Here is a 144179-nt window from a genome sequence, read left to right on the forward strand (position 1 = left end):
GCAATGGCAACCACCCAACGTCTACTTTAGGTTCTGTTTTAACAGCTGCGCCTCGAGGCCTGGCATCTGCCTGCTGATCAGGCTTCCCCACCCTCACTGGACCCCAGAGAGCTCAGCTACTGCAACCGTTAGACACCGCGGCGAGAGGGGCTCTGAGCTTCTGCTCCCGAATCATCCGGACCTGAGGTGGATGCCCAGCCTGGCACACAAGCTGGGTGAGACCACGGCAGTGACCCTGTAGAGGGGGGAGATGGTGCCAACCTCCCAGGGCTTCACTGAGGGTTGAATGCAGTAATGTATGTAGTGCCTGGCCCTCTGCAGATGCCCCAGACAGGGTGGCTATTAGGGTCTTGAGTGCAATTCTCTCACTGGGTGGAACCCTGGAGGACGGCGCAATCCCTAGACTTTCTGCTGACTGCCAAGGCTTCCTGAGGGGCATTTTATCCAACCTGGTCACCCTGGCCAGCATGGCTAAGGGCAAACACTTCCTCCGCTGGCCTGGCTCATTCCCTTGGCTTCTGTTCTCTCTGCCTGTACGTGGCATCCTGCCTCGAGTGGGTTCTCAAGCCTGCATTCGAGGGTATTTGAGCACATATCTCTCAAGACAAGGCCAAGACATGGCTGTTTTGGGGGTGTTTTAAAATCCACTCCCCCATTGATGAGCAGGTGCAAACAGCCCCCAGGTGACTGCCAGCCTTCTTTTTCTGCTCTTACCTTCTCTCTCTCCCTTGTTTCCTTCTCTTCCCATCCTCAGCTACCCATACAGGGCAGAGGGTATCTGAGGAGAGGAGAGGCCCTGGTCCTCGGCCCTTCAGACCTTATTCCCTCCCCCACAAGCCTCGAGTTCCAGAACTGGCTTCACTCAGGTTTGAGACATGATACAGAGACCTCACTCTTCCTCTCTTCTTTTTCAGGAAACATCTGGAAGCTCCGCTGGGGAGATCTGTCCCATGGCCTCTAGTGAACTTCAGACTCCTGCACATTCTGCCAGAGTTCTTTGTTTGTTGAATATTATGAGAAATCATATATATATATATATATATATATGGGAGACATATATATATATCTGTCTCCCAAACACATAGCTTGAACCCAAAGCACAATGTTGTTAGTTAAATCTCTTAGTTAAGAGAACTCAACACCTGAAATCAGAATTCACCACACACAGTAACTGGGAAGGGGATGATTGGAGACACAAACCACTCATCACTTTATAAAAGAATTTGCTACTGATTATTTTAAATACCAATCTTCCCGAGTCCTCCTAAAACACAGTTTAAGTAGAAAATGTTCTTTGCACTTTTGTTTTTCTGGAGCAATGTTGTCGTGCATAAAGACCTAATTTGAGCAGGTCTTGGCAACTGTCAAACATACAGCTCTTCAGGTTCAGGCCAGGCTGTTGCATTATCACGTTGCCGCCCTCACACTGCCCCTGACCCTGGGCAGCAGCAGAGGGCTGTCCTGGAGCATCTGGTGAGCTGAGGGCACAGGCATACCCAGCCTGATGGATGTGGCCCGTGGAGCCGGGAATGATAACAGCCACTTCTGTGCCAGGCACTGTGCCCTTCACTCTTCACCATGTACCCATAACTGGAGTGTCAGTTTATTCGCATTTTTCAGGAAAGAAAACCGAGGCTCAGGATGGTTAAGCCTAAGGTTTCAGGCCACTGTAACAGTTCTCATCTGAAAAAGAGAAGGCAGAAATGTGCCCACCCACCCTACAGATTCTTAGAGGTCTGGCTCACGAGTCTCTGAGGAAGCTCCCTCATCCTAGCCCCTCCACTCCGGACCACCTAGAAACCATAGGCTCCTGCAAGGACTCTGGTTGGAACTAGTGCCTGCAGGGGGACTAGTCAGGGGGCAGCAAGACCCCTGGCTCGGTGGGCGTGCTCATCACCCTGGATGGCTGTATACCAAGGGTAGGCATTTCTGCACACAGAGGGAAGGATACAGGTGGGGACGAGGGTTGTTTTTTGTTTGTTTGTTTTTGTTTTTTGCAGTATGCGGGCCTCTCACTGTTGTGGCCTCTCCCGTTGCAGAGCACAGGCTCCGGACGCGCAGGCTCAGCGGCCATGGCTCACGGGCCCAGCCGCTCCGCGGCATGTGGGATCCTCCCGGACCGGGGCACGAACCCGCGTCCCCTGCATCGGCAGGCGGACTCTCAACCACTGCGCCACCAGGGAAGCCCCGAGGGTTGTTTTGATAAATGAAAAGTCTGCAGCCTTCTCACAGCCTCACCACAGAAAAAGGGAAGCCAGACAGAAACTGAACAACTGGGCCACAGCAAGCCCTGCCCAGCAGGGAGCTGGTGAGACAAGGAGGACCTGCCCTGGGCACACAAGGCTGGGGCAGGATGAGGCTGTGCAGCATTACCCGTTCACCTGGGGACCACATTAATGTAAGACGTTAACAATGGGGGAAACTGGGAGTGGGGTATGTGAGAACTCTGTGCTAGCGTTACAACTTTTCTACAAACTGAAAACTCTTCAGAAGGAAAAGATTTATTAAAAAAAAAAAAAAAAAGTCAGCCTGATCTCTAAGCTCTGCGAACTGAGAATTTTGTTCTCCTTTACCAAGTGTGGATTTCTAACACATCTTTTCAAGTAGCTTGGCAGCATCTTGGAGCTTTCAGTTACTAACTGTGTGCCAATGACAAGTGGTTCCTTAAAGGAGGCCCATCAGGGGTCCTGCCAGGCGCCTTCTCCAGCGGCCTGTGAAACTGTGACACTAACGGTGACAATAACGTAGCTACTCTTCTGGGGCATTGACTGCGTACCAGCCGAGGCACAAGGCACCACAACCTGAAGACCAGATACTCTAATAATCTCTGTTTATAGATGAGGAAACCAAGGGTCCAGGGGTTAAGTAATTTGCCAAGTTCAGACCACTAGAAAATGCCAGAACTGACCTTGGCTTTGCTTCTGCCCGACTCCAAAGTTCGTATCCTAACCACTGCTAAAGAAATAAAGCGGCACTTATTTTAATATATTTTCTAATTAAGAAGCCTCTCCCTACCCCAGCCCAGAGTATACTGTATTCCAAACCCACACACTCTGAGTTCAAGGAATCTAAACCCATGGGCCAGGGTATGGCTGCATTCCCCAAAACACTGTGTGTAGACTACGCGTGAGGGCCTTCCTGGAGCAGCCTCCAGGCTTTCCCAGGCTCTATCAAATATTGGTGAAGTCCTGTGTCTCCAGGAGCCCCTAAGGGCCCTCACGCCGCCATCAGCCCTGTGAGGGGAAAAGGACCAGCGTGACACTGTCATGCTTGTGGGGGACACTGTCCCCCTTCCTACCCAAATTACAGGGCACATGGCAGGGTGGAGACAGGACCAAATCCAGACCAGGGCTGCAGTCATCAGACTGCTGCACTGCGTGACATTCTCCAGAAGCCACCTGGGCAGGGACGCCAGGGCGACTTCTGTGCAGGGCCAGGTCACCTGCCGTGGGCATGCGGGGAAGAAAGTGGCCTGTAAGATTTAGATATAGGCATTTAATACAAATATACCAGCACATGCTTGGACATGATTTTTAATGGTCTTGTATCTTCTGACCACCGAGATGAAATGGCATCACGAAAAATCAACACCCATGGGAGGGAGGAGTTGAGGCAGATACGAGGCTCCTGGGTGTGCAGGCCGGCAAATGATAGCACCATCCACGGAGATAAGGAGGAGGGAGGGGCAGCTCTGGGGAGGAGCTCATGCCGACCCAGACGTGGAGCCTCTGAAGTGCCTGTGGCCCTTCCACTGGGGATTCTGACACAAGGCAGATAGATGATCCGGGAAGGAGATGCATAGAGATATGGGGTCAGCAACAGGTAAATTGTAGTGGCAGCCACAGATGTGGGCGTAGATGAGGTGGCCGGGAGGGTGGGGCAGAGTGCAGGGCAGAGCGAGGTGAGTGGAGGGTCACAGGTGGGCAGACACCAGCCACGCAGCACGTGTGGTGACAGAACTCTCTATCTTCATGACCTTGCAAGCCCCTGTTCTGACGAATCTGAAACCAGCCGAATTCTGCGTACAGTCACTAAGTTAGGCATGGTGCCTGGAATTGAAAGTAGTTCCCCAATACATTGTTTTATGTAATTATTCGCTGCTGCCGTCATTAAAATCTACTGATCAAAGCGTTAAAACTGAGTTTATTGAGCCTGATTGAAAGAAAGAAAATTAGAATATAGAAGAGACTTAGAGATGCCCTCCTTCCCCGCAGTACAAGCACCACACGCAGCGCAGTGATGGGCCTCGGGAGGAAGTGAGGGGGGCGGTAGGAATGCTGGCAGCAAGGCAGGAGAAAAGGCCCAGAAGCAGCAGCGAGCAGTGTGGGGTGACACTGCAGCAGCTCAGCCTGGCCCAAGTGGGTCCATGTCCGGAAGTGACCTTCTTTCCTTCCTGTACCACACAAAAGAGGTGGCAGAGAGGCGGCAGTGTTGAAATTTGCACGCTGCACAGGAAGCACCAGAAAGGGAAGTCTGCAAGGGGAGCATCGGCCTTTTTGTTCCTCTGGCCACTCTTTTTTTTTTTTTTTTTTTTTGCGGTACGCGGGCCTCTCACTACCGCAGCCTCTCCCGCCGCGGAGCACAGGCTCCGGACGCGCAGGCTCAGCGGCCATGGCTCACGGGCCCAGCCGCTCTGCGGCATGTGGGATCCTCCCAGACCGGGGCACGAACCCGCGTCCCCTGCATTGGCAGGCGGACTCCCAACCACCGCGCCACCAGGGAAGCCCTCCTCTGGCCACTCTTGCTCTTGTCGGCAGTGTAGTGGGCTGGGCTCAGGGAGGCAGCCTCCCAGGGGACAGCTGGGTCCTGGCAGCGCCTGGGGGATGGGGCTTGCACCCTGGCCCCCACCAGGCCCTCCGCCTTGTCTGCCAATCCCAGGGAGCAGGTGCAGCTGCTCTGCTGGTGTGGTCTGAAGCCCACTGCCCTGGGGACAAGCACCTTGGCCCACCTCCTCAGCGGGTCTTCTCATGGTCTTACTGTCACACTGCCTGCAGCATATTTTCCGTACAGACTTGAAAGTCATGTCAACAGACCACCTCCAGAAACTAAAGAAAAGGACCTACTTTTGGAAATTGTGCCTGGAAGCCCAACTGCTAAATATACCTCTGTTATAAGTTGAAATATGTCCCCCCCAGAAAAGATACGTTGAAGTCCTAACTCCTGGTACTTCGGAATGTGACCTTCCTTGGAAATAGAGTCCATAATTGCGGATGTAATTAGTTAAGACAAGGTCATTTCAGTGGGCCCTGATCCAATATGACTGGTGTCCTTATTAAAAGGGGAAATTTGGAGACAGACAGGCACACAGGGAGAATGCCAAGTGAGGATGAAGACAGAGAAATGTGATGCTTCTACAAGCCAAGTCACATCAAAGATGCCTGCAGGGCTTCCCTGGTGGCGCAGTGGTTGAGAGTCTGCCTGCCGATGCAGGGGACATGGGTTTGTGCCCCGGTCTGGGAAGATCCCACATGCCGCGGAGCGGCTAGGCCCGTGAGCTATGGCCGCTGAGCCTGCGCGTCCGGAGCCTGTGCTCTGCAACGGGAGAGGCCACAACAGTGAGAGGCCCGCGTACCGCAAAAAAAAATTATATATATATGCCTGCAAACCACCGGCAGCCAGGAGAGGGGATGGAACAGATTCTCCCCTCAGGCCGTAGAAGGAACTGGCCCTGCCCACAACTGGATCTCAGACTGCTGGCCTCCGGAGCTGTGGGACAGTAAATTTCTGTTGCTTAAGCCGTCCAGTTTGTGATACTTGTAACAGCAGCCCTAGCGGGCAAGCACACCTCTGCCCAGATTACTGCGTGGTCAGGCCACCAGGCCCCACCTCTCACACCTGTGAAAAGGTGACTTCTTTTGAGAAGGAAAGGAGGGAGCTGAGTGTCCCAGAACAGAATCTTCTGGCTTCTCTATTCAAGTTTCTATTCCAGATTCTCAACAAGTCACGCTCGGCCCTCTCCAGGGCCTGTCCATGACTCTCTGCATTTGGTCGCTCACGTCTTCATTCATCCATTGTCCATCTGTTTATTCCTTCAGCATGTCTTTCTTGCCCACATCCTGTGCGCAAACTGCTGTTCTAGATGTTTGGCAACAGTGGGGAACGAGGCAGACAAAAGACCTGTCCTCACGGCACTTTCATACGGTCAGAGGACAAGACATTAGTCAAACAGTGCTGAAATCAGGGTTAGTTCTGACAGTGGTAAGAGCTGCAATGACAGAAACAGCAATTAGCTGGGGTCTTGTTGTCCCAGCTAACCATGACCCTGACCCCCACCTGCTTCCACCAATGGAAGACAAGCATGGCTCAGTTATAGAGAAGCAGCCTCGTAGTGCTCTCAAGGGTCTTGCCGATCGTGAAAGGCTGTGTGTCTTGCGTCCAGAAAGGGATGTTAGTTTGTGTCTGCCCCATCCCTACAGCCGGGTATTTTGGGAGAGGTGCTTTCTAGCCAAGGTAGCAGGGACACATAACTCCTGCAGTGGCTGGATTTCCTAGATAAAGACCATGAGGTGGCAACACCATAGGGTTGTGAGAGACTCGGGTGGTCTCTGCTGGAGGTTGGGGGCCCTAAGTGTAGTTCAGGGCAGTGCAACTCGAAGGGTCACTCCCGGGACCACTAGTGCCGCTGGCCCCAGATCTACTGAATCAGGACCTCTGGTGTGGGGACCTCAGGAGTTGCCACATGCTCCCCAAAGACGAGAAACACTGGTATCAGGTACAAGCATGGCAGCCCGGACAAATGGAGTCCAGCGTGAGAACTGGCTCTCTGCTTTCTGAGGTTTAGTTCTCCTATCTTATAAGGGCATAAAAATAGCATAACTTCCGGTACCGACTTCTAAAGTTATGCAGAGGGTATTAACTAGTGCATGTAAGTGCCTGGGACCTGGCACGAGTACAGTAAACAGCAGCTAGTTTTTCTTTCATTATGATGTTGTTCTCCTGTCTGCATATGGAGAGCAGGCCTACCTACCCTAGCTTTGGAACATTGGGAGTTGGTCAAAAACCTCAGCGTGACCCGAGGAGGCCTCTCTTGAACAGGCTGTCTGGCTGGCCAGGTGCTTTTTGCCACCCAGCAGGACTGGTGAGTCTGCTTAGCTCACTGTCTTGTGACCCTGAGGGCTTATAGGCAAGAGTTGTCAGGAATCTGGCCTCGACTTGCTCTAGGAAGTATGGCCTCAGATAACACTACACACGCATGCTGTCATCACGAGACCAGACAGTGCAAAATCAGTGCCTGGTGCAGGATCTGAAGAAGGAAGGCTGTGGGCACTGGAGGAAGAGTGGATGCAGGAGGGCGAGGTGATAAATAGGTGTGTGTGAAAGGGGAGGGAGCCATGGATTTCCCGGGAGGAGCCAGACACCAGGCAGGGTGGGAGCACAGTCTTGGTGTTCATGTTGCCTCTTTGACTTCTTGGTTAGGGCCCTTTAAGCACCTCTGTTCAGCTACCCAGGGAGTAGGAGGTTGCTTAAAGCTGTCATAAAGCTCTGTGCTTGAACCAGCTCTGCCACTGCTCGAGACAGCCGCCCTGAGCAGTTACGAAGAAAACCACGGGAGATGTATGCACACACTGAGCTAATTCCCGGAATGTGCATGTCCTGCCCCGCCCCACTCTTCTGCCGGGAACTTTTAACTGGGTGATGCTGGAGGGGCCCCTCATGGCATTACGACTCCCAGGGCTAGCCGCACGGTGCAACTGGGCAGAGACCGGCCAGCCTCCTCTGGCACAGGGCGGGAAGCGGGGCGCACACACCTCTTCAGAGGACGGAGGCCAAACAAGGCTCTTCCTCAGCTCCTTCCAAGGATTCCCTGGGAGGTAATCTGGTCGCTGGGCCACCATGCCAAGGTGACCCTGCCCCAGAGGGGGAGCCACAGCCCAGTTTGAAGTCCTTGCCTGCTAGGACACAGCCCTGGAGCGGCTGGGATGTGGCGGCCTCACCTGCATGCACAGGTGGCACCTTCCTGGTCTGTTCCTGACTTAGGTTTCCCTCTGCAGTGGGCTTCCCGACCCTAATCCCACCCCAAGCCCTGCAGAGATAACCAACAAGGCTCTGGCATATTCCATGGTGTGCTCTCCTGCCACCCCACCCCACCCAGTGAGGCTCACAAAATGGGACGAGAAGGCTAACACCCCAGCAAAAGATATGCCAGGCCAGGGGCAAATCAGAGAGAAAAACCGTCATCTATTCCTGTTGACCTTACATTCAGGTATGTATTTTTGCCAATGATCCCGATTTTTATGACATGATTTATATGTCTTTTTGTTATCTGGATTCTTGAAAAACCACCTAAAATTGTTGATGAAAGACATCTTTTTTAGTGGTAGTCCACTCCTTATTTCAAAGCAGGTGAAATATAACTATGGGAAGAAAATGATCGCCAAGGCAGGGCACAGTCATGTCTAAGGTACATGGAGAGTGCTGGGGTCTTGGTGAGTTGGCCACTGTGCCCCTTCAGCTTCGGTCCCTCTCTCCCTGCCCCCCTCTTCCCCTAGTCCCTGCCCACAGAAGAGGGTCCGATGCTCCTTTGCTCCTCCGGGAGCCCCGCAGAGGCGAGGGAAGAAGGTGTCCCACCTCCTGTTAGCCCCACCCCTGCCTCCATTAAACAAGGCTTCTTGTCACACCTGTCCTCACGTAGCCTCCTGCGGCCCTCCCTGCCCAGCTCGTCCCAGGGTCTGCCATCCTGAGGCTCCCAGACCTTCTGGCTCTCTCCCCTCCCCACACAGGGTTCTTTCCTCTCTGTCTTCCTCTGTCTGACCCGAAGGCCCCAGCATCCTGTTGCATCTGATGCCCTCTTCCACTGAGAGTCCTGCGTGGACTGCCCACTCCTGCTGGTAATTACCCCCAAGCCTGAATCTGCAGCCATGCCCACATCCCTGTGATGGCCTGGAAAGCCTCGGGGCTTCAGGCTTTTTGTGTGTCGCCTCTGTTCTGAGTGGCAGTTAAGCACAGTGCCGGATGCCGGCGCCTGCCCACGTGGGTGTGGGTCTGACACTTACTGTGTGCCCTTGGGCACATCTTCTCGCCTATTTTTGTGGTTGCTATTTTAATTGTGGTAAAACACACATAACTTAAAATTGACCATTTAAACCATTTTTTTTTTTTTTTTTTTTTTTTTTTTGCGGTACGCGGGCCTCTCACTGTTGTGGCCTCTCCCGTTGCGGAGCACAGACTCCGGACGCGCAGGCTCAGCGGCCATGGCTCACGGGCCCAGCCGCTCCGCAGCATGTGGGATCCTCCCGGACTGGGGCTCGAACCCGTGTCCCCTGCATCGGCAGGCGGGCTCTCAGCCACTGCGCCACCAGGGAAGCCCCATTTAAGCCATTTTTAAGCGTACAGTTCAGCAGCATTAAGTACATTCACATTGTTGTGCAAATCACCACCACTCATCTCCAGAATTCTTTTTGTCCTGCCAAACTGAAACTCTGGGAAATTCTGTCACATGTACCACATGAATGCACCTTGAGGACATTGTGCTAGGTGAAGTAAGCCAGTTACAAAAGGACAAATGCTGTATGATTCCACTTATATGGGGGTCACTAGAGTAGTCAAATCCATACAGACAGAAAGTGGAACGGTGGGTGCCAGGGGCTGGGCAGAGGGGGAAGTGGGGGGCTGTTGTTTCATGGGTACAGGGTTTCAGTTTTGCAAAATGAAAAGAGTTTTAGAGGTGGATGAACAGCAATGTGAATGTACTTAAACACTATCGAGCTGTACATTTTAAAAAATGGCCAAGATGGTAAATTTTATGTTGTGTGTAATTTACCACAATGAAAAAATCTTAAACTAAAAAAAAAAAAAAAACCCAAAGCTGGAAACTCTGTACACCCCTCTCCTCTTTCTGCCTGAGCGTCCTCGTTTGTAAAATAGGAATCATCATGCTACCCAGCTAATAGGGTTGTCATAAGGATTTGCTGGGTAATATATATAAAGGTTTCACATCGTGCCTGGCCGTCTGAGTGCGCTCGTGTCAGCTATTATCATTATTAATGTTTCAGGTTGAGCAGGGCAGGAAGGGGACGAATCCGAAGATCTATTTTTCAGAGAAAGGGGACGGAGATGGCAGGATGACATGGTGGAGGTGTGTTTTGGGGGAGGGGAGTCTATTCTGGGACGTTGGGAATAGGCCCCTCAAGAAGGAGGAATTCCTCAAGGCTTGTTGACCTGAACATCTGGGTCCCAGCAGAACTACCAACGTCTCCCAGTTATGTAGGCTCTAATCATTTTAAGCTTACGCACAGCAGGCTGGAATTTCTGAGGCTTTTACCTAGCAAAAGGGTGAGCTGAATTCAGTTTTGGTACAAAGCAGATAAGCCGAGTGCAAGAGAGTTTTCTGAATTTCTTAAGAGAATAAATGACCTCCAAGTCCTTCGGCAGGCCTTTCTGGGAATACGGTGGCAAATTGTCTCACCTTCGAGTTGAGTAGATAGATCCTCATAGCAATTTTAAAACATGTATTCATTTTAAAAGAATTACGACAATATAAAATGTAATGACATTTAACAAACAACTCTACTGACAGGAAAAAAAATCACACCCTTGTGAATCCAGGAAATATAGCCCCCAGTTATATTGGGAGCCTACCCCAGGGAATCCTTGGTCCTGGACTCTGCCCCCCACGCTGTCCCCCCTCTGTGACTGCAGGATGGCAACTGAGCAGAGTCCCCCAATGTTGTGGAAAGATCCAGCTGCAGATGGGCAGCAAAGACTAATGAGGGGTTTTACAGAATCTGCTGGACCAAATGTTTTCTGACATTTGTATTAACTCTCTTGGGTTCTCGCTCCAAGGCCTCTAATGACCTCATTTCCCCTAACTTTCCCCTCTGGCCGGCCTCAGGCAAGCACAGCTGTCTCCTGAGGGAGGGACTGGCGAGTGGGGACCACAGCCTGCTGCTCTTACACCCAGTGTCCAGGGTGTGAGCGTGGATGCGGTGGGCTTGCATGGCTGCCTAAGATTAAGAGCTGCGGGACCCCTCAGCACCTCACCCCTTCCCGCTGCCCTCCATCCTCAAGCAGTGGCTGCAGCAGTAATGCTGGGAGCGCTGGAGACATCGGTTTTTCTTCTTTCTTCTTTTATAGCTTTTTGAGGCTTAATCGACATACAATAAACTGCACCTATTTAAAGTATGCACTTTGATAAGTGTGACATATGTAAACCCCATGAAACCACGAGATAATGAACATATCCACCCTCCCCTCCAATTTCCCCCCTCTCCCTCCATGTCTCCCTAATCCCCCCCAGGCAGCCATTGATCTGCTTTTTGTCACTATAAATTCATTTCATTTTATAAAATTTTACATAAATGGAATGGTACATTATATACGTTTTTTTGGTCCAGATTCTTTTCACTCAGCTTAATTATTTTGTGATTCATTCATTGTTGCATATATCACTGGCTCATTCCTTTTTGTAGCTGAGTAGTAGCCCATTGTATAAACACCATAATTTGTCCACCTAACGGATGACGGGCATTTGTGTACAGGTCTTTGTGTGGACATATGCTTTCATTTCTTTTGGGTAAATGGCTAGGAGTGGAAGAGCTGTATCACATAAAAGGTACATGTTTATTTAAGAAACTGTCTCACTGTTTTCCAAATTGGTTGTACCATTTTACATCCCCACGAGCAGTACATGTGAATTCCAGTTGCTCTGCATTCTTGCCAGCCTTTGGCACTGAAGGTCTTTTTTTTTTTTTTTTAATATATTTATTTATTTATTTATTGGCTGCATTTGGTCTTTGTTGCTGCGTGCAGGTTTTCTCTAGTTGCGGCGAGAGGGGCCTACTCTTCATTGAAGTGCATGGGCTTCTCATTGCGGTGACTTCTTTTGTTGCACAGCTCGGGCTCTAGGCGCACGGGCTTCAGTGGTTGTGGCGCACGGGCTCTAGAGCGCAGGCTCAGTAGTTGTGTCGCACGGACTTAGCTGCTCCGCGGCATGTGGGATCTTCCTGGACCAGAGATCGAACTCATGTCCCCTGCATTGGCAGGCAGATTCTTATCCACTGTGCCACTTATTTTTTAATTAAAAAAAATTTTTGGCCACACTGTGCAGCATGCAGGATCTTATTTCCCCAACCAGGGTTCAAATCCGTGCCCCCTGCAGTGGAAGCACAGAGTCTTAACCACTGGACAGCCAAGGAAGTCCTGGCACTGAAGGTCTTTAATCACAGACATTCTAATAAGTGTACTTTGTGGCTTTGATTTCCACTTCCCTAACTAAAGATTTTGAGCATCTTTTCATATGCTTATTTGCCATCTGTATATCTTCTTTGGTGGAGTGTCTATTTTTAACATTGGGTTGTTTGTGTCTTTATTATTGAGTTTGGAGAATTTTTAAAAATATAATTTAAACATGAGTCTTTTATCAAATATATGCACTGCAGTCTGTGACTCGTCTTTTAATTCTCTTAATGGCGTCTTACGAAAAGTACAAAATTTTGATTTTAAGAAGTCTAGTTTATCAATTTTTAATTTTACGGATCACGCTCTGGTGTCATGTCTAAGAAATCCTTGCTTAACAGAAGGTCACAAAGGCTTTTTCTTATGAGTTCGTCCAGATATTTTATAGATTTGGTTTTACATTTAGGTTTATGATCCATTTTGAGTTAAATTTTATATATGCTAAAAGGTATGAAACCAAATTTACTTATTTGCATATGTATTTCCAATTTTCCCAGCACCACTTGTTCAAAGGCTATTTTTGCTCAACTGAATTGCCTTTGCACCTTTGCAGAATATTACTTATGCATTGGATTCTAGGACTGCCTAACAAAGTACCACAAACTTGATGGCTTAATACAACAGAAATGTAACTCTCTCCCAGTTCTGGAGGTCAGAAGTCCAAAACCAAGGTATTGGCAGGCAGCACTCCCTCTGGAGGCTCTAGGGGAGAATCCTCTCTTGCCTCTTCCAGCTTCTGGTGGCTCCAGACATTCCTTGGTTTGTGGCAGCGTAACTCCAATCTCTGCTTCTGTCTTTACCTGGCCTTCTCCCCAAGTATCTCTGTGTCTTCCCTTCTTCTTATAAGGATAACTGTCATTGCGTTTAGGGCCAATCCTTAATCCAGAATGACCTCATCTTAAGATCCGTAACTTAATTACGTCTGCACAGACCCTTTTCCCAAATAAGGTCACAGTCACAAGTTCCAGGTAGACATATGATTTTCATGGAGGGGGACAGGAGTCACCGCACTACTGGCATCTAAGTGTGGCTCTATTTGGTTTCTATAGCTTTATAGTAAGTCTTTTTTGGGGGGCTGCGTTGGGTCTTCATTGCTGCACGTGGGCTTTCTCTAGTTGCTGTGAGCGGGGGCTACTCTTCGTTGCGGTGCGCTGGCTTCTCATTGCAGTGGCTTCTCTTGTTGCTGAGCACAGGCTCTAGGTGCACGGGCTTCAGTAATTGCGGTGCATTGGCTCAGTGGTTGTGGTGCACAGATTTAGTTGCTCCATGGCATGTGGGATCTCCCCAGACCAGGGATCGAACCTGTGTTCCCCTGCATTGGCAAGCGGATTCTTAACCACTGCGCCACCAGGGAAGTCCTATAATAAGTCTTGAAATCAAGTAGTGTTAGTCCTCCAACTTTGTTCTTTTTCAAAGTCGTTTTGGCTATTCTAGGTCCTTCGTATTTTCATGTGAATTTTGCAATCAGCCTGTCAGTTTCTACAAAAAAGGACTAGTGGGATTTTGGGGAGATTGTGTTGAATCTATTTGGGGAGAATTAACAGCTTAACAACACTGAGTCTTCCAAAGTATAACCAAAGTATATCTCTCCATTCATTTAGATCTTCTTTAATTTCCCCCAGCAATGTTTTATAGTTTTCAACATACAGGTCTTTCTCATCTATTGTCATGTTTATCCCTATTTCATATTTTTTGATGCTATTGAAAAGGATATTGCTATTTTAATTTCAATTCTGTTTGTTCACTGATAGTGTGTAGAAATCCAATTGATTTGTGGATATTTACCTGTATCTTACAATCTTACTAGACTCACTTATTAGTTTTAGTGACTTTTTTATAGAGTCAGTCAGATTTTCTTCATAGATGATCATATCATCTGAGCATAAAAACAGTTTTACTTCTTCCTTTCCAGTTTGGATTTCTTTTCTTTGCCTTACGCATTGGTTGGAAACTCCAATGCAATGTTGGTAAAAGTAGTGAGCGTGGACATTCTGCTGTGTACCTGATCTTAGGGGGAAAGTATTCAGTCTTTCACTACTAAGTATGATGTTAGTTATAGGTACGGTGACCAACTGTCCCAGATTTCCCAGAACTGAGGGATTTCCTGGGGTGTACCACTTTCAGTGCTAAAACTGGCGTAGCCCCAGGCAAACTAGGACAATTGATCACCTAATTGTGGGGTCAGTTTCAACGATTTTTTTCTCCTTATCATAGGTTGTATTTTCCTATTTCTTTACACGAGTGGTAATTTTGTTTTGGATGCCAGACATGGGGAGTTTTACTTTGATGGGTGCTAGATATTTTTGTATTCATATAAATGCCCTTGAACTTGTTGCAGGATGCAGCAGTTTTATCCTTTCAGGTCTTTAAGATTTGTTAGGTGAGATGAAAGCAGTATTTAGTCTAGCGCTAATTGTTTTTCACTACTGAAGCAAGACCCTTCTGAGTAATCTCCCCATAAATTATGAATTTCTTCCCTGGGTAATTTGATAGTTTCAGACTTGACTGAAGTTGACCTCTACTGTACCCTATTTGGAGAATATGTATTAAATAACACCATCTCAGAGAACTGGGAGATAGAATTTGGAGACTAAGATATACCCTTAGAAATAAGATTGAAATAAAACTCTGAGGATTTAGGTGACATTATTCTGAATGTTTTAGCTTACTTACAGATTTCTGCATTGCCTTTCCTGAAATCAGCTTCAGAAGGTCCTTATCAAGATCCGTTACCTCGAAGTTTATTCTACCAAAACCTTGAAAAGAAAGACACATCCTTAATGCTACAATACCTGAGACAGAAGTATAAATGTGGGAATATTACTCTGTACTTTGTAGTAATGGGGATGGAAACTGGGAAAATAAAATAAAAAATATAAAGTCAAAAAAAATTATGAATTTTTCCAGTCTGGTGGGAGTAGGAAGTATTCCCGGCCCTGTGTGAGCTCTGGGCACTCTTTCCTTCATCTTTTTGGGTGGTTATTTCCCCAGCCACGGGTAGTTGCCTTACGCACATATGCTGATCTGCGCTCTGCTGAAAATTTGATTTCCAGGGTTTTCTCTGTGTAACTCTCTCCTCTTAGATACTCTCTTGTATGTACTATAGCTGCCTGGGTCTCCCCAGACCCCCAGCTCCTTCTCCCCATTCATAAATACTGCTGGGTTCCACCTCGGTTCCCCTTCCCTGCACTGTGGCTTAGACATTCTCTCAAGGCTGTAAACTGGGGCATCTCTTGGGTATCACTGACCTTTGTTGCCTGATGTCTGGTGTCTTAGAAGCCTCATTTCCTATGTCCCTCCGTCAGGCTAGGAGCTCCCAGGAGGTGTTATGCTTGCTCTTATCAGGCTGGGTGCTGCTCAAGCACAGGTAAGACCTGAGCCTCCTCCTTCCTCCTTATCCTTTCTTCAAAGCATATTTAAGTCCATCACATTTTACTGCCTGGTTATTCTCCCCCAAATACCCGTTTGCTTTCATGTGTCACAAATTCTGCTTCAATCCCTTCAGATTGCCCTTTCTTGCCTTGATTGTTCCTGAGGCCACACATCCTCCAGGAAGTCTTCCTGGATGGAGTGAGAGAGATGATGCATCTCCTTGCCACACCATCTGCCCATGAGTTTATGAATCCTTTTCCCCTTGTTTACCGTTGTCACAGCAGCTCCTCAGAACTCCCATCCCCAATCTGCACACCTTCAAAGGGTGCCCTGCACTTGCATTCCCCTAGAGTCGTGCAACACTCAGCCCTAAGGAAGGGTTTGAAAGTAGACACTCCATGGGCTTCCTCATTTTTAATCTCCAATCACATCATCGCTCTGCTTGGAATGCTCTTCTGCACATTCTCCTGTCGAAATTCTACTCAAGTCCCAGTTAAATGGGGCCTCAGTGAAACCATCCCGGGTCCCACAAGCTGTGGTAGTGACTTCTTTCTCTGCCCTCCCATGATCTCATCAGAGTCTGCCTTTGAACACCGCTGGTTGTGTCCGGGCCTTTCTCCCTGACTAGAGTGTGCCTTTCATGAAGACAGGGGCCATGAAATACTCATTTCTGTATTCCTGGCTCTTAATACAGGGCCTGGCCTGGCAGGAGCTCAGTGATTGAGGAGTAAATGACCAGATGAACTGAGGTCAAGTGGAAGCTGCAGACAGCAGACATCCTCAGCCCTTCCGGGAAAGTCTCGGGTGTAGCAAATCAGAGTTCTTTAGGGGCTCAAGGCAGGCTAAGGAGGGGGGCACTTTGGGCCATTAGGGTACATGGGTCAGCTCCGGGCAAAGCCAGGGGAGTGGCAAGACTCAGTTCAACGTCCAGCCTGCCGTGTTGACATCATCATGTTGCTGGACATTAAAACCTTGTGGAGGAATGCTCAGTGAGTTTGTGAAAGAGGACACCCACCACGTTCACCTGCACATGCTTGTGTGTGTATAGGGACCACTTAGGCAAACGCAGGAATTACCACACAAGGTCACATCCACACGTAAATGCGCAGATGTGCACTTGGATTGCCAGGCGTGTAGAGATGCACGCGAGGCTTACATGAACACACACACACACACACACACAGACACAGGCTCAGCAGTCTTTGAGAGCCCACGAAACACAGCGAGTGTGATCACAGTTGTTAAAGGGCGGGGAAGTGAGAGCCCGGAGCATGGGCTGTCTCCTGACAACCAAAGCCAAAGGATGCTTGGAGGGGCTGAACACTGAACGCCTTCTTTTCCTCTTTTCCAGAAAGTAGTCTGGGACTTTAGCTAGACCCTTGCAGCTTTGCGCCCGTAAGGAAACACAGCGTCTGATGCTCAGCAGCTGGAAAGAGCAAGGGTGTATGTGGGTGTGTGTGTGTGTGTGTGTGTGTGTGTGTCCTCTGCCCAGGAGCTCCCCAAGGGCAGGGAGCGTGTCTTCTACAATGAGGCTGAGCCTATCTTGAGGGAAGACCCTGCCTCCCTTGGGCTCCTCCCAAGGGAACAGGCATTGCTTCCTCCTCACCTTCCCACATCTGGAGGGCCCCGGAGCAGTGGTTCTGACCTGGGTTTCTCACTGACTTGTTGCACACTCTCCCCTACAGATCTTGGGAAATCCTGGCCGCCGAGGCCCCAGCGAGCCACCAACCTTCGGGATTCAATCACTGGAGGCCTGGGCAGTGATTCTGTTCAGTCCCCGCTGCAGGGCCCCCAGGGCCGGTGCGCTCAGGTGTCCTGGCAGATCGGAATCGCTAAGGAGTTGTAGAGAACCTGAGGTCTCCTCCATAATTTACATCCTTGCTCCTCCCTGGACAGGATCACATGGCCCCGGACAAAGTGGGTGAACACTATGCCGGGGGAACCTGATCTCCTAGGTCAGGTAACAACAACAAGGCGAACAATGCAAGGATTACCCTGAACTCTGGCCAGAGCTCAGGGAGATCCGGAGCCGGAGCCGGCAGGAGGCCAGTGACCTGACAGGGCCGCTTAAGCTCAGCAGTGGCCTTTCACTTGCCGGGGGTGGAGGGTAATTAGGGAACAGGAAGCTGAATGCTCTGGGAGCCTTAGGAGAAAGAAGGCGGCTCTGTTTTGCCCAACCTCACTAGCCTGTGGGGCTGCTGAATGAGGTTACTCCGGTGTGCGTGCCTCACTCCCCACCCTGTCTCTGCTGTTGACCAAACTGGAGTGTCTGCTGATCGTGCCTGTTCCTTGTTCTCTACCTGTGCTCCGGGCTCATCCCCTCCCCGTGTCCCATGCCTTGGTTCTCCTGCATCCGCACCCTTCTCTCTCCACTGGCTCCATTCCTTCAATGTATAAACACACCTGGGACTTGGGTATCTTAAATTCCCCTTTGTCCCTCCAGTCACCAGCCCCCTTCTCTCCTTTCCTTCCTGGATCAGCCACTGGAAAGAGACTGAGGGCAACACGCCCTCCACGCTGCACCCTGCCCACATTCCACTTGTCTCCACCTGCTCCACTGACACAGAGACACCCCCATGATTTATATACCCACAAACTCTCCTGGGCACCTGAATGTTCCACAGGCAGACTCTGAATTTGTTATTCATTCATCAAACGTTTGTAAAATACTTTCTTTGTGACAGACATTGAGCAATAAGGTGAGTACAATGAGGGTTAAAGAGCTTATTTGATGGTAAACCAAGCCTTACTGATCTGATTATTAAGGAATGTAACTGAAATCTGCCCAGAATGTTATGAGAGCCCAGGGAAGTGCATCAAACTGGGAGAGGAGGAGCAACCGGTCATAGTAGTCTTTCTGGAGGAATTGGGTTGGAACTGAGTTTTAAATGATGTATGAGAAGTGGGTAGAAGAAATTGGGATTCTGGCTGCAGGACTCTTTCAATTTTAAGTGACAGGACTAACTTAAGCAAACCAGGACTATATAACTTGGCTGACCAGGTGAAGTGGCTTCAGAGCCTCAAAACTAGAACCACCATATGACCCAGCAATCCCACCACTGGGCATATACACTGAGAACACCATAATTCAAAAAGGGTCATGTACCACAATGTTCATTGCAACACAATTCACAATAGCCAGGACATGGAAACAACCTAAATGTCCATCGACAGATGAATGGGTAAAGAAGATGTGGCACATATATACAGTGGAATATTACTCAGCCATAAAAAGAAACGAAGTCGAGTAACTTGTAGTGAGGTGGATGGACCTAGGGTCTGTCATACAGAGTGAAGTAAGTCAGAAAGAGAAAAACAAATACTGTATGCTAACGCATATATATGGAATCTAAAAAAAAAAAAAAATGGTACTGATGAACCTAGTGGCAGGGCAGGAATAAAGAGGTCGACATAGAAAATGGACTTCAGGACATGGGGTGGGAGGACGAACCTGGGGCGAAGTGAGAGTAGCATCGACATGTATATGCTACGGAATGTAAAATAGTTGGCTGGTGGGAAGCAGCAGCATAGCACAGGGAGATGGGTTCAGTGCTTTGCAATGACCTAGAGGGGTGGGATAGGGAGGATGGGAGGGAGGCTCAAGAGGGAGGGGATATGGAGACATGTGTATGCGTATGGCTGATTCGCTTTGTTGTGCAACAGAGACTAACACAGTACTGTGAAGCAATTATACTCCCATAAAGATGTATAAAAAAAAAAAAAGCCTTCAGATCTGCTGCTCTTCTTGTCTCTCCCTCTATGTTGGACTCATTCTCTCCTAACCAGTTAAGCTTCCTCTGTGTTTCAGTGGGCAGAAGGAGCATGGCCACAGGAAGTTCCAGGCTTACATCACTTCAGTTTGTTGGCCCTACAAGAAAGAGAAAACTATCTCAGCACCCATGTATGAAATCCCAGAGAAGGGCTCTGATTGGTCCAGATTGGGTCATGTGCCAATCCTGGACCAATCACTGAGGGCTGGGTTACTATGATTGATGAGGCCTGGATCTCCTGCCCAATCCTGGGGCTGGGGAGCAGGATACTGTGATTGGTAGCTCCATCAGGGCCACACAGAAAGAGACAGGGGAGGCAAGCCAAAGGAGGGGATACTGAAAACACAAAAACAACAATATTCGTAATAGAGAACTTTCTAAACAGAGAGAATCGCATGTACAAACCTGTACAACAGCCATGGAATGTGCCTGGGAATTACTAGTAGTCTCCTATAGCTGGATCTAAGGATGAACTTGGATGAGTGGCAAGAAATAAACCTAGAGAAGAAGAAAGAATTTGGGGGGCCATATGTGCTGAACAACAGAGTTTAAATATTATCCTAAAAGCTATGGAGAACCTTGGGAAAATATTATATCATGTATTTATATGATCAGATTCTTATATTTGGGAAAAAATCCTCTTGGCCCTAAAACTGTTCTTTTCTTCCTTATTTCAGTTAATGCCATCCCCATCTTGCCAGTTCCATGAGCTGAAATCTGGGGAACTTGGGGCTGTCTCCCTCAGCCAAGTTCTCCCTGGATCCCCTCCACATTCGCCATTCCTTTCCATTCTATGACACTGTCTTAGTTCAGGCCCAGGTCTGTTCTTGCAAAGACTACTATGGTGGGCCCTGCTAACTTAGACCAAGGCATCCACTCTTCCACTCTTCCAGGGAGGTTTCTGTGACCCAGCCCAGGCTGGGTTAGACCTAGTTCTCTCTGCTTCCATCCATAGTACACACCCTGCTCATAGCAGTCATCTCTGCATTGTAACTGTGCACCATCTGGCTCTGACCATATGCTCTGTGTACATAGGCTCTGTGGATGCCTCAGGAGCATGACCCTGTTTTTCATTTCTTACCCCAGCTGCGCTGATGGTGTCCAATACACTACAGACACTGGGTAAATATTTGTTGATCAATGAAAAGACAAATGAATAAATGAATCCCACCTCCTGCCACTAAGGCAAATTTAAACGCACCCATAACTGAAAACAAAACAAAAAACATTGTAAGGCCTTAGTGAGGCTCTTGAAACAATGATGTTTTCCCCTTGAATTTCCAGTGCTCATGCTCTGTTTTCTCTATCGTTCCAGCTCCTCTTTTCACTTTCCCTCTCTATGGAACCGTGGACAGGGAATGTTGCCTGTCCACATGCCCTTAAGGGAATTCAGGATATAGAAAAGCAGGACGCATTCTGTGCTTTGGATACGGGCCCTAGATAGTTAAGATGCAAATCTAAGGAATAATTTCAAATGATCCCAGATTCTTGCCTCTTCCCGTGCATAGAAAAGTATTAAAATCATTAATTCGAGATGTCTGTTCTTTGTGATGAGCAATAATCTTTAGCTGTTCAACTACACGTTTGTTTGTTTTTTTCCAGCAAAAAAACTCCTCTATATCCTGGCTCCTCCCTTACCACTTCAGAGCAGTTCCTCAGAGCTACCTGAAGGCTGTAGTCTCCTGGGCTATAGTCCTCAGCAGGTCCCCAAATAAAACTTAACTCACAACTTTTAGGTCGTGCGTTTTTCTTCAGTTGACAGAACTTTCTATCTTGTCTATCACTGCACACTGAAGTCTGCTCTGTGTGTGTGTGTGTGTGTATACAGGAAATGCTTTGTAACAAATCCCCCCAACCATTAGTGGCTTAAAATATTACACACGCATTATCTCAGAGTATCTGTGTGTCAGGAATCTGGGCACAGCTGAGCTGGGCCCTCTGTTTCAGGGAGTGTCACCCAGCTGTAACTAGGTTTCTGGGGCCTGATCCACTTCCGAGCTCCCTTACATGGGTGGTGGCAGGGTTCAGTCCCTTGCTGGCTACTGGCTGGGGGCCACCCTCAGTTCCTTGCCAGGTCAGCCTCTCCACCATGGCAGCTGGTTTCATCAAAGTCAGCAAAAGACAGAGTCAGCTACATAATTTTTTGTAACCTAATCACAGATGTGACATTCCATCACCTTTGCTGTGTTGTATTTGTCAGAAGGAAGTTACTAGGTTCAGCTCATACTCAAGGGAAGGTTGTGAGTACCAGGGGATGGAATCATTGGGGACCATCTTAGGAGTCTGCCTGTCACAGGGTGTAGCCATTAAAATCATGAAACTGTTTGAATGTCACCTTTGCTCTTTCATACTGAATAAAAACAGAGCTCCATCAACACTTTTGTGTTAACCCCCTGATTAAATAAATACTTTGCTGTCTAACATTAAATTGAAAACCAAATGATTTCTAACTTTGTTTACTGACCTCCTTATTGGCAAAGTGAGCTGACATATCTTTTGGGGCTAAGATGATAATTCAGAGTGTTGTGATTGCAAGCAAGAGGGCTAATAAGTTGGCTCCAGTAACCGAGCTATGGGAAGGGTGTAGGGACGGCCGCAACAAGACCTGCAGCGTCACCAGGCCTCTCTCTGCACACCTTGTGTCTGCATTGTCCCTCATGGCCACCCACAGCTCCAGGCTCCCTCTCCCAGCCTGGCCAGTAGAATAAAACTGAGACTCTGCTCTCAGGCCTTGAGGTCTAAATTGCTAAGAAGAGGCTCTGTTTTCCTCAGTTTGAGTCACATGCCCATCTCTGGACCAGTCAAGGGCAGTCAGTGGTGGTACCATGGCGCTCAGTTTGGGGCGGGTGTTGGGTCCCCGGGCAACCCCTGTGCTGGGGAGTGGTGGTTCTGTCAGAGCGTGGCTGTCTCCGTGGCAGCACCACATGACTGGAAAAGGCCAAGCCAATTTGCTGGAAGAGGGAGGAGAGCGGGACAGATAAGACGAAAGCTCCGCCTTGCCCTCCCTGTGTGTCTCTCTCACAAGGCGCTTATCTAAAGGGAATAAAACTTGGGTGGTGGGGCAGGAATTGAAATCTGGGATCTATCCCCACCCACTAGTTATATGACCACAGGCTGGTTCACTTCTCTCTAGACCCTGGCTTCACAATGCATGAGGAGGGAATTATAGTTCCTGTCATTCTTGCTCCAGAGAGAGGCTGCGAGTGGAAGCTGTAGAGGACTGAATGGTGTCTCCCCAAAATTCATGTTTACATAGGACCTCGGAATGTGACTTTGTTTCAAGAGTATCTGGAGATATAATTAAGGATCTCGAGATGAAATTATCCTGGGTTTGGGGGGCTCTAAATCCAGTGACTGGTGTCCCTATAAAAAGAGAGAGGGCACAGGGAGACAGAGGAAAAAGGCCACGTGAAGACGGAGGCAGAGATTGGAGAGGCGCGCCTACAAGCCAAAGGATAGTGAGCACTGAGGGAAGCCACCAGAAGCCAGGAGAGAGGAACAGGGAGGTCTCTCTCTCACAGCCCTCAGAAGGAACCAATCCAGCAGGCACCTGGACTTCAGATTTCTGTCCTCCTGAACTGTGAGAGAATAAATGTCTGTTGTTCTAAGCCATTGAGTTGGTGGTAATTTGTTATGGCAGCCGTAGGAAACGATACGTAAGGTTAAGATGAAAAGCGTGAGAAACACACAGCATTATGGGATCAAGAACGTTATTACAATCAGCACAGTGATTACACAGAAACCTATTGAACTCAGAGATCTTTTGCCTGGTTCTGAGCGCTGCCCGGATCTGTTCGTTATGTTGTCGCCACATCCATTAATCCAGCCGTAGCCACCTCTCTGTCATCTGTGCAGGTGTGACCTGCAGCTTGGAAATCATCACTGGGCTCAGAGGAGGAAGTTAAGTGGACAGCTCTGGACACTGACCACTGAGTGCTCGCCCACTTGCTGCCACTGTTCTAAGCGCTCCATGAGGGCACCGTGCTCTCGGTGTTTTTTTGCAGATGGAGAGATTGAGCGCCGCAGTGAGAAAGTGGCGGCGCTACGAGCAGAATCCAAGGGTCAGGCTTCAGAGCCTGTGTGCGTGAACTGCCTCACTGTGCTCCCTCGGGCAGTGAGGATCACCCCTTCCTGATTTATTGGTGACAACACAGCTATTACCAGAACCTTGGGCTGCCAGCCTGCCCTTCCTCCTCCCATCTCTGCCCCCTCATCCAAAGCAATGGCAGACTCTGAAAATCCCCGTGTTCTCTAATCCCGCTGCACCTCAGGTCAGTCCGGCCTTTGGTCTCCTCACTGGATGCCCAGCCCCCAGTAGCAAGGGAAATGAGCTGGTTAGAAATGGGAACCATGGGCCTCCCAGGTGGCGCAGTGGTTGAGAGTCCCCCTGCCGATGCAGGGGACACGGGTTCGTGCCCCGGTCCGGGAAGATCCCACATGCCGCGGAGCGGCTGGGCCCGTGAGCCATGGCCGCTGAACCTGCGCGTCCGGAGCCTGTGCTCCGCAACGGGAGAGGCCACAGCAGTGAGAGGCCCGCGTACCGCAAAACAAAACAAAACAAAACAAAAAAAGACGCTTGTTTATAGTATGAGAGCTGAAACAAGAAGCTTCCACCTCATCTGAATGTGCACATCAGCCACTCAGAATTTTCACTGCCCTTTACTTGTCTCTGAATGACTCCGAAAGTACTGGATGTATTGATCTTGGGGTTGCAAATAAGTTCTAGCAAATAGGTGAGCTTGCAAATAATGGAATCTGAAATTAAGGAGGATCAGCTGTATTTAGTTGTGTTATATTTCTCCTGACTAGAAGATAAGCTCCAGGAGACCTTGTCTGCTTTGTTCACTGCCACATTCCCAGCTCCTTGGTACAATGCTTAGCACACGGGAAGTATTCAGTACATGACTGTTGATTGAAAGAAAAAATAAAAGGCAAGAAGGAAGGCGGGAGGATGTGAGGGAGCTCCTCTGGGGGTGGTGGAGGAACTTACCACGTTCTTCGTCTGGCCACCTCCCCACCCCATGCTGTCAGGTAACACCCTGGTCTCAGTTCCCCAACCCAATGTCTGACCAAGAGTTGATGATCAGATTCTCTTTTATTCTCCCCTGGACTCTTCTGGGAGGTGAGAGCAAGGAGCTGCCTGACCTTCCAGTTTAGTGTCTGCGGGCATTTGCACCTGCTTCTGTTTAGCTCTGATTTCGGTCTCTCGCAGGCAGAGTGCAAAGTCTCCTGGGCCAAGAGTCAGAAACCCTGATTTATGGTATCAGACCTACCACCAATTAGCTGTGTGACTTTGGGGGGTCATTTTCCCTCCCTGGCCTCAGTTTCCTCATGTGTTTTAAAAAAAGGATAAGGTCACTTATCCTCTTGTCTTTTGTGACAATCAAATAGCATAAGTGTATATAAAAATGCAGTGCAAACTGTAACGTCCCCTCCAATGGCACGTATTATCAGTGTTATTTTACCCCCGGTCCTCTTGTCAATGGAATATTAGATTACAAGTGGCTTAAACCGATCCTTGTCTCACACACTGAGAAGGCTGGAAGGAATTCCAAGATTCAGCAGCTTGACACTGTCCAGGCTCTGGGTTAGCATCTCTACCGTGCTCTTGACTTTGTCAGTAGAAGGCTGTAGCCACTCCAGGCTTTAGCCTCTCACACCGCCAGTCACCACAGGAAGGTGCGGGCAGTGCGGGAGCCGGTTAGAAACGTGAACCAGCTGTTGTCAAGCTCAGGTGCTTAATGTCAGGTGGGAGGGCACAGGCACCGGGGGACTAGCTGATGGGGAGGAGGGAAGAGGCTCCCTCATCTATTTAATTTTAATCAAGCATGAAAAAATCTTTCTCGGAAGCCCCCAATAGACTAACTCTCAGATTCTATTGCCCAGGACTGGATTACACTAATAAGCTGATTACTGGTACAGAATGAGGTTCTAAACCAATCATGGTTCATCCATGGTTCATGGGTGGGGGGAGGGCCCTTGCAGGCGCAGGAGCCAAGATCACCTGCCACATGTGCTGCCTCGTCTTCTCCTGGCCCTCCTGCACCCCCTCCTGCACCATTTCCTTTACCCCCTCCTGCACCATCTCCTGCATCCCCTCCTGCCTCCCCTCCTGTATCCCCTCCTGCAGCCCCTGTTCCATCCCCTCCTGCATCTCCTACCACAGCCCCCAGCCTCTCTCGCTGCCTCCTTCCAGACTCTGCACTGTGGGCCCTGTCTTGCTCCTTCTTTCTGGCTCCTGCCATCCCTCCCAAGACTTACCATTTTCTTCTTCCTTTTCTGGGACTCAACGTCCACTCCCTTCCCTTTCTTCTTTCTGACCCCCCAATACCTTCATACAACAACCACCACCGAAACGGTGACAACTACCGGTACCCCTGGTTGATAAAAGGAAAAGTCTTTCTCTTGTGCACTGACTTTCTCAGGAGGTTCAGGAAGCCTTTCAGGATCTCATCAGGCCTGGTGGGTGGATGTGTGCTGTGGAATCAAGTCAGAAAGTCTTTCCTCAATAGCGACCCCCAACATTTACACAAAACTTGAGCATTTAGTTGGCCCTTTTCATCTAGCTTGACCCTCATGAGCACTCGAGAGGCAGACAGGGCAGGCATAATAAGCCCTTTTGTCAGATGCAAGGCTCTAGGAAATCAAGGAGGTTGCCCAAGGCCGCGGGAGCTCCTAAGAGTTGGATCTGGAGGGAGAGTTCCTGGCTCTGGCCCAGGATTGCGTGCCCCTTCCATCGCACCACGACCCCAGACAACTCACAGCTGGCCTGTGTGAGTGTCCATTTTAGATTCCAGACAAGCAGGAGTTTGCCAAGTGAACAAGTTCCAAATAACAAAGTCCACTGCGTGTGCCAGGAAGGTCTAAAGCGATGCCAGGCGCAAGGGCAGAAACAATGGTTATTATGTTCCACTCACATAAAACTCCAGGGGTTCAAAGATCCCACTCCCAGATCTTGTTCCCTTTGGTCTCACAACAGCTCTGTGAGGTGGACGTAGCAGGGCTGGTTACTGTTGCAGATGTGGAAACAGAGGCAATGTGACCTCGCTGGCTACAAAGAAGCTGAGCTGGGACCTCACCCTAAGGTTCCTATTTCCCAGGCCTGGATTCTTCCCCTCACAGATGCATAGAAATCATAAATCGATCTGAAACAGTCAAACAACCAAAAAACGATCATAAACAATCATAAACTTGCCCAGGCTCAGGGCTTCTGGGCTAGACAGACAGCTCGTCAACCGGTTTCTCAGAACAGTATGGGAGGCAATCAGAGCCTAGAAAGCGGTTTCGAGGAAATGGGGCCAAGAGAAGAAAGGACTTGGCAAGAGGCTAGGGGCAGGCCCGCTGAACCAGCAACCCTGACTCAGCCTGGACACCCCAGGCCAGCAGCCGGGGAGCTCCCCGAGAGCAGGATGGGGCTGAGGGGCCTGGGGTGGGGGGGTCTCCAGGGTTCTCCTGCCAACGGCAAAGGTTCACTCTGAGTCCTTGCCTCGGCTTCGAGGCTCCTTCTCCAGGAAGCCTCCTGGGATTAACCCCTCCTCCGAAGCCCTTCAGCAGGGCCACAGCTAATCTCAGTGATGCCACCTGGGGTGTGTCAACATGCTGCTGGAAGGGTGACAGAGCTGTGTCCTCTCTCCTCTCCTTCACCCCCTTTCCAGTCCACCCAGTAAACACACCCAGCAAACAACAGCTGACTGGTCCCACCCCACTGTCCCGCTTTTCTGGGTTCTGGTGCTGGTTCCCTGGTGCGACTGGGCAGGGGGCGGGCTGAGAAGACGTCTCAAATAACAAACAGCTGCAGTCAGTGAGGAAGGGAGAGGAAACAAAGAGATGCACAGGAGAAGAATGCAAATGGCGTTTTGTCCACAGAGCTTCTTGCCGCCCCTGCTCCTATGGGGAGCCAGTTCCTAGGGAAATCTGGTGGCCCCTAGACAGACCTCTTGGATGTCCCTCCCGGTAGTCCCCTGGCCCACTGTCTTCAGCTGTCATTGCAGTGGACGGCTCGGGTTTCCTGGGGACTCACACTCACCTCAAGTAGGCACCCTGAGTCTTTCTGCTTTTGGCCTGGGGGCTTCTTTACTGTGTTGGGGGGGGGAGTGGCTGGAGGACATTCATTGCAGGGGCAACCCTCAAGTTTGGGGACGTTACCAGCCACAAGGCCAACCCCTCACCAACGGGGGGAGTGAGGCAGGAGGTGGTGAGTGACGGCCCGCCCCCGGCAGAGCCGCGCTCCCACTGCCTGTGATGGTGGCCTCAATAATGTCCCCAATATTACTTTTCCTCGTTCCATTTCCTTTCCATGCCCTCTGCCCCCTGTCTCATTCCAGGAATCATCTCCCAAATAACTACCTGCACCCAAAACCTTATCTCAGGCTTTGCTTAAGAGGGACCCCAAACTAAGACACCCCTCAGATGCATGGTTATCGCTGCCCGTCTGGGCACCCAGAGCTCCCGGCAGCCTTGCCCGCCTCCTCGGTGGGTCTGGTGTGGTTTTACTAAGGGCAATAAAGGAGAAGAGGCTACAGCCCGGTGATCCACTTCCATTCCTGCAGCAGTTTCACCTGCAACTGTTCCCCCGTCTGAGCCATCGCACGGAACTCCCCTGGAAAAAGAGGAAATCATAGCGGCTAAGAGGTCAGACTCTGAAGCCAGACTGCCGGCATCTGAATTCTGGCTCCGCCACTGCTGGTTGGGTGGTCTTGGGTAAGTCACTTAAACTCTGTGTCATTTCCTACATCTGTAAAACAGTGATAATAATAGTACCTACCTGCGGGGTTGTGAAGGTTAGAGGAGTTGTGTGGGACATGCTTAGAACACTGCCTGGCTCACGGCAATGCTTTTTGTGTTTTGGGACTCTTATCTCCTCCATAAGGGCTCCTTGTGCAGTGCCTTGGGGAGAGGGACAGAGCGGGGACCCTGAGGACCCCCAGGGGCCTGGCTCCTTTCCGTTCCTGTTTCCTCCCTGGTGGTCCTGGTGGCAAGGCTGACTTCATAAACCAGTGACCTGCACTTGGTTAAATGCTCTGTTGTTTCCCATCTTGAAAAACTTTAAATTTTTGAACCACGGGCTCCACATTTCATTTTGCACTAAGTCCCACGAACTGTGTAGCTGGTCCTGCCTGGTGGCTTGAATCTCGGGGAGAGGTCTCTGCAAATGATGAGGGTGAAAGGAACGCTGTCCTCTGGCCAAGCTGGGCTCAGCTTCTTCCCTCCCCTGAGCAGAGCAGAAAATGCAGGCACAGTGGGAGCTTTTATCACAGCCAGTGTGACTGACAATGGCTCCTGGGGTGGAGACAGGCCTTAGGGGCCAGCTGGTCCAACCGCTCCCGGAGTCATGATCTCCTGCCCAGCACCCCTGGCACAGGCTTACCCAAGCCTCTTTGTGAATTCTTCTAGTGCCAAAAAGGACTCCTTTCATTGTCGATTTTAATTGTAACTGCCCCTCACCCTTGTGGGGTGTTTTGAGGTTCTCCAAACCTTTCACAAGGATTATTATAACCCTCTGACACGATAGGAGTTTTCCTAGGCGTAGAAATTGAGGAAATTGTAACTTCCAGATTAACAGCCTTTGTTGCCCCACTCAGCCTTTCCCTTCCATCTATCAGCAATTGAAATCTCACTTCCCCTATCAAGGGAGAAGAAAAAACTCCTTAATTCTTTCTCCTACTAAATTGTTTTCCCCCCTGGGCTGTGGGGACTATAATGCCTTTTTTTCAGATGTGCTTTCTTTGAATAACAGTCATGAAAATGGCATGAGCTAAGCAGACTTTCAACGAACTGAAACTCAGAAAACTGAGCTGAGGCATTAGACTTCTGTTTAACGATGGTGGAATAAAGCAGGATCACAGAAACTCATTCCGTTTTTGCCCAAAGAAATAACACAGAAATTTTAAAACAAAACAAAAACCTAACAACCTCAAACAGCTGAAGAGTCCATCATACAAGGAAAGAGGGTAGAACACATGGCCCTTCTAAAAGGGCCAGGCAAGGAAAGAGGCAGAAGCTTCTAGAACCATGTGGTTTCATCCCACCCCAGACTGGGGAAATAGGTCCATTGAGAAAATCCTGAGCCCTTCACCCGTGTCCTCGGATTCGAAGGGCAGCCACCAGAGGGAGTGGGAAGGGCAAGGAACTGCCTGAGAGTGGAGGTCCCCGGGACCCGGGGGCCCGCGTGGGCAGGAAGGGCTGTCCTTGGCTTGCTGTCTGCCTGGTGGGTGCTGGGTTGACATGAAGAGCTGGAGCCCCGGGAGGGGCTGCACAGGTAGAATAAGGCTCACGTGCTGCCTTGCCCGTGAGCACACCCTGCACCGCCCAGATATCTGTGGCTGAGCACGTGGCCAGGCTTGCTGCTCCTCACCTGCTCCGTAGAACTAGTGCTCTCCTGCTTCCCTTACTCAGAGTAAAGCAAAAGCCTTTACTTTCATTTCCTTCCTGTCCGTGGTTTTCAGATTCTCTGTTGCTCTGTTCTGTGCCCACCACCTCTCCTCCCTACCCGACCCCAACCATAAATACCTTTCAAATGAAAAACCCATGGGGCCTCCACTTGGGCTGGTCTGTGTTAGAATCTACCCCTGGGTAAGACAGGTAGCTCCAGCGGGGACGGGCAGGTAGGCCTCCTGTCACTCCTCTTCCTCTTTCAGTAAAGAGTCAGTCAGTCTGAGTCAGTGCTTCGCCTGACACACCACGTCTCCTCACTCTTCAGACAGGATTCAGACAGGATTCCGATTTATTCCAATGACTATTCCTGATCTAAAAGGCAGCGGATTCGGCAGGTTGAGTAAACTAGATCATGTCTTTGCCTCCAAGGAGAAACTGCTTTATAGATTCCACATTCATGAACTCACTCAGTCCCTTGCCTTTTTCAGTAGTTCTTTAGGAAAACAAAGCCAGGATCTCCTCGTTAGAAGCCAGCCCAGGGCTTCTCTGAATAGTATCATGCAGGGGCAGGCACAGATGTGTCTCCATGTGTCATCACCGGCCGATAGCTTCTAGGTGTTTCCAAGTCTCTTCTAGGAGACCTGTTCTGCACTCTCATCTTTGCCCTTCATCCTCTTTCTTGTGGAGTTCCACCTTCTGGTGTCAATACTCTGAAGAAGTTCTGTGAGTGGTGGACTGAACAGCCTGCTAGCTATCAGGCTGGGAAATCAAAGGCCCTTAGGGCCAGACTGGACTTTGAAACATCACCTTTATATCACTTCTCCACTCCAACCCTCAGCAGAGCCAGGCCTCAAACCCATACCTGCTGTCCCAGCTCTGCCTAAAGTTCCTCTGTACTTTACCATGACACCTCCATAACCACAGGCAACATTTGATTCTAATCTGCCCACTTCCTTCTGGTACCCAGATTTCCAAGAATTGAGTATACCGCACTTAGGACTGGAAGATAAAATGTCAGTTCTCACGATATAAACCTCAGAATCTTCTGCACCTAGAAAGGAAAAGGTTTTCAAAATTACTGCAGCTTCCTAAATCTTTAGGATGCTGTCAATGCAGGCTTTTATATTTAGGATCATATAAATTATTCATAGAGAACTGTTGGGCTGGTGGATAGCTTCTAACTACTAGAAATTATATTTCCCTCCCTTTTGATAATTAGTTCAAGGTCTTCACCACAAGTGACATCATGTCTCAGAAGCAAAAATAGGTCCCTATTAAGACTATGTAATGTCTTCTTTCTAACAGGTCCTATTTCCTCTTTAGGCCCTAGTCTCCTCACCTTTCTAATTGGCTCTCTGACCACAAAGCCTTTTCTTGCTACTGTCTGGAGCCTTAGATAATTAGATATAGTCTGACTAGGTGAGGTTAGGAGCTTGGCTATGCTGATTGCATTTCAGTTTACCTGGGCCAAAGGACCCAGGGCTCTGGAAAGTGAGATGGTGGGTATTATAGCCTATGCCACAGTGATACAATTCTAATGAACCGAACAGGTTATTTGGACCTTAGGCACAGCTAGGTGTAGGAATAATTTATACCCTTTGTTAAACCTAGTTGGGGTGGGATGAAACAGCCTCCATTACTGAGCATTCAGCACAATGTTCTTCACATACACGATCTCATTTAACACTGAAAATACCTCTTTGAAAGTTTCCCATTTAACACATGAGCATGAGGTTGAGAGGATAAGAAACTTGCCAAAGGGGTTGAGATTCAAGTTCATGGGACAAGTCCTGGGTTCTGCTGCCTCTCTGCGGGCTCCTACTTGGACAAGCCCTGGAACCCAGAGGCCACCATGATGGAGGGCCATTCGGGCACTAGAGGTAGTCATGAATTTACTACCTGCTGCCAGTTTCATACCTGGAATCCAGAAATGAAAGGAATCATTATGAGATTGAAATCTCTATCCCCTTCAGTCTGAAACAAAGGCATTCTCTTTATGTTGTACTCTACAGGGCAAAAATAAAAACAAAATACATTTCATGTCCATATCCAAAAAGATAAAAAGCATGGATTCCCGACTTTTTAGTGGCTAATTGTATCTCTGCAACAGCTGAGGGGAACACATATTAAAAAGTAATCTTCTAGGGTTTGGGAACTATTATGTTTATTTTAAAATCAGGGGAAAAGGAAATTATAGAAGCTTTTAGGTCCATTACCCCTTTAACAAGCATACCTAATCCTTTAGATTTAACTGTTATTTACTAAAAACAGAAATCCAACGGAGGCAATCTGCTGTTTTGAGGAAAACATTTGAATGGAAATCAAAAGACCTGGTTGTAGTCCCCACAATACTATTGAGTAGCCATTTGAGGCTACTGGCAAATGGACCAAAATTGCACCAGAATGAAATCTACCATCTCAAAACAAGGTGATTTCTAAAGTTCCAGTAGCTCTGAAATTCTAAGGGCTAATGCGTTACACATCAATCAGTGCCAAAGATAATATAAAGGTTACTCCCAAACAAAACCTGCATTGTTTTAGACAGGTGTCCCTCTGATTAATGTGACTTATATGAATGAGTGATGGATCAACAGATCTAATCCTGTTCAAGTATTTGGAAACTCAAAAAATTTCCAGCTTTTGAAATTATGGGCAAACTTGTGGAAGTGAGAGAGCTCTTCTAGACCTATGTAACGTCCTTTAATTATTCAAATAGCTGAGGAATTTTTTTTTACCGTGATAACTGGTCTTCAAAGATGGCTCCCAATGAGCCATGCCTCCCGGGGTTCACATGTAGACCCTCCCCCATTGCCCTGTGACTCACTTTAGCCAAAGTGACATTGTGCCAGTCCTGGCTCTAAGCGAAAAGAAGTCTTGGTTGCTGCTACTTTTGTGCTTTGAGGGAGCCCCGAACTGCCATTCTTCTCACTGCTGCACACTAAACATATCAGAGTTCAACAGACCCAACACGGGCCCAGATGCCTCATTTCCAATGCCATCCTTTGTCCCTATTAAAAAGTGTACATACCAGGGAAAGAGAAAAAGCCCTATTGTGGCCTCTAGATTCCTTGATTAAAAGAGGCTCCTTGTCACCAATATTGAATTGTCCCTTTGTCTGGCGTCCTGGAGATGCCTAATGGCTCAGAGGCATATTTCTTCTGCTAAGAGGGCAGGAGTATGTAAGATGGCAGCTGGGATCCTCTAGAGGTGAGCCCTCAGGAATGGCAGTCTGAGGACAGTTCACATGGAAGTCGACCTCCTTAAGACCATCATGTTTGAATACTCCCTGGGGTCCTCACGTATCAGGGGTGTGTGTACCTGTTTGTAGACAGCAGACTTCGGCATTTTCTTTTTTAACACTCCTGGGTTCCTCTTCCTAGTACTCCAAGCTCTTCTAATCCCCTCCCAACTCCCCCCACTTCTAGGTATCTATTTTCTTTTCCCTTAGCTGTCCATCAGCTGATCCTGATAGAGTGTTAGGTGTTAGTTAACGAATAAAAACTGAAGACCTTTTCAGGGAGTTTTGCACCAAAAACGAAACAAAGGAATGAAGATGCAGCAATTGATATTTTAGGGGAGGTATCTTAGCCACGTGATTTCTCAATGACACCACTAAGACAGCTACTGTAATTGCAAGGACGGCCCAGTGTTCCCTCTTCAGCAGTGAGAACTTTACCACCATCTCTAGAGTGAATCTCACACCTAAAAGGCAGAAAGTATTCCAAGGAGAGGCAACAGAAACTTTCCAGGGGAAAACTCAGGAAGGAGCTTTGTGATATGTTCATGATTTCTAGAAAGAAAAAAAAAAAGTTCCAATTTCTTCCTTTGGAAAATAGGTTTACTCACCTAATTAAGAGTATTTTTCTGACTAGGAAAGGAGCCTGTCTCATTTCCAGTGGTTAGCCAACCCTCCTCTCACAATACATTTGTGCGTGTGTTTATATGTGATCTGGGTAACTGATACTTAGTTTAACGTTTCTCAAGCCTCTAAGAGTTAAGAACAAGGTTATCCAAGTCCTGAAAGGTAAAAATTTATTGATTTATATTGTATCAGCCTGTTATGATATGGTCACACCTGCTCACAGGGCTGACTTTTTCTCATAGCCAAAAGAGGAAATTTTTTCCTTTTAAAAATACATTTTTTCAGCAGGAAGAAACATTTTCTAAAAACAAACATTTTCCCATTAAGTTGAGGTTAAAAACAATGGCTTTTCTTTTTTTCCCAACTCATGCAGAATAGGGCTGGTCAGCAACAGATCTCAGAGTGCTTCAAATTTGCTTTCAGGCCTTTGCCCTCAGTCTGTTGTCTTCCACAGAAACCACACTAGGGAAGAAATTACAGCCTCACCAGAACAGCAGCCTAAATCCAGATGGAAAAAGAAGAGGTAGGCTGAACTGTAACTATTTAACTTATTTGGTCGATTGTGTAAGATATTTAAATGCATTTAAAATTTTCAGTGGGATCAAACATACTGTCCACCAAAAAAATACCTAAACAATAAATGTTTTCAGTGTTCAAAACAAAATCTTAGAGATGCCTGTTATCAGTTTACTTCGTTTTGAGAAATGAAAGCAAAGAACCAAATTTAGAAATGTGCAAGCTTCCCATGCACTTCAGGAAAGATTTGCTGTTGTCAAATTCTTCAAATCAAAAGCATGCTCTGTAGGACAGATATTAATGCTTTCCCACCCTTTAAAGGGTCAGTGATAGGAATTTCCTGAGAGCAGTGAGTTTACTCAACACTAACAGTTACATTAAAAAAAAAAAGCACAGGGGTTTTCCCTGGTGGCGCAGTGGTTGAGAGTCCGCCTGCCGATGCAGGGGACACGGGTTCGTGCCCCGGTCCGGGAAGCTCCCATATGCCGCGGAGCAGCTGGGCCCGTGAGCCATGGCCGCTGAGCCTGTGCATCCGGGGCCTGTGCTCCGCAACGGAAGAGGCCACAGAGGCCTATGTACTGCCAAAAAAAAACAAAAACAAAAAAACAGCACAGGGCAGTGGTGTGCTGGACAGCCCCTACTGGCTGCCTACAGCTGATTGTTAAATTTTAGAGTTTTGCCAGCAGTTGCTAAACAGTTGTTATTAAAATTAAATTATATAAGCTTACAATGAGTGCTGAAGCTAAAAGTGGTTCACTTTAATGAGTATAATTTGTACAAGGGTAAGAAATAGTTTAACAGATCATGTATCAGATTGAATGACAATAAATTTGAGAAATAAGTGGATTACGATGTAATTCCATTTTTTAAATCATGGTTGAATTGCGATTGGCTACAAGAGTTCAGCAAAAATCAATTAAAGTATCCTGGGAGAATCAACTGGCTATATGGGATTTACAATAAAGTATATTTTATTATTTGTTAACTGTGTTTATATGTCCTTGCTATCAGCAAAATTTTAACAAACGTATGCACATTTGAATACAGAATTTTTTTTCTAGAGCAGTCTATTCAACATTTACCAGTAGACCACTGGATGGGGAAAGTGGGAAGGAGTGGGGGGAATAGTTTAAAACCAAAGGAGGAAGTACAATGTTTTTTCATTTGGGTTTTCAGTTTGCCCTCAGCATCCAACTGCCATGATACACGTCCACAGATGTTAATGCCTAAATACCTCCAGTAAAATACAACCACCCATCCCCACTACTAAGAATTAAAAGCACTTTACTTGAAAAAAATCAACTTTATTTTTTCTAGGTTAAAAAAAATAGAACCAGCTATTAATTTTTGTTGAGAAAATGCTTCTTTTGGTGTTCACATCTAAATTTCTGAAAAGGTGATCTGGTTACGAAAATAATCCCAAATGCGTTCATAAACCAGATCCACATGTGACCAGCCCTTTGCAAAATTTAATTACAGTTGCCACAGCCTTTACATTCATTCTTATCATATATTACAACATGCAGATACACAAAGAAAGACAGGTCAACAAGCTAAAGTAAACATTATGGCATCAGGAAAATGAAAATCCACCTGTATAAAATAAATACAACTTTGTAATAACTGTAAAGAAAATGAAAGCACTTAATACAACAATGGCAATTCAATGTACAACTGTTTCATTACCCAATCATGAAATGAGTTACTGTAAAATGCATAGACTCCTTACATGTAAAGAATTTGTGCATCACAGTCATGTGTTCAACAGTTTTACACAATAAAAATAAAGCCATTCAAAATATGTGTGCATACCTCGCAAGTAGATTACACTTAAAACTTTTTTTTGCTCTTTTAACTGTTTTAAAAAAATATTAAATGTAAAAATCCTCAAATGGAAATTTGCAGAAAAACCCTTATTTTATTTTCCATATAGCTACAGTCAGCCTTCCCCAACAGTTCAGCACCCTCAGCTTATCCCCAGGGTCCAGTTCCTAATTGTTGGGTACCAATGCAAAATGATTACAATAAAGCACCAACCAGCGACTGTTCCAGAGAACATCTGGCCCCTCTGTGACTGAGAAATGTCCAATTTAGGTGGTTTTGGTCCCAAAGGTATTAGTCTCTACTGTCTCATAAAGTGAACCAGTATACTTGCTGCCCAGGGTGGCTTTGACTTTGCCTTTCATGTTAACAGATGTAAAATTCACAGCACTACATTGCAAAAAAATAAGAAGAACCATTTTTATCCATCCTTTGTGGACCAGAGCTGACATACTCATAATGGTAACTCTGGAAGGAGGTCCTATGTAATGAAGGAAATAGCTGACTCTTCCTATTCAGCAATGCAAATAAAATTTTCTTAAATATAAAAAGAATCCAATAAGGCTATCCATGATTAACTTTCTACGATTATAACCAGGTCCCAATAGTTCAGAACAGTCTGTAGGGAAGTGATTGTCAAGAAACGTTACTAAGACAAATCCACCAGAAGTGAGTAACGTGAGCAAAGAATGAGAGGCATTCTTAACACTGATCCAAACACTATTAACGCTACAGGGATGTTCTGAGGTTTACATTTGGTGATTTAACGTTTCATTTTCACAAAAAGGCTCGAGAAAAATTACAATACCGCCAACTCTTGATTATTCATGGATTCCTTTTCTAGCCCATGGATTATTTAGGCTTTTGTGTTTCCTCTTCCTGAAGCTGTCTTTCCAAATCTTTTCACTACTCATTAACAGTCATAAATATGTAGGCAATAGAAACTAATAAACTCAAATCATTTTTTTAAATTAATATGCATCCCTAGAAGAAAAAAAGTTTGATGATAATAAAAACTCAAACACCTAAATACAATTAGATTTTTGGCTTACTATGACTTATTACTGGATTAACTATCCAGTAATCTCTAGTTCTTTTACTGTGGAAAATTAAGGGTTGGTTGTAATATTAACAACTACTTAATAACATGACAGATTTGAACTCAGAGCTAGCTTTAAAAAAAATCTACTATTTAGATTCTCAACTCGTTTGCCCACCCAAAACATCATTTTCCATTCTGTAATTTTCCTTTACCTTCTACTGGCATATAGGTTTCTCCACAATATCTGTATATTTCAACACCAATGAGAGTTTCTGAAGTTAAGCATGAACTGCTGGGGTGGTCACTTCTGTAGTCACTGCGCCTGCCTGTGGCCAAGCAGATGCTCCCCTCACTGCGACTCGTTGAGACCAGGGTCCAGCAGGGAGTTCTCAACCCTCTCTGCTGTGTGAATCTAGGCAGATCAGCTGAGACCAAGAAGTGCTGAGATTCTACAAGGCATAAAATTGGCACAGTTTTATTTTCTTTCCCCTTGACAAAATGTATATTTTCTAAACATCCTTTGATCTCACTTTGCAAAGAAAATACAAATTAGGACTTTTAATTCAGTTCTGTACAGTGGCATATTGCTGCTTCCCTGATTGCCATATAAAAACATGGATTCTCTCTTTACATTCTCTAGTACAAGCAGGAGAACTCCAGTTACTGATAACGGAAAGCACTATCAATGCTCTCAAACATTTTGCCAACAGAAGAGAGAGAACATGTTGATGAAGGATCAAAGAGGGATAGGGCAGATCAAATACACATCTATTTACAACTCACAGATCTATTTTCAAAAGTTAACTCACACATCTACTGGTATTTGTCACTCTACAGACTGTTGAAATGACTGCACTGGAAAAGTAAAGCATCTTACATAATAGTCTGTTTAACATATACAGTATATTAAACAATACCACGTTCCTTTGGAGCACAGTGATGGCAAAAGTGGCCCTAAACCACATTTATATATGCATGTATGCATTCCTCTCTCTTTTTTTATTTTCTTGGATGGGAGAACTGGCCACGCTATCTGCGGCTTGCTTAGCAACGAGGAAAAGGTCTATTGGCTAGGACTGTGCGTGCCATACTCGACAGTGAGCAACTTATCCTCCAGATGGCTGACTAATCTCTCAAATGAACAATTTCAATTCATCTTGTCAAGTAGTGTTTGCTGGGCCTCGAACAAAAGCATCTTTAAGCTTCTATCCGTCTTCCTATCATTATCCATACCTCTATATTGAGATTGGCTTCACCTAGTCACTGTCACTGTAAAACACATAAGGAAATGCTTAGATTTCAAAAAAAACTGCATCTTATAACAACCATTACCAAACTAAACACATTAACACTATCTTCTGCATTTCACCAGTAGTAGTCTAATATTCAATGAGGTATTTCAGGTAACGCATCATTCTATTTCACATAGGCATTGAATTAGCCCTAAAGACGAAGATGCTGTGGGCTTTGATTTGGTGTTGCTTTGCCTTTCCCACATAACTGGGAGAAAATTCACATCTTTCCAGTTTTTTTGGTTTATTGAAAAAAGATAACACTAGCCTTTACTTTTATTTTCTGGCTACTTCTCAAAATTGTCATTTGTACGATTAGTGGCGATAGGGGAACCTACAATGCTCACATCACAGATAACTACCACTGACTCACTAGGATCTAAATAGTTTTATAGTCCCAAACCAAAAAATAGCCTCTCTCTCAACACTGGGAGTGCAGGTGATGGGCTGATGGCATGCCAGCACTTTTTGAGAAGTGTTTGGTTCTACTATGAGGTCAATCACATGAACATAGTGACAAATTTAAGAAAAAGAAGTTTTCTAGAAATAGAAACTTGACTTTATCCTTTCCAAAGGCAATTGGAAGAGACTGAGAAGCCCTTTTGCTGGTCTCTCTCCTGGTTACACCACTCTGACATGGGCAGCTCCTTGATGTGCTAAGGGAACACAGGTTCCGGGGGTGCCATGTGAGAACTTGTCACCACTGGAAGCCAGCGCCTGGCTTATCTCTTATTTTTCTAATAAACTAGTCTATTTCACCTTAAATTGATCATTCAAATGTCTTACCTTAATTTGTTTCAACCATCCCCATATGCATTTAATGCTAATATGCAAAATGGAGGGAAAAAAAAAAAGGCTCTGAGTGGGACGGAAGCCTCGATGTGGTTGGTGCCCAATGCAGGCAGCGCTGGAGAGCGCCAGAGCACAGATCCACGTGCAGACAGGCAGCCTCTCAAAAATCCCACTCACTGATTATGCTTATGTTTGTTTTTAGGTTATAGTACTAATCCCTTGCTATATATGCATCTGATAAAAGTGCATTTTGTAAAAGACAATCATCAACCTATGATATGTCTTCTATACAAGAAGATAAATCAAATGACCCACCCCTCATACAAGGGGAAGCACTAGTGCATGTAAACACAGCATTGGACTGAGCTGGTCTTTCTGAAGAACACATTCTAGTACCAGAATATGTCCAGTGGACACTGCTTTGCCCCCCAGAGTATGCTTGACACTGAACTTCATGTAGCTGTGGAGGACCGGAGTGTCGCTGCGAACAACAGGGAAAGAGTTCTTCAGAAGGTGCCAACCAGCTCCCCTCGAGGTTACCAGTAACACAGCAAGAGTTGGTGGAGATGAGGGCGCTCTACAGCACTGCCTAACAGAGACTACTGGCTAAAAGGAACGGATGCGTACAACTTTCTGAGCTTGAACTAGATTAACAGGTATATCTGGTGGCAACAGAATTTGTCTCAGAGAGTCTTCTAGGATGATTTTATGATTTCCTCTTCTCCAAAAGTGATGTTTGCTTAAATGTGTGGTGGAGTGTATCTTTTTAAAACATGAAAAGTCCTTAAAACATATTTGCAGGTCATTATATTATTGATCCTCATTTTAGTAGAGTTTTAAAATATCCCAAAGGGGGATAAATATTAATCCATCCATTGAATTTCCTTTTCCTTTTTTTTTTTATATTCTGATTTGTACATGTAAAACAATGCACGCTTATGAAAGTCCAAGCTCCTGTGGTGACCTTGACAAGTCCAAGTCAATTCCTAAAACAGGCAATGGTAAAAATACTGAAAGATGCTGTACCACATATAGCCTGACAAAAATGCAAAAGACTGTATAAGAAATAGCCACGTATTGCTGAGCGTCATTTCCCTGGAAACAGCTTCCTCATGGCCCTTGGGAGGTGGAAAAGCCCCTAAAAGACAAGATAGAAATATTAATTTGTTTTACTGTGGTGGTAGGTGTCCTAGAATAAAAGTTGAACATTAGTTTAACTAGAGTTTTTTGCTCTTGTTTTTTTTTAAAGCATCTTCTGTGACTTCTTGTCGCTCTTAAAGAGAGATATCATTTGAAATACGATTTTCAAACCGCTAAGCCTTTTCCTGCCTCCCTGAGTCTTTGCCTTTATTCTCTGGCTGGTACGCTCCTCCTCCACCTCAGTGAATGGCAGGCTCCTTGCATTCTTCCAATATCAGAAAAATACCACCCATCTAGTCTCCCCTTCCCCCGTCAGTCACTCTTATCTCCGTGTTTATTTCCTTCTTGGCACTTTCCACAATCTGTATTGATTGCAATCTACCTTTTCTTTTTTCTACAGACTGGTTTACTCTCTGTCTCCTGCTGGAATATAAGCTGCATGACAGAAGGCACTATGGCTGCATTGTTTTCCACTGCATCCCTATAGATTTCCACAATGGCCAGGACACAGTATGTGTGACTCAATTAAATAATTTCCAGGGAATTCCCTAGCAGTCCAGTGGTTAGGACTCTGTGCCCTCTGTGCCAAGGGCCTGGGTTCAATCCCTGGTCAGGGAACTAAGATCCTGTAAGCCATGTGGCGAGGCCAATAAAAAAGAAAATATTTCCAGAATAGCATAATTTATACTAATTCTTCTATTTACAAATTAAATGTTTTTGCCACAAAAGGGGTTGTAAATTACTGATATTATTTTCAAAAGGCAATATGGTTTATGGAATATGTCTTAATAATAAAAAGAGAAACACAAAGTAAACAGATGTCTGTAAATTCTCTTCTGGAAAGGAAGGCTAGACCACTTTGGAGCAATATTACCTAAGGTCATCCTGAAAACACTCTTCAGCATTTCAAATAGTCTTTGTCCTTGCTGATAATCCCCTAGGATAAGCTGATTCAAGAGAGGATTTGCTTCTCACAAACAATTTACAGAGAAGGCTTTTAAGTTTCAAGGTCTGTTATACAAATAGCTTTCTTAAAAAGAGTTACTATTATTGTTGCTACTATTTAGGCCAAATACCATAAAGAGATTGAGACTGAAAAAGAAGACAGATCTTGCTGGCCTTTTAATCACTTGATGCCTTCTTAGATATCCATCCTATCTCATCTTGAAAGAAATTTCTAGAGTAAGACCAAGGAATGCACACAGCAGAGAGAGGCATCTTGTTCAACTAGTCTTACTAGGAATCCTAATGGCATACACAATGTCCTACTCCTGTCATATTAATATGCACTACTCCAAAGCCCCAGGGTTGGAAAGTTGAGGAAGGAATCCTATCGAGGACAAAGTGAAACAACCCTAAACATAAAGAAAAAAGCCTTAAAGGTAATTAACAGCATCAGCCTTTGCTTATTAGTATTAGACCTTCTGTAGTCTGATTCAATATCTACTTTAATTCTGTACCAATAAAGTCTAGGTGGGAAGAAAATTGGGCCTCTACTAATCTAAAACCCCATGGCTATTCTCAGGCCCGGGACAACTTTCTCTTCATCTTTTTATCCCTATTGCAGGGTCTAGAAAATAGACCCATGGCACAGCTAACTGTGAAAGCACTTTGGTATGCCTGGTGTTCTACCAATGTTATTTCCTTCTTTCCTAACTTCCTTTTTTTCCTCCCTCTCCCCTCCCTGCCTCCTAGGTCTTTTTCCCTCGTTGTAGTTGTCACAGAACGTAGAGAATACTGAGTATAGAAAAGGGATCTTAGGGTAAATGTCTCCCTAGGAGAAAAATGTAATAAGGTTATATCCATGAAAACTTAACATGTAAACTTTATCCCTCCATGTAAAGAAAAGAATAAAGCATGTGAAAATGCAGTTATTTATTTATTTGGCCGCACAACATGCGGGATCTTAGTTCCCCAACCAGGGATTGAACTCACGCCCCCTGCAGTAGAAGTATGGAGTCTTAACTCCTGGACCACCAGGGAAGTCCCTGAAAATGCAGTCAAAAGTGATCTGAAACAACTGTATGGTGACGGTATCAGTCAAACAATCAAGTACAATGCCAACACATGAATGATATTTGCTATTTCATAAAACAGACCATATAATCGCAAATGTATGCTGGCCGTCTTCCAGACTGTGTACTCTCTTGAACTAGATCCATTTATACAAGGGATACTCACCATTTGATCTTTCCACACTGGCTGATGAAGAGCCTGAATAAATTTCACATAAATCTGTCTTTATAAAAATTCTAAGCTGAAATTCTTAAATACAGAAATACTGTGATTCCTTTAGGGTATCGGAAGAATCGAAAAATGGTTATCTCCCCTAACGTACATCTTTGAAACTATCAGTAACATCAGGAACATGTATAATAGGACTCTGTGTACCTGTTTCATAAAAATGTGATAAGAGGTCCTCTTTTTCAATAAAACGCTGATAGAGCCAGTCAGCAAGGTTATCAGTCTCCAGGGGTATATCTTTAATTGGAAAGATCCTATCAAGAGTCGGAAAAAAAGCAAAAACTACTTTAATTCAGAAGTCAGAATCATTCAGAACCACAATTTAGCTTTAGATTATCCTATATCTACAAATAATTATTGAGAAACACCTGTCTCCCCATGTTTGTAGGTTTAAGTAGGAATGGTTTTTGGAACAGGTGAAGTTGGTTTTTCTTTTGTTTTTTTGCGGTACACGGGCCTCTCACTGTTGTGGCCTCTCCCGCTGTGGAGCACAGGCTCCGGACACGCAGGCTCAGCGGCCATGGCTCACGGGCCCAGCCGCTCCGCGGCACGTGGGATCCTCCTGGACCGGGGCACGAACCCGTGTCCCCTGCATTGGCAGGCAGACTCTCAACCACTGCGCCACCAGGGAAGCCCCAGGTGAAGTTTTAAAATGCAGTTTCTTTAGAACACATTTAGAGTACTCAGACGCTAGGCCAAATAATGCATCTTGGCAATGTTCCTTTGGTGGGAATGCCTATGGACCAGACAGAATCTACCTAAATTGGTGTCTCTTTGTTAATCATATCAGAGATACTGGTTTCATGAGCAGGGCCAACTCTTTCTGACTGGGCGTGGTTGCTGGAAAATGATTCCGAAGAATCTGTGTCTGTGTCCTTACTCAACAGGAAATGGCCTGGGATGATCAGTGATATATATCTATTGCGAGTGAGAACAGAACAGTGGCAGCATGAGTAAGTGCAATACTAGAATTGACCTTGAAAAGGCGTTTCTTTTCTTTTTTGTTTTCCAATTTTGAGGGGCAGGTGTTCTTTATTTTTTTTCTTCATCAAAGGTATAAAGGTACAGTTTAAAAATCTGCAAAAGGTTTTTTTGTATGAAAAAATGCAAACCACCTCCTCTGCCCTTTGTTTCTCCCCCCACAGAGGAATCGATTTTTACCTCTTGGTATTTATCGCCATATTTCTTCTTCAGTTTTAAGGCTTATCTACTGACTATCGAAGATGAGGACTAAGCTCCTTCCTCTTCCTGTTCCCACCACACATGTACATCCTTCCCATCTTCCCAATACACTTGTATGGTCATTTTAATTATCACAATATTTGATGTTTAAACTATTATAATCATGTAAATATATTCAAAGGTAAGCCATGTAGTAAATCGTGGCTACTGTTCCTTTCCTCCCCAATTTTTGTTCTCCTTAGATTGAGCAATTGCATTGTTTTCTATGTATACATAACCAACTCAACCACAAACTCTGGACCAATTGTCTAAAATCAATTCTCTAGATCTATCCTTTGAAGGGCCAGATAGAAAATATTTAGACTTTGCAGGCTATTAAGATCTCTGTTGCAACTACTCTACTCTGCTTTGCAGTGTGAAGGCAGCCATAAACAAGGTATAAATAAATTAGCGTAGCTGTGTTCAAATAAAATTTTATTTAAAAACCAGGCAGTGGGCCAGGTCGACCTGTGGTCTAGATCTCCTCCCAGGGTATTCACCTACATCAGAAATCCTTTCAATTTCACCCTCCTGAGGAAACTTCACCCAGATTCTGGAATTGCTGCCTGTAGTGTTCATCCTGCAAAGCCCCTTCATCATCATCCTGGTGATTCTCTGTACTCCTAAAGTGGATTTAATGTTTCCTACATCTCATGGCTTCCTTTTCTGTATTTCTTCCACATTTTGATGGAGTACATCCTCCAGCAGTTTCTTGAGAAAAGGTACTTGAAATCTTGCATTTGTGCCGATGTCTTTTTTTCTGTCCTCATACCTGGGTTGATAATGTGACTAGATACAGGATTCAGGGTTGGAATTCATTTTCTTCCATCTCTGTTTTTTTTGTCCTCCTTTCTGAGATTTCTTATTTAATTTCAAACTTTTTACTGAGTTTTTTTTTTTTTTAATCATACTTTTAGTTTCTAAGAGCTCTCTGAGTGTTCCTTTTTTTTTTTGCGGTACGCGGGCCTCTCGCTGTTACGGCCTCTCCCGTTGCGGAGCACAGGCTCCGGACGCGCAGGCTCAGCGGCCGTGGCTCACGGGCCCAGCCGCTCCACGGCATGGGGGATCTTCCTGGGCCGGGGTACGAACCTGCGTCCCTTGCATCGGCAGGCGGACTCTCAACCACTGCACCACCAGGGAAGCCCAAGAGTTTTCTTTTTTATCATAAGATTTGCATTTTATCAATTTTTTCCATCTACCGAAATGCTTATATAATTTCTCCCTTTATTCTGTTAATGTGATTAATTAAAGGGACTGATTTTGAATGTTAAACCAAACTTTCATTCCTGGAATGTATGCTCTCAGTATACAATATGATGCATTTTAAATATTTTGCTGGTTAGTCTTATATCTATAATCATGTAAGAGATTTGCCTATAAATTTTCTTATAATATCCCTGGTTCAGGTTTTGGTATCCAAGTTATGCTGGTCTCATAAAACAAGCTAGGAAGTATTCCCTCTTTTTGATGCTCTGAATTAACTGCACTTAATGTCCTTTAATTTTTCTTTTTAATGACTATAGGATCTGAGATGATGTCCCCTTTTTCGTTCCTGATATCAGTAACATGGACCTTTTTTTTTTCGTTGATCAGCCTTGCCAGGAGCTGATCAAGTTTACAGTGTTTTAAAAAAACCAATTATTTTTGGTGTCATTATTCCTTCTATTGTATGTTTTCTATTTCAGTAAATTCTCCTTTATTATCCCCTGTCTTCTACTATCTTTGGATTGCATTTACTTTTCTTTTTCTAACTTCTTGAGATAGATATTTAGATTGCTGATTTTCAATTTTCTTCTTTTCTAATGGAAGCTTTTAAGGCTATAAATTTCCTCTAAACACAGATTAAGGTGTATCCCATACATTTTTATAGATCATATTTTCATTATCATTCTGTTAAAAATATTTTCTAATTTCATTGCAATCTCTTAATACATGGTAAACATTAAATTACTCTACTCACTATTGATGGGCAGTTTCTCACCTTTTGTTATTATAAACAATGTTACAATGAATAACACTGTGCAAATGTCCATTCATATGTGTATATCTATAGGATAAAATTCCGGAAGTGAAACTGCTAAGTCAAAGGCTAAATGTATTAGTAATTCTGAAAGATGTTGCTACATTGTCTTCATAAAGATTATACCACTTTATACTAGCAATTTATGAGAATGCCTCTCACAGAAAGATTTTTAAGCTGGAGAATAATAAAATCAGAAGGCTCTGATTTAGGTATAGAAGATGCCTAGCAGTGTTTCACAACTGGGATATGCCAATTTGGGGACACATTCTTGGGAATCCATCTATGAGCTCTCTTTAAGAAAATAGATATGTTATGTTTTCATTTTAATATTAACCTTAATAAAAATATTCTGAATCATGGATAAACATGTGAGTAAGTACTGCCATGTGACTTTGGTGCCTATGTTTACAGTCATTTTGGCACAATGCAGGACTACTTTAAAAGGCCAGAGAAGTTAACGGGGGAGCAAAATCTATTCTTTCACCTCTTAAAAGTCACCTCTCCCTGTGATCTTTAACATCCATTAAAATAAAATGAGAGAGGGGCTTCCCTGGTGGCGCAGTGGTTGAGAGTCTGCCTGCCGATGCAGAGGACACGGGTTCGTGCCCCGGTCCGGGAAGATCCCACATGCCACGCGGCGGCTGGCCCATGAGCCATGGCCGCTGAGCCTGCGCATCTGGAGCCTGTGCTGCGCAACGGGAGAGGCCACAACAGTGAGAGCCCCACATACCGGAAAAAAAAAAAAAAAAAAAATGAGAGAAGTTCTGCTTCTTGTAATTGTAGAGTAATTCATAGGTAACAGTTATAAATTCTGGACAAAATGAAAAAAGTAATTAGTGGAAGGCACTGGACAGTGACTAAAGGCAGGCAGATATTGGAGCAGAGTCAACACTTGGCAGACAGGAATGGCACTGGTTTTCCAGTTTTTATAGCTTTTAACCTGAGAATAGTTCCCCTATGTAAGTCTTCCTGGTTGCAGAATCGGAGGACAGAGATTAGGGTGACCATAGCAGTTGTAAAGTGAGGAATCCCAGAAAGAAGTAAGCACTGAGTGGGAGCCACGACTTCTGAGTATAACCCCCACTCAGATCTCTGGGTAACCCCTGAACTATGTATGTATGAGGCAGACTCCAGCAGAATAAAGCCAGTGGACACAGGGAGATGCCCAGAGCTATGCAGGAAATATAACTATTCAGGAAATTTAATCATTTGTTTATTTTTCTTTTTGCCAAATTAAATGTCCTTAATATTTGGATTTTTAGGAAAGTCAGTTAACATCATCCTGATACTAGTGGAATGTTTTGTTTGTTCCTTCCATGGAAGTGTATTTTTTTTTTTAAATTGTAGTATAGTTGATTTAGGGAATGTTTTAAAATTAAAAATTAACAATTTAAACTTAAAAATCAAATTTTATTTTTTAAATGAATGGTATTACAAATTACTGACTTTTTACTTTTAGATAATTTAATACGGTCTTAACACAGTTTTGTAATATAAGTAGTGCTCTTTAAACTATTCACCTCTACCACACTAGGTACAGTCCAATGGTTTGGGAAATTATTTGTATTATTATTATTTTTTTTTTTTTGCGGTACGCAGGCCTCTCACTGTTGTGGCCTCTCCCGTTACGGAGCACAGGCTCCGGACGCGCAGGCTCAGTGCCCATGGCTCAAGGGCCCAGCCACTCCGCGGCATGTGGGATCTTCCCGGACCGGGGCACGAACCTGTGTCCCCTGCATCGGCAGGCGGACTCTCAACCACTGCGCCACCAGGGAAGCCCTGTATTACTTTTTAACCTCTAAAAATATACTATTTCTATAAATATAAAAGCAGGTCTAATCAACCTAAGGATAACTAAGAAAGAACCATAGAGATAAAGAATATCCTTGGGCTTCCCTAGTGGCGCAGTGGTTAAGAATCTGCCTGCCAATGCAGGGGACAAGGGTTCGAGCCCCGGTCTGGGAAGATCCACATGCTGCGGAGCAGCTAAGCCCGTGAGCCACAACTACTGAGCCTGCGCTCTAGAGCCTGCAAGCCACAACTACTGAGCCTGTGTGCCACAACTACTGAAGCCCACGTGCCTAGAGCCTGTGCTCCACAACTAGAGAAGCCACAGCAATGAGAAGCCCGCGCACCACAATGAAGAGTAGCCCCCGCTCGCCACAACTAGAGAAAGCCCACGCACAGCAACAAAGACCCAACCCAGCCAATAATAAATGAAAGAAAGAAAGGAAGGAAGGAAGGAAGAAAGAAAGAAAGAAAAAGAATTTCCTGATTTCCTGAAATAGTACTTAAAGCAGCTTTATAAGGAGAAAAGTGACATTGAATATAAGGCTGAATTAATAGAGGAAGTTTGGGTTTACCAATTAAACTCTTGAAAGAATATGGTGAGGCTGGTGAAGTACCTATTGCTTTAAATGGGGTGAGTGTGGGAGTGGGGCTGTGTTTTAACCGAAAACCTACCCTTCCATTCGCCTAGAGCAGCTGGGACATTCTCTTGCCTTAGGAGGCAGCCAGGAGGGCAGACCAAATGCTCCCTCAACAGCAATCTACCTCTATTACTCCGATTCTTTGGTCACCATGGGATTAAAATATTAAAACAACTAATCTTCTAATATGGCAGAGTGTCAAATGCACTGAATACCAGTCCTCTTGGAATCAAATAAAAGGAGTTCTTGTGGGATATAAATAAATAACAGAAACAAATCTTTCCAATACCAATAGCTATCCAATGAAAACTTAGCTCTTAATTTTCAAGAAATAAAAATTATTATCAGTAATCCAGAATGTGCTCTTAAACACAGAGTATTCCACCAAAATCCACAGTATTAGATTTAAGAGCACTAGATAAATTATACTTTCACAAAAAGATATAAAATAATGCTTAGCTGGCACCTATACATTCTCACTAGAATTTTCATGCCACAAAGACTCCCAAACGTGAGCTAACAAACACCATGGCTAAATCCTCAATTCAATTATGCCAACTACATATTAGGAGCTAATAAGCACTGAAGAAGATAAACTGTTTGTGCTTTCTAAAACCTGATAACCTAGCAGAGGGATCAGACAAGCAAAAAGTCTAAAATCAGAATGTGGTAAATGTTATATAAGGAGTTTAAACAATTTCTCTGTAAGTTTAAATGAAGGGGTGTGCATGTCTACTTATGATATAGCCTACATGGAAAAGGCATCACTTGAGTTGTCCTAAAAGAGTCAGTAGGATTAAAAAACTTAAAACAAATTTTTAACAGAGTAACAATATGCATATAGCTTTCAAGAATCAGAGCAGTACAAGGTTCACAACGAAAAATAATAGACCTATTTTTTCCCTCGTCAGATCCCTGTTCCCCAGATACAACCCCTTTCAACTTTCTTTTGCTGTTCACTTCCACATTGCTTATAAACATGCTAGACTGTCCAATTTAAAGTGTATTCATTGACTTCCTATTAAGGAAGATAAGGATTTGGCTTTCTTCTACCTTTGTCGTCTGCTCCTTTGGCTTCCTCCTCCTCCTCTCCTACAGTTAATAATTCCTCCTCAGTGCCAACTCTGTCCTTCATAACTATGCTTATTAGTTTATGTTCTATTTATTTTCTTATGTGTCTGTTTCCTCTATCAGACTGTGCTATACTCATCTTTGCATACCCATGTGCACATCAGTGCCTGCTCCTTTGTGGGACTCAAGTTTGCTGAACTGAATTAAATGCAAAGTAATCCGCCAGCATAAAACATGATGAGGTACCATCTGGAGACAGCCACAATACCACAGGTACAGTTAACTGACACCAGCAGGGCTGGTATGACAAGAATAACTCAGAAATGCGGAAACTACTTGTCACCAAAAATAGATTTATGGACAAGAACAGATCCTGTCAAATTTAACGTATCAGAAGATCTCCCAGCACTCAATTCCCAGAAGTTTTGCTTTGAGCCATCGTCCTTAGGTAAGCTGCTCAGGCCTCATCCTCAACATTCTAAAACGTAGTATTTGTAGCTTCCTCCTGCACCCACTAGAAAGGTTTAAAAAAAACCCCACTCAGCTATGTGAAAAACAATTTCAGCAACTCAGATATAAACTTTTTTCCACTTTAATAGAGGAATAAACCAAGGCTCTAAGGTAGCAAACCTAGGGTCATATAGGAGAGAATTTTGAGTGACTTTTTAAGGTTTGTGTAGAAAGGGAGATGGCAAATACTCAGCACCTAGACTACTGCTTCCCCTCACAGTCAGGGACAATTGAGCCTGTTACGCCTTCCCCTTGAGTCCTGCTCCTTGAAAGAGTCAAAGCCATAGCAAACTAACATGCCACTTGAGGGCATAAACAATGAGATGGCATTGTTTACACCTCAAATTTATTTATTATATCTTTTTTCGTATTACGTCCTTTGAGACACAGATGCTTGCTGAATGAACTGAACTATCCAGTAAGCAAAATATAAGATTGGTATATTTGCTTAAGAGAATCACTATTATGTTTTCCATGAGTCTAATGACATTTAAAATTTTTTCTTAAGGCTTTTTTTTTTTAGAGTAGTTTAAGGTTCACAGCAAAATTGAGGGGAAAGTACAGAGATTTTTCCATATCTCCCTAATGACTTTTAAAATAATTTTTATTTTGAAATAATTTCAGACTCAAAGAAAAGTTACAAAAACAGTGCAAAGAATTCATATATATGCTTCACCCAGATTCCCCAAATATCATTATTTCCCATATTTACTTTATCATTCTTTTTCTCCATATATATATTTTCTGATGTATATATTTTCTGATATATGTATATATATGATCTTTCCTCAATTTTTGAGAGTAAGTTACAGATGGTGTGCCCCCTGAACACTCCCATGAGCATTTTCTAAATACAAGAACAGTCTCTTATATAACCATGCTGCAATGATCAAAATCAGGAAATCAACACTGATACTATTACCTAATCTACAATCTACAGATTTCATTCAAATTTTGCCAAGTGTCCCACCAATGTCTATAACAAAAAAAAGAAAAGAAAAAAGACAGAAACAAAGGAATAAAGAAACAAGAAAAGAAACAAAAAAAAAGGTACCATGCTTTAGGAAGAGGAGAATAGCAGTGAAATAAATAACACAGGGTGAAGTATCAATATCAATAAAGGGAATATATTTTTTAACATCTTTATTGGAGTATAATTGCTTTACAATGGTGTGTTAGTTTCTGCTGTATAACAAAGTGAGTCAGTTACATGTGTACATATATCCCCATACTCCTCCCTCCTACCCTCCTTATCCCACCCCTCTAGGTGGTCACAAAGCACTGAGCTGATCTCCCTGTGCTATGTGCTGCTTCCCACTAGCTATCTATTTTACATTTGGTAGTGTATATATGTCCATGCTACTCTCTCACTTCATCCCAGCTTACCCTTCCCCCTCCCCATGCCCTCAAGTTCACTCTCTACGTCTGCGTCTTTATTTCTGTCCTGCCCCTAGGGTTCATCAGAACCATTTGTTTTTTTTTTTTGTAGATTCCATATATATGTGTTAGCATACGGTATTTGTTTTCTTCTTTCTGACTTACTTCATTCTGTATGACAGATGGTTTTCTCAGAGTATATGCCCAGTAGTGGGATTGCTGGGTCATATGGTAGTTCTATTTTTAGTTTTTTAAGGAACCTCCATACTGTTCCCCATAGTGGCTGTATCAATTTACATTCCCACCAACAGTGCAAGAGGGTTCCCTTTTCTCCACATCCTCTCCAGCATTTATTGTTTGTAGATTTTTTATGCTGGCCATTCTGACCAGTGTAGGTGATACCTCATTGTGGTTTTGATTTGCATTTCTCTAATGATTAGTGATGTTGAGCATCCTTTCATGTGTTTGTTGGCAATCTGTATGTCTTCTTTGGAGAAATGTCTATTTAGGCCTTCCACCCATTTTTGGATTGGGCTGTTTGTTTTTTTGATATTGAGCTGCATGAGCTGCTTGTATATTTAAGAGATTAATTCTTTGTCAGTTGCTTCGTTTGCAAATATTTTCTCCCATTCTGAGGGTTGTCAATAAAGGGAATATTTAATAGGCAAATATACTCCAGGTAAGAAGTAATGAAATCTGAGCTAGGTTATGGCACTGAAATAAGAAGAGGGAATAGAAACAAACATTGCAGAGGTACCTTTCATAGGAAATGGTGGCTGGATTTGAGAGAGAGGATAAAATTTTAAAGTGTAAGAGTCAAAGAACTCCAAAATTTTTATTCTGGGTGAGGGCAGAATGATGTCACCATAAACCCCAATTGGAAAGCCAGGAGAAACAAGTTGGTGTGAAGGAAAATGAGTTCAGTTCTAGACATATTAGGTTTGAAGAAGCAACAGGGTATCCAGGTGGAGGCAAGGAAGTTAAGTGAGGATTTGGAACTTGGCAGAAAGACTGAGAGCTGGAGGTACACCTACAGAGGATCCACTGCTACATAGTCTCCTATTATGGACTCAACCTTCACAGGAAAAAAAAAAGAGGACTAAAAACAGGCTCCTAGAGAAGGTCTATACTTAAGTAATCTCTGTGTGTTTGTGTGTGTATTCCTGTATTAAATGGAAGGTTAGACAAAAAGACCTAGCTAGCCCTTTCTACTTCTCAGATCCAATCCAATGACTTTAAGTAACTAAAATATAAATAATGATCAGTGAGAGTTATGCTTAACCACTATTCACTTAAAAGTTAAACTCTAAGAATTTTTTTGAAAATTTGGGGGACATAATATTTCCAACAAAACTTAATTAGAAAACGAAAAGCATTTTTTGAATACCAATGGCAGGCATTGTCCTTGACTCTAGAGAAATCTGAAAGTGAAAAAAGACGTGGTGAGCCCCCAGAGGGCCAACAAGGTGGGATAGAGCACTTCATTTCCAAAGCTTATTATGTCCAGATTCATATACTGAAAAATGACTTAGCAAATCAGATTTTAGGTTATGTCTTGGTTCTATGTTAACATTAAAAATTTCTTTCATGTATATCTATAACTTCTTATAAACATTTGAGAAGAAATTAAGCATATCTTCTAACTAGAGGATAGAGATTTTATCTTATTTGAAATGATGATTCGCCTCTTTCAAATCTTCAACTTCATTACAGAAACACAGAATTCAATCCATAATATAGTCAAACCTCAATTAAGACCACTTATTTAATACCATCAGCATCCTGAATGGTGCCAAACTAAAATGCTTTGTTTTCTTAAAGAAAAGGGAAAACAACTGCTGGGGCAGAAAAGAGAAAAGAACTTGGGGGTGGTGAACATAAATAAAATCAGTCAAGCAGAACTAAAAACTTGAAGATTAAATTTAATGTGTAACTTTCCATTTTCCAACTGGAAGCTTTGAACAGTGACTTATGACTAAAACATCCAGCCTTTTCCAGGGAAAAGCTAGGGCCCAGAGGCAAAGCAATAGAAAACAAGAGATGACAAGAAAAGCAGACAGGAAGAAGAGAATCAGAAGTAGAGGTGAAATGAGCAATAATTATAAGTGCTGATAGACAAAAGGCCCATAAGAAAAACTGAAGATAGGACAATGTTTCCTTCTCCCGGGGAAAAAAGCCACTTTTAGTTCAAGAGGCACTCTAATGACCTCACTCCCAGGTAAGTAATTTGGGGGCCAGGGCTGAGGGTGGTAAACCTCTAAACCTGCATCATTAGTACCTGTGTATACCACTTAGGTGTGAACCACTTTAGTGTTACTCACAGTTACTGGGAAAAGGTGACGTGAAACCTCATTATGTTGAATAACTGATTTTTACTATATTAATTATATTCTACTTTATTCTAGATTTTATACTAAAAAATTATTATAGAAATTTAAGCCTCACAAAAATTATGGATGAAACACTAGAATATAAAAAAATCTAGATTATATAATTTGAGCATTTCAATACCTTGATTGAAAGGGGTAAAATCTATTTGGTATCTATTAAATAGTATGCATTTTAAATGTGAACTTATTAAATTCTTATAACTACCCGACGAAAATGCTTTTGTTGCAATTACTCAAATGATTATTAAACCAAAATTCTAAATTGTGGGCAATTTCTTTTTTCAATTAATCCATTCACACTGTAAAAAAAAAAAAAAAAAAAAAGGCCTAAAATAGTACAAAGAGAAGTAAGAGTCCCTCCCCAGAGGCATTCACTGTCAACAGTCAAATACCAACCATTCAGCAGTCACTGTGCTGCCTTTTCTGGGGGGATGGGGTGGGACAGGGGAGAGGTAGCAATTACTTTTTGGACTTTTAAGTGCTGCATGCCAAATATACAATTAAATTATAACTAAGCCTTTATTATACTGGTTTTTAAGATGCCTCTCAGTTTCAGAGATGTTAACATGTGAAAAAATATGTATCTTAATGGGTGAAATATGGTATATGATGTCTCGCTGATTGTGTTTTTCAGAATTTAAATGCAGTATCTAAGAAGTAACACTACTTTATGGGATGGGCTTCAAATATCACCTTTATAACTATCAACTATAAGAAATATAATTAGAAAATCATCAATCATACACATGTTCCCAAGTAAATGTGGCTTTTCTAATCTTTCCATTGATCTGACCCTGCCCTCATACCACACTGCTTTAATTACACTAAGCCTTGACATCTGGTAGGAAGAATTCCTCTGTCTTGTTCATCTTCAACACTATCTTAGCTATTCATTTATCTTTACTCTCTCAAATGAATTTCAGAACCATTTGTCAAGTTTCCAGAAAAACCCTCCTGGATTCTGATCATAATCCTCCTGGATATAATGTATTTGCAATTATGTTAAATTTATAGATTAATTTGGGAGAACTGACATCTCTATAATTTTCAGCCTTCCCCTCTATGAACACAGTATCTCTTTCCACTTATTCAGGTCTTTTATGTTCTTCGATGCAGTTTTATATTTTCCTTCATAAAAGTCTTCTACATTTTTTCTTAAGTTTTATTGGTAGATACTTTATAGTCTTCTTGCTTCTCAGATAAGTATCTTTAAAAAAATTACATTTTCTATTTATGTCAGTAAAAAGGGATAATATTGATTTTTTTCTGTGATGATTTTATATCAAGATTGCTAAACTCTATAAATAGAAGGTGAACTCAGTTTCTTGGGTTTTCTATGTAGACTATTGTGATGGTTAACTTTTTTTTTTTTTTGCGGTACGCGGGCCTCTCACTGTCGTGGCTTCTCCTGTTGCGGAGCACAGGCTCTGGACGCGCAGGCTCAGCGGCCATGGCTCACGGGCCCAGCTGCTCCGCGGCATGTGGGATCTTCCCGGACCGGGATACGAACCCCTGTCCCCTGCATCGGCAGGCGGACTCTCAACCACTGCGCCACCAGGGAAGCCCTAACTTTGTTTTTATATTTGAAAACTCTAATGGTTTACACCTATGAAAATATGTTACCTATTTACTTCCAATGGATATGTAATTTGAGTAGTTTTCCTCTTTAAAGGCAGGCTTTTGTGGCAATTGTGATCTTCCTTGGGACCAACTACTCCCTTAGTAACTTAGTTGCCATGTGTTGAGATCTTTGACGAGGAGATAAATGGCTTATAAAGCAATCAATTCTATCCAGGTCCTATCAGCATCATTTTTTGATATGAATACCTATACACATTTACCTCAAACACTTTAAAAAAAGAAAGGTCTATATTAAAAAAATCTCAAGGAGCTGTTGCAGAATATTCAATAAATGGTTTTGCTGTTGTTCATGCAAAAGACAGGCATATTAAAATATTAAAAATTTGGAAGTGTAAGTCATTGCTAAATTATCAATTCAATCATTTAGAAAATCTTACATGACTTAATGATTTAAAAACAAATTCCATTTCTATTAATACAAATCTACTTACCCCAGTTGAGTACATATTTATCCTTGATATTTGCCCTTTAAGTTAATTACTTTCACTCAAGAGTGTCAGGCGATCAAATAATCATAGTTCCTCTAGAATGCCATTTTTAGAGACTTTTATCACTCAGTGAAAATAACTACTTCAAATGATATTTTCATATTAAAAATTCAGCATAAGAATGATTTTGAGCCAACTGTTTTCACTATCAATTATAATTTAATATTAAAACATTCACAATGTCCTGAGATAGTACTTTATGTTGGCTTTACGCTGAGTACTAATGTGTAATTCTTACCTGTAATGTACATGTGTGACTACTGGTTTCCTGTATCCAAGGATCCAGGTTTGAATATCTATGGGTTCAGCTTTGGGATAAGCTATGGTTGTATCTATTATCCACTGGAGGCCTTTCGATCTGCTGTCTGAGAACAATATAAAATTGGATCAATTTTTATATTATTTGCAGCAAATAACATAGTATAGAATTATAAAGCATACTGATATATCCTTTGCTTTAAGAGAATGAACTTTGGCGTTACTGTTCTTTAGGATGAAATTAAGCATTTCCTATTACATTATAAAATGGCTGAATCTCAAACAAATTAAACAACAGAGTGCTATAGTTTATTGGACATGCATCATTTAAGCATTCAATACAATTATGCAGTATCAAGGTCTAATTTACATTTTATCTCTCATAAAAACTGGCCTACAAAAAAAGTCAGTAGCTAAAGTATCACATCACAAAAGCGAAAAGCAGACCTTAAAACAAAAAACTCCACTCACTAAATATAACACAATATAATAGAAACACCAAGTTTTGTGATACTTGGGAGGCATTAATAAATATTGAAATAAGGTAATAAAATTAAGCATTTTATTGATGCACATGATCATCAGTTGCTGCTCTTGTTCAAAACAAACAAAAAACTCCTTCCATTTTAGCAAGAGTTATATAAAAATAAAGCAATAAATCTGTCTACCCTTTGGTAGGTACAACAGGTAACTACCGTTGTGAGAGGGGCTGGGGAAGTTCTGTTTACTTTGGTCCTCTGCGCGCTGTTTTTATTCCCAGCACGGAGTACAAAGTTGAGCAAGAAGCATGGACATATATATATACACTACCAAACGTAAGGTAGATAGCTAGTGGGAAGCAGCCGCATAGCACAGGGAAATCAGCTCGGTGCTTTGTGACCGCCTGGAGGGGTGGGATAGGGAGGGTAGGAGGGAGGGAGACGCAACAGGGAAGAGATATGGGAACATATGTATAACTGATTCACTTTGTTATAAAGCAGAAACTAACACACCATCGTAAAGCAATTATACCCCAATAAAGATGTTAAATAAAAGAATTGAGACGAGAATTCTCAAAGAGAACGCTGATAGCTAGACTTTAAAGTGTAATGGTCTACCCTTTGTTTGAAGTATTTAAAGGATCCCTAAAAAAATAAAACTTATTTTTAAATATAAGGCCAAATGTACAGTAGGAATCAATAATATTTTACTTAAAATATCAAATAATTAAAAACTGGCCTTAAATTCTTTTAAAATTTTAGACAACATTCTGAAAGGGAAGAAATAATCATATAAGACATAAGCTTAAAAAATTTAATTTTTAAATAACATATTGCTAAAGGAACAGAATGTATGTAAAGAGACACATTTTAACAAGCTACCAGTGATGTACATGCTATAATGTTTAGGGGTAAAGTACACTGATGTCTGCAACTTACTTTGAAATGCGTTAAAAAAATACAACCAAGATGGACTAATAGATGGATAGAAGGATGGAGAGAGATGTGATAAAGCAAATATAGTAAAGTGTTAATTATAAAATCTAGTTGGCCAGCTCATGGATATTAACTGCAAAATTATTTCAACTTTTATGTATGTTTGAAAATTTTTATAATAAAATGGTTGGGAAAAATCACCAGAGTTCAGTTTAATATCTATTAAATCATACAATAAACAAAAGAATACTAATCCTTTTAAAGTTAATTAGAGGGACTTCCCTGGCGGTCCAGTGGTTAAGACTCCGCACTTCCATTTCAGGGGGCACAGGTTCAATCCCTGGTCGGGGAACTAAGATCCCACGTGCTGCACAGGGCGGCCAAAATAAATATATAAAAACTTAAAAGTTAATTAGATACAACTTAATTTTTATATGTGTATGGACGGACCTCACATTAAAACAGACATGAAGGCATGGTTTTTGTTTATATGGAATAAAATACTAAATAGTGAGTATGAAAACTAAAGAAAATAAAACACAAAATGTCCATACCAAAGCAGAGAAGCAAATGGTAAAATCTAAGTAAAACTAGTTTTGGGGTATACGGTTTTCTAAAATTTCTTATGATTTTCCTAAGCTGCTAGAATAAAAACTTTTTTCTTGATAGGTAAGAAGTGGATTTATTTAGAGAGATACACATTCCATAGACAGAATGCTGTCCATCTCGAAAAGCAAGACTGGCCCTGGGAGAATCACACTCCACAGACAGAGTGTGGGCCATCTCAGAAGGCGAGAGGCCTAAATTTTAACTAAGGTAAGATAAGTAATAAACAATTTCACTTTGGTTATAAACAGAGATTGCTTCTCTCCAAAAGAAAAAACCATTTTTCTTCCCTCTTGTGTAATCAGTATGACAAGCGCCCATTCATTTCTCTGAGATCTAGACCACAGGGTATTGACTGGGTAAAACTACTTAAAAGCAGCGGTATTTATTAGCACAATTAATCCTATTTGGAAGACCTTTGCCTTCAAGCTTTGGCTTGGCTGACATTGCCACAGTGTCTCTCCAGCAGTGAAGCTATTCTGAACCTTCCTTTTCTATTAAAAGACTCTTTCAATTTGTCTTTTTAATAGATGATGAAACATTAAGAGAGCTGACTGCCAGGCAGCTGTTTGGAAAAAACAAATGAAAGGAAAGCTCAGCACAATCTCACGGGCATTATTTCCATGTTTGGTCCTTACCATCACCTAAAATAACACATATTTCTGAGGGCCAATCATTCCCATTTTATTTTATCTGAAGAATATTAAAAGAAATAGCAAAATGTTATTACGGAAACAGGCCTATTAAGTTTCTTTCAGCTTTTTAATTTATAATTTATCACCAAACTTTCATAGTGTCTTGGATGAAGTAGTTCAAAACAGTCTTCATGCTGTTGGCACAAATATCTTCTGCAAATATGCACAATTCACTAGGCTGTCTCCAAGACAGTTGCATCTTTTTTTGTTCAGTTTTGTTTGTTTTTTTAAATAAATAAATAAATTTATTTATTTATTTTTGGCTGCACTGGGTCTTCGTTGCTGCACGTAGTCTGCCTCTAGTTGTGGCTTCGTTGCGGTGCCTGGGCTTCTCATTGCGGTGGCTTTCCTTGTTGTGGAGCACAGGCTCTAGGCGCACAGGCTTCAGTAGTTGTGGCTCACGGGCTCTAGAGCATAGGCCTCAGTAGTTGTGGCACACGAGCTTAGTTGCTCCGTGGCATGTGGGATCTTCCCGGACCAGGGATCAAACGCGTGTCCCCTGCATTGGCAGGCGGATTCTTAACCACTGCACCACCAGGGAAGTCCACAGTTGCATCTTTGAGTATGGTTTACTTTTTACTGGCCATAAAAGTAATACATACTGACTATATTTTTTTAATTCAGAAAAGTATTAAGAAATGGAGAAAAATTATCCATAATGTTACAACTCAGAGAAGCAATCACTGCTAATATTCTGAAATCTTTCCTTTCACTGATTTTCTACTGCCTTATTATTTACATATTTGAGCTCATATTGTTTACACAAGAGTTGTATGTTTCTCCCACCCCGTTAACATTATAGACCATAAGAATTTTCCAAGCCAATAAACATCATTTGTAATGGCTGTGTTGTATTCTGTTAGATGGATATTTAATAATTACTCATCTGTTCTCTCTTCTGGCTATTTCCAATTTCTTGCCATTAGAAATAATGCTGTGATAAACTACTTTGCCAGTATTTCAGATCATTCCCTTTTGATAAGTATTATTTGCAGTAGAATAACTGAGTAATTTATCAACATTTTAAGACTCTTAGTAAATACTGCCAAACTTCATTAAACTCATTCTCTGTATTAAAAACAAAAAAACTTTCTAAATTTGATAACTGCAAAAAATATAAATCATTATAATTCCATTTGCATATCTATGATTAGTTTCTCAAATTTGTCATTTCTATTCCTGTATCTTTTAATCCAGCAATTCCACTTCTACGAATTAATACTACAGACATGTTCCACAAATCTGTAAGGATATTTACAGGAATGTTGACTGCAGCAGTGGGAATGGCCACGAGTAAGGTGTACAGTAAGGGAGAGATACCTTCGACTTTATACATTCCTATATTATTTGAATAAATTATTGTAAGCATGGACTACTTTTGTAGAAACATTAAAAAGTTATATTTTCATCTTCTCCCTCAGTATTATTTCTGTTTGACAAAAATTATAAATATAAAAAAGAACAATGTTATCTTCTGGAACTCCAGAAAATCCTTTAATTCCAAGAAAAGAAAAAAATGCTAAAAACCATCATACCTAATTCCTTAGCATCTCCTCCTGCTGGACTTCCATTTTCCTGTCGTGCTACAAGTGCATTCAGAATAATTTTTGTTGCCCCAATCCTTGGCAAAGTGACATGTGTAAGAAATGGCAAGTTATTTTTCTTGGCAAATGCCTGACTGGTTTCTCGCCTCTTCCTGAGGAAGCCCCCTTCTGGAAACAGAACAATCCATTTTCGATCTCTGTTCCTGTAATTATTTTCTAGGTGCTTCTTGAGAAGAAGAAGCTGTTGGTCACGATGAGATTTCCCCTAGAAGGTAGACACACATAGAGTAAGTACAGTCACATTTGAAATTTAAAGGCTGTAAAATTAAATAGAAATAACTGCTTCTAGAGTAAATCCCAATCATAGGCTAGAATAGTGATTTCCCCCCACTTACTTCCCCTTTTGACCATACTGGAAAAAGTAAGTTATTAGCACTTACATAAATAAACCCTTCCCCCTGCAGAAAAAAATTGCTCTAATTGCCCCTGAAAGTTCATTCATTCATCATCAGTGAGTATTTACTGAGTACCTACTACTTACTTGCCAGGCACTGTCCTGGAGATGGAGAAGTAAGAGACATTCACGAAGCTTACTTGAATGGGGAAGATATATAATACATATGCATACGTGTATGTGCATATGTACAAATGCAACTGGTGATAAGGTTAGGAAGAAGAGTAAGAGACTAGAGAAGCTCAACAGGGTCAGGAAAAGCAGCTCCAAGGAGGTGAAATTTGAGCAAAGAGCTGATAATGTGATGGAATAAACCACGTGAAGATGAGTGGCAGAGTACTCCAGGTGATGAGGAGAAAAAGGACAAAGGCCCTGAGGTGGGAACATGTTTGGCATGTTCAGAGAACTGTGGCAAGGTCAGTGTGGCTGAAAATTGCAGAGAGAGGCAGAGGACATATAAGAAAGGCCTTGAGCTTGGTTAAGTAGTAGTTTGGGATGCAATATCATTAGATAGTTTTCAAAAAGGGAGAGTCATGATCTTATTTACTTAAAAAAAAAATCTGCTGGCTCCAGTAACAAAAAGACTACAGGAAATAAGTTAGGAGACTCCTGTAGAGTCTGGACAAGGGAGTTTGATGAGATTCAACTGTGGGATATCGATGAGAGGTGCACACATTCAGGGAAAAATCTGAAAGCTAACAGGACATTCTGATAGACTGGATCTTAGTTGTGAGGGAAAGAGAGGAAAGAGGATAACTTGGAGACCGAAAAGAGGAACCTAGAAGCTTTTTTAGGAAAGCCCAAAACCCATGACTAAATATAAGAAGGTTCTTCCTTTCAGTATGGTCAATTCGCTAATAATTTTCCAGCCAACACAATTACAGAAGCTCCCCAAAATAATTTGTACACTTTCAGTCTTTAGACTAAATTATTCTAAATGCAAACTAAGTAACAATTTTCTTAGCTAATTTACAGAATTGAATTGATTATAATTAAGCTTTACTTTTAAGTTCCCTAGAGTACATGTAAAATATTTTTAATATTCTTGGAAATATCTTGTCAAAAATGTTTAGTAGCAAAGTCCCAAGAGATTTTCTTTAACATTAATACTTTTTTTCTCTCCCCTTCCCCCATGTTATAGATTTTTATTACTATCAAACAGGGGAAAAATTTTTGCACTTCAGAAATGAATTTGTAAATCTCTCCTGTCTTCGCCTCCAGTGACACTCTAAGATATGAGGTTAGTTTCTTCCTTAAGTTGTTCTGATCATTGTTTATTTTGTCTCAACCTTGTTGTGGCCAATCCCCATTCCCAATTCTTCCTAGGGTTCCAGTGCCTGCTTTTTTCCATCTCTCTGCTCAGAAAAACCAAGGGTGTTTCCAGAAAAAACTAGACAATTACACAGAATATGAAAAACAAAAATATGTTTTGTATATAAAACTGTCTGGAGGGGACTTCCCTGATGGTCCAGTGGTTAAGACTCTGTGCTCCCAGTGCAGGAGGCCCTGGGTTCGATCCCTGGTCAGGTAACTAGATCCCACGTCAGGGAACTAGATCCCACATGCATGCCACAACTGAGAGTACTCATGCCACAACAAAGATCCCGTGTGCTGTAACTAAGACCTGGTGCAGCTAAATAAATAAATAAATATTAAAAAAACTGTCTGGAGCAAAGTATAATATATGTGTTTGGGGAGACCTATTTTCATAGAGCTTAGAAGTTTTTCTACACACTTCTAGCTTATTTCTGAATTTGTGATGCTCAGAAGAGGCTTAATTAGATTCACCAGCAATTCATTATGTAATTACTACGTGTAAGGTACTGCACCATCCAGGGTGAAGTGGCTAAATACATAAACACCAGATAAGTGTAGCATTATCATACATAGAAACTCTTGATATCATATTTTGGTTATCCATTTTTGAGAAAATAAAGCATGTAGCATATCAGGGAAACACTATAATGTACTGCTGACTTCTTCTTTTATTATTTTTTTTGAACCCGCAGCCCCTGCATTGGAAGCGCGGAATCTAACCACTGGACCGCCAGGGAAGTCCCTGCATGCTGACTTGATAAGAGGGTATTATTCTTTTTCCTATACTAAACTAGCCCTAATGCTTACGACCCATTCCCAATCCACCTTCCTCCATCAAACCCGTACTCATTCTTCAAATGTATGCCACATATCATCTTCTCCTCTAAGGTTTTTCTGGATTTACAGAAATTTGACGTACTCACTTTTCATACTATGAATTCGCAAAATATTTCCTTATTTATTTATTTAGTATTCTCCCGACTGGTAATCTTATTTATTTAACCATCTCCCAACTGCTAACATAGATACCTTCTGTATCATATAACGGTGACTTGTAAATAAAAATAACAGTGATAATATAGATGATGATAGTGGTAGTCATGATGAAGTTGATGAAAGTAGCAGGGACTGTTCTGAGCGTGTAACACGTATTACTTCATGTAATCCACACAGCAACTCTGTGAGAGGAGTACTCATTATTCTCATTTGAAAAATGAGGAAACTTTGAGAGGTTAAATAACTTGCCCAATTCACACAGCTAAGAAGCAGAAGAGCTGAGAATGTGGCAGGCGCTTGGTAAACTGTTTAGAAGCGAGGAGGGTAGAGATTAAAATATTTGCATTTTAATGTTTATGCATACTCAAATTCAGACTGAAATAAATGTTTTAGGAAAAAAGATTCCCAGCTCCCTCAGATAACTAGAGCTGGCTGTATCTATTATAACTGGTTTTGTGATGCCTCTTTTTACAATAAAGAATTAGATTGATCAGGCTATCACTGTGGGAAAAAATGCTCATTACTTACCTGTCTGATAAAGAAGTCTCCGTGAATTAGAGAAACAATTCCAAAGTTTGTGTACTTAAAAATATGATCCATCAACCACATCATTTGAGCAACAACCTAAAATATTTAAAAGCAAGAAATAAATGTTGAATAAAAAAAATAAAAAAACCTGACTATAGTCTAGCCAGTCTCTAAATTTTATGTATAATCATCCAAGCGTACTTTTAATTAACCTAACTATCTTAAATCTGTTACTTCTACAAATAAAGCACTACATGAAAAATTACAGGTCTTCATGCATTCTTTAGAAATGTGTTGTATAATTTCCAAGGATTTTGAGATTTCTCTGCTGTTTTCTGCTACTGAGTTCTAATTTGACTTCATTATATTAAGATAACCTATTCTGTATTAGGTCAATGTTTAAAATGTATTGAAGTTTGTTTTATGGCCCAGGATATAGAATATCATTGTATATGTTCCACAGACGATTAAAAAGAACGTGTATTCTGTGTTTTAGGGTGTAGTATTCTACACGTTTTGATTAGATTTTATTGGTTGATGGTGTCGTTGAGTTCCAGATCATTGTTTTTTTTTGTTGTTGTTGTTTTTGTTTTTTTGCGGTACGCGGGCCTCTCACTGCTGCGGCCTCTCCCGCCGCGGAGCACAGGCTCCGGACGCGCAGGCTCAGCGGCCACGGCTCACGGGCCCAGCCGCTCCGCGGCATGTGGGATCCTCCCAGACCGGGGCACGAACCCGCGTCCCCTGCATCGGCAGGCGGACTCTCCACCACTGCGCCACCAGGGAAGCCCTCCAGATCATTGTTGATTTTCTGTCTATAAGTTCTATCAGGTGCTGACAGACGGGTACTAAAATCTCCAACTATAATTTTGTATTTATCTATTTCTCCTTTCATCTCTATCAGTTTTTGCTTCATGTATTTTGAGGTTTTGTTGTTTTGTGTTTATGCATTTAAGACTGTTATGCTTTCCTGGAAGATTGGTCCTTTTATGTTTCTATTAATTTTCTTTCCTTTGAAGGTTACTTTTTCTGATATTACTATGGCCAATCTCACTGTTTTCTTTGATTAATGTGTTCATTATATATATATATTTATTTATATTTATATCCTTTACCTTAAAACTAACTAGTTCAGTGTATTTGAAGTAAGTTTCTTGTAGACAGAATATTGTTGAATAATATGTTTATCTACTCCACCAATCTTTCTTTAACTTGCTGTATTTAGACTATTTAAACATAATATATTTATTGCTATGTTAGTGCTTAAAAAAATAAAAAATTACAGGTCTTGATTCCAAGTCTTGGATTCCTAGGTCATAGGTATATACATATCACTGGGTAACAAATAAAACTGAATTAACTTCTTAAATTTGAACTTCATGATTTCCAATTTGTTCTATGTAAACAAAACCTTTGGAAATTCTTATATAACTTGTAAAGTTATTTTGAAACAATACAATATGCCTAAGTTATCAAATGAGGGCTCCACGTTTAATTAATAAGCACTAAGGCTTTATAAAATGTGACCTTAACTTCATGGCTAAAATATTAAAAGTCATAAAATATAAAGATGTAAATATAAAAATTTATAAAAATATAAAATATAAAAATATCCAAAATAAAAGAACATTAAAGAATTCATTTAGTCAATAAATACACTGTAAAATTTTTAAAAATTCATTTAGTAGAATGATTTACACATTCTATTATATCACGAAGAGTATTTGTTAGTTTATACAAGGCCTTACTCTTTGCCAGCATAAAAATACTCAGTTTCTTAAACACAAAAATATTATCCACTGCTGATAAGAGTTAATAGCCATATCAAGAGCAGAAGACTTTATTTCAAGCAAATTTCAAAATTAAGAGTAAACAGGATCTAGTAAATGAATTGGTTAATTGTTCTCCCCTGCTGAGATAACAGCATCCCTTGTTATAAGCCTTAAATAAATAAAGTGAAAACTACAGCCTCCATCAAGAAAGCAACAAGGCTCCACTTTGGTTCCTACAGGAATAACAAATGTAAACTTCATCTCTGAGCACCAAATTGTATGAACTAACATATAAGGAAAAAACTAAGCATTGACATCCATGTGTTGCTTTTACAAAAACATTATAAAAGCCCACAAATAATATTCAAGCTTCTGATGTAATTTTTCAGTATCACTGAATAGTTCATTTACATGACTCCTATTCCAACAGTTTTACCATATAAAATAACTTTAAAAAAATAAAGATACATACATGAAAGACTGATTCCCAAATCACTTAATACAGAATAAAATAATCAACAACATCTCATTTTTGAATCTTGTTTTGCTTTGTAATGATAACCACTTTGTTTAGATAAATTGAGATCTGAACTAAATGGAATTTGCGGAAAAGTGCCCCAAGAAACAAAACAAAAAGCAAGTGGAGTCAACCTGTAAAACCTTTGAGCTTTATACACAGTATGAAGTGTGGCTGCAATTTATTGCTCTCTGGGTTTAATACCAACACTAAAGTAACTAGCTTTTATGGTTAATCTTACATTTATAGTGGATTTACCGCCTCAGTTAGAAGGGTAACGTAAAACAAATTCAGTAAGACAGCCAAGCTATCTTCTGAGATTTGTATGGATAATTCTGTCCTAACTTATTTTAGGGGAAATGTTACAAGTCAATAAATATTTATTACATATCTAAAAGTTCTATTGATTGAAATAAAAATTCTTGGTTTTATCATCAATTGCCAGAAAAGGGCAAGACTCCTCACTTCACAGATGCTTATTAAAAAGGTACCAGCACGTTTAGAAAATATAACTAATCCTTTGTTTCATATTTCTGAAAAAATGAGGTCAGTAAACACAAGCTGCCTGAATCAACTCTGTCAACGTTTCACAGGCTGTCACTCAGAACGTTGTTAGGTATTTCCAAGGGACAAAATTGCTCTACATCAATTATTCTTTACCCGGAAGCACGAATTTTCTACATGTCAAAACATCTGGGGAGGCTTAAATGAATGGCTCCATTCTTCATATCCTTCTGAAATTTTAGTGGAGCCAATGGTTTTCCCGTTTAGAAGTCTACAAGGACAATTTTGGCTGTCACAATGACCAGGGAGTTCTACTAGCACATAGTAGGTTGCAGCCAGGTAAGGAAAACAAAGTGCAGCAGGACAGTCAAGAACAACAGTGCCGTCCTACCAAAATGCAAGCAGTGCCCCCACTGAGGAACAACGACAGGCACTACAGGAATTCCTGAATTCAAAAAGCTATGTTATGCTCACATCACCATTAAACTAGTATTTTTAAACTGGCCCACAATTTAGCATTAGCTTTCTTTCTTTGAACGTGCCCATGGAGTATGCAATTAATCAAGTAAACATTCCTACTTGTGAATGTAAATTAATATTGCCCCATACTTATTACGCAGGAGCCAGAAATTTTCATGTTTCCACCTTTTTATTTCTCAATTACTCCTTTATGAAACAAGATAAAAAATTCTTCAAGGTTTCAAATTATTTTGTAATATTAGATAATAACATTAGTATAATTAATCTGAAAATAAAAACAAAATAACTCTGGACAGAAAAATGAACCAAAGACCAACTAAAATCTTTTTACAAGAGCAAACAAATAAACCAAAATTTTTCTTGTCCACAATATCGGTGAATCTCAGATTACCTGATACTCTGGTTAATACAGTTCTCATCTCTGCCAAACTGGAGTTAGAGTAACAAAGTTAGGCATATTTATAGTCACCGTTTTAAGCACTCTTTGAGATTCAAAAACCAATAGAAGACACTGTAGGCCCTCAGAAAAATCACTATAAATATAAGTATCTTATCGGTAAGCATAAAAATGTTCTCCTTGATACAAAGCCAAACAAACTAGTTTTTACACAATTTTAACATCAAGAATTTAGGGGACAGGCAGTAAATATTATTATAATGCAAATATATCTACACAGTGATATAACAATTCTGAATATGATTCTGAATATAAGAAAGGACTGAATTTATTCTACATTCTAGCAAAATTATGCCTCTGCTTTTCAGATAAACAACAAAAACAGATTCCATAATAAGCAAACATATTTTCCATTTACTGTCACCTCATTTTCTGACCCCTGAGCTGCTGAATGCAAACTCTGGGACCTAAACACACCAGGCGTATTCTTGCCTGAGTGTTTTGGCCAAGATTATTTCACTAAAGAAGAGGCCCTTGCTTCACTACTCTGCCTAACTAAATTCTACTCACCCTTCAAGGTCAAGTTTACGTCCTCTCCCCTCCACAAAGTTTTCTATATCCACCAAGTACATGGTGAGCTCACTTTCCACTGAATATTTCTCACTTTGCAATTAAGTATTGTTTGCTATTCCCTCTCTCCACCTACCACTAGATTATTAGTTGCTTTACGGGGATAGTATCTTATAGGATGGTCTTCTATATTTATAGTCGGTGACCATAAATATGAAACACTTATAAAATACCTATTGATTTGTTTCTTCACTATTAGGCCAAATATTAATTCCATTAATTTTATGTATTTTCTATTTATTTACTTTTCTATGAACATAACCGCTTTACCTACTCTTAAGGTAACAATTCTTTTAATGTTAAGGACTGACTTTATTTTAAACCCTCCCAGTTTACAGGTATGTTTTAGTTAGCAATATAAGCAATGTGAAGTCAACAGTTCAAACACAGTCCTAGAACGCTGAATAAAATGGCCCTAATATCTTTCCTTTCAATTTGCTTTCTAAGTGAAATCCAAAATAATATTTACCTTACTTTCTTTTGGCTAAAGATCCCCAAGATCACCTAATTCCCTGTCCAATTTTACTCTTCTATCTTAAGCAAACTGCTTTTTGTGTTTGTATTTCTCAAACTGGCAATCCACCACTCACCTCAAGACAGCCCCATGCTGAACCATATTAACTTTGCTTCCATTTCAGTTATCTTTTTTAAAAAACAGCTTTGTGGAGATATAATCCACATTATCCCAGTTATTTTTCTTTAGGTCTGTAAATTCCTCTCTTAGAATAATTTAGAGTTATATACATAGTATATTTCTCTTTTTAAATTTTTCTAAATTTTCATGAAAGTATACATATTAAAGTGTAAGTCTACATTCCCAACTGTGGTAAGATCCGTAAACTGATTCTCTGTTAACCTCCCCTTTCTGCAGCCTATCTCTGCCTTCAGGATGGCTTACCAGTCCTTTGTCCTGGAGGCACATCATCAAAGTACACACATCTCCTGTTGCCTGATGATTCACCAACATTACTGCTTCATCTTTTGAAATTGCTTTAATATCTTCCCCCCATTCCATCACTGTAAGAACAAAAAGTTTCAAAGCTGTCATTTAAAAAATGTATACATTTCCAGAAGACTTGTATTAGAAACACTGGTGCACATTAATGATGATACATCACTTAGCTAAAACTTCTAAAAGTTTAGAACTAAGTTTATTTCCTATAAAAATCAGGATGTTCATATTTTATAGAGACCCAAAACATCCGTTAAAATGTAAAATGGCCATACCTTTGATTTAGAAATTCTATTTAAGAGTTTATCCTATAGAAACATTTGTCCAAACAGGCAAAGATATGCACAAAGGATATTTATTGCAACTTACACGTTCAGCAACAGGGGAATGGATAATTTTTATATAATGGAAGAGTATAAACCCATTAAAAGAATGGAGGATATCTCTATACACTAACCCAAAAGGACTTCTTATCAAGTAAACAAAACATACCACAAAACAGTATATAAAATATAATCCCATCTTTTCAAAGAAGGAATAAAATTTACATGCAACTTAATACATTGAAAAAAGTCTGAGGAAATGAATTCAAAACTTAATACTGATCATCATTGGGAGGTGGTTCCCAAAGCCCCCTTAAATTCTACTTTATAATAAAATATGCAAATATTATAAAATGTGTAAGCATTTTCATTTTACAAGAAAACTAATTAAGGATGTTACATTTATTAAAAATCTCCAGATGAAAAGTCAATGCACCAAAGCCTATATGTACACTTTAAGGAAAACAGTGATATCTCCAGGTAGTTACGCCTCATTTTATACCAAATTTACTACACGCAAAAAAATAAAACTGAGCATCAGTGTCAAACATCAGGACTCTACAAAGAAGGTTCTAGGTTCCTCAAATGTCTGACGTGAATTACCAGAGGCTGAATATATGTTAGCATTCACTCATCTCACTCACTGCTATAAGGAAAGAAGTTGAGTCACCTGTGTGTAATAGTTCTGGATGAAATAGGGATGGGAGACCTGTTGCTCACCTGCTTTACCTCTGCCAGCCTCCCTCCTTCACAGTCACCTTTCACTGTCACCCCAATACAGCGGAGCTCCTCATAAGAGTTCATTTGAGAAAAGAGTTCCGTTAATTTTTTTTACTATTAAAAGCCATTTAAGGGCTTCCCTGGTGGCGCAGTGGTTAACAATCTGCCTGCCAATGCAGGGGAAACGGGTTTGAGCTTTGGTCTGGGTAGATCCCACATGTCGCGGAGCCACTAAGCCTGTGCGTCACAACTGCTGAGCCTGCACTCTAAAGTCCGCGAGCCACAACTACTGAGCCTGCGTGCTACAACTACTGAAGCCCCCACGCCTAGAGCCTGTGCTCTGCAACAAGAGAAGCCCCCGCTCGCCACAACTAGAGAGCCCATGTGCAGCATGGAAGACCCAATGCAGCCAAAAACAAAAAAAAACAAAAAAAAAACCAGCCATTAAAGCAAGGTATCTATGCATTCATTTTAAAGATCTTAAAGATTTGTATTAAGGGAATTTCAGCTGGGCTGAACATATATTCAGTTGTGGTACCTACCTGCAAAGTGAGGTATTCCAGTCATTCTCTCAGAAGTTATTACTAACACACGAATAGCTTACACTATACGGTGAAAGTTTTTAAGTTTTTTTTTTTTTTTGCGGTACGCGGGCCTCTCACTGTTGTGGCCTCTCCTGCTGCGGAGCACAGGCTCCGGACACGCAGGCCCAGCAGCCATGGCTCACGGGCCCAGCCGCTCCGCGGCATGTGGGATCCTCCCAGACCGGGGCACGAACCCATGTCCCCTGCATCGGCAGGCGGACTCCCAACCACTGCGCCACCAGGGAAGCCCAGTTTTTAAGTTTTTAAAATGAATGCAGAATGGAAACTACATTACAGATGTCAAGTAATCCTTAAGGAATAGATGTAGAACACTGGGGACAGCCCAGCAACACCAACTTTCCTTCACAGCGGCCTTTCCTCTCCCAAGTTGCCAGTGAAGTCTAGCTGACAAGCTAACTTTACTGAAACATACTTGAATAGCTGATATACACTGTGTGTGGGAGCAGGGGGAATATAAATTGGTACAAGAGTTTTGGAAGTCAGTTTGGCGATATATATATCAGAACTAAGAAATGTGAAAATCCTTCTACCTAGCAATTCCACTTCTAGGAATTCATCTTACAGATATACTTATTCATGCGTAAAATGACACATATGCAAAGCTCTTTATTGCAGCATTGTTTATAAGAGCAAAGATGAAAACTAAAAAGAGAGACTAGCTCAAATTCATAGAAATTTCTAAAATGGTGGTTGACAGGAGGGAAAACTGGGGAGTTGTTTAATTAGTATGGAGTTTTGGTTTTATAAAATGAAAAAGTTTTAGGGCTTCCCTGGTGGCGCAGTGGTTGAGAGTCCGCCTGCCAATGCAGGGGACACGGGTTCGTGCCCCGGTCTGGGAAGATCCCACATGCCGCGGAGAGGCTGGGCCCGTGAGCCATGGACGCTGGGTCTGCGTGTCCGGAGCCTGTGCTCCGCAACGGGAGAGACCACAACAGTGAGAGGCCCGCGTACAGCAAAAAAAAAAAAAAAAAGAAAAAGTTTTGGAGATTGGTTACACAATAACGTGAATATACTTAACAATACTGACACTTAAAAATGGTTAAGATGGTAAATTTTATGTTATGTGTCTTTTGTCACAATTAAAAATAAAAAGGGAGACTAGTTAAATAAATTATAATATATCCATGCAATGGAATATTATGTAATCATAGCATTTTTACACTAATATGGAATGATATACTATAAGTAATAAAAGCAAAGTGCAGAACAGCGTGTGAAGAGAGAATATATTTACTAAATGAAAACTCCTCATAACACATCTCTGTTGACAACCCTTCAATGAACATGCGTGCGCACGCACACGCACACGCGCGCACACACACACACACACACACACACACACCACCATTCTTTCATTAATTCATTCTTCACTCAATAAATCAGCATCAGGCACTGTGGATATAAAACAAATAAGAACAAAAGTATTATTCTAATGCAGTTAAAACACTCAAGAAAAGTCTAACTTGGTTCTATAGACATTAGGCTATTAAGAGGTAATGTGGAAAGTCTTCTAGTTCTACATCTATATAAATAGATGTTTCATAACCAAATAGTCCTTTAATGCAATTTCTGCTACATGAATGGAAAATACTAGATACCTAGGCCTGTGCAGTAGGAAAGCATATGTGTGAATATAACTGCAAATAAAAATAAGTTTTCTACTTAAAATGTATCTTACTTGCTTTATATAAAGTAGATAAATCTAGTGTGTTGGTTTAAATCTCAAAATAAAAATTGAATTTAGAACTCTCTGTTCTGGCTTAAATAGTGTCCCACCAAATTTACATCCATCCAAAACCTGTGAATGTGACCCTATTTGGAAACAGGGGCTTTGTAGATGTATCAAGTTAAGATGAGGTCATGATGGATTAGGATGGGCCCTAAACCTATATCCAATATGACCAGTATCCTTATAAAAAGAGGGAAATTTGGACAGAGATACACAGGCAGAATGCCATGCGACAATGGAGGCAAAGACTGGAGTGATGTGTCTACAAGCCAAGGACTGCAGACAACCACCCAAAGCGAGCAAGAGGCAAGGAAGGATCCTTCCCACCAGAGACTTCAGACAGAACACAACCCTGTCAGCACCTCAGTTTCAGACTTCTAACCTCTGGAACTGTGAGAGAATAAATTCCTGTTGTTTTAAGCCACAGGAACTTTGCTGGTGGTACTTTGTTATGGCAGCCCTCTGAAACTAATATACTCCACCCTCCTCAATTTTCCCCATCCTTTCTCTTTTCCATTCTATTCCCCCCAAATTATAGTTTTTTTCTAACCAACTATAGGAAAAGAACAACAGCACTGTATTTTAAACATCCAGAACATTATCACAGAAATCTACCATTACGTATTATAAAGGGTTCTCAATGTTTATTTCTATAATACTTTCAGGGTATAATCATTAAGAGTTAATCCAATACATATTTTATCTCTCAGCCATAACTTAGCTAAAATTAATTTTCAAACTAAATGTCAATTTGCTAAGACTCACACACATACTAAATCAAACAAGTGAAGGTAGAAGGATCAACTTTTTAAAATTATCCTGATGTAGCAATAAAGTCATGCTAGATTTTATAATAATCTAAATTTTTTTCAACAATAAATTTCATTTCCAGTATCTATGGTATTCTTCTTTTACCAAACCATTATATACTTCAAAGATCACTGTTAGAAAGTTATATGACTAACAAAATCAAGATTAAAAAATGCTTGTAGAGAAAAAGCATTTATTTTATGTATGAAATAGCTATGTTCCTCAAATCATACCCTGCTATCCAAACCAGTAAGTATAATAATGGAGCCAGTATCTTAATCAAGGAATAGAATTAGTCTCATGTTAAAGAACAGAAGCTATCGATGCCTGCCAGTTCTTACATTGTACTTGATTAGAAGGACAAAAATATTTTAACACACTGTTCTGTGAAAGGAATTCTCAAAAAAGAACTGGGTCAGGTCCACTACTTCCAAAGGGAATGAAAAACAACTGAGTAAAAACTGGAAGAAAAGTTCCCTAGTTGTAATTGAATTTTTTAAAATTCTTGTTAAAAACCAAAGCCAAAGATTATCACCTGCTATACACACACACACACACACACACACACACACACACACAATTAATGAACCTCCCCCCAAAAGTTTTAGACTAAAATTGATCATGACAGTTCACATCTCAAAAAGAAAATAAAAACAATAAACCATCACAATTTCCTTTAAAACAGTGATGCTAAAGCTGTTATACTGACCCACAAAACAGAATTAATGCAGAGAAGAAAGGTTGCTTTATACACGACCATAATACCTTATTTCTCAAAGTTCAAAAAAAAATGCCTGCAAGCTGATGCCGCAAACTATTTACCATTCTGTGACTCACTTAAGAAACATTAATATCATTATGCTACTCAAACATATTGTGAAGATGAATGAGATATAAATGACAGAATCACAGACGTCCTGGGCAATTAGATTACATGACAGTTGAAGTTACTTTTGAAATCACTATTAACTAAAAGAGTCATACAACTACCGTGTCACGTAAGGTCAGGTATTCTAATATGAATAGTAAAGATTAGAGAGCAACAAAACACATAAAAGAATCTCATGTAGCTCAAGAACTGTGGCTTTCAGTAACACACATTGGAGGCAGAGTGGGTTGGACTCATCCAAAGTTAGGGGTTAGCAGAGGAAGATAAAAAGGGAGTGAGGACATGAAGGGTAGCCGTGAGAAAGTAGATTAAGGTACTGATTAATGGAGAGGAGACTGGTGAGGAAAGGAACCAAGCAAGGGGGTAATTCACTAAAGAAAACTGAGGGAGGGCTATTATAGTAGAGATACTTGAAGCCAACCCCCATCTCCACCTTTACCCATCCTACTCAAACCCCCATAGATAGGGCCCAGACGTTGTGAGAAAGCCCCCGGGTGAATCTAATGTACGTCTGTAAATAAGAACCACTGGAATTTTAGCTCTGACGAGTTTTATTTTCTTAAAACAAGTATACTGAACATACTAGGAAGTTGTGGTCAGTGCCTTTTGGCACTTTAATTAATTTAATTTAATTTAAGAGGTTAAATTTGAGGAGGCAAGGCTCACGGTGTAGCTTTTGGAGGGGTTGCTTAACTAAAAGAATAATAGTAGTATATATTATTAAATAGATATATAATTAAATACTAATAATCTTAATAGCCAACATTTATAGAATGCTTACTATGTGTCAGGCATTAATAATTAGTAAGAGAAAATAATTCACATTATTTTCCTATGTAATCTTCACAAAATCCCAAATGTACAGACACTGTTATCCCCAATTTACAATTGAAGAAAATGAGACACAGAAGGTTAAGCAGTATCTTCAAAGTTACACAGTTAGGCAGTAGGGGAACTGGGATTCAAAACCACTGTATCATGCTGTCACTGCTGGCAGGCTACACCAAGGAACCTTGAGAACAGGAACGGGTAAGTTGCCCACACAGCCCCTGACGTTGCCCATGATTATGCCAAGAAGTGGGGTGGACAAGCCAAGTCCCAAAGTCCTCGACAAATAAGGTTAGTGGGCGGCAACAATAAGGAACGGTGCAGAAGCCAAGGATCAAGAGTTTTTTGCATGACAGCTGAATAATAAACAAGTCTAAAAAGGCAAAGAGTATCTAAGAAAAAAAAAAAAATCAACATTGTCTTTGGGCCCAGGATACAGGTATCTTAAATTTAATGTGCTCAATACAGAACCAGCTCTTTACCCTAGTCTGCTCCATCTCAGCGAAGGACACCATCATTCACCCAGTCAGTTCAAGACCAAACCTAAGACCACTTTTGATTCCCCCCTTTCCTCAATTCTCCATATTTAATCCATCTCTAAGTCCTTTGGACTCTATCTCCAAAACACATCCTGCAACCTCTGTCTCTCCTTCTTTACTACTACTACTCTAGGCCAAGCCATCAGTACCTCTTTCTTGGACTTCTGAAGTGACCTCCTAACTAGTCTTCTCACTTCCACTATAGCCACCTGCTTAAAAGAAAACTTTAAAATAGTTGTTAATTTCAAATACCAGTATAATCTAAATCACCACTGGCAAGAATGGAAAAAGAAAGAGCAAGAAAGTCAAAGATAGTAAGTGATAATTAACTCTAACTGGTATTGAGATTTGCTTTAACTTAAACCTAGACAGTTTCCAACAGGGGAGATATTGGTATCTCGGGAGAAGCAATTCTTCCCGCAGTCATCAGCATTGCAAAACTTTTAGCACACCTGGCCAACATTCTCTGTTACAACCCTCAAGAGCCTACACACTTCCAAACATCCCACCCCCACCTCTATCCATTTAAAACCACTACGTTAGAAAGTTCAAAATGATTTAGGTCAATATAATCCTGTGGTAAAATCAGAGTGAGGTTAAATAACAAATGAGAATAGTACAGACAACATGAGGACTAAGTGAACATGTGCTTATTGAAAACAAAGATCAAGCCCTCTGATGCCTAATCTTTACCCACTCAGCCCCAGGATATGGCAGCAAGAGTTTGGAGGAGTCTTCTCTAGGAAATCTGATCAGCTCAAGAGAAAAGATCTAAAAATATTGACATTTAGGATTCTCCAGTGAAGTATTCCAATCAGATTATCCTACAATGAGGCTTAGTGTGGACAAGACGCAGCCACAAACAGGGCTACCAATCAACTTTATAGTCCCCTACTCTTAAATAAGAACAGATGGTCAGGTATTACCAGATACCCAGAAAAAGCCTTTAATGTGAAAGACAGAAAATAAAGCAGCCTATTAAATAAATTGATTTTATAGTCAGAAATCTTCCAAAAAATAATTCTTCTGGCCCAGATGATTTCACTAGCGAATTCTGCCAAACATTTTAAAAAGAAATAACACCAATTCTAAACAATCTCTTCCAGAAAATAGAAAAGAAGGGAAAACTTTCAAGTTTACTTTATAAGGCCAGCATTACCCTTATACCAAAACCAGAAACAAACAAACAAACAAACAAAACTATAGACTTATATCCATTAAAATCCTCAATAAATGTTAGGAAATGGAATCCAATAATATACACTGCAACCAAGTAAGGTTTATCATCACAGGAATACAAGGTTGATTGAATATTAAAAATTAATCAGTGTAATAGTCCACTATATTAACAGTCTGAGGAAGGAAAACCTCATGATTATATTGCTATGGTCTGAAGGTCTGTGTCCCCCTAAAATTCAAATGTTGAAGTCCTAATCCCCAAAGGTGATGGCATTAGCAGATGAGGACTTTGGAAAGTGATTAGGTCATAAGGGTTGAGCCCTCATGAATGGGATTAGTGCACTTATAAAAGAGATCCCACTGAGCTGTCTAGCCCATTCTACCAAATGAGGGCACAGTGAAAAGGCTATGAACCATGAAGAGAGCCCTCATCAGAAGGTGACTATGCTGGCACCTTGTCTTGGACTTCCAAGTCTCCAGAACTATGAGCAATAAACTTCTGTTGTTTATAAGTCACCCCGCCTGTGACATTTTCTTATAGCAGCTCAAACAGACTAAGACACATATGAATTGACGCACAAACAGCACTAAACAAATTCCAATATACATTCATGAAAAAAACTCTCAGTAAACTAAGAACAGAAAGGAATTTCCTCAATGTAATAAAGTGTTTCTACACAAAACCTATAGTTAACATAATATTTAGTATTAGTTATATGAGTGCTTTCTCCCTAAGATTGAGAACAAGGCAAGGATGTCCAATCTCACCTCTCTTATTTAACATTATCCCAGAAGTCCTAGCCAGTTCAATAATGCAAAAATAAATAAATAAATAAATAAGAAAAAGAAATGAAAGTCATACAGGTTGGAAAGGAAGAGATAATTCTGCCCATATTCACAAATAGCATGACTGTCTCTGTAGAATGTCCCAATTAATCTACAAAAAACTCCTATTATTAATAAGTGAGTTTAGCAAAGTTACTAACAGTAAGTATCAATCATATTTTTATACTAGTAATGAATGATAGGAAATTTTTAAAAATTAAATCCCACTTACAATAGCTCAAAAAATATACTTAGGTACAAATCTAAAACACATGGACAGGATCTGTATGCTGAAAACTACAAAGTCCTGATGAAAGAAATTAAAGAAGGCCAAAATGAAATGAATACCATGTTCATGGATTGAAAGATTCAACATATTAAAGATATCAATTCTCCCACAAACTGATCTACAAGTAAAACACAATTCTAATCAAAATGCCAAGAAGAACTTTTGCAGATACAGGCAATTGGATTCTAAAACTTATAAAGAAAGGCCAACAAACTAGAAAAACCAAAATAACTTTGAAAAGGAGAATAAAGTTGGAGGAATCATACTACCCAATTTTAAAACTTACTATAAAGCTACAATAATCAAATGGCATGGTATTGGTGAAGGATCAGACACACAGATCAACAGAGCAGAAAAGAGAGTCCAGAAATAGACCACACAAATATGGCTAAATGATTTTTGACAAAGGTGTAAAGTCAATCCAATGGAGAAAGAATAGTCTTTTCAAAAAACAATGTTAGAAAAATATGAAACCTAAACCTATACCTTATACAACAATTAATAACTCATAAAAGAAAAAAAATCAGTAAATTGCACTTCATCGAAATTTAAACCTTTTGCTCAGCAAAAGACACTGTTAAGAGAATGAAAAGACTGGGAGAAAATATATGCAATCACATATCCAACAACGGATTTGTGTCTTTGTATCCAGAATACTTATAGAACTTCCAAAACTCAGCAGTAAGATAACAAACCACCCAAGTAAAAACCAGGCAGAAAACTTGGACACCTCACCAAAGAGGATATAAGGATGGCAAACAACCATATGAAAAGATGTACAACATCATCAGCCACTAGGGAAATACAAATTAAAACCATGACGAGCAACTACTATACATTTACTAGAATGACTAAAATTAAACATACTGATAATACCAAATTTTGATAAGGATGCAGAAAAATTGGAACTTGTAGACACTGCTGATAGAAATGCAAAATGTATAGCCACTCTGGAAACAGTTTGGCAGTTTCTTATAAAGTTAAAAATACACTTACCATCTGACCCAGGAAACCCACTCCTGGGTATTTACCCTAGAGCAGGGGTTAGCAAACTTTTTCTGCAAAGGGTCAGCCATTAAATATTTTAAGCTTTGCAGGCCACATATGGTCTCTGTTGCAAATTCTTCTTTTGTTGTTGTTGTTTTTTACAAACCTTTACAAATGTAAAAGCCATTCTTAGCTCATAGGGCCATATAAAAACAGGCAACAGGAAAATTTGGCCCATTGGGCATAGTTTGTTGACTCCTACCCTAGAGAAATGAAAACTTAAGTTAATACAGAAACCTGTACATGAATGTTATACCAGCCTATTCATAACTGCTAAAAACTAGAAACAAACCAAATGTCCTTCAGTAGCTGAATGGATATAAACTGTGGTACATTCATACAATGGAATACGACTCAGCAACCAAAAAGAACATTCTAATGATACATGCAACAACTTGGATGACTTTCAAAGGCATGCTGAGTGAAAGAAGTCAGTCTCAAAAGGTTACATAATGCATGAATCCATTTTATGACATTCTCAAAAAAGACAAAATTATAGTGAAAGAGAACAGATCAGGGATTGCCAGGGTTAGAAGTTGGGGGAGAATGTGAGTACCAAGGATAATGATGACAAAAGCACGGCAGAACTACAGATAATTCTTGCTCTGTTATTTTTCTTTCTTTTCTTTATATTTTTCTGTTTTCAGCATTTGACTTATTACTTTTGTAATTCAGGAAGGTTTTTCTCCCCAGATCAAAGTATTAATGGAAGGGCTTCCCTGGTGGCGCAGTGGTTGAGAGTCCGCCTGCCGATGCGGGGGATGCGGGTTCGTGCCCCGGTCCGCGAGGATCCCACATGCTGCGGAGCGGCTGGGCCCGTGAGCCATGGCCGCTGAGCCTGCGCGTCCGGAGCCTGTGCTCCGCAACGGGAGAGGCCACAACAGTGAGAGGCCCGTGTACCGCAAAAAAAAAAATTAATGGAAGATACTACTACTGGGCTGCACTCTTTTTGTTTGTTTCTTAAATGTTCATTTTCTCACTTTCACTAACTAAAAACCTCTCCCCCTGAGTAGTCTGGTTCAAATGTATTTTATTAAACCACTGAGAGCTGAAGTAGCTAAGACTTTACATCTTACGTTTCTTTTTATAGTATGTTCCAATAAAAGTACTTCACTCTATGCAAAATGCTCAACTTGCTCAAAGTTTTGTTTTCTCAACCTTTTAAATAGCTTCTTACATTCACTTGTAAGTTGACCAACAGAACACTATACTAAATTCAGAGATGGGGATTTAAATCAAAGGTACTTTAATTTGTTTCCATTGGGAAAAGTGTAAGCAGTGGGATTAAGTACTATCTGCCTTAGGCTGCTAAAATGAGTAACTGGAAGAAGGGAAATTCTAACTTCTCCTAAAGGTAAAGGATTGCACCAAATTGCTAGGAAATAAGAGGGCAATGTGGGTACTTCTCTGCTTTGCTACTAGAGCTCTAAATAGTTTTAGAATCAGACTATTACATATGGTAGGGGTTTTGATTTTAATGAAGTTTACAGCTAGAAAGGAATTTACAGATATCTGAATCCAAGTTCCTCACTTCACAGATATTTTATCAAATACAAGAAACAGAACTCTACGGCTGCTTCTTGACTGACCGAATTAGTTGCAAAGAAAAACATACAGATGGTAAGGATAATTAATTTACAGCACCTCCTGCTCACTATCCCCCAAAGCACTTACTGATGTATTCATTCATCCAACTAGTTTTATTCTCTTCATAGAGAAATAGGATTCTACCACTGCAGGGGACATAAACGTATACAGGGGTTCTATCACAAGGTAATTAACTCATTAAATTCAACTATAGGAACTTAGCAAAAAAGAAAGAAAGAGAGAAAAAGTAAAAGGTGAGAGAAGAGAGAGCATGGAAGGGCAGAAATAAAAGACTGAAACAGAGAACATTTTAAATAGTACAAGCAATTTTGCCAGCCTTTCCAGTCCTCAGATCTATGCCCTGGAGGAAGCTTGAGACTGGAACTGTGAATCTGCTGTTCCTCATCAATTCAGCTGGCGTGTGCCTGTCATCAGGCCAGCATCTTACTGAGGCAGCAGCTCGCTGAGCTGGATGATTTCAGTTTTTTAAAAAATACATTTTCTTCCAAATAAAACTTAAGCAAACTTTTTAATTGATGCAATATGATCCCTGCCCTCAAGAGGTCTGCTCACTTATTGGGAATAAAAGATAAATTGGGGATTAATGCATTACACATGAAGATACGTACCACAGGAGGCAGGGAAAGAAGAAATCATTGGGAGCTAAAACATGAAGGGAAGAGATACCAAAGACATGGGGGAAATGGCCTTGAACAGACAGTTGCTACTGGGAAAAATGGAAAATGAGGTTGTATTTGTAAATAAGAGGTCAGATTACAGAGGTACTTTTAGAAGTCAGATACTACAATTTAGGCCAGGAGATATAAAATCCCTTTTCTTGTCACCAGGCAGGTGACATAAGTGAGGGAAGTGGGCTTCCTATATGACAGAAGAGAGCAGTGGGACTGTGTGAAAAACAGAGTACATGCCCCACCCCCAAAGAGGGCAGCTACCTATCCAGTTCCAGGCTGTTGCTGATATCTGGGAATGTGGCCCCGGTTACCAGACCCTCCAATTTTTTAAGAGTAATTGAAAATTTGAGAGTTTTTATGAAAGTTAAATAAAGAGAAGATTAACAATGGAGGAAGGTTCCTGGGCAAGCAGGAAGGAATGGAATCTAAGCAAAGGGACTGGCTCCTGATAGAAAGGACATCCTGCAATGTAACAGGAAGAATAAAGGAATACCAAAAGATGTAGCTTAAGAGGTAGGCTTGGGCCAGGCTACTAGAGCACCAGAATTCTGCACATTATCTCACAAACCACAGAAACCCAGCAGGAAAGGAACTGACAATATGTGGGATGGAGGGAAGGGATGAAGGGCTGCAGGGATTTGGGAGAGTAGCTAGTTGTTAAGTGGGGGATTTTTTTTTTTTTAAGGTGAGAATATCTTTAGTATCTTTATATCCTGGAAGACTAAGAGCAAAGATAGAAGGAGATAGTAATCAGTAATGTGAAGCAAGAGAGATGGGATGTTAGCTTTGGGTAACAGACTTACCTACAGATGAATGAGGGTGCGAACAAGTTGGGGGAGGAGGACAGAGAAAAGGGGAAGACTTTCCACAGCACAGTTCCAGAGCACTAACCAAACCCATGGCAAAGAGGCAATGAGAGGAGTTAAAAAGTTAAAAAGAGAACTGCTCAGAAAATCACCACGAACGTAGATATCCTAAGTGGCGCTGAGCTAGACAAAATTGGGGATGCCCCTTAAAATGAAAGAGCAGAAAGCACATACAAGCATTCATGCCAGCCAACTGTCCAAGAAGCCTGAAGCAAAGGAGTTCATGGTTGGAGCCAATATACCCTCTGGGTTGAGGCTTGGCCGTATTCCTAAGCTTTGAAACCTAGGATACTGAAAGAAGAAAGTACTAAGAATATAATCAAAGGAGAAACGATTTAATTGTACCACATATTAGGAAAACTTTCTTATTTTAAAGGACTTTCACTCATATTCTCTCAATTGCCACAGCAGCACTATAAGGCATAACAGGCCATATATCTTATTTTTTTCTTTATGTGGGTGAATAATGTTTTTTTTAACATCTTTATTGGAGTATAATTGCTTTACAATGGTGTTAGTTTCTGCTGTATAACAAAGTGAGTCAGCTATATGTATACATATATCCCCATATCTCCTCCCTCTTGCGCCTCCCTCCCACCCTCCCTATCCCACCCCTCTAGGTGGTCATAAAGCACCGAGCTGATCTTCCTGTGCTATGCAGCTGCTTCCCACTAGCTATCTATTTTACATTATATCAATTTTATTTAAAGATAAGAATCTGAGAAGATACTGTAAAAGATAATACTGTGAGTAAGCGCTATAAATCTGACTGAAATCTAAGTCTGTTGGACCCTAAAACCAAACTATGGATAGCCCCTGTCTAATGAAATTATTAACCATTCAATTAAAAGGGAAGTGTGCTGTTTTCAAGGTATAATGAAAATAGCATGGGCTTTAGAGTAGAAGACTTTCATTCAAAGACCAGCTCCATCCCTTGCTAGCTCTGTCACCCACATTAAGCAAGTTACTTAACTTCCAGAAGTCTTCCTCTTCTCATTTGTTTAATGGGGTTGATATTACTTCCCTCTCAGGACTGCTTTCAATATTTATAGGGAACCACATGTAAGCACTTGCTAAAAGGTCTGGCACATCAGGTACTCGATCAAGGTAAGTTCTTCTTCTCACTGGAAGGATTACCAGTTATCTACAGTTTACACAGAAGTTAGTCTCCTTGCAACAGAATTAAGTAAAAGGGATTGGAAAAGGCTTTTATTTTAAGAGTAAATCTTATTAGGAGATAAATAGTTCCTAAAGGAACCAGAGAAACTAACTCAAAAAACATATGATAAATTGAAGAATCTAAGTCACTGGAAGAAAACATCATTTCTAGTTTGGTATTAATAGGAGACATGACACAGAGGAGAGAGTAAATAGACTAGAATACACTAAGGTGTAAAGTTCTTCTCACTGAGCATGGAGCTCAAACCTGGAGTCCATAGGGTCCATAAATGGACTTCAAAGAGTTGTAAACCTGTTGAAACTGTTCGTAAAACTGTGAGCACGTACAAAGGTGCTGTGGTAAGCCAAAAAATGCTTCCCTACCCCCACTCCACAAGATACCCATGTCAAACCTCTGGAACCTGTGAATGTTACGTTATATGGTAAAAGATGTGATTTAGTTAAGGATCTTGAGAAGAGGAGCTAATTCTGGATTACCCAGATGGACCCTCAATCAGTGACAAGTGTCCTTACAAGAGACACACAGAGAAGACAACATAGAGAAGAGGAGGCGGCCACAGGACCCTGAGGTAGAGCTTGGAGTGATGCAGCCACAAGCCCAGGAATGCTGAGAGCTACCAGAAGCTAGAAGAGACAAGGAATCTCCCCCTAGAGCCTCTGCAGGGAGTGCAGCCCTGCTGACACCTTGATTTGAACTTCAGCCCTCCAGAAATGTGACAGAATTAAGGTCTGTTGTTTTAAGTGCTTCTGTAGTCACTTGTAATGGCAGCCATAGGAAATTAATATAGGTGTACTTTTCTGAGAGGAGGGTGCAGAGCTTTCATCAAACTCTAGAAGAGGTTCTTATGAACCCCAAAAGGTAAAAGATCTACTATGTAGAAGATTAAGCAAAACCACCTATAAACAAAGGAACTAGAAATTTTTTTTAAACCTGCAGAACAAGTAGTTACTTGGATAAGGTCCCATAGTTAGTAAATATTGAAGTAAGAAAATAACAAGCTTTCCTATGATATCTAATCCAATATTCATTTCACTATCTCTTGGAGTTCAACCCTACAAATGCATTAAAAGGCAGTGATTCCCAAACAATTAAATAGCCTGTTAAAAATATAGGTTCTCAGGCTCCATCTCAATATATTGATCAGAATCTCCAGGGTAGAGAAATTCATATATGTACATGTTAAAACTCCTCTGATAATGCAGATGTGCAGACAGATTTGGGAACTACTACTATCAGGCAAGGATCAGTCAACTTTTTCTCTAAAAGGTCAGATGGTAAAACTTTTAGGCTATGCAGGCCAAGAAGCAAAATTGAGGATATTATATAGGTATTTACATAACAAATTTGTTTTCCAACACATTTCTACAAATTTTTTATTGACAAAATTCAAACTATAAAAATAACTGAATACAACTTTTTGCAATATTGGTCTACTAATGAGTAGAATAAAATCCTTTCTTGCGAGGGGTAAGATTTTACTTAATTGGGGTTCCAAGTTCGTGTTTCCTATCATCAGCTCAAAATCAGTTGCAAACCGTCATCTATAAAAAACCTCCTGAGCTGGAGAGGACTTGCAAAACAAACAGGCAGTAGGCTGGATCTGGCTTAAGGGCTGTAGCTTGTCAACCTCTGCAGGAAGGTATAAGGAAGAAGAACGAGCCACAGCCCCTGCCCTGAAGCAACTGACGAGTTAAAGAGACAGGAACAGCAAAGGTGAAATCAACAGTGAAAAACATGAAGCAGAATTCTGAATGTTTTATGTTGTAGAGCAGTGAGTCCTAACTGTTGCAAGTATGAAGAGTCTTTTTTAATGTCACAAAATGTGACAAGCCCTGGGCCTGGCAATACGGGCACTCAGAGCACAGAGAAATGATACATGAAATCTGAGCATTTCACCAACACTTGTCTTACTGTCCTAGATTAGTAGCCTAATAAATAGTTGGCTTTATATCTTGTAACATTTACCCCCTCCATCATTAATAGACTGTTTCTCAAAGTGAGTGGTACAGCAATCTGAAATTAATTTAAATTAAAAAAAAATGTGGCAGAGATCTATGCTAGCAGTTTTTTTTTAGCAATGAGTGAAAAGATCTGTAACAAAAAGCAACTGTAAAGTCTATAATGCTTTTAAGGGATTTCTTATTCATCAGAACAGCAGCTACATATATTTGAAAAGTATTAACATGTATTTATAAGACCCATTATTTATACAACCACAGATGTTACTTAAGATGTGTATGGATTCTTGACCCCCTGAGAGAACTCTGAAGCACTGCCGAAACTCTCAGCCCAAAGGTTCATAACCACAGTTACAGAGTAGACGCCAAAGAGGTTCAGAAAGACGGAAACAGTAGAAACTGGAGTAGGGGGCAAGGACATCATAGGCTTAGACAAGGAGATAAATTTTCAAAGAAACTGAAGAACAGATTTTAGGGACAGGAAGAATATGAATGAGAAAATGCAGAGGGGCCAAGGGAAAGCAGCCTTACTGAATAAGAGTTGAGAACAGGATCAAATTATGGAGGCCCTGCCTTGCTGCCTGCCTCTGTCACCAGAGCCAGCATCTAAGTGCTTTCCATGTTTCATTGTATCATGGAGCCCTGATTAGCTTTCTCTCATTCAGTCTTAGAATAGATTCCTAAATACCTGAGGCATGTAAGTAAATGACCCTGGTTTCATCAGGTACAACTCTAAGTGGATTGAAAGCTAAACTTTTAAATCTTAAAAAAAAAATTTAAAGCCTTCCCTTGACCCAATTTCTCTCCTGCAACTATCACTCTCTATTCCTTCAGAGCCACGCTTCTGGAAAGTCATACGTTCATGTTTCCATTTTAGCTCCTCCAGTCGCATTCATCTCCAACCCACTCCAAGCTAGTTTCCACTTCTACCACCTCAACGAAGCTGTTCTTGCCAAATCAATGAAAGGCTAAACCAGCTCTCATCTTACAAAAGGTAAATTCTCAGCAGCTCTCATGGAGAGCCCCAGCCCTGGAACACTGCTGACTCTGACACACACTTGTAGGGCAGGCATTCATTCTACTTCTCTAGCTGCTCCTTCCCAGGCTCTACCATCCTCCTCTCCCCAACCTCCAAATGTTGGCATGACCTCAGAGTCTGACCCTGGGCCTCTAATCATTCAGTACTTACAATCTCCCTAGGTGAACCCACCCATCTCCATGGCTTTAAATACCATCGGTAATTTCCCAATTTATCTTTCTAGCTCAGGTTTCTCTTCTGAGTTCTAGACTGCATATCCATGTCTACTTCAGAGCTACACTTAGATGCTTCTCACTCAGCCTGTGCTCAATTTTCATCCTTCCTCTCGACACTGCTCCTTCTGTGGGCTTCCCTATCCACCCAGCATCTCACACCAGAAACCTCATGGTCACCCCCGTCACCTGCGCATGTATTCCATCCTTTATGTTCAATCCCTCAGCAAGTCTTGACAGATTTCCTCCTATAAAACTCTCCAATTAGTTCACTCCTTTCCATCTCCACTGCCGTCACCCTTGGGCCAAGCAACTATCTCCTCACCTGGGGAAGCTGAGACTCTTCCAGAGGGTATCGCCTGCACACTCTCACTTCTCTCTAGTCCATTTCCACAAAACAGGCAGAATTACAGATATGAATCTGATTTCATCGTTACAGTTACAAATTTCAGATACGAACCTGGGTTCATTATTCCCTTGCTTAAAATCCTTGCATTGTTTCCTCTTAGGATAAATTTCAAAATCCTCAGTAAGCACTACAAGGCCTCAGTGGACTTGGCCTCATCGGCTCACCCCCACCAACACCACCACCCCTACTACTCTGCTCTTCATTCACTCCATGCTGCAGCCAACCTGGCCTTCCCTTTGTTCCTCAAACATGACAAACTCTTTTCATCCTCTGTATATGTGGCCCCTCCCCCAGCATCACCTGGTCCACTCATACTTGAAGTCTGAGTCTCAATATCACTTTCTCAAGGAGGCCATTCCTCCCTGACACCATCACCTCCAGAACAAGCTCTCTGTTACTTATTCTTATAGCCTCTATACTTGTTGTTTTCACACTTGTGATTACACGGTTATCATGTGACTCCTTCTGTCTCCCACATGAAAAAGTCAACAGGAGCTGTCCTGTTTTATTTGTCAGTTTTATTTCCACCACCAGCATGGTGCTTGATGGAGAAGGCACTCAAATATTTGGTATTAGAATAGGTGACTGAATGAATTAGAATGTAGTTAAACACAAATTGCTTTGAAGCATTTCATAATTTACAAACATAAAATTTAGTTAATATTTTAGACTATGGCTTAAATTACTAATAATAAATTATTTTTATTTATTGATTACAGCACAAGAACTATATTGAGATATACTATTAGCTAAGTGTGAATATCCTCAAATGTATTTCTAAAACTATTCCATAAATTTAGCATTTATTCATTTAGACATACCTTTCCCCCAAAGGTTAATATAATTGTTTTCCTAGGCATTAATATAATGATAATAATAATGGTAATAATAATATTATTATTATTTATAGAAACATCATGCTATTCACTTTACATTTAAGCTTCACAAGAGATAAATATTATAATCTCCATTTTTAAAGATGGTGAAACTGAGGCTCAGAGAAGTTAAGTAACTAGTTCAGTAAGTTAAGTAACTAGTAACTATAACTAGTTATACAACTAACAATGGGTGGTAGCAGGACTCAAACTCATACTAACTCATAAGTCAATGTTTTGGGACTTCCCAGGTAGCGAAGTGATTAAAAATCCGCCTGCCAATGCAGGGGATGCAGGTTCGAGCCCTGGTCCGGGAAGATCCCACATGCCGTGGAGCAACTAAGCCCGTGCGCCACAACTACTGAGCCTGCGCTCTAGAGCCCATGCCCTGAAACAAGAGAAGCCACCAAAATTAGAAGCCCGCGCACCACAAGAAGAGTAGCCCCCGCTCAAGGCTACTAGAGAAAGCCTGCACACAGCAACAAAGACCCAACGCAACCAAAAATAAATAAATTAAAAAAAAATTTTTGTAGGTCAATGTTTTTTTCTAATATGTCGTGCTGTCTCCAATATCACACTTATTTAGCAATAACTATTATTTGTTAAAAATACAACACCTGTATATAAGTATTTGAGGCTTAAAACAGCTTTAAATGATTATTTCAGCTTTAAAATGACTGCCTAATTTAGCCTCTCATATACAAAAACTAATTCTATCCCACCCATAAAAAACAGCCTGTGACTCATTCAAAATGACATCCTTTTTCCTTATCCATGTAATCCATATTTTATTCTACAACATAAATTTAGCTTCTAGTTAATTTTCTTCTCTGCAAAGACCTCAATTAACTTTAAAATTAAATTAACTTTAGAAAATGGAACCATCACATGAGCGGGAAATCTGTATATTGAGCTCCATTTTTCAGAAAACTTTTCGCAGGAGCATTTTGAACACATAGTTCATAGCAAACTCAACTATTCCCAAAGCCATCCATCAAAGTAGAAATTATGCCAAAAATCCTTTTGGTAGAAATTAATCTAAATCACACTCTCTAACACAGTTTATACAAATCAATAACTTTGCTAACTGGCAGTAGGCAGTCAATAAGCATTTGATTGATCAATCGCACAAGATACTTCTACAACTAAGGTCCTGTTTTCTTGACAAAGCAACAGGAAAGAAATATCGTTATTCCTAATCACACTATTTCTAAGACAACTCCTAGAGAAATACATAGCTAGTAAGCATTTCCTCAACACAGAGGTAAAAAGGGCTGATTTAACCCAATTATGAATGTTAATTCTTGAAAAACACGGTTTTCAGTAAACACTTTTAAATCCAAAACAGCTTTAAACTAGTTCTGATTAGTGAACTAGCCTCATTATTGAAGTCATTATATGTATCAAAAAGGATCATGAATTTTTAAAGATTAAAATACAACAAAATATACTTAACATTAAAACTTAGTACAAAACTACAGTAATAAAGAAAGCGTGGTACTGGCATAAGGACAGACATATAGATCAATGGAACAGAATTGAGAGGCCAGAAATAAACCCATATGGCCAACTGATATTCAACAAGGGTGCCGAGATCATTCAATATGGAAAGAATAGTCTTTTCAACAAACAATGCTAGAACAACTGGATATCCTCCACATGCAGAAGAATGAAGTTTGGACCCCTACCTTACACCATATAGAAAAATTAACTCAGAATGGATCAAAGATCTAAACATAAAACCTAAACTCTTAAAAGAAAACATAGGTGTAAATCTTCGTGACCTTGGATTAGGCAGTGGTTCCTTAGATGACACGAAAAGCACAAGCAACCAGTGAAAAAATAGATAGGGTATAGTATATAAAATACAGAAAAAAATCCTATAACTCAATACTAAAAAGACAAATAATCCAATTTAAAAATGGGCAAAGGATTTGAATAGACATTTCTCTAAAGACATATATAAGCACATGAAAAGATGCTCAACATCATTAGTCATTAGGGAAATGCAAATCTAAACCACAATGAGCTATCACTTCACATCCACTACGATGGCCAAATTAAAACAACAAAAACAAAAACCCAGAAAATAATAACTATTAGTGAGGATATGGAGAAATTGGAACTCTTCTACACTGTTGGTAGGAATGTACAATGGGACAGCTGGTATGGAAAATAGTTTGGCAGTTCCTCAAAAAGTTAAACATAGAATTATCATATGACCCAGCAATTGGACTCCTAGGTCCAAGAGATTTGAAAACATATGTTCACCCCCAAATTTGTATACGAATGTTCATGGAAGCATTATTCACAATAGTCAAAATGTGGAAACAACCCAGATGTTCATCAACTGATGAATGTATAAACAAAATGTGGTCTATCCATACAATGGAATATTATTCAGACATACAAAGGAATAAAGTACTGACACATGTTACAATATGGATGAACCTTGAAAACACTATGCTATGTGAAAGAAGCCAAACATATAAGGCTACATATTGTACAATTCCATTTATATGAATGTCCAGAACAGGGAAATCCATACAAAGTAGAGATTAGAGGTTGCCAGGGGTTGAACGGAGGAGGAAATGGGGAGTGACTGCTAAAGGGTTTGGGGCTTCTTTTGGGGTAATGACATGTTCTAGAATTAGTCAGCGCTGATGGTTGTACAATATTGTGACTATAATAAAAACCATTTATTTGTTAAATATAGTGAAATTTATGGTATGTGAATTCTATCTCAATTTATATATGTATATATAAATTTTTAACATATATAGTAAAGTTATATTGTTCATAGTTTAGTCTTTTGATGATTCAAAAACATCTTGATGTGTTTAAATTTACAGATGTTTTATCCCTTAAAGTGTCAAATAATGTAAACTCCAAGTTAATAACATATGCAAAATGTGTTTATATACCTGATTCATAATGGTTTCTTAAAGTTTAATGAGTAATAAAAAAGTTTGGGGCTTCCCTGGTGGCGCAGTGGTTGAGAGTCCGCCTGCCGATGCAGGGGACACGGGTTCGTGCCCCGGTCCTGGAAAGATCCCACATGCCGCAGAGCGGCTAGGCCCATGAGCCATGGCCGCTGAGCCTGCGCGTCCGGAGCCTGTGCTCCGCAACGGGAGAGGCCACAACAGTGAGAGGCCCGCGTACCGCAAAAAAAAAGAAAGAAAAAAGTTTGGGGAAAAGTGTTTTACTATCAAAACTTGATCAGATCTACCAAACCTTAAGAAAAAGTATAACCTCATAACTAAAATTTATGCATGTTTTTTACAACACTATTTTAAAATTATCTGCACTATAATTTAAAGAAACAGAAATCAACTAGACTTGCTTTGTTTTTCATATTCAAAACATGAAAAGCAAAGAGAATAACCAATTTTTAATAATCTAGATTTTTATATGACTATATTCAAAAGAAGAATTGAGACATTCTGCTAATTAACGAGTGCACAAATAACAGGAAACATTTCACTGGGCTAGTAATACGGTACATGAAACTTGAAAAACCCGTGACCACAGTTCTTACTAACGGAACTTTATTTTTCAGTTTTCATGGCATGCCTCTGCTACATGAAATCAGCAGCTGAGGTCACTAACAAGCTTTCAGTTTAAATGGTAGAACTCATTAGTATATAGGCACTATTAAGGCATATAAATGCAAAACTATCATATGCCCAGCAGAAATAGCCTAGTAATTGTTACTTGAGTATTTTTAAATGAACATCATCTGAGCCTCTGGGGTCCAGGCAGGTAATGTAAACGAGCAAAGCAGGTCCAGAGTAAAACAAGGAAGGCGTGGGCTCTTGGGTGAAGTGGAGAGCACAGGCCCATCTAAAGGAGGCGGTCATCACCCAGCTCCAGCAAACTGCTGCCAGATGTGAGAGCCCCACACAGCCAGATTTCTAATTTCTCAAGAGCTGGAAATCTTGGTTTTATCTTTCACGTTTTGGGAAATCCCCCTAATTTTGAAATGTTGGCAACTAATTAAAAGAAAAGTTGAAATACTGCGAAGGTCAAATAAAGCCCATCAGCTGCTGAATATGGCCACTAGTTTGCAAACTCTGAAAAGAAACTCTTGAAACTAGTTTGTAACGGATAAACTATAAATATACTATATTTAATAGAGATAATACACTTTTTATTTTACTAATATATATGCTTAATATGTTTAATCATTATAATATACTATAAATATATTTTCAAAGTTTGGGGGCACTAGTCATCCTTAAAGTTTTCAAGGTGGTCTATAGACCAGACCCTAGAGAGCAGTAGTAATGTTACATTTCATTCATATTCCTTACTCAAGTATCAAAGGTAACTCACTTCTTCCATTCATTTTGGTGACATTTTCTGACTGTAGCCAAGTGGAAACAGAGTGGATATCTTAACTATACTCCAGTGATAAGTATTCCAAGAATCAAAACAGTTTGAGAACCAAAACCCAAAACAGTTTAGGAGGAAAAAAACCTTGGGGAGGCTATTTCTTGCTTTTGGACAGACCTTAAAGAAAATTAATTATGTAATAAAGTTGGTCTCCATTTTATAATAATCAACTAGTAATGCATTAGAATGGAGACAGAGTTGACTGAATTATAATTACATAGTTGAATAAAAGTCTTATGTTGCACTTTCTGGCATGAACACAGTAGAGTTATAGACGTGAATCTTCCTGGAAAATATACATAGCAACAAGGAGAAAGAGGAAAAGAAAACCTCACAAAACTTTTCCAGCAAACCTAGGAGAAAAAGAAAAATATAAAAACTCCAAAATACATGAGATCTGACTGAGATCAAACAAAGCTGATATCAGACAGAATCTATATTGGGAGTGGAGAGCAGAGACAGAACATGTGGCATGTGATGAGGAGGGCCCAATAATGGCAGATCTCAGAAAGCAAGAGCAAAACCACACATTCTTAAGGAGAGGGATTTACACTGGCATGCTGTGGCTGTGTCCCTCCAGTCACAGCTGCAAAGGAAGGAGTGGGAAGTCCAGAATTGGTGGCAAAAAGCCTCCTAGACTCAGTCTGGTTTGGAGAGGCAGAGGACTTGTGGCAACACAGAGAACACACCCAGGCGCCATATGTAAAAAAAAACTATCTCTGAGGCAGAAATCTGGAAATATACCTTGGCCCCACCCACACCTCCTACAAATAACTGAGGAAAATCCAATTCACTAAATCACAGGGAATAGAAATGTAACTGGCACAGCACTGACTTGGAGATACTATAAGAAAAATGGTAGAAACAAGCAGCATAACGTACCAGCTGCCAAACAATACTGCTAGAAAAACATTACAATGGAGAAGATAAAAACTATAACTGAATATTCTTGCATGAATTTAAGAAAATCAGTGAAGCCACCCCACTATGAAGAAGCTCACAAAGCATAAATAAAATAAGAACTCAAGGAAGAACTGTCTAGACAACAGGAACAAAGGAAGCATGAATTGGCAGAACTCAAGGAAGAAACAGAAGAAAAAACAAAGGCATCACAGAAATGAAGAAGAAACTGAAAGCAGAACAAAGAGACATTGCAGAAGACACAGTAAGAGACATTAAAGACAGAAACAAACAAATGAAAAAGTGTTTAAAAGGATTAAAGAGAAAATAATAAACAAAAAAGATATACAAAGGGAGATCCAACAGACATATAATTAGGGTCACCAAGAAAGAAAACCAAAATGATCAAACAAAATAAATATTTAAAGTTATAATTAAAGAAAACTTTCCTGAAATAAAAATAGATTTGAATCTACATATTAAAAGGCACACCTGTGCCAGTATATCCTGCACCACCATATCCTAGTAAAATTACTAAATATTAGAGACAAAGAGAGAATCTTTTGGGGCCAATAGGCAAAAAGATCAAATCATTAATCATGGGGAAAAATTCAAGTTGGCTTCGCACATCTCTACAGCAACACTTAATGCCAGAATACATCTGCACAACACCTGTAAGATACTCAAGGAAAGAAAGAGTGAGCCAAGGATTTTATACCTGCTAAGCCATCCTAAGTGTAAAGCAACAAAAAGAAGTTCTGAAAATGCTGTAAGAATAATATTGCCATATTATTTTCATGACTCGTTATTGAGAAACTACCAGAGGATAAACTTTACCAGCCGCAGGATAACTGGGAAAAACTTCTGCAAAAGTGCTTGGGTGAGCATTATATATATTTAACTGAAAGATTAAGACTAAAACAGAAAGAGATAAAGGTGATAAAGTAGAACACAAACATTATAGGCTATAACAATGTATAAATTCAAATAACAAAAATTGGGTGAAGGGAGAAAGGGAGCAGGAAGTATAATAAACTTACTGCTTACCTTGATGTAACAGCTGGGAGTCAATAGATAGCCTTAAAGCTCACAAATCAAGCAGTAGAAGTAAAAGCACACATAATAGTGCAAATGTAAATACAATTGTGAATACATACTATTCACTATTGACTGAAACTGGGTGATGCAGAAGAGAAAGGGGAAGAGAGAAGAGAGTATTTTAAAAGAATTTTACCTTTCTTCATAGAAAACAGCTAATAGTTACTATGAATAGAGAACTAAAATATCTTATAAAGTAACTAATAAGACAAAAATACAAACCATTCTAAATATCAAAAGAACAAAAAAGCAAAGAAAGACTACACAGTGAAAGACTTAACATTTATATAATTAAAAACAGAAAACACAAAATACAATGACAAATTGACTCATAAAGCAAAACCTATCTCCATGCTGATTTAGAGATCTATCTAAATCAAAATAATTTAAATAGTTTGAAAACAAAAGGATGGGCAAAGATATACACGGCAAATGTAAAAAAAAAGAAAGTAAGAATTATTTGACCCAGCTCTTTCTGACTCCAGAATCTGAAGTCTTACCTATAAACAAAAACTGCAAATAACGTTTCATGTGCTTCTGTAATAGTGCATGTATACGGTATGTGTACATGAATGAATATGCCTTATATATTTTTAAAAACTATAACAAATTACTCAATTATATACAGTTTTTGAAATAAGACTAGATATCAAATTTCTGAGTTTAAAGAATTTAGTAATATTTATCTTTAATGGTATATAAAAAATTTTCCATATAAAAATGGTAATGGTATATAAATGGTATAATGGTATATAAAATTTTTTCCATATAAAAATCAAAACACTACTGAAAACTCCTCACCTGGGTTTATGTCAAGATAAGCTGTCAATCTAAAAGCATGCAGTAACTCCTTATTCTATGACAATCTACTGTCAAGCACTCAAATACTAAAATTTGAGTTGTTCTCTGAATCTTAAGGAAGTGGCATTTTATGAAATTTATAGTATACTACAAATTATTCTGTTGAAGCAACAATTTTTTTTAAAACCTCTTGCAGAAAGCCACAGCTATAATATTGCTTTCAGGTGTTAAAGATCTGTAGCTTCAGAAAGAGATTTCATGCCTCAGAAACAAAAATATGGGTAGTAAAAATTAAGAAACATTCTAGGAATATTATATAAAGGTCAATAACGGCTCTATAAATACAAAAATACACTTGTGGCAGCATCAACTCAGTTAATGCATAAGAGGAAGTAATTGTGAAATCTGTTTCAATTTCAACATCAATAATAAAAGGGGGGATAATAATAGTATCAACCTGATAAGACTGTCGTGAGCATTAAATGACTGAAACGCTTAGCACACTGCTTGGCTTAGATTGCAATAAATGTTAGCTAATATTATCATCACAAAGATATAAATTTCAAACTGATGTATTATTCAAATCTTTTAAATCTATTATAATTGCTGACGATAGAATTAGCCCCACAGAGAAATATTTCCCTAATGGAAAAAAAAAAAAAGAATGGTAAAGCTGCTCCTTTCCTAAATGCCCTACTCCCTCTCTGCTACCACCTACCCCTGGGGCGAGATCAGGAGCCCTTCCTCTTTCATCCCATGGTACATCTCCATTAGAGCATTTTATCAGGATGTGTTCACTGTTGTTGGCACTGTCTTCCCCACCAAGGCTACTGTGAACTCCTTAAAGTCAGTGATTATGTCTTTATGCATCTCAACACCTCCAGGGCACCTGTTCCCACACATAATATAAGCTCAATTAAGGTGTGTTAAATTAACAAATGTGGTATTGTAGGCATTTGTGTGTGTGCGCGCACGTGTGTGAAAAACATGATCCAGTTCAGGGTTTATATTCTGTGGATTGCAATGATCTTGATTACAGACTGAGCTGCCTTAGCTGCCTACCTTCCTGAAAGGTCTGTTATCAAGATCAGGAAGGCAGGCAGCTAAGGCAGCTCAGCTGGGACCAAGAATGAAAGAAGAAATATTTAGACACTTACAGAGTACCCTGTGAGTACCAGGCAATGAACCGGGCTCTAGGGTTGTAAAGAAGACCACATCTCTGTCTATAGAGAGCTCACAGCCCGGTGGGCACGGAGCAGGTAAGGATCTCCCTCCTACTAGTTAAGAAGAGATGCTAAAGTTAAGGCTAGATCAAGACAGCTGATGCCCAGAATTCTCCTAAATTTCAGTGCTCTTTCCACGAGAACAATGCCTTTCAAATGTTGACAGGCTCATAGTAAAAAATGTATTCTGTAGCACTACCCAGTACAGACACATACACTTCTGATATTTTCTATTTAATTATTTTCTATTTCACTTTTTTAAAATGTTCATCTTGACACATTAAATTGGTTTATGACTCAAAGGTGGAAAAATACTGCTCTAGAAGATATATTTTAAAACTCTCTCTAAAATGTCAAAGTCAGATATAATTCCTAATAATTTATTCTTCTCACACAACGAATGTCCCAGCAAAAAAAATAAAACGCTATCAAATAATCAAATAACCCCCAAAGACTAACACAGAGCCATGACAGCTGTCACTTGGGGAGTGGGAGGAAGCTAAACCTAATCTCCATCAGCTTTCTCTAAAGTAAATACCCGATCTAAGGGAAACAGCTATTGCTAAGCAAAAACAGGGGGCTTGGTGGCAAGTCCCCTGGCACCTCAGCTCTCTTCCAGCCAGACTGTGGCCCAAAAGACTCTCGTCATTCTACACAAGAAATTCTGGAGCTTCCACTTACATTGAATATTTTTTAATTATTTTGTGTAAGAGACTTTAATTAAATGTGTTTGGATGGGGAACAATGAATTTATTAAAATAAGTGAATGAAAATCAAAATAAACATCTTATTTTAACAAAATCTCTCACTGATATTTGCCAATCTTCACTTAAATTGAGGGCAGGGGAGTGTACTGATTTATCCCAGATCTGAATGAAGCATGTAGAAGTGAATCATTAATTAAGGTAATAGGTTTTTTTGGTTTGCTCTTGAAATAAGAGAGCAAGGCAGTATGCAACTTTTCCTCAATATAAGATACTTATACAGCACTTCCCACTAAAGGAAATATGATAACAACAATCATCACTACCTAGCTGCATATTAGAGATGAAGAAACCCCAACATTCTCAGTTATTTCAAGAAATGTATTCCCCTGAACAGATGTAAAGTCAGAAACACGCAGAAAGACCAGAAAATCCCTTTCCCTCCTCTGTGTCCACAGACAGTACTCCAGCTCTGAGAACGCAGATTAAGTATAAGAACGTTCAGTCAAGTTCTTGGGCTTACTAGCCTCACCATTCCCCATCCAAGAAGCATGTCTGAGTTTAAAGGACTCATGTTTTGTGACATTTGCCTCAAATTAAAGGACAATTTTATAAAACTTTAATAAATCTTCCTGCCCTCCCCAAAAGAAATCTGTTTAGAACTGTGTTGAGAAAAATATTCTTTTATAAAGATAAAATGCATTTTTTTCTAAGAAAAAGGAGAATGTCATACCTATTATTTATCAGCTCCATCCAGTAGAACTTTCTGTGATGATGGAAGTGTTCTATTATCTCACTGTCCAATACAGTAGCCACTAGCCACCAATACCGAGCACTTGGAATGTGACTGGTGTGGCTGAGAAACTGAGTTTTAAATTTATTTCATTTTAATAAATTTAAATTTAAATAGCCATATATGGCTAGCAGCTACCATTTGGGGCAGTGTAGATTAGATAATCAACTTAAGTCCTCAGCAGCAAAGCTGAGTAATTGACTTACCTTAGACAGAATGACACAATTTGAAAATATATTCTATACCGATATTCAATTTTCAGCTTCCTAATTAATATTTAGTTAACTAACATTTAAGGTTTCCTCAGAAGTGGCTTTTCAACAAAGTTTGGCAATTTTTATTCTAGAACGTGAACACACTAGATCTGCTGAGCAGGATTCCTTTGGCAACGTTCAATTTTCCATCTGTGAAACTTAAGCACAGGGAAAGGGGAAAAAAAACAACTTAGGCCCACCCTCCTCTTGATGCAAAGGTAAGAAATAAAACACATAATCTATACAAAGCCTAATACAACTTCCTAGACCCTTCTGGGAACATCTGCTCACCAACCCTTGCTTATGTTTGCTTCTTTAGACCCAGTCGTGGCTTTCAACAAAAGTCATTCCTACATCTGTTTGACCTTTTGACTGTGCTCTGTTATGACCAGACCCTCTAGAAGTATTCTGCTTATAGAAAGACCATTTAAAATGTACATACTAAAATATCCTATATTTAAATGAGACCAACTGATCAAATGGTCAAAAAGCAGTAGCTTGAAGAAGAGCAGATGCTTCAGAGAGACTATAATACGCAGATCATGCCAAGACCACCTTCCAAGCAGGTGGCAAAAGAAAATGCGTAGTTCTATAGGCAGCAAGGAAGAGACTCCCCAAGAAAATATGCTTAAAAATACACTGCAGCCTTGCTGTGGCCATAGGATAACTAACTTTAACTTCAACCAGCACCACTGCACTCCTCACAATCTCAAGGTAAGTGCCAAATTATTTTTTTCAAGCTTCTCATCATGCTAATACTTATATGCAAATATTCCACAAACACACACACAGGCACAAGTGTTTCAGTAATTTCATTATTTTTAAGTAGAGTGAACTTCTAGAACTTGTATCTAAAAATACTATGAGCTCATTTAAAACAAGCAAACTTAAGTATACTGTGCAAAGAACAAAGCCACTCATACCGCATAGCATACTGGGGAAAGCTCAGACTATACAGAGCAAAGCAATTCTATGACAGCAGTGCAGCTCAGGTAAGAATTCAACACCATAGATGAAAACTTAATTTTTTTTCTCTCCCACTACTACTGCTACACCAGGTCCCAAAAAAAGGACTCAAAGTTCACCTACTGTATCTAAAGAGCACTGGGATCTCAACAAGACACATAACAAAGAAGCAATGCCTACACTATTCCCCAGGCTTCAGGTCTTGCAGAATAATAAATGGCATTGACAGAAGGAGAAAAAGCTTCATCTGGGGCAACTAAGAGCACTCTGATCTAGCAAGAGACTGTCAGACTCCATAAAATCTGTGTGCTGTCAGTGCCCTCACATGTGTGGATAAAATCTGGAGATGTAGCCTGGGCAGGAAAGAGGGAGACAGAAAATTTTCAATGGGGAACTGCAGTGCAGTTCCACCGTCAGAGTACCCTCCTCACTCTTCCAAGATACGACCTACAGCACCTGCGGCACTATCTCTAAGGAGCTTATCAGCTATAGAATTCTATGATAAAGTCTCAATGTCTAAGACAAATGCCAGAAACCTCAGTGCCTTTTTCTTTATCCTAATTCTTAGAGGAAAAAAGTCAAATAAATATAATAAACAATACAGAATTTTCACAGCAGGGGCATAAGTTCTCAAAGCACATAAGGCTTATAAACAGAAAATAAACACTACTTATTCGGTTCTTTAAAAGTTCGCTTCAGAATAGAATTAATAAAAATCTACTAAAAGACACTTAGAAGATAAATTAGCTTAACAGGGATAAAACTTAATTTCTTATACTTAATATTCTAATATAGAATTATGAGATAAAACATAGATTCTAGTAAACAAAAGAAACACATAACAGAAAAGAAAGCCATTTTTTGCTTGGCTTCAAATGTGAACACAGTACGACACATTGTGAAAAAACTTATTAAACTATCTTAGCACAAATGGGGCTCAGTACTTTTTCTTAATGCCTAATGATTATGGGCTAAATATCTCACCTCTTCATTTTCCAAGCCCTGAAGCCCTATAAAACTCACTCCTACTCCTCTAGGAGAGCTTTCACATACTGGTTTTAATAGACGTCAATCATTTTAAAACATTATTTAAGGAATTTATCAATATATAATTACGAAATTATACTTCTGAAAATATCATTCTTCCTAAATTAGGATTCTGGAAAAAAACAACTCAATAGAATTGTTTTCTATTTATTTTTTCAATAGTCAAAGCATCTTCCACCCAAAGTGTAATATATATATATTTTTTTTTAAATCATGGCTCCTGACTTAAGCATAACATTACAAAATTTTTAATATGCATTAAAAAAGTGCTCTCACTCTTACCTGTATATCCAGCATACCATCCCCAAGAAGCCACCATTCCTAAAAGCCATTTGTACATGATTCCTTCAATATACCAGAACCGCTTACTGTCCAGCAGTCGAAGGGGCTGAAGCACAATTACATAGCAGATGTAGGAGGAAATAGCAACCAGGTTGTTGGCGACCATGAAGGCAAATCTCATCAGGGCTTTCACCAAGATCCAGCCCAGCCACGGAGCTTCTTCCAAAGTCACAGCCATTCTCACATTGGAGACTGTCCTGTCTTTCTGAGATGAAAAGAAAATTCATTTAAATAGGAAAATGGATTAAACACATCTAGATAGTCACCAACAGAGAAATCACCTCCAGCACAAAAATAAATGAAAAAATCGAGGGTCTAAGCTTTCCTAGTGTATTACCTCGGCGATCTGTCCGGGAAATTCCAGAGGGGGACAGAGAGCAAGGGAGGAGGAGCCGCACAAGGTCAAGGGAGCTGTTCACGGAGGCACAGCTATGTCATAATATATTTAGCAAATGATAACACTATTCCCACCAACTAATCTGTGGCCGGCCCGCACCGCGTCTGACTGCAGTCTTCTGTTGGACTTTAACGAAGAAAAATAGACCCACTTGCTTCACACACGCTCAGTTATCTCCAAACTGACGATACGAGTGAAAAGAAGACTAAAACGGGGACCTCTAGATCAAATCTCCCAGACACTGCGACCTCGGTACCCTCACCACGACCCTTCCTGCACTGATTCATTCCTTTAAAAGGTCTCTCGCGTTAGCAAAAAGAGTTAAGTTAAAATTGTTCATTTGCGGCAAATCGGGTCTTGTGTTCCTTTTTTTTTTTTTTTACAGAAAAAAAGGGGGGCGGCAGAAAAGAAGGCAAAAGGGTGAGAGGAAGAAAGTGGGCGATAATAAGGAAAAAAGGATTAAGGACAGGAGTAGGGGGAGGGGAGCAATAGCAGAAGGAGGTGGAGGCAAAGGGCCAGGGATGAGGAGCACCGTCCCCGACCAGAGGGCAGGGAAACCAGGGATGATGAAAGAAGCAGGGAAGAGGAGGCGACGGCAGAGCTCAGGGGGCGGGTGGGGCCCGCCGCGATTTCCGCGATGTGGAAGCGTTAGGGCGGCGGTCTCGGCCCGCGCGCCGGGCTCACCTCGGCGGGCGCGGGCAGCGGGCGGTGGAGCGCGGGAGACGGTGGGGCCGGGGGTCGGCGGCCCGGGACGCGGTGCTGCGCGGCGGCGGCGGCGGGTGTCCCCGGCCGAGGGGTCGCGGTCATGGACCCGGCAGCGGCGGCCGAGGCGCGGCGCGAGCGGGCGCGCGGACGCCCTACTCCCCTCGCGGCTGCCTGCGGACAGAGGGACGGCGGGGACTCAGAGGCCAGACCTGTCACCGGGGCGGGTCCCGGGGAGGCGGGCGGATGCCCAGCACCCCCGCCTCCTTCTTGGGGCCTACCGCGCTCTCGTCCCTCATGCCGCTGCCGCCGCCGCCGCCGCCGCCTCCTCCCCGGGCCACGCGACTACGACACCCCTTCCCCGGCCCCCCAGCGCCTCCCCGGGCCCAGCCCGCCGCAGCCCCGGGGCCTGAGCCCACCGAGCCTGGGGTTACCTCGGGCTGGCCCGGCCCCGGCTGGGGCTACGGGAGCCAGAGGAGCCGGAAGAATGCATGGCAGGCGGAAGGAGGAGCGGCGGGGCCCGGCCCCGCTCCGGCTGCGGCGCGCCCCGCGCCCCGTCCACGGCGGTGCCGAGACTCGATCCCCAGGGCCCAGCCGCGTTCGCCGGGGCTGACGGGGAGGGGCGGCGGGGAGGAAGCGGCGGGAGTCGGGACTGCTGCAGAGCCGCCCCCAGAGCGCCCTCTAATGAAGGCGCGGCCGCCGTCGTCCGCCTGCTCAACCCGCCGCCTGCGCTGCCGGCGCCGCCGGCGCCAGGGATCCCGCTGTCCGCGTATCGAGGCCCTTGGGGCTGCCTGGCCCCTAGGCCGGGACTTGGCTCAGCCCGGGACCGAGGAAGAGGGCCACTCGGAAAGATCTAGGAATGAGCACCAATCCTTACACCACACGAGTGATTTGGTCCAAATTGAGAGCCGCTTTTTAGCCAAAACAGCCGTTTTTCATTGTTAAGGCTTTCTCTCCTGACAAACGCGATCGCTGCCCAAACTGGAAAGCTGTCTCCTTGAAGACTGAATGTCCTCTTTTCTTTCCTAATGAAACCCAGTTGCTCTCATGGCTTTTCTTCTGAATCTCCCCAGAGTATTAAGGTCTAGAGTTTAAAATCAATTCATGTTAAGTGCCAGAACTCTTGTTCCTGGAAAGCACCTGGAAACACATTAATGACAATTATGATGCCCCATCCATTCTCTCGCCCCCTCCGCCCCCAAAAGAATCCAGTGGAAATGAGCGGTCCACACAGAGACACTGAAATTTAGTTAGTCAAGGAGGGAAAAGCACGTAGGCAGTGACAGTCATTGAGTAAGTGCTCAAAATTTTGTGGCCATAAGTACCCCGGACAGGCCTGGTTATTCCCGAGGTACTGTAGCTGCATTCTGTTTCAAAGGTTGGACCACCAGAAGAAAAATAGAGAAATAGTCCAATGGCCTGCCCACCTGAACATTCTCATATGACCTACCTAAATTTCAGTATTAAAAAAAAAAAACTTATAAAATCTTGTTATATCCCTTAAATGGGGGTAGGGGGGTGCGCATTTTTTTGTGTTCCTAGTGAACTGCCATGTTTAACTCAGAATGCCACTTATTCCGCCTATAAAATGTTTATCACTGTGTTTGTTTTGGACTCTCAACGACTTCTCTCTCTTTCTCTCTCTCTCTCTCTCTCTCTCTCTCAACCCTTAACTTCAGCTCCTCTTTGGCTCACAGATGAAGAAAAGAAAACTCGCCTTACGAACATGTGAAAGAATATATTCTATTTCTATTCCCTTGGGTGATGAGGAAATATGAAAGCACAGAGCCTGGCTGAAATAATTTATTAGATTTCTTTCCATTTATTATTCATTTGTTTTTATTTATATATGTTGCTTATCTATTTCACCAATATTATATTCTAACTGTACAGGGCATAAAAAGGCACAGACCTTGTCAGAGATCTTTCTATATAAGATCAAATGATGTATAGCAATGGAAAAGTTAAATATGACCTTTCTATTCCTTGTATTTCCTCTGAGAATTTAGGTGCCAGGCAATAGAATCTTTAAATAAATCTCATGAGAGAAATAATATATGTACTGTAGATTATTGTTTAAAATATATCATTATACTCTTAAGTGGGTAAGACAGGTAAGGCATATATTCTTCCAAGAATCAAGAATAAACTCCCCTAAGATTCCATTAGGTCCATCCCATTCAGCATTCCTCACATACTGGCAAACACTGGCTGACACCTGGAGAGAGATAACCTACCATGTGATCTGTACCCGGTTCCTGGATCACAGAGCATCTGCCAGAGCTTCAGATACTCCAGCACTTGCTGAGTTGGAATTAGTACCACTCAGTCATGCCCAGAAAAGGGCCAGAGGTTGGGCAAGACCTTGCGCAGTGGGTGTCAAACTTCAGCATGCAAAACATCACTACAAAAAAGATTCTTGGACCTCATACCAGAAAATTTTAATACTCTAGGTCCAGAGGGGCCTGAGAACATGCTTTTTAAAAAGTGTCATAGGTGGCTCTGATGCAGGTAGGGTATACAGACCATGCTTTAAGAAACTCTGACCTAGAGGTATCCTGAGATAATCACATCCTTTCCTTGACCCTTCATGATTTTAACTCATTTAATCATATCTGTTCTCATCTGTATTAGTTTGCTAGGGCTGCCATAACAATATACCACAAACTGGGTGGCTTAAACAACAGAAATTTATTTTCTCACGGTTCTGGAGGCTGGAAGTCCAAGATGAAGGTGTTGGCAGGGTTTGTTTCTTCTAAGGCCTCTTGCCTTGGCTTGTGGATGACCATCTTCTCCTTGTGACTTCGCATAGTCATCTGTCTGTGCATGCAGGTGTCTGGTGTCTGTCTCTGTGTCCCAATCTCTTCTTACAAGGACACCAGTCCTTATACCAGTCACACTGATTAGCACCCACCCTAGGGACCCCATTTAATTTAATTACCTCTTTAAAGGTCCTATCTCCAAATATAGCCACATTCTGAGGTACTGAGGGTTATGATTTTAGTATATGAATTTTAGGGGGACACAATTCAACCATAACATCATCCTTCTACTGTTTACACTGCAGAATTCTGCCATTTCAGTAGCTTTTTATGGGAGAGATGTGGAAACCCTAATCTTGAATCTTTCAGCTAGTCCCCTCTTGACTGGCTCCAACTTCATTAGACTTATCTTCAAGCTAAGCACATCGTGTTTCAGGTGTAGGTATGTCCTATTTCATTGCCCAGGATGAATGAGAGGGCTTATCTTTTTAACTTTCTTGACCACAGCAGCGTGTTGTTTCCAGACAATTCAGTGCCTACCATGGATAAGGAACTGCATTTGGTCTAGCTTCTTCAGGGAACAATTGTTCAGGGAACAATTTCAGATGACGCTTATATTTATTTCTTGTATTTCAGAGTTCATTTAAGATATATGTTTTGTATTCTTTTACCTTACATATAATACCTCCCTCTTGCCTATATGGTTTTTTTGCCCCGCCAGCTTTCAATTTACTGAGACAGCCTCCTGAGATTTTTCTGTAGCTTATTTTCACAATACCACAGGCAGACAGATGCATATATGCTCTGAACGACTGTAACAAGAAGATTGGGATGGCCAGTTGTTCAGGGTAGAAGATCTATAGAAAGCAAGGGCCTTCTTCAATGACTAACTAGCCTCCAGTCCCCTATCCAACTACCTTAGAGCCAGGTTTATCAAAACACAAACATAAATTAAGAATTTTGCCATCTTCCTATAGTACAGCCCAATAGGGGAAGAAGGAAAACAAGGAGACCCCACCCTATAGCCACAAGACTTATAGTTTCAGTTTCAAAAGCCCACATTTGAATCACAAGAGGATGGTCCTTTGAAAGAGAAATATGACTTCTCGCATTTCCAGGAGTCTCCAGACATTTTAAAACAATCTAACCACAACACCTGAGAAGGTTTAATTCCACCCATCTGGTCCACATACATCCAACAAATTAGGTTATAACCAGGGAGGAGCTCCCTTGGGCAGAAGAATCCTCCTGGGCTCTCTCTTTTTCCTGGTGGCAATTATAAAAACATTTCACCTACCTTTACCGGGTTCTGCACTAACGCGCCAATGAAATATTTCCTCTCCAGGGGAAACCCAACCAGCAGTTTTATAAACATGCAATGACTTGATACCGGCCTTCCACATCACTAGAAACAGTTGCAACCTAGAAATGAGCACCCCAGACAGTCATGCATTCTGACTGTCGTCAGCTTTAACTTCAAACAAAAAGGGAGATATATATATACCTAAATATATATAAATATATGAAATATATAGTTTTCTTCTATATTAGTATCCATAGTCATTTTACATAAAATATGTTAGGACTTATAACCTTAAAATTTTTTAGGCAAGACTTGACTACAGCTTTATTTAAGCCATTTCAGTAACTCTTGTTATTAACAAGGTTGACCCTAAACAGTTTTGTGAAGTAAACAATTCTCTCTTCTTCTCTATGTCCCTCTCCTCTTCGACTAATTTCCCTTTTCCCCTCTTGATACTGAAATGGTACCTAGTTTCCAAGGGGCACTGAAGACCCCACCTAAGACCTCCACCCCCAACAGACACCACTCTTTAAGCTAGAACCTTCTTTCTCACCTATCCAACATTGCATTTCCTTAGTTCAGCCCAGTCTTTCCTGCCTAGTGTGGTAAACTAATCCCTGCTGAGTTGCTAATGGCTAAAACCCACATTCCCTCTTCCTGAAGTATTAACATTTTATAAAGGACTTCCTTAAAAGCATTTCTGTCGGTAGATTCCCAGGTACTGTAGTGGAGAAGTATTCTTGTAAGATATTTTGGAGAGGCTATTTCAGCAAGTTCCTTCGCTGACAGAACCTACGAAATCATGTAGTACCCCTAAGAATAAGACAAATTCAGATTTAAAATTGTCTTTTCCTAACATAATAACTAAAATAATAACATGTTGCTGATGATTATGTTAAAATAGTAATAATAGTGGACACTTATTGATCACTTTCAACACTGCAGGCCCCGTTCTCAGTGCTTGCTTTCCATGCATCAACTCATTCATTCTTCACGAAGACCTTATAAGGCCCTACATTTTACTGGTGTAGAGATTAAGTGATCTGCCCCAGGTCACTCAGCCAGCAAGTGGCAGGGCTGCGACTGGATTCCCAGTTCTCAGGCTCCAGAGCCCATTCTTCTGACCACAAACTACAGTGCCTCTCTAGGAGGGGCTGGTAGAAAAGCCACTCTCCACCAGAAGGGTGAGAGAAAGAGAGAGAGATTGAGAGGAAGTTTCAGAGGATGCTACTCTTCTCCAGCCTCATCTCTTATCACTCCCTTCTCACACCGTCTTGAAAGGATGCACTGTGCAACTTCACACATACAAGCTCATGTATTTTTTTGTTCATGCTTTTCCCTTCTCTGTGCTTTTTTTGGGGGGTGGTGGTGCTGCACTACACAGTTTGTGGGACCTTAGTTCCCCGACCAGGGATCAAACCAAGGTTCCCGGCAGTGGAAGCGTGGAATCCTAACCAGTGGAAGCATGGAATTCCCCACCAGGGAATTTCTCCTCTCTGTGTCTTTTTGATTCTACTCATCTTCGTGGTCCAGCTAAGATATCAAAGGATCCATACCCCCAGCCCCAGCCCCAGAATTCATTCTTCCTCTGTGTGCATTCTTATATCCCAGTGCTTACCATACTGTAACAGGCTTGGATGTTTTACATTTCAGGTTCTCTGCTAAAATTAGAGGTTCCATATCACCTGTCTTTCTCATTTTTTTCCAATGTCTAGCTTAGTGCCTTATATCTGGTAGGAAAAAAAATTGAATTCAGTGTTTACTTAATTTATTCAGACTAAATCATTTCATTTTTTTTAAGTTGACAGTAGGATACCTTGAATGGTGACATCATCATCATTGTCATCATCACCATCATTATCCAAACCATAGCCAGAAGCAGTAAATGTTGCTAATACTTCATCTTAAAATGTATTTCAACCTTTTAAAAATGATTGTTTCGGGCTTCCCTGGTAGCGCAGTGGTTAAGAATCCATCTGCCAATGCGGGGGACACAGGTTCGAGCCCTGGTCCGGGAAGATCCCACATGCCATGGAGCAACCAAGTCCGTGCGGCACAACTACTGAGCCTGAGCTCTAGGGCCCGCGAGCCACAACTACTGAAGCCCACGCACCTAGAGCCCGAGCTCCGCAACAAGAGAAGCCACCGCAATGAGAAGCCCACGCACCACAACGAAGAACAGCCCCTGCTCTCTGCAGCTAGAGAGAGCCCGGGCACAGCAACGAAGACCCAACGCAGCCACAAAAAAAAAAAAAAGATTGTTTCAGTGGCTAGAAGCACCTCAGCTGAATCACTAATTGTACAAAATAATATTACCCCCTTTTATTATTAAAATATCTTCCTTCCTCATTCTCAAGCTATCATCTACTCCCAATCCATCCTAGATGATGTGGTTGTAGTATTTAGCTTAAAGTACCATTTTTAACATTTTATTTTCCTGCTCAAGTTTTGACATTGTTTTTCCACGTCCTAGCAAATCAAGTGTGACTCTCTCTGTCTGGTTTACTTCAGGACCTCAACACCAGATTCCTCACTCATTATCCTAGAGTTTGTCAACCAAGGGGCCACGCACGCTGCTGTGTCTCAGTGAGGTTCCCAAGGCAGAGCTTGGCACTCTAGGGTACAAACTGGTGGCCTCCATTTACCCCAACCTATTTTCACCATTGTCAATGACTACCGTGAAATGAAAGGCTGGGAAACATTGTCAAATTCTACTTCAGTTCTCATTTACTTCCTAACCAGCCTCCTCTACTTTTTTTTTTTTTTTTTTTTGCGGTTATGTGGGCCTCTCACTGTTGTGGCCTCTCCCGTGTGCTCCAGACGCTCAGGCTCAGCGGCCATGGCTCACGGGCCCAGCCGCTCCGCGGCATGTGGGATCTTCCCGGACCGGGGCACGAACCCGTGTCCCCTGCAACGGCAGGCAGACTCTCAACCACTGCGCCACCAGGGAAGCCCAGCCTTCTCTACTTTTAAACAAACACATTCCGTAGCTTTGCTTTGGCTATTTCCCCTACCTGGAAAGCCATCCTTCTTTCTCTCTGACCATCTTTTAACAACCACGGGAAGGCTGTCTTCTTGTCCGGGACTCCAGAGTCCCTTCTCTGAATAACTACTGCATTTATATAGAGAGCACCCCACAGTTTTGACTTAATTCTTTGCTCTCACACATCCCTTCTGCATGCTTGTTGCAGTGGGTAGCACAATTACCTGCCTGATTCTGAGCCTGCAGTACAGGGAGGTCTCGTCATATAAACTGTACAGATTGAGAAGTTCCAGGTGCATAATTTCACATTACCCCACTCAGACTGCAAACAAGTTCCAGCCCCTCCTTCTCACTTCTTTCTCTGATGGTCCTTCAGTAGCTTGATCCTTTCAATCATTCTGTCCTTCCACAGTCCATCCTCAAGTTTAAAGCCAAATCTACTTTTTTCAGCCTCTCTAGACCCTCAGAAAAGTTAGGTCTTTTCAGGGTCCTGGATTCTGCTTAGCTTCCAGACAAAACTGTTCTCCTTACAGTTAACCTGAATTCCACCTTGGCAATTTCCCTGGACTGTGTCCACAGAATTTCCCAGCACTGACTTCTTTCTGGAAAGAGTACCCTATCTGCTTTGTACTAGCTTCTTCTCCCTTTCCTCTGACCTCATATTTATCCTCAGGAGATCCCATGGAATCACATGTCTGAAGCTTTCTTTCACAATTCCAAGTCCTACCATTGACAACGGACTCCTAACTTGTCTGGAAGCTTTTAACTCATAAGTATCCTATGTTTATGGGTTTTCCCACAAATTAAAAAAAAAAGAAAAAAAAAGAAAAAACAACACTGCAGCATCTTTGTTCTGGCATTGGGGTGGTGAAATTTAGTGGTATTTGCTAAGGAAGGGGAATTCCCCTGTGGAAGAGGAACACAGGACAATTTCACTTATGAACAGAGGAAAGCAGGTATGGGGAAGTTACATGGCTTGTTCATCCCAGAGAGCACCAGAGACAGCTGCTGTGGTCTTAAGGTGACCAACTCTTGATTTACCTAGGACTTTCATCATTTTAGCACTCAAAGTCCCACAGCCCAGGAAACCACTCAGTCCTGGCAAATGGTTGGTGACCCTCTATGGTGTCCTGGGTCCCCATGCAGTCCCTTAGCCAGGTTACAGAGGTCCAGCTTCCCTGCCCAGCTTACCTTTTCTGTGCTACACCTGCTCTCTGACAATTTGATGCATCAGAAGCTAACAAGCCATTCAGGTCTAATAGCGTGTTTAATGTTTCCTCTAAAGGCGTTATTACTTGTCCTTATCTGGGTTAAATTTCCCCTCTTATTCAAGTCTTCAGCAGTGCAGCTTGGCTCTTTCCGAAGTTCTCATCAGCTTAAATCATAAGGGGTTTGAGCAGAAATTTTCACCCTGCTCCTTTTCAAACTGTGTGTTTAAGATTGATTTGTCATCTTGGGGACTGAGCCTGTTGGCTGAGACTGTTGTAATGAAAATCATGCCACCTTGCATTTCCCCAGTGCCTTGCAGTCAACAAAGTGCTCGCGCGCGCTCTCTCTCTCTCTCTCTCTCTCTCTCTCACACACACACACACACACACACACCCACCCCTTGCTTCGTGTTACCAATAACCCCCTGAGGTAGGCAGGTACTTACTGGTTGAAAGAAGTAAATAGGGTAAGGAAATAATTTCTTTACAAGTGGTTTTCTCTTGAAATGTCTTTAAGAAACAGTTTATAAAACATGCTTTCAAATCCTTTGTTTCTCTTAACTTCTGTCTTCAAAGCATAAAGATCTAAATTATTAAGAATCAGCTACTGGCAACCACACAGCCTGGAGAAACCCCAGAATAGGGCTGGGGGGGATCTCAGTTCCTCCCTCCCAGCACAGCCAGCCGCAGGCCCTGGAGGGAGGGTCCCACCCTCCATCACCCCAAAACCTGGCAGGCCCTGCCTCTCTACTTCCTCTCACCTAGAACATTATTTCTATGGGGAAATGCAAACACACATGCTCTTGAAAGAGAACCTGATTGTAAATTGGGAACCGTAGACAAAGAATCCCTCATCTCTTGGTTTCCTATTATGAGGTCTTCTCAGCACAAGCTCCTGTTTTAAGTACTGTGAATTAAACAAGGCTATCGGCAAAAGAGTGAGGCTAAAATGCTGCCTCTTCAAGTGTTAGGGGGAACACTGACCGAAACCGCCCACCCTGGCCAGGCAAAGACAGTAACAATTTGCATGAATTATTTTACGACAGGAGATCCTGGTAAGGAACACGGTACTAACAAGCCACCACCAACCAGAAGAATACGGGAAAGGTCAAAAGGAGAGAGGAGACGCCAGTCCACATGTCCTACCAACCTCCCAGAATCCTCCTGGCTGGAATCCATCTTGGCTGAGTGGTTGCACGCGCCGCCAGGAAGGACCCTGAGTCAGAATGGCTGGCCAGAGACAACCCGGAAATTAATCCCATCACCATAAAACCCGACACTGCGAGCCACGTGAACCCACCCTTATCCTCCTGCTCTCCGCCTGGGCGCCTCTTCCCGATAGTCTCTTGCTTTGTCAGTAAGTGTGTCTCCTCGGACAATTCATTTCCAAGTGTTACACAAGAGCCCACTCTCAGGCCCTGGAAGGGGTCCCCCTTCCTGCAACAAAAGGATGGGATTTTTAAAGTTTGGAGCCTCTCAACTTACAGTAATTCTATAGTTTACGTTCTTACATGAGGTTTTGGTAAACCTTCAGCAACTCCACGTCATGTTGAATTGAATGACATTCTTCTGAAAATGTACCTACTCTATTTCAATGTTTTTAAATATGCCTAATCATGAGAAACATCTGCAGTTCTTTTTAATTTGAGACTTTAGTGTATATAATCATCTCCTGGAGAGCTTGTTAAAATGTGGATTCCTGGGCCTCATCCCAAAGATTCTGATTCAGTCTGTCTGGGGTGGGGTCTGGGGATCTTCAGCATTAAAAAGCATCTTCACGTGATCTGAGGCTAGGTGCTCTGAAGGTCCCTATAAACCTTGCTATTTACTGTGTGGGCTGCCAACATCGGTGTCACCTGGGATGGATTAGAAATGCAAAATCTCAGGCTCTGCCCTGATCTTCTGAATCAGAATCTGCATTTTAATAAGATTCCCAGGTGGTTTGTGTGTACATAACATTTGATAAGCAGTGCGCTACAATACAACGAACAACATCACATCACCTCAAAACTTGAAACCAAGTGAGAGCTATTAATTGATAACCTGGAGCAAGCCTTCTTCCATGGGGGCCTTTACTGTGTACTCAACAAATATTCATTAGATGAATATATTTTCATGGAATAGGTACCATGGAAGTCCCATTGTGCAGACTAACTTGCATTGACAAAATCATGAATGAACCAGAGGTCTAGATAAGTGTTTGAGTATATAAACAAGACTTTTTAAATGTATTAATCAACAAGTATTTACTTATTAGGTGTTTTCCATGTGCCCAGAATTTTGCTTATCCCATTCTATTTGGGGGAAAGAAAGATAATATAGAAAATACTTATAGAAGATAATGAAATGCCTCGACGCTATGTGGACATTGGATGTTTGCAATTGGAGTTCTAACAAGGGGAAAGTATACTGACTGGAAGAGTCAGTGGAACCTCCATGGAGGAGGAGGTGAGCGAGTGGGTAAAGTATGGGAGGTGTTACGGAAGCAGACAAGAGGCCTTCCCAAGAAGGAAAGAGAGCAAGGAGAGTAAAACTTAAAATGAGCTTGATTTGTCTGGGAGACAGAGAAGTGAACTGCCCTATTACGGCAAAGGTTTTAGGGGAGTGAAGGATGGAAAACAAGAAGGTTATGTAGGAGGAAACTAAATTGTAGATGGTTTGAAAGTCAGAAGTAGAATGTGCTATAGCATGTGTTTGGACAATGCTGGTTATTTTCCCCAATCCATTTTTTTCTTTCTACTTTACAAGAAGTTTTTTTTTAATTGTAGTATAGTTGACTCAGGGGATTTTTTTTTTTAAGTTGGGCTCATAGCCAACCAAGACGTAGACTACATTTCCCAGCCTCCTTTACAGGGCAGTGTGATCATATGACTATCTTTTGTCCAATGAGATATAAACAGAAGTGTTTATATCAGCTGTGACTTCTCTAAGGTACCTTTAAAGGATGGGGGCACATCCTTTTTTACATCTTCCACTTTCCTGTTAACTAAATAGGGATGAGGGTAACTAGAGCTCAAGTAACGATTTTGGACCAGAAGCTGGAAGTCACAGGCTAACATGAGCAAACAGTGACATAGGAGGAGTCTGGGTCCCTGGTGATCAGGCCATTCTAACCCCAGACTGCTTTCCTCTGGTCTCTTTAACATGAGAAAGATGTAATTTTATATCTTCCTTAAGTCACTAATATTATACTTTGACTTTTCTGTCATGCACAGCCAAACCTAACTCGAATTCACAAAACATGTAATTGAAAGCCAAAAATGCAAGTGTTTATGCATCAGGCACCATCCTGGTTCCAGGTCCCCAGCCCTATGACCCTAATAGATTAGTTACCTAATCTAAGCCTTTGTCTTCTCATATGTAAAATAGGGAGAACATTCCTCAAGGGTGGTTATGAGGAGCAAATTAGATTATATAAAGTATCTAGCACAGTGCTGGTGTACAGCACGCTCTTAATCAATATACTCTTTCTAATTATATACAGGGACATAGCAACAGACCAATATGGGACACAGTGGCTGTGAAAAGTCAGAGGGTATCTACAACTAGAAGATAAGTTTGGCAGTAGTGGACTTCATGGTTTAAAAGGTGAATAGACTACAAGTAGGCAAATGCTTCAGAAAGTCTTCAGGCTAGCCTGTGGCATTAGCATGGGAACTGAAGCAGATACTTACTGAGCCCTTTTTCTGTCCCAGGCACATTCTAGGAGTTAAAGCTACAATGATAAACAAAAACACACATGTTCTTACACTTACAGAGTTTACAGCCTGGTATGGGAGTCAGACATTAAACTACTCATGAGTAATGATGGTAGGTGCTGAAAAAGAAAGAAACAAAATGTTCTGAGAGCTTGTGTTAGAGGCGAGTAACAGAGTGAGATAGGATTCAGCTGAGATGTGAAGGATGAACCTGAGTTATCTAAGTGAAAGGAGGCGGAAAGTACATCCCCTGCAGGGAAATGAAAGGCAACGGCCCTGAGATGGAAAGGAGCAGCATAAGTTCTCATGAATAAGATAAAGCCAGTGTACCTGAAGTGGTCAGCCCACAGGGGAGCCTAGTATGAGACGAGCTGGAGAGGAAGGCAAGAGACAGGTCCTATAGGGCCTTGTAGACCATCATAAAGGGTTCTGTCCCAAGGATGATTGGCTGCTGGCAGGTTTTGAGCAGAATCCTAGGACGGCAAACCATCCCGGTTTGCCTGGGACTGAGGGATATGAGACTTCAGTGCTAAAACTGGGACAGTTCTGGGCTAACCAAGAGGTTGGTCACCTTAGTGATCTAATTTTTCCTAAAGATTACAGTCTGGCTGCCATATGGAAAACCAAGTATAGGAGGACAGGAATGGAATTAATAAGAGCAGTTAGATTGTTGGAGTATCCTGTCAAAAGAAGACAGTAGCTTGGGCTGGGGTGGTGGCAGTGAAGTTGAGGGGAAGAGGATGGATTTGAGAGAAATTTAGGAGGTAAAATTGGCAGGACATGGTGAGAGGTTGGAAATGCTATTTCCAAGACCACATGGATTAACTCAAGACCACATGGATTAATTCAAGTTATTTCACTTTCAAAAGTGAAATCTGGACTTCAAATCCCACATAGGAGCTCCTCTGATTATATTCTTCTAAGCACTGAAATACTAGGGTAGACCCAAAAGGACATCACCTTAGCCAAAGTGCAAACTATCTAGTCTAAGCCTTGGTTTCAAGAATCAAAGGCTATAAAGAAAACATTATGGCTCCTTAACTTGCTGCCTTTAGGCAAGGGCCATTTAAATCACCTTAGATCAATGTGTTCCCCAAGGAAAACAATCTTTTTTATAGCTTAACAACTACATCTAACCCCAAAATGAAGCCAGGAACTCTTTCACCTCCTCTAAAGTACTTTTCCTCCTACTAGAAAGTGGTCCAATAGTTACCATGAGCTATTGATCTAGGTTTTATTTGTATGAGAACTTGTGGTCTGACAGTATTTCCAAGTAATCATTTGCTTTTCTTACTTCTTAACCGATATTTCTAAACTGATAACAGTTAAGGAATTTTTTTTTTTTAAGTTTTATTGGAACACAGCTCCCCTCCCCTCATCTGATTACATTTTGTCTGTAGTTGCTTTCATCCTACAGTTGCAGACTTGAGTAGTTGCTTTTGTGGTTTTTTGTGGGTTTTTTGCTTTTTATTTATTTATTTATTTATTTACTTTTGGCCATGCCACCCAGCTTGTGGGATCTTAGTTCCCTGACCAGGGATCAAACCATGGCCCCCGCCATGGGAAGCTCAGAGTCCTAACCACTGGACCACCAGGGAATTGCCAGGAAATTATTATTTACTTATAATTGTCACTGTAGTTTTATGATCATTCTAACATTCTTTGCAAGATGTTCTACCTTTTTAGTAGGAATAGAAAACAGTACATATAACTTTTTTTTAACATCTTTATTGGAGTATAATTGCTTTACAATGGTATGTTAGTTTCTGCTGTATAACAAAGTGAATCAGCTATATGCATAGGTATATCCCCATATCCCCTCCCTCTTGCATCTCCCTCCCACCCTCCCTATCCCACCCCTCTAGGTGGTCGCAAAGCACAGAGCTGATCTCCCTGTGCTATGCAGCTGCTTCCCACTAGCTAGCTATTTTACATTTGGTAGTGTATATATTTCAATGCTACTCTCTCACTTCGTCCCAGCTATCCCTTCCCCCTCCCTGTGTCCTCAAGTCCATTCTCTACGTCTGCATCTTTATTCCTGTCCTGCCACTAGGTTCATCAGAACCATTTTTTTTAGATTCCATATATATGTGTTAGCATACGGTATTTGTCTTTCTCTTTCTGACTTACTTCACTCTGTATGACAGACTCTAGGTCTATCCACCTCATTACAAATAACTCAATTTCGTTTCTTTTTATGGCTGAGTAATATTCCATTGTATATATATGCCACATCTTTATCCATTCATCCGATGATGGGCACTTAGGTTGTTTCCATCTCAGGGCTATTGTAAATAGAGCTGCAATGAACATTTTGGTACATGACTCTTTTTGAATTATGGTTTTCTCAGGGTATATGCCCAGTAGTGGGATTGCTGGGTTGTATGGTAGTTCTATTTTTAGTTTTTTAAGGAACCTCCATACCATTCTCCATAGTGGCTCTATCAATTTACATTCCCACCAACAGTGCAAGAGGGTTCCCTTTTCTCCACACCCTCTCCAGCATTTACTGTTTGTAGATTTTTTGATGATGGCCTTTCTGACCTGTGTGAGGTGATACCTCATTGTAGTTTTGATTTGCATTTCTCTAGTGATTAGTGATGTTGAGCATCCTTTCATGTGTTTGTTGGCTATAACTTCTTAATTGCTGCCTCTTTTTTGCACCATAAAACTATTTGGGGGCTTCCCTGGTGGCGCAGTGGTTGAGAGTCCGCCTGCCGATGCAGGGAACACGGGTTTGTGCCCTGGTGTGGGAAGATCCCACATGCCGCGGAGCGGCTGCGTCCGTGAGCCATGGCCGCTGGGCCTGCGCCTCCGGAGCCTGTGCTCCGCAACGGGAGAGGCCACAACAGTGAGAGGCCCGTATTCCGCAAAAAAAAAAAAAATAATAATAAAAAAAAAAACTATTTGGTAGCTTAGGAAATGAAAGGTTAGGATTGTGAACCAAGCAAGTAATGATGAAAAAAGCTTGATGTTGTAGAATCAAAATTACACTTAAACACAATTATGCTTTTTTTCCCGTTTATATTTAATCTAAAGTTTCTAATAAACTTGCAGGAACTTCTTTGTTAGTGTTTTTTACACCTGTAAATTGTATAAATGTTTTCTTAGCAAAGTAATAAGTAGCATATCTTAATATTACTAAATTATACTCTATAGGAGCTCAATTATTTTACTTTGCAATAATTAGCACTTTTAACTTAAATTAATTTCATTATAAAAACTCTAAAAATAGGGGCTTCCCTGGTGGTGCAGTGGTTGAGAGTCCGCCTGCCGATGCAGGGGACGTGGGTTCGTGCCCTGGTCCGGGAAGATCCCACATGCCGCAGAGCGGCTGGGCCCGTGAGCCATGGACGCTGAGCCTGCGCGTCTGGAGCCTGTGCTCCGCAACGGGAGAGGCCACAACAGTGAGAGGCCAGTGTACCGCAAAAAAAAAAAAAAAACCACTAAAAATAGAGCTACCATATGATCCAGCAATCCTACTCCTGGGCATATATCCAGAGAAAACCATAATCCAAAAGACACATGCACCCCAGTGCTCATTGCAGCTCTATTTATAACAGCCAGGACATGGAAGCAGCCTAAATATCCATCGACAGAGCAATGGGTAAAGAAGATGTGGTGCATATATACAATGGAATATTACTCAGCCATAAAAAAGAATGAAATAACGTTATTTGCAGCAACACGGATGGACCTAGAGATTGTCATACTGAGTGAAGTAAGTCAGACAGAGAAAGACGAATATCATATGATATCGCTTATATGTGGAATCTAAAAAAATGGTACAAATAAACTTATTTACAAAACAGAGATAGAGTCACAGATGTAGAAAACAAAGTTATGGTTGTCAAAGTGGGAAGGGGGAGAGGGATAAATTGGGAGATTGGGATTGACATATACACACTACTGTATATAAAATAGATAACTAATAAGGACCTACTGTATAGCACAGGGAACTCTACTCAGTACTGTGTAATGACCTATATGGGAAAAGAATCTAAAAAAGAGAGGATATATGTATATGTATAACTGATGCACTTTGCTATACAGCAGAAACTAACACAACATTGTAAATCAACTATATTCCAATAAAAATTTTTTAAATAAATAAATAGAAGTCCCTTATCAGACAGGTGATTTGTAAATATTTTCTTTCACTTTGTGGATTTTCTTTTTACTTTCTTGATGATAGAGCACAAAAATTTTTAAATCTGATGATTTCCGCTTTATCTAATTTTTCTTGTTTCTTGTGATTTTGGTATCATATCTAAGAAACCATTGCTTAATCCAAGACCACAAAGATTTACACCTTTGTTTTCTTCTAACAGTTTAAGTTTTAGTTCCTAAATTTTTTTGTTAATCTTTGTATATTGTGTGAGGTAGAGGTCCAACTTAATTCTTTTGCATGTAGCTCTCCAGTCGTCCCAGACTATTCCTTTTCCATTGGATGGTCTTGGCGCCCCTGTCAAATCAATTGACCTTAAATATGAGGGTATACTTCTGGACTCTCATTTCTGTCCATTGATCTATATGTCTCTACTTATGCCAGGACTGTGTTGTATTAATTACTGTAGCTTTGTAGTAAGTCTTGGAATTGGGAAGTGTGAATACATCATCTTTGCTCTTTTTTTTTCAAGATTGTTTTAGCTACTCTGTGTCCCTTAAATTTCCTTATGAATTTTAGAATCAGCGTGTTGATTTCTGCAAAGAAGGCAGCTGGGGTTTTGATAAGGATTGTGTTGTATTTGTAGTGTCCTGGGAAGAAGTACTGCCATCTAAACAATACTGTCTTTTCATTTGTTTAGGTCTCCTTTCATTTCTTTCAACAACATTTTGTAGTTTCTAGAGTATAGGTTTTACATTTCTCATATTAAATTTATTCCTAATTATTTTATTCTTCTTGATAATGTTGTAAGTAGAATTGATTTCCTAATTTCATTTTCAAATTTTTCATTGCAAGTATATAGAAAATGATTTTAGTTTAGTATTAATCTTGTATCCTACAACCTTACTCATTAATAGTTTTTTTAAAGTGGATTTCTTAGGATTTTCTATCTATAAAGTCATGTCGTCTATCCCCTGAATGTTCTTAAAGACTGCAACAATTGCACTGTGGCGGGGCTGAGCTGGGGGGGTGGATCTTCAATCCCTTCAAAATAGTGATATAGGGGCTTCCCTGGTGGCGCAGGGGTTGAGAGTCTGCCTGCCAATGCAGGGGACATGGGTTCGAGCCCTGGTCTGAGAGGATCCCACATGCCGCGGAGCAACTGGGCCCGTGAGCCACAACTACTGAGCCTGCGCGTCTGGAGCCTGTGCTCCGCAACAAGAGAGGCCGCGACAGTGAGAGGCCCGCGCACCGCGATGAAGAGTGGCCCCCGCTCGCCGCAACTAGAGAAAGCCCTTGCACAGAAACGAAGACCCAACACAGCCAAAAATAAATTAATTAATTTAATAAAAAAATAGTGATATATTTTTTTGCTGAAAGCTTTTCCTTTTTCTAGCTAGAAAGGATGAGTTTCTCAACAAGAAAATTCACTACTAATTCTTTACACATTACATTTCAACTAGATGCAGCTGAAAAATCCAGTTTTGCTCTTTACCCCAAGGGTTGCCCTTATCAACCTACCTAAATATATGAGATGGGGATTTTACTGGTGGTCCAGTGGTAAAGAATCTGCCTTCCAATGTGGGGGACGCGGGTTCGATCTGGGTTGGGGAACTAAGATCCCACATGCCACAGGGCAACTAAGCCTGTGCACCACAACTACCGAGCTCACGCGCTTCCACGAGAGAGTATACGTGCCGCAAACTACAGAGCCCAGCTCTTTGGAGCCCACATCCACAACTAGAGAGAGAAAAAAACCCACATGCCACAGCTAGAGAGACAACAGAGCGGACAGTGCGCCTTAACAAAAAGATCCCGCATGCCTCAACAAAGATCCCGTGTGCCACAGCTAAGACCCGACACACACACACACAAATAAGGAAAACAAATAAATTAAATAAATAAATATTTTTTCAAATAAATAAATATATGAGATCATGATTCCAAAATAGTGTCAGTATTCCTCTCTTTCATTCAGAAGGCAGCAAGGTTTAATGGAAAGATCTCAGTCTCTGGAGTTGGAAGACTGATTTCCAGTCCAGCTCTGTGCCTATTAGCAGTGAGACTGTGTCTGCCTAACTGACTTCTACATGGTTACTGTTGAAAGCCCAGTGAGCTACTTCTTCAGGCTTCCTTCTGTGAGCTGGCTGTTTCCCCTGCAGAGGACTGGGCCTCAGAAGGGTGGCAGTGCCCTAGAACAGAGGAAGCAGAACCAGCTGAGCTGTACCCTTGGGAAATACCTACTTCTTTTCTTTGGTTTTGTTAGGGGTAATTCCTTTCCTAGTTTAAAACTATGATGACATTCCACCTCACTGAGAAATGCTCTCACTCTAAGGGTGGATCTACCTTTGGTGAAGGTATATCCAGGTCTCACCCAGCCTGGTACCTGCTGGCTGAAGAGGATCTGTGAGATAGATGGGAAAGTCACAGTAGTGATTAGGAAGAACAAACAGGCTGTGGTTTACCTTAGTCACAGAGCCATGGCTTTGTCACCAGGATGGGGGGATTGGCAGGGGGCATTCCATTCCTTAACATAATGCCCATTGCTTTAGCTGCACCACTGCTTCCTTCCTTAATGTGTAATTAAGAACTGACTTTATGAGACAAACAACATGTCCATTGTTAGGCTCAGTAGCCTAGTGGCAAGAGTGTGGCCCTATAGTCAGTTTGCTTTTGGTTCAAATCCTGGTTCTATCCCTTAATAGCATGTGGCCCTGGCAATCTACTTAACCCCTCTATGCCCCCATTTCCTCATCTGTAAAAAGAGTACATAGTAATTCACAGAACTGAACAAATATGTATAGTCCTTACCATATGATAAGCACAATATACATATTAGCTATTAGGAGTAATAGTAGTAGTATTCTTCTTCAAGGCATTTAGTTGATTAAATTAAGACAATTGTTTGAAGTGTTTTTCAATCTTTAGTATGCATAATAATCACCAGGAATGATTTTTTAAAGTGAAAACTTTCAGGCTCTACCCAAGAACTTCTGATTCAGTGGCAGGGCTCATGAAGTTGCATCAGTAGCAAGCAATGTACTCCAAGATTCTGAGTCAATTGATCCGTGGGCACTTTTTTAAATGAAATTTTATTTTAATATAATTTCAAATTTACAGAAAAATTGCAAAAAGAGCACAGAGAACTCTCATATATACTTTACCAAGATTCATCAATTTTTGATAGTTTTCTACATTTGTTTTACCAATCTCTCTTTTTCTCTATTTGTCTCTCTATATAAAATTTTTTTCTAAATCCTTTAACAGTAGGTTGCACTAAGTGTCCACCGACAGAGGACTAGATAAAGATGTGGGAATATTACTCAGCCATAAAAAAGAATGAAATAATGCCATTTGCAGCAAGATGGATAGACCTAGAGATTATCATACTAAGTGAAGTAAGTCAGACAAAGATAAATATCATATGATATTGCTTATATGGGGAATCTAAAAAACGATACAACTGAACGTATTTACAAAACAGACTCATAGACATAGAAAACAAACTTACGGTTATCAAAGGGGAAAGGGGGGGAGGGATTAATTAGGAGTTTGGGATTAAAATATACACACTGCTGGGCTTCCCTGGTGGTGCAGTGGTTGAGAGTCCGCCTGCCGATGCAGGGGACACGGGTTCATGCCCCGGTCCGGGAAGATCCCACATGCCGCAGGGCGACTGGGCCCGTGAGCCATGGCCGCTGAGCCTGCGCGTCCGGAGCCTGTGCTCCGCAATGGGAGAGGCCATAACAGTGAGAGGCCCGCATACCGCAAAAAAAAAAAAAAAAAAATGTACCCACGGCTATGTATAAGATAGATAACCAATAAGGACCTGCTGTATAGTACAGGGAACTATACTCTATATCTTGTGATAAACTATACTAGAAGAAAGTGTAAAAATAATAAATATATGTATAACTGAAACACTTTGCTGCACACCTGAAACTAACACAACATTGTAAATCATCTATATTTCAATAAAAATTTTAAAAAGGAGAGTAATTTGCATATCATGCCCCTTTACTCCTTAAATCTTCAGTCTGTATTTCCTAAGAGTAAAGATATTCTCTCTACATGAACACTCTTCAGTTATCAAATTCAGGAAGTTTAACCTTGAGAAGCTATTTTTACCTAATATATAATCCATTTTCCAATTTTATCAATTGCCTTAATAATGCCTTTTATAACAACTATTTTTCCCCAAACAGGATCCAATCCAAGTATTACATGTTGCATTTAGTGTGACCTCCCTTTGTCTCCTTCAATCTGGAACAGTGCCCCAGCCTATCTTTGTTTTTGTCATATTGACATTGTTTGTAGAATACAAAACAATTATTTTATTGAACGTTTCTTATTGTGGATTTGGCTGATGTTTTCTAGTGATTAGAATTGAGTTATGCAGTTTTGGCAAGAATCCTTCATAACTGATATGTCCTTTTCAGAATATCCCCTCTGGAGACACATGACATCCATTTGTTTCTTATTTATGACATAGACTACACTTTGAAAATACTTGATTACTTTGAGAAGTATTTGTCTAGCCAATTTCTGTTCTAAAAGGCCTTAGAACCTAGAGTGGTCAAAAAAGGAAACAAAGCCTCTACTCTTCTGATATTTCTGATTGTTAGTTAAGGGGCTTATCTGTCTATTACCTTGGTACTTCAGAAGAGGATCACATAACAACCACAGCTGCTATTACATTCAAACCTACAACACACCTTCATGCTTCACTTATACAACTCCCCGCTCCACCCCTTTTTATTCTTAGTAACTCTGGATCATAACTTTTATTTTGTTGTTTATACTGATAAACTATGTGATTTATCATATGACATAACTAGACCTATCCTTGCTACTGATGGTAGTCTGAGACTAGTAGAGACAATTTAATTAATTTCTTGCATCACACATTTTACAATGATATATCAGCCTCGTCTTCAATGGTGTGCTTGAAAGTACTCACTTATTCTTCCTTTATCTCTAAAACACACTTATCAATGAACTATAACTAATGTTTTACCTTATTATTTATATTTCCATGTAAAATCTCTAACCTGCTGTCTCATTGTACCTACTTCATCATTGACTACATAATTCTCCTAGCATTCCTTCATTCATGCATTCATTCTACAAATAGTTCAAAGACTAAGAAAGAATGTGATTTAAGCATTAAAGAAGCTAGCATTTATTGAATATCAGCTTTATGTCAGCCACTATTACATATATTACCTCACAACAACCAGAGAGGAATGTTTTTGTTACCAACATTTTACAGACAAGGAAACTGAATTAAATAACTTAACTTGACACCAAACCACTAACAAGTGATAGAACTGAGACTTAGTCCTACATCTGATTAACTCTAAATATACTCTTCATGGGTACTACCTATAAAATTGCAATGGTAAAGACAGAGCCAACAAAATTAAATTTACAAATTTCAGAAAGCCTCTCAAAATTGAAAGTGCAACTTAAGGTCAAATGAAAGCATTACCTTACAAATGGGTAGGAAACTTACCGAACTTTTACCCCTCAGGGCCCTTCAGGGTAAAACCAGAAGTTTCAAAATAGATTCCTTTGAAAACTTTGACAATAAAGTTGAAGTTCCTGTGTTCTCTCCCATCCTACCCACCCTTCTTCCTTTCCATTTGTTACTATTATTGTGCTTTTATACTCTGCTGAAAATAATGTGACTAAAAATACAAATTAATACAAATTAATGCAAAAATAGCATGCTATATGTAATACTGTACAACTTGGTATTGTCACTAAATATGTTTTCATCTAGCATTTCTAACGAACATTTGTCTGACATACGATGTTTAAATACACATTTCTAATAGATTTATTTTAAAGACTGTATAGTATGAATATGCCAAATGGTATAATTTTTTTAAAATTTATTTATGTATTCTAATGAAAAATATTCAGGTTCATAATGGGTTATTAGGGAAGCTAAATTGATTAGAAAATGCCTTTAACTTTTGAGATTAGCATTATGAATAAAGCTCCCAAAGCCAGAGGACAAAGGATGCCTGGAGTTGGCATTTGGTGTTAGGAAGACCCCTTGGCTTGAGTCTTACGATCTCAAAGTGGTCTCCAATTAGACACTATTTCAACAATAACTATGTATTAGGAAAAAGAGACAAATGTCAAAGTGAATGGTATGTTAAAGACTAATATATTTTCTCACATGTACACATTATCTTTTTTACTTATTTAATTATTAACAAACTTTATTTTTCAGAGCAGGTTTAGATTTCCAGCAAAATTGAGCAGAAAGTACAGAGTTCCCATATAATCCTTGCCTTACACATGTCCAGTCTCTCACACTGAGTTTTTAATCATGAATTGGTGCTGAATTTTGTGAAATATTTTTCCTGCATCTATTCACATGTTCATATGATTTTTCTCTTCTGGACAGTTGATGTGATGTGTTACATTAATTGATTTTCAAATGTTGATCCATCCTTGCCTACCAAGGATAAATCCTGCTTGGTCGTGGTACATAATTCTTTTTGTACATTGTTGGATTCAATTTGTTGACTATTTTTGCATCCATGTTCATGGTCCATTGTTGGTCTATAGTTTCCTTTTCTTGTACTATCTTTGACTGGTTTTGATATTAGAGTAATGCTGGCCTCATAGAATGAGTTTAGAAGTGTTTTATTGGCTTCTATCTTTTGGAATAAATTGCAAAGAATTGGTATAATTTGTTCTTTAAATGTTGAATAAAATTCCCCAGTGAGCTCACCTGGGCATGTTGCTTCCTGTTTTAAAAGGTTATTAATGATTGATTCAACTTCTTTAATAGTTGTAGGCCTATTCAGATGGTCTGCTTCTTCTTGTGTGAGTTTTGGCAGATTGTCTTTAAAGGAATGGGTCCATTTCATCATGGGTCCATATCAAATTTGTGGACATAGAGTTGTTCATAGTGTTCCTTTAATATACTATTAAAATCCATGGGATCTGTAGTGATGTTTCCTCTTTCATTTTTGATATTAGTAATTTGTATCTTCTTTCTTTCTTTTTCTTAGTTAGCCTGGCTAGAGGCTTATCAAGTTTATTAATCTTTTCAAAGAACTAGCTTTGTTTTTTATTTTTCTATATTCTTTCTCTAAAACTCTTCATTTCTTTATCTAGATACATTTCTGATCTATATAATTTTCATTCTCTCTGAATAATTTTTTAAAACATTTCTGGCAAGGCAGGTTTACTGGCAACAAATTAGCTCGATTTTTGTTTGTCTGAGAAAGTCTTTATTTCTTCACTTTTGAAGGATAACTTCACAGGGTACAGCCATGTCAGCCATCTCTAGTTGACTAATGAACCCATCAAAGGCATTCTTCATTTCTCATGTAATTTCTCTGTTTTTAGTAAGGTGCTTCACCCTCTGACCTCAGCCACATCAAGGATCCCAGAGCATAAGACCTCTCTGAGTCAGCTTCACCAGAGAGTAAACCTCCATCTAGTATTCCAGTGGGATGGGGGAGGGGTACACTTGTACCTAGGCAGGGACAGCAGGCAATCTTGGAACTCTTCTTTATACAAACCTTCATTCAATCCTTTGGTTTTCAGGGCCACCCCAATCTAGTACCTCCAATTTCCTTCTGGGGTACTGCATGGGTGTTGGTTAGGCTCTTGTTATCTCCCAGAAAGCACTAGTGTTTCTGCTTTCTCCTCTTTACTAAGTCACTTATTATCACCTATCCCCTTTCCATCTTCCAAAATGTTGTTAACATCTCTCATTTGCTGTGGTCTTTTCACTTGTTCTCTTTGTCCTTGTAGATTTGTCTCTTTTTTAAGTCCCCCCCCCCCCAACTTTAACCTTTTGAGATTTTGGAAGAACACAGAGACAAATAAATATGACTAATTCATTAGGTTATCCAGAAGCCTATTTATTTTTCATGTAAGATTACTTTAAAAAATTATGGCTAAGGGACCCAAAAAACTGTAAGTTGTAGGGTCTCTTTCAACTTTCAAGTAGGTCTGATAGCTATGATCTTCACAAACTCTTCCTGGAGACAGAATCCCAAATGAATTCTAGATCTGACACAATATCAACATTCTCATATTTTTATATGCAAACATAAATTAGTGGGTAGTTATCTTCTTTAAAGAGGAATTTGCTATGGGAAACAAATTCCCTTAGGATATTTAAAGTAAAATTTTACGTATAAAAACTCAATTTATAGCTTAGAACATAATCATTATATATATATTATAGTATACTTATGTCTTTCTGCTAGCCAAGTCACTCAGCATATTCTTTAATTTGGAAGCTGGAGTTTCATAAATGGTACAATCATTTAAATCACATTATTATAGCCCCCAAAATAAGTGGATCATACTAAGCGAAGTAAGTCAGACAGAGAAAGACAAATATCATATGATATCACTTATATGTGGAATCTAAAAAAATAACACAGAGGAACTTATTTATAAAACAGAAAGAGACTCATAGAAACAGAAAACAAACTTATGGTTACCAAAGGGGAAAGGCGGGGAGGGATAAATTAGGGTTTGGGATTAACATATACAAACTACTATATATAAAATAGATAAACAATAAAGACCTACTGTATAGCACAGGGAACTATGTTCAATATCTTGTAATACCTATAATAGAAAAGAATCTGAAAAAAAAAATATATATGAATCACTTAGCTGTACACCTGTAACATTGTAAATCAACTATACTTCAATAAAAAAAAAGAAAAAAGAAGTGGAAGCTGCAAAGGAAAGGAAGGCAGGCAGGAAAAAAAAAAAAAACAGGTTTTAAGAATGATTGGGCAAAAAATAGAGACAAAGTAGGATGACAGCCACAGGTGAAAGAAAGCCATCCAAATACCTGGGGAAAGGTACTGCTGGGAAAATAATGGTGGGTTCTCACTCATGGTAATGAAGGGCTTAAAATGGAAGATTGGAGGAAAAAATTGCTGCAGACATGAATCTAATATCATGGTTATAATCAAGTGCATGACTGCTTTTGAACAGTTTTCCAAGTTACAAGATGTGCTGGGTTTGGATAATGGGTTGTGCCCCAAGAGTTCCTAAATTAAAATAGTGACGGCCAAGAGAGAGGACTCATAGATTTAAGAGGAAAAAAGTAATCAGGGACTTCCCTGGTGGTCCAGTGGTAAAGAATCCACCTTACAATGCAGGGGACGCGGGTTCGATCCCTGGTTAGGGAACTAAGATCCCATAAGCCACGGGGCAACTAAGCCCGGGCACCACAACTACCAAGCTCACGCACCTCAATGACAGAGCCCTTGAGCCGCAAACTACAGAGCCCACGCACTCTGGGCCCGCGCACCACAACTGGGGAGAGAAAACCCGCACCACAACTAGAGAGAAGCCCACACGCTGCAACAAAAGATCCCGCATGCCTCAACGAAGATCCTGCCTGCTGCAACTAAGACCTGACGCAGCCAAAAATAAATTAAATAAATAAATAAAATAATAAATAAATTTTAAAAGAAATAATCAAAGCAGACTCAGTGAGAATCAGAAGGAAAGAATCCATTGGAATTCTTCCAAGTTGATTTCAGAATTTCAAAAGCATTGATATCCCAAAAGAGGGGAAAAAGGCATGTGGAGTCATTGACAAGGAAATCATAGCATCTGTGATGATATCAGGAACAAAACAAACAAAAACAGAGAGATAAGCTCCTCATAACAATATTAACATAATAACTAATGTTTCTTTAGCATTTACTACATGACAAGCACAATGCTAAATATCATAGCATTATCACATTTAATCTTCACAGCAACACTATGAAGTAGGAACTATTTCCTACCATTTACAGATAACGAAACTGAGGATTTGTGACCTTAAATAAGTTGTTCAAGGTCACACAAACTCAGGTCTGTCTGACTCCAGAGTTGGAACATGTGTTTCTACCAAATTCATGTTATCAGTAATAATTACTATTTAATAAATATCATTTATGTGTCAGGCACTTTATATACTTACCTTTATTCCCCACTACAACACTGTGAAGTAGATTTAAATAATACCTAGGTATTAATAAGGTATCATTACCTTATTAAATATTAATAGTAGTCTTACAACAATTCTCTGAGGTAGCTATTATAGATATTTATAGGATATTACCTTATTAATTATTAATAATATCTTGAGGAGAGTTACATTCAAAAGTATGAAAAACTGATATTGAATTCCCTCAAAAGCAAACCACATTTAGCATCTCTGTTTCCCCTCCTCCTCCTCCTCCAATCTCTCCTCCTTCTCATCCTTCTCCTGTGAGAATGAGCAATGGGAGAGAGTAGATAGGATATGGATGTTGAAGCCAGACAGGCCTGGCTCTGATAGACTTGGAATCAGCTCCCAACACAAAAAAACAGCAGCTACAAAGATCTTATGAGCGACACAGCTGATGCTCCAACTCCTTCTTCACCTTCCTTTTAGTGTGCTGTGGATACAGCAACTTGTTTGTTGGGGAGTCGGGTGATATCTCAGCCTTCTAACATGTATCAGAGAGGTTAAAAGGGAAAGCATGGAAAGAGGTAGTGTTAAAGAATTGATATAATTCTTCCTAAGAAAGAGCTGAATGTTGTTCTTTGCAAATAACAAACCTGAAAACCCAGAAGAATAAGACAGCAACTTCCCATAGGGAATGAGTTCCTAGAATTAGGGAATATGACAGGAAAGACTTTGATTATTTTGGAAAAAGAAAAGATATACTTCTAATGTTAGGCAACTTGTCCTCATTGCTTAAGGGATGGTTTGAAGTTGTAGTTTGAAAATTATCCAAAATTGTTGCTTTTTCTCTTATCATCGCTTGCTTCGGACCACTTTATATCCATTTGCAGGCTTCCCAATGAGTGGGCAATAGAAGACAGAGGAAGATGGACTCATGTCTCAATAGATACTTTGATAAAATATTTGATAAAACAATGGGGAAGGGGAGGAAATCACTGGTTAAAATTACTTTTCTAGGCTAGTTGAGTGATTCAAACACCCATGGTTAGAAGAACACTTGGAGCCAGGTTGGGGATTCTGTTGGTTCATTGTTTGACTAGGGTATCAGCTAAACACACCTTAGTTTACAGATTATTTCTTCCCTGGTGGTTTATAACATAAAGATTAGAGCACATGCAGCCATACTCATAGATAACTGGAACACAGGATGAGGATATGAGGACAGTTATCAGGGGAGTGCATCTGAGAAACGCCTTCTTCTATTTTGACCCTCATGCATCACACAGGCTATAATCAATCTACCCAAAAACCTTACCCAAAACTCTGCACCAGGGGAATTCTGAATGAAAAGGAATCTGTCCTTCTTAGAAAGAAAGCATAGTACTTGTCTGGACTCAGTTACTGAAATGATAGCAGTAATAATGTTGATAATATAGACACCCTATTAAGTGTGCTAAAAGTGGAAATTCATGGAAATAGCCTATGTGACCTTTGGTCTACCCATCTAACATTGAGGAGCAAAGTTCACAGTCAAATGGTCTTCATCTCCAGTTCTGATAAAAGGAGTATCTAGCCAACTCAAATTGTGGGCTAACTTCAGGGTTCAACTCTTGATTTCATGAGTTTAGAAAACCCCTAATTTCATCCCTTTATCTTAGCAGATTCCAAGATGCTTCCATAGGCAACCATGATGATGTCATGAAGAGCTGGAAAGTTCACCTAGCCCCATTTTCCATCCACAAGATCAAGAGAGCCTCTGTTTAGTGGCCTTTACCCTGTGTCAGCCCTGGCCTTTCTCTCTTCCTCTGTAGTTCCCAGCACATCACAGCTAGGGTTGAGGGCTTATTCCTACACCCAGTCCTAGCTGCTCCTTCTCACACCCAGTTTTGGAGTCCTTCCTAACTGAGGCAGGGTGTTTGTCTTTATTTGGGCTACTCTAACAGAGTGCCATAGACTGGGTAGCATTTAAAGAGCAGAAACTTATTTCTCACAGTTCTGGAGGCTGGGAAGTCCAAGATCAAGGTGCCGGCAGAGTCAGTGTCTGGTAAAAGCCCACTTCCTGGTTCACAGACTTCCATCTTCTCACTGTGACCTCACATAATGGAAGGGGCAAGGGACCTCTCTGGGTTCTCTTTCATGTGGGCACTAATCCTATTCATGAGGGCTCCTCTTTTATGACTTAATTGCCTCTCAAATGCCCCACCTCCTAATATATCACATTGGGGGTTAGAATTTCAGCATATGAATTTTTTCAGTCTATAACAGAGTTCAGTATTTATAGGCTTAGTCTCTCCCTACAACCTCATTTCATGGGGCTACTCTCTAAGAGTCTGGCTCCCTAGTTATGGCTGCTAAGTCCCCATGTGACTTATCCATTGCCCAGTTTCTTTGGTTTCTGGGCAGATCTGGGACTCAGCATTCTTAAGGAGTGGTGGAAGATGATTGTGCTGACCTGTGAAGCACACCTCTCCTCATGGCCTTGGTCCCACCAACCCTAGTCCTGAATTTTGACCACTTACCTTGCCCAGGATCTCAATACATTGGTTGAAAATTAAAACTCAACACAGTTGTTGGAACTACTTGTTTCATTGCCAGGGTCATGGTTCTCCAGACTTCCAGTTGGGGTTACAATCTTGACTTCCTCTTGTTCTACTCCCTGCCCACCTCTGACTTACCTCCCAGTGCCAAGTTTTCTGAACTGTGAGGAAGGTAACTAGGTCTCGTGGGCCTTGTGCCTGCTCTACCCAGCTGGACCTCTGTCCAAAGCAGTGTGCTGCATGCAGCAAAGGAAGACCCAGAGGTAAATTTCCCATAAAGCTTTCTCAGGACGCTTAAACACCAGGGCACCTGTATTCTAGGTGGGGAGAGAAAGCCAGGTTGTTATCAATAAGAATTTTTGCTGGTAAATTACCTATACTGATCCCAAAAGAAAGGGATATGAATCTCCAAGTCACCAGTATTTTGTTGTGATTTCTTTACTCATTCTAAATGAATATTCACTTCCATACCTGTAATTTGTATTATTTTTCTGAAAGAGCAACCCCTTTCTGAAAGTAAATTGTATAAGCTTCAAGCCCCACAAAATCTGGATCTGCCCTTAGGAAGACCCATGGCCAAGCCCCATCTCCAGACTATGATTTCATTGATCTGGGGCCATAGATATCCGCTGAGGTCAATTTTCCTCCTAATGGATTTTTAGCAATGTCTGGTTTTGGTTATCACAACTGAAAATGAGGGGAAATTTGCTTTTGGCATCAAATAGCTAAAGGCCAGGAATGTTGCTAAACATCTTTTTTTTAAAAATAGGATCAGTATTTTATTTTTTAATTTTAATTATTTATTTTTTGGCTGCATTGGGTCTTCGTTGCTGTGCCCGGGCTTTCTCTAGTTGCAGTGAGCGGGGGCTACTCTTTGTTGCGGTGCAAGGGCTTCTCATTGTGATGGCTTCTCTTGTAGAGGAGCACAGGCTCTAGGTACTTGGGCTTCAGCAGCTGTGGAGTGCGGGCTCAGTAGTTGTGGCTCATAGGCTCTAGAGCACAGGCTCAGTAGCTGTGGCACAGGGGCTTATTTGGGATCTTATGTGGGATCTTCCCAGACCAGGGATTGAACCCGTGTCCCCTGCATTGGCAGGCATTTTCTTAACCACTGCACCACCAGGGAAGTCCCTGCTAAACATCTGAAAATGCACAGGACAGCTCCCACAAGAAAGAATTATCCAATCAAGAATGCCCATGATATCACAGACGAGAAGCCTTGATCTAGGATGGGGCTCTGAGCGTCAGCATTTTTCAAAATGTTTCCAATTATTTGAATATTATAATAATAATTTATCATTATTATAGTAATAATAGCTAACCTTTACTACCGAGTACTATGTGCCAGTCACTGTTCTAAATTAACTAACTTGTTTAGTCTTTGGAATAGCTTGTAAGTACTATTATTGTTCCCATTCTATAGATGAGGAAATTGAGGTACAATATATTAAGAAATGTGTTCTAAGATTCAATCCCAGAGAGCTGGGCTCCAAAGTCTGAGCTATTAACTGCTATTATATACCTGAACATCCTTGACTGACTCACTTCATCCATAGAGATCTCTAGAAGGGAAGGAGAGCCCCAGGTGGTTCCTATAACCACAATCCTCTGCTCCCATCACTTATGAAAATAAAATGCAAAAAGGACTCAAAGTAGGTATAGCTGAGATGGGGGAAGATGTATAGAACCATTCTGAACTGTGTGCCAGAGGGGCCTGGGTATTTGTCCCAGTTCCCGATATGTCTATGACTAGTTCAATTTGCTGGATGCAATTTCTTAAAATGAAAGTTTTATCCAGAAATGACAGACCCATATTGGGGTACAAATTCCTTTAAAAAAAAGTGCCTTGCCCATTAGACGGTAAATAGGTAATAGTAATTGTTGCTACTCTCACCATCTCTGGAGCAGTAATGGGTTGTGTGGCAAATGTCCCTTTTACAGATGGCTGCCTTTAATTGAAAGCCATGCCAAACAGCTGTCAGAAGTGCTGACTACCAGACTGGGAAAAGTACCGCCAAATGGGAGGAAAGCAGACAAGTTCGGTGGCAAAATGGGAGAAATATATAACCTGAAATGACTCTCTCTTTAGTCACTCTTAGAAAATGCTGAAGTGGAAAGTACCAGCACTTTGGGACTTCTTGGTTCAATTTCAGAAAACCAAGATGAAGAAGACAGTTTCTGCCTTTAGCACAGCAGATGTGGTGGGGATAAGACAAAGGCGCAAGAACTTCTACAATAAAATAGGCCATGGAAAGAGGCACAATAAAGGGCTCTTCCAAGCTTGGAAGAGAGCCCCAAGCCCCATGTGAGAAGCACAGCTGTGGCCAATTCCTTGATAACCAGCCTGGGGAGACGCTGAGCAGAGAACCTAGTAGCTGTGCCATGCTTGGACTTCTGACTTACAGAAACTGGGAGATAATAAATTTGTGTTGTTTTGAGCTGTTTGTAATAATTTTTACACAATAGAAAATGAATAGGATGAATTACATTGGTTGATTTTCAAAAGCTTGACCAAGTTTACATTCCTGGGATAAACCCTATTTGGTCACCACACACTATCCTTTATACACTGTTAGATTTGATTTGCTAAAATTTTGGTCAGAATTATTTGTATATGTTCATGAGTGATATGGCTTGACGCGAAAGTGAGAAGAAATTTGAAGGAGAAAGACACGGAGGTAAGATGAGAAAGGAAAACATTACAGATGAGACAACAACATAGTAAAAGTGAGCAAGTGTCAGACAAGGGCTGGATGATAACCACATATGGGAAGTCAAGTGGTGGGGAAGGGCTAGAAAACTGGGGAGTAGAATGCATCCTTAGTTTAGGAGGATAATTAAAGATCCACTGAAATTTGTTGAGATGAGCAAGCCAGAATCAGTGTGTGGTTTGAAATGTACTAAGCAGAACCTGAGGGACAGTAGGGAAGCCCTTGCAATTGTCTGGTTTGAGGTCAGGAGAGCCTGAACCTTGCAGAGTAAGGGAGAGGAGAAGAAGCAAGCACTAGAAGAGATCTAGCCCCTTAGCACTCAGTCTAGATGTTAGACAGCTCTACTCTCTCTTTGGACACCTGAAGAACATCATCTGGTGATTGGAACCAACCACTGAAGGCAAATCTGAGAACTATTGACCAGCTGCAGGTCCAGCTCCCTGTGTTCCTGGTGGATCCAGGCCTGGCTGGTTGGTCCCAGAAAGTACACAGTTATTAATGGTGGCTCTAGAGGCTCAACCCAGAAGGACTCCAAGAAACTGGTTTGAGTTTGCGGTCCTCTCTGGGATGGGAGGTAGTTCAGTTTAATTGATGAAATAGGGGAGAAAGGAACAAGGGAGCTTGGGGAGCAGAACTGTGCTCTCTCAGTAAGGGCTTGAAGCATCTCTCTTGGGTTTGTGGTCCTAATGCAGGATTGGAAGCAGAGGCTGATGGGAAGGACTTCTCTGGAGGGTACCACCACCAGCCCTGGAGTTTATCCTACGTCAGAGGTTGGAAGGGAACGGAGCAGGCTTGGGGGAATGTAGCATGTTGGACATTTATTCTTGAGTCTTTGCTGCATGCAAGCTCCCTGTAAGAGACTCTATATTTGTGACCACATTGGGCAGTTATCCCACAATGTCCTCTAGGGAGCTGCCTCTAAATTCATTCTTTCTCCAGAAGGATAGCTTTTACTTTCACAGCAAAGTCAGGTTCCTCTAATAAAATGCTGGCATTACCTGGGGAGTGGCAGAAGAGGGGTGCTTAATACATCGGCTTATCTGACCATCTCCTCAGGGGCACAGTTATCCATAGGGAGAGGTAACATACGGAATGGGCTGAGGTGGACTGATGAGGAGAGGTGAGAACACACCTGAGAAGCTGAGTCAAAGAAGTGGGGATGGGGATTGTCTGGCCACTGGGGTGACACTGGCAAGAGGAGACTCCGATTTACAATTTTGCTCCAGGTTCATCCTATAGCCTTATGTAGCACTCCCTCCCACTCCCTTCTGTGGTGGTTTGAATTATGTCCACTAGTCCTTTGATCTGCCACCCCTCAACAGGTGAAGAGAGCTTGACCTTCCTTCCTTTGATTAGGAGCCAGAGTTAGTGACTCCTGCTAATGGAAAGAATATGGCAGAAGTAACTGTGTTACTTCTGGGATGAAGTCATGTGGCTTTCATTTGGCCACTCTCTCTTGGATCGCTGGCTCTGGGGGAAGCCAGCTGCCAAGTCATGAGGAGAGGTCCCTGTGGCACGGGACCAAGACATCCTGCCAACAGCTGTGTGAGTTCAGCCATCTTAGAAGCGGATCCTCCAACCCCAGTCAAGCCTTAAGATGGCTGCCGCCCCGTCAACATCCTGACTCCTACCTCATGGGAGCCCCTGAGCAGAACTATTCACCGTTAAGCTGCTCTCAAATTCCTGACCTAAAGAAACTGAAATGATACATATTTGTTGTTTGAAGCCACTACATTGTGTAGTCATTTGTTATGCAGCAATAGGTAACTATTATACATTCCAATGGGTCTCAATCAGCTGTTTCAGGTCAATATAATTCAGTGGCTCTTAGCATGGAAGGACCCAACAAATGAAGATTATTAAAACTAATCTTGGGGACTTCCCTGGTGGCGCAGTGGTTAAGAATCCACCTGCCAATGCAGGGGACATGGGTTCGAGCCCTGGTCCAGGAAGATCCCACATGCCGCAGAGCAACTAAGCTCATGCGCCACAACTACTGAGCCTGTGCTCTAGAGCCCATGAGCCACAACCACTGAGCCTGTGCTCTAGAGCCCACGAGCCGCAATTACTGAGTCCACGAGCCTAGAGCCTGTACTCCACAACAAGAGAAGCCACCGCAATGAGAATCCCGTGTGCAATGAAGAGTAGCTCCCGCTCACCACAACTAGAGAGAAACCCGTGCGCAGCAACGAAGACCGAACGCAGCCAAAAATAAATAAACTAAGTAAATTTTTAAAAAAGAATCCTTAAGAAAAAGACCAATCTCTGTATTTTGCAGGTAGGGAAATGAGCCCTCATCTGGAATAGGGCTAAAGTGCTTTGCTTTGTTTAATTTTGCCTACTTGAATAAATGCTTTTGAACCTCAGCATAGAAAGTTGTATGTTGGAATATACAAATTCATGCAAAGCACTGGGAGGGAAACAGTACACTTTCTCCATCTGCTCTGATCGCAGAAAGCTGGCTCTTAGGTTCACTGGTCTTGACATCCAAGCTTGAACAAGGAATGAACAACCTGGCTTGAACAACGACAAGATTTTGAAAATGTAGGGCACTGTCTTAGCAAAGTGCCGTCTAGACTAAGAATCCTGGGATGACTTTGGGCTGGTTTGTTTATGGACCAAACAGGGATCGCTCAGTCAGGGAAGCCAGCCAATGGGGCAGTCGGTGAACATATCTGAAAGGCCCCTGCAGGCATTCTGGAAAGATCTGTGTGGACAAAGAATATCACCTGCCATTTTAGTAAACAAAGGATGTTGCGCCCATAAAGCCATCAGCCACTGTAGCCGCCCCTGACGGTGTGCCCTGAGGGGATTCAAGATGGAGAAAAACAGGATACTGCGCTAAAATACTTAAGGTGCATAGCAAAGGAATGATTTCAATGAGCCCAAACTCTTGCATCTTCCCATACATAGAAAAACACTGAAATCATTAACTTGAGATGTCTGTTTTTGTGATTAGCAGTAATCTTTTGATGTTGGACTACATGTTTTGTTTGTTTCTTTGTTTTTCAACAAAAACTCCTATATACCCTGGCTCCTCCCTTACCTCTTTGGAACAGTCCCTCAGAGCCATCTGAGTGTCTGACTCCTGGACTTAGGTCCTCAGTAAGTCCATGGAGTAAAATATAATTCTCAGCTTTTAGGTTGTGCATTTTTTTTCAGTTATCTGCTTAACTAACCTTGCTTAGCTCATGATAATTTTGGCTAAGTGCTTGTCAGTGGCAGTGCTTGTAGCCTAACTGGGGCTGTATTTTTGCTGTAACGTGTCCCAGTTAATGTGCACAGCAAGAGGTTGTGAGGTTTTGGACCCAGGTCCCCTGGTGGACTGGCATTTTACACGGCTTCTGCTCTGCTCGATTAACCTTGTGCTCCTCCGTGTTATAGCTGCCCTTCCTAACCCCCTGGGGAAGCCAGCAGACGCTTGTTTGAACTGGATTATAGATTATACAGATCCCTTAGGTTAAGGTTCTTAGTCGGACTGGTAGTTAACATTTATTTTTGTAGCCCCAAGATTTAGCACAGGGTCTGGCTCAAAAATGTTTGAATGAATGAATGAATGGACAAAAGGATGACTACCACTCCCTGGGATGGTGAAATCCCAAAGGCGGGTCAGTCTGGCAAGTTTGATGCCTTTCCTGTTCCTTGCAGACAAGAAGCACCAGCCAGAGATCCTTAATTCTTCACTCAGAGCACAAGGACCTTTACAGATTTTCTTTCCTGTGCTTTATCCTTTTTAAATGCAAACTGCGACACCGGGTTTCACAGAGGCAGAGGATTCTTACTCTGAATCACTCTATTATATTTGAGCCTTACCTTGGCACTACTTCCTGGCCACACTGGACTCTCCCATTCCCAGATGGGCCCTGGGGTTTAGTTCCCATCAAAGACCTCCCAGGAAAGTCTGATATCTTCATCCTCAGTCTGGGCACTCTTAGCCAGGCTTGGCTGACAAAGCCACCTCAGTTCTCCCTTTCCTAACCAAAGTTTCTGGTTGACAATCCCCACTCCTCACCTCAGCCCCAGGGGAAATCATTCTGTACTGAGTTATGCTAATATATTAATCAAATAAGACTCCTGTTTTGTATATCCAGGAGCCTTTCATTTTTTGATTTTTAAAGAGGCTTTGCATATCCCTGCTCTGATTTATTGGTTTTAATGTTATTTCTCCTCACGGTTTGCCTCACTGTCTACTCGATGGGGCCCCCAAAACAGCATGTGAGGGTGACCTTCCTTTTGAGTGCTCAGTACTATTGACTGTTCATGGGCACAGCCTAGGCTACAAGGTCAGCACCCTTAGTGAGTCACCTCTTTTTTAAAACTTGCATTTTTTCCCCAGCTTTATTGAGATGTAATTGACATACAACATTGTGTAAGTTTAAAGTGTACAATGTGATAATTTAATACACGTACATATTGTGAAATGATTACAATAAGATTAATTAGTACCTCCATCAACTCACATAATTACCGTTTTGTGGTGGTGGTGTTTGTGGTAAGAACAGTTAAGATGTAGTCTCTTAACACCTTTCGAGTATATAATACAGTATTGTTAACTATAGTTCCTTGCTGTACATTAGATCCCCAGAACTTATTCATCTTCTAACTGGACGTTTGCACCCTTCGACCAACATCTCCACCTCCAAGCCCCTGGCAACTACCACTCTACTCTGTTTCTATGAGTTCAGCTTTTTAGATTCCACATATAAGTGAGAACACACAGTATTTGCCTCTCTCTGACTTATTTCACTAAGCATAATACCCTCTAAGTGCATCCATGTTGTTGCAAATTTCAAAATTTCATCTTTTTATGGGAAAATTGTTTTTTTTAAATTTTACATTGGAGTAGAGTTGATTTACAATATTGTGTTAATTTCAGGTGTACAGCAAAGTGATTCGATTATACATATATCTATTATTTTTCAGATTCTTTTCCCAAAAGGTTATTTCAGAATATCAAATAGCATCCCCTGTGCTATACAGTAGGTCCTTGTTGACTATTTTATATACAGTAGTGTGTATATGTTGATCCCAAACTCCTAATTTCTCCCTCCCCCACCCCCTTTCCCCTTTGGTACCCATAAGTTTGTTTTCTATGTCTGTGAGTCTGTTTCTGTTTTGTAAATGATTTGTATCATTTTTTTAGATTCCACATATAGGTGATATCATATGATATTTGTCTTTTTCTGTCTGATTTACTTCATTTAGTATGATCATCTCTAGGTCCACCCATGTTGCTGCAAATGGCATTATTTCATTCTTCTTATGGCTGAGTAGTATTCCATTGTATATATGTACCGCATCTTCTTTTTCTGTTTGCTGATGGGCAATTAGGTTGCTTCCATATCTTGCCTGTTGTAAATAATACTGCTATGAACATTGGGGTGCATGTATCTTTTTAATTACTGTTTTCATTTTCTTCTGATATATACCCAGGGGTGGAATTGTTAGATCATATGGTAGTTCTATTTTTAGTTTTTTAAGGAACCTCCATACTGTTTTCCTCAGTGGCTGCACCAATTTACATTCCCACCAACTGTTTATAAGAGTTCTCTTCTCTCCACACCCTCTCCAACGTTTGTTATTTGTGGTCTTTTTGATGATAGCCGTTCTGACAAGTGTGATATGTTATCTCACTGTGGTTTCGATTTCTATTTCTCGAATGATTGGTGACAATGAGTATCTTTCCATGTGCCTGCTGGCCATCTAAATATCTTCTGCCCATTTTTTAATTGGGTTGTTTGGCTTTTTGATATTGAGTTGTATAAGCTGTTTACATATTTTGGATGTTAACCCCTTATTGGTCATATCATTTGCAAATATTATCTCCCGTTCAAGTAGGTTTTCTTTGTTTTGTCAGTGGATTCCTTTGTTGTGCAAAAGCTTTTAAGTTTAATTAGGTTCCATTTGTTTATTTTTGCTTTTGTTTCCTTTGCCTTAGGGTACTGATCCAAAAAAAAATGTTACTACAATTTATGTTAAAGAGTATTCTGCCTATGTTTTCCTTTAGGAGTTTTCTAGTATCCAGTCTTACATTTAGGTCTTTAATCCATTTTGAGTTTATTTTTGTATATGGTGTGAGAAAATGTTCTAATTTATTCTTTTACATGTAGCTGTCCAGTTTCCCAGCACAACTTATTGAAAAGACTGTCTTTTCTCCATTGTATATTCTTGCTTCCTTTGTCATAGATGAATTAACCATAAATATGTGGGTTTATTTCTGAGCTCTCTATTCTGTTTCATTTATCTATGTGTCTGTTTTTGTGCCAGTACCATACAGTTTTGATTACTGTAGCTTTGTAGGATAGTCTGAGGTCAGGGAGCTTGTTACCTCCAGCTCTGTTCTTTCTCAAGATTGTTTTGGCTACTCAGGGTTTTTTGTGTTTCCACACAATTTTTTAAATTATTTGTTCTAGTTCTGCGAAAAATGCCGTTGGTATTTTGATAGGGATTGCATTGAATCTGTAGATTGACTTGAGTAGTATGGTCATTTTAACAATATTAATTCTTCCAGTCCACGAACACAGTATATTTTTGCATCTGTTTGTGTTGCCTCCAATTTCTTTCATCAGTTTCTTATAGTTTTCTGAGTACAGGCTTTTTACCTCCTTAGGTTAGCTCATTTAATTCTTAAAATAATTCTGTGAGGAGGTAGTAAAATTAGTCCCCTGGGCTCTGTTGCTCCCTGTATTCGTTTGCTAGGTGTTTTGGAGGCTGGAAGTCTGAGATCAAAGTATTGGCAGGGTTGGCTCCTTCTAAGGGCTGTGAGGAAAACATCTGTTCCAAGCCTCTCTCGTTGCCTTGGCTTTTCCCTGTGTCTCTTCACACTGTCTTCCCTCTATCTAAATCTGTCTCTGTGTCCAAATTTCCCTTTGGATAATGGCTCCAGTCATACTGGATATGGGCCCACCCTATTGACCTCATTTTAACTTGATTACCTCTTTAAAGACCCTATCTCCAAATAAGTTCACATTTTGAGGTACTGAGGGTTATGGCTTCATCACAAGTACTGGAGGATGGGGCATGGAGGGACACAGCTCAACCCATAACAATTCCCAAATTACTGAACTGTAGGTTTCCTAACAAAGATACATGGAAGCTGGTGCTGGCCACCTCAGTGAGGTAGAGGCAGGAGACAGCCTATGCTATGCATGAGTCGCTCACAGTTCATAAACCCACTCACTAGGGTCGCTCTCCAGGAGTGAAGCGTTCTACCTGATTCACTTGCTAAAAACAAAACAACAGGGCCCAAATGGAGTCACTTGTGCTGAACCCACGTCACCAAAATAAAACTTAGTACCTACCTAATTGCAATTTCAGCCTCTCCCAGGAATGTAATTTTAAACCAGTCCATCTGGAATTTCCTGGTCAGCAGTAGTGTGGTAATTCCCTCAATAGACCCCTCCCACCCCCCAAAGAAGGATGTGGTAATCACTCTTTCTTTTGCCTGCCCCCCTCTGTCTATAAAAACGTTCCATTTTGTATGATTCTCAGAGCTCCTTTCTAATCCCTGGATGTGATGCTGCCCCATTCCTGAATCGCTGGATAAAACCAATTGGGTCCTTAAATTTACTCAGTGAATTTGTTTTTCAACACACCAAAAAGTCAAATATTTTGATTTTTTGAAGAGGTACCAAAAGATCTAGATTGAATTAGACTTTGATTCCAGGATCAGCCACCTCTTTAACGCTGAGTGACCCTAGAAATTCCTGTAGGTTCATTTCAAGAATAAGCAAGGCCTGGGCCAGCCACTAAAGCAACCGCTGAGAAATGGAACAGAAAGAACAAGAGAGAAAGGATATATTAGGAGGGCTGTGAACCCAAGGAGAAGGAAGTGGAGTGTTGAGGGAAGAGGAAAGAAAAAGGAGGTCAGAGAACTGCAAACTGCCTCCAGTCACCTGAGATTTAAATTGCACTTCCTGGCTGGAGATCAAAGTAACATATGTAAATATGTTTTCAAAGGTTAAAAGTTTTATGCAATTGTAAAGTGTTATTTTCTAAGGCAGAAATACCACGACATTGTACCCTTTGGAAACTGGTACTCTAGGTTTTCTGACAGACTGCTACCTCGTCTTTCCTTCACTTAATTTTTTAGCCACAAATAAAACATTGTAACTCTTCTATAAGTCACCAGCATCCATCTTCATTGCTTTGAGGAGATTTGTGTTATAATCAGCAAATATGAAAAACTTCCAAGGCACATTAACCTCCGTGCTAACCTAACTGGGAGTGTCAGGTTAAACACTCCCCTTCCTCCTGAGGTCCCAGCAAACTCTTATTGTAGAAGGCAAGAGAGTTGGAATAAATGTCCCTGACTCTCAAGTTTCATATTTTGCCCCTGGTTTCGCCTAAGACCCTGTGAATAGAAATTCAGCTGAGTTCCAGAGCCTTCCAACCACTGATTCTCAAAACTACCCAAGGCCAACCTGACGGGCCTCAAACAGACCCAAGAAAGCGACTCTTCCCTCTAGTCCTTACGGACAAACTACTTACAAATCCATACACTCCACTTTTTATGTACATCTAGGAGCTACTCTCTAGTAGCTTGATAAGTGAATTATTAAAAGATAATCTAATTTGGAATTCATAAACCAAAATCAATGAGATACTAGTTCTTATTGAGGATTTCTAATTTCTAATTTAGTATCCCACCAAGAAGTCTGGCTTCCAGGGAAAGCTCTGATGGAGCCTCGCCCACACCTGACTGTCTCTAGACCAATGCTTTGTCATTAGTCTACAGTCAGTATTGCCATATTTGGGTCAAGGTCTTCAATTGCTGCCATTCTTGCTTTAATTATAATTTACTGTTAACTTAGCTTCATCATTATCAAGTTAGTTGCGATTTGGTTAGCCTTAAAGCAACTAGTGTTGCATATTTGCTTCAACTGTATTTTTTGGCCTTTAATTTTCCAGTAATTATACCTAAAGACAATTATGCATTGCAATTTGAATATGAATCATGTATGCCCTAGTTGCTAAAGCACATTGACACTTAATCCCCCCCCAAATATACTTTACAATGGCCCCTCAACAGTATCCCTGAGTTATTTTTCCATTGGGACGTGAGAAAGGATGGGGTTGATTGGCTGTGGGCTATTTTGCCCAGCTTAAAGTGGGCTCAAGGAGGAAAAGAAAAGGTTGAAAACCACTGTCTTACACTTGAGGAATAAACAACTGAATATACAGCACATCTTGCAAATAGCTTATAAGTGGCATGTGCAAACTCGTTCCCCTTGATAGATACCTGGGAAATGAACGTCCACACTTACCTTCTTCCACCCCCTACTCAGCTGCAGGCTTGCTGTGCTTGTAGCAGGAAGCAATGGAGTCTGACGGATCAGGGAGCAGAGCAGCGGTAATGAATGGGAGGGGGTGGGGCTGTTCCGAGCAAAGGTTTCAGAGCAACTGTAAATATGAGAGGCAGGGGCACAAACAACACTGAGCTCTGCAAACAGTGGCCGAAGCTCGCAGCCAGAGGTTTCTGTTCAGGGCTGTGATAAGTGCTGGTTGTACATTAGTAAATGGCAGTGACCATGAAAGCCCAAAGAGACTTTGGAAGACTGGGCATTCACACATTCAGGAATCCCTCTAAGCTGGGTCTGGGCTGACCTCAGGCACAACCGTGGTCTCACACGCTCCCTTTCCTGTGGATCCCACTGAATTTCATTTGTGTCTCTTTTGTAACATTGTGTTCTGTCTTGCTTTATAGTGGTTTATGAAGGTCTAATTCCCTTGCAGACTTCATTTCTTTGGGGGTAGGATCAGGTTTCACCTGTCTTCAGGGGACAGCTTGACAGAATGCCAGCAGTGGAGTTGGGGAATCAGCCTTCTGTTAGAATTGTCTCTATCCTAAGTACTGAAAACCCAACTCAACCTTTCACCCAAAACAAACAACAAACAAACAAACAAAACCCCAAACAAAGAAAAGTATTGATACACAGAGGTATTAATAGTTCACATTATGATTTAATCCAGAGACTCTAAGACTTTCAGATCTCTCTCTCTCATAAACAGATGGAAGGATGGATGGAGAGCTAGACATGGAGAGATAGAGATATATCTCTCAATGTCTCTCTTTTTTCACACACACACTCAATTCTGCTTCTTTCTGTATTGCCCTCATCTTCTCCTACAAATGAGCTTCCTCCATACAAGTGGTGGCAGTGCTTGTAAATAGTTTATCTCATTTCTGCTTAGCAACCCAGAGCGGGGAAGGACTTCTCTTTCTCCGATCAGCATATACAAGTCCAAGGAAGTCTCTGATTGGCCAGATCTGAGTTGCAAGCTTACCCCAGGGAGGGGAGAAGGGTTTTGTGATGGACAGTCCCACCAGAATCTTCTGGTAAAGTGGAGCGAGAAAATTCCCCAGAGGAAAGGGTATTTGTAAATGCTGTTACCAAAAATAAGGATTTGGGGGTTGTGGGTGGGAAGGAAGCGGAAGTTGGGCCCACAAAATAGGAACCGTCCATTTCAATGGATGGGATGCCGTAGGTAAGGGGACAGGGCCTTGTACTGAAACAGACATTAAACTGAGCCATCCATTTCCTCCTTCTTTGGGCAGTTCCCAGTCCCTCTGTTCTTGGAGCCTCCTACTTCCTTCCTTAAATACCCTTGTCCCAGCCGCACCTAAAGTCACTTCTGAGACTGTTGGGGAATGGCAGCCAAAGGAAGCTGAAAGGACCCTCCCCTGCTTGACTCTCTCCAGGAGCAGGAGAGAAAATGCTTTTGATCTGGAACAGAAGGAAGGTTCACAGGGAGATCAGAAAGCTGTAGTAGAAAAGAAAGGAAAGCTAGCACTGTGAGGCCATAAGGCCTATTCTCTCGAGTGCCTGAGGAGTTAGGAGCTGGGTCACAGCAAGTCCCATTAGAATTAGTGGCAGGGTTCAGAGATGTGCCATTCAACTGACGTGCAGGGCTGCTGTTCTCTTTCCCCTCCTCTCTTCCCTCCTGCTTTTTCTCTTCGCTGTTTCCACGTTATCAGAGACCTCCAGGCAATGTTCCTTCCCTTGACAGAGGCTCAGCAGGGGGAATGGTGCAGTCCAGAGCTGAGGTGTTGAAGCAGGAAGCAGAGAGTGATTTAACTCGGGCTCTGATGGGCCTGGATGTGTAGGCATAGCTGGTTTCAGTCCAGTAACCTGCTCCATGAGGCTTTTCTTGGAGTCAGTGGCCCAGAAGACATCTGCGGAGGAGGATGGTTGACAAACCAGGCTCCTGAGCCCGTAGCAAGTGTGGTCCTGGCAGTGGATTCAGTGCCAGCGGGAACCAGGATCAGGGGGGTGAGGACAACCACACCTGCACAAGGATTTGCGCTGAGTCCTTGTTTGTTTTTTGGTTTTGCCATTGAAATCATATTCCAGTAAGACTGGAGGTGCAGAGAGAAGGAAGTAATATGTGGTTTCCGTAGTTCTTTGGCCATAGCTGGGAGGCCAATTGGCACAAGAGTTTGGGTACAGGAGAAATTCAGTGACGGGAGTTTAAGAACCACCCGCAGGGCAGTTGTGATGCATAGGAAAGAGAATGGGACGTGGCGTCAGCAGATCTGAAGTTAAAGCCTGACTCAACTGCTCATTCACTATGTGATCTTGGACAGGTTACTCTGCTCCTCTGTGCCTCAGTTTCCTCAACAGAAAGAGTCAAGACAATAATACTTCACAGGGTCATTGTCAGCATGAAAAGAGCAAATACTGTAACATGGCATTCCATTTTTGGGGGTCTATTACCCTCCTCAGGAAGCTGTAGGGTATAATTGTTAAGAGCTCAGACTCTGGAATTTGACAGAACTGAGTTCAAATCCCCGTTTAAAATTACAAATAGCTATTTATGTATGAAACAATGAGATGTCTGGGATTTGCTTCAAAATAGTGCAGGAAGGGGAGAGTCAGTGGGGATGTTGTGGAATGAGACTGGCCATGAGTTAACAATGGCTGAAACTGGGTGATGGATATATGGGGTTTATTAGACCAATCTGCGTACGTTGTATATACAGGCAGTCCTCACTTTGCATGGTTCTGATATGCATGGATTGCAGTTACCATGGTTTAGTTAAATAGCACCAGTCTCCCCGCAACACAGCTCAAATTTCACTGACCACACGA

At 41.3% G+C, this 144179-nt stretch overlaps 1 protein-coding gene across 4 annotated transcripts; it reads right to left on the minus strand.

Moving 5' to 3' along the window:
* Window positions 1-35351: 35351 nt before the first annotated feature.
* LPGAT1 (lysophosphatidylglycerol acyltransferase 1) lies at window positions 35352-101539 on the minus strand. 4 transcript variants are annotated; one of them, XR_013827007.1, is made up of 9 exons: window positions 100817-101245; window positions 99676-99940; window positions 68558-68676; window positions 63363-63458; window positions 60059-60332; window positions 55788-55914; window positions 42547-42653; window positions 39010-40153; window positions 35352-37380 (listed from the first exon to the last, which is right to left on the minus strand). XR_013827007.1 is itself a non-coding variant. In XM_079912407.1 (8 exons), the coding sequence occupies exons 2-8, from the start codon at window positions 99911-99913 to the stop codon at window positions 40002-40004; spliced, it is 1113 nt and encodes a 370-aa protein (XP_079768533.1). In that variant the 5' UTR covers window positions 99914-99940; window positions 101269-101539; the 3' UTR covers window positions 35352-40001. The 4 variants fall into 4 exon arrangements, 3 of the variants coding, with proteins under 3 accessions (XP_079768533.1, XP_079768532.1, XP_079768534.1); XM_079912407.1 differs by lacking the exon at window positions 100817-101245 and adding an exon at window positions 101269-101539 and having other exon boundaries at window positions 35352-40153; XM_079912406.1 differs by having other exon boundaries at window positions 35352-40153.
* Between the last annotated feature and the right edge of the window lie 42640 nt (window positions 101540-144179).

Source organism: Stenella coeruleoalba, assembly GCF_951394435.1.
Source record: "Stenella coeruleoalba genome assembly, chromosome: 1".
NCBI classification, from domain to species: domain Eukaryota; kingdom Metazoa; phylum Chordata; class Mammalia; order Artiodactyla; family Delphinidae; genus Stenella; species Stenella coeruleoalba.

What these genes read in the sequence shown, in the direction of transcription:
- LPGAT1 (XM_079912406.1), bottom strand. Translation starts at nt 100,939, where the DNA reads ATGACCGCGACCCCTCGGCCGGGGACACCCGCCGCCGCCGCCGCGCAG. An exon ending in CGCTGCCCGCGCCCGCCGAG is followed by an intron (nt 99,941 to 100,816) that starts GTGAGCCCGGCG and finishes TTTTCATCTCAG; the next exon opens with AAAGACAGGACAGTCTCCAA. An exon ending in GAGACTTCTTTATCAGACAG is followed by an intron (nt 60,333 to 63,362) that starts GTAAGTAATGAG and finishes TCTACCTTCTAG; the next exon opens with GGGAAATCTCATCGTGACCA.